At 33.7% G+C, this 144,179-nt stretch overlaps 2 protein-coding genes across 4 annotated transcripts; one reads left to right on the top strand and one right to left on the bottom strand.

The window, feature by feature from the left end:
• Positions 1-24,921: 24,921 nt before the first annotated feature.
• NTS (neurotensin) lies at positions 24,922-115,781 on the bottom strand. Of its 3 annotated transcripts, XM_074270911.1 has the most exons (6): positions 115,593-115,781; positions 45,740-45,823; positions 42,761-42,822; positions 32,823-33,044; positions 27,165-27,242; positions 24,922-25,279 (listed from the first exon to the last, which is right to left on the bottom strand). In XM_074270911.1, the coding sequence occupies exons 2-6, from the start codon at positions 45,810-45,812 to the stop codon at positions 25,127-25,129; spliced, it is 588 nt and encodes a 195-aa protein (XP_074127012.1). In that variant the 5' UTR covers positions 45,813-45,823; positions 115,593-115,781; the 3' UTR covers positions 24,922-25,126. The 3 variants fall into 3 exon arrangements, with proteins under 3 accessions (XP_074127012.1, XP_074127013.1, XP_074127014.1); XM_074270912.1 differs by lacking the exon at positions 115,593-115,781 and having other exon boundaries at positions 45,740-46,009; XM_074270913.1 differs by lacking the exons at positions 27,165-27,242; positions 115,593-115,781 and having other exon boundaries at positions 45,740-46,000.
• Positions 99,427-143,733, top strand: RASSF9 (Ras association domain family member 9). Its single transcript, XM_074270910.1, has 2 exons — positions 99,427-99,783; positions 142,210-143,733. Exons 1-2 carry the CDS (start codon positions 99,737-99,739, stop codon positions 143,483-143,485), a joined length of 1,323 nt encoding a protein of 440 aa, XP_074127011.1. The 5' UTR covers positions 99,427-99,736; the 3' UTR covers positions 143,486-143,733.
• The last annotated feature ends 446 nt before the right edge of the window (positions 143,734-144,179 follow it).

Below are 144,179 nucleotides of genomic sequence, written 5' to 3'. Positions count from 1 at the left end.
CAATTTTCATCCTTTTTAGTTTTTTCCTCTGGGGCCAAATACTACAAGTCTAACATCTCTTCTGAATGACATACTTTCCAAAAATTGAAGAGACTCATCTTCCCCACCCAACCCTGAGGTTAAGCATCCCTGTTTCATAAGATTACCCTCTTTTAGCATACATCCTTTAATTCTAATTACAATATGGTGTTAATTTATTTACCAATTCACACACAAAAACTAATTGATGTTGGGGATTATCTTTCCTATTCATTTAAGTTCTAGGAACCAAGGTATACCCTTCAATTACATGTTTATTACCTCATTAGCTATCATCTATCATGGGCATTCATCATCTAGAAAGTTTTTTTTTTTCTTTATTATACACTTAAAATAATAACCTGTTGCTGATACTCAGAATGCTTCACTAGATAATAATTATTAAGAGTTACTATTTAAATTCAAATATTTATGTGTATGTGTGTAAGTAACATTAAAAAGTCAACCTTAAGGAATATTGTTTTAAAATGGAAAATTTTGATTACATGTGTGTGTTTGTATATATAGGCATCTATGTTTGGCTTCTCTGAAGTTACATTTGAAGTTTGTATGCAAGATATTCAGTATGTCTCCATTCCTAAAATAATAGTATGCAAGGCCCTATTAATTACCCTTATTATTAATACTTACCAAAGAGATGGAGAGACTATCAATAATGAAGATTAAATTTATTTATTTGTTTGTTTTTGCTAGAACAACTGGGGTTAAGTGACTTGCCCAGGGTCACATAGCATGAAGATTAAATTTTAAAATGTGCTATGTACACATTCCTCCCCACTCACCACCACATGCCAATTATTAAACATTTATCATCACACTCCTACTTACAATCCTTAAGTTTATTTATTATCCACACATGGGCCACCTTAAACCACCTACAGGAACTCTGCCCTGATGCCTCCAGCTACATTAGCCTGTATTACTTATATTTGTACAAGTTGTACCCTCATTCCAGTACAATGTAATTTCCTGTAAGTCAGAAACTGTGATTTTTTTTTTAAACTTCAGAATCTTAATGAGTTCAATTGAAAGCAAAAACATTTATAAAAACAGCATACACAAATACACATTGAGTCAATAGGAAGAGCAAACACATGTATAGAGCATACTGTTAAAGGTGCTTAGGGTGAAGGGGTGGGGAGGGAGGATAGGAAACTATAGATAGCTATAATTGTTAATAAGTTTTCTCCCAACAACACCGAATCTACATGCCTGCAATTTTTATCCCTTTCTTCCAGTTCTTTTGTCTAGGGCCAATTAAGACAAGTCTAACATCTCTTCTGAATGACATACCTTCCAAAAATTGAAGATAGCCATCTTACTTCCCCACTTAACCGGTGGTTGTCGGAAATATATATTCAAAGCATTTCTTGCCTCCAACACTGAAGGATCCTAAAATTCTATTTTCCCCTGGACACAGCATCTCTTCTAGATAAGTCATTTCATTGGACTTCCTGTACAATATCTCATGGTTGTCAGGATTCATTCTCTCTCTTTTTTTATTCAATGTTATTTTATTTTCACTTTCAAATTCTCTCCCTCTTCCCCCACTACCCATTAAGAAGGTAAAAAGAACAAAATCCATTATGAATGTTAATTCTCTCGGAAATTTATAGTCTGTTCTCTATTTTTTTTATAGAGGTCCACAAAGGTATTTCTGCCTTAATCCTCTTTACTTAACCACCATGGCTCTTCATTTTTAATAATGACTAGGTCTTCAGGAGGACTTTGGGCCAACCAATGACTAGATCCCTTCAAATTTCATTAAAGAACTTTGTCACCTCTAAAGATTTATATATCTGATTGTCTCTAAATTGCTTTATATGTGCTTCTACTTCATCAAAAAGTCTGGGTAGAAATCCATCAAGAAATCTATCAGTGATCAAATGTTCATATATTTTATCTCTGAAATTTCTTCAGACTTAACATATCCAATAATCCAATAATTTAACATATAAATAATCCTAGGTGGAAAGCACCTATACTAAGACTTTGAAGTGAAAAAAAAAAAAAAAAAAAAAACAGTCTCAGATTTACAGGAGATTTCATTATACTAGGGTGAGGGTACAACTTGCACACAGATAAGTAATACAGGTTAATTTGAAGAATAAAAAAATACTTACATCTGGAGACATCAGGGCAGCGTTCCCATAGATGGTTCAGATAGCCTCTGTGATGGATATTAAAGAAGCTTAAGGATTATAAGTAGGAGTGTGATGATAAAGTTTAATAACTAGCTTTTGGGTAGTGAGTGGGAAGGAATGTGTACATGACATATTTTTAAATTTAATCTTCATCACTGATATTCTCTCCATCACTTTGGTGAGTCTACACTATCAGCAAAATAATGAATGACATCCTGAGGTGTAGTGTTTGATGATCTTTCAAAATGTAAATATTTATACTAAAAATTTAACAATTGCCTTTCTTGAGCCAGTTTAGCTGTATCCATGATACCCCTGATTCTAAGTGTGAAAAAAAAAATGCACTGGGGACAGTACTACCTATGTCATATTCAGAGAATTCCTGGTAGGCATTTTGGTTGAAATTAAAGACCACGTAAATGGAAATAATGCAAAATAAATACAAAATAGTAGTTACAGAGAAGGGAACCCTAGCTGGGAATTCTCAGGTAGCCAGGAGATAACAAGAGTATGCTAAATGCTCAGAAAGAGTAGATAAAGAAATTAAAGGGAATCAGATAGGAACTTGGCTTTTATAATTTTGCCAAGGAACAAGCTTGTCTTTGATAAATTAACTTGTGGAATTAGATGTTTTCTTCATTCTTCTTTACCTCTGAAATTAGTTTAGATTTATGACTAAAGAAAATGATGGTAAAAATGAGGAGAGGCACATCCAAATTACAATTTAAGGGTTTTCCTCTTCAGAGATAGGCTACAAGATTCTTTCCTTACCTCAGTCTTTGGAATATTTTTTTTTTTTTTAAACCATTAAAGTATGCACTAATAACAAAGAAGTAACTTAGATTTTGAAGAGTCATAAGAACATGGATATAGGGCTAGGACTGGGCAGGACCTTAAAAATCATTTTGTCAGGTATGTTAGAATATAAAAATAATCACTTCTGCTGGGGAGGCTGAGTATGCATGAACTCTGAGTTAGGGAAGAGTTAAACTGATTAGGGATACCCATTACTGAACACAGATTCCTATCACTTCCAACATGGATGAGACAAGGGGATCTAATCTCAAAAAAAAAAAAAAAAAAAAAAAATTAATTAATAATTTTATAAAACAAGGAATTATGGCCCAGAGTTTGGGTAACTTGTCTTATTCATGGTGGGCTAACCCCAATAGGGATTGAGGAAAGATGACAGATTTGTCATCATGGACAGATTTATAGAGGAAATTTAAAACTTGCAGGTTTGACATCATAACTTGACTTTCTGGTTGAATATAGTAAAGTAGGGTTTCCCAAGACCTCCACAGGGATGAAATTGTAAAGCTGAGCTTATGGCCATCAGTGCCCTGCTTGCCTCAGGGAGTATTATATTCTCATCAGTATGGCAGGCTTTCTCTGCCAGCTCCACCTAGTTACCCAGTATCTCACCTTTTGGATCCCCAATCTGGTAGCTAGAACAGTAGAATCAAATTTTAAAAGGGGCCATTAAATTATATACAAGGATCTCTGCTGCCACATATGAACTTAGAAAACTCCATATTAGCATTATTTACATTCTATTTTATTTTATTTATTTTGTCATTTTTTTTTTTGTGACTCTATTTGGGGTTTTCTTGGCAAACATACTAGAGTGGTTTGACTTTTTTTTTTTTAGCTCATTTTACAGATGAGGAAACTGAGGTACTATAGTCAAATGGCTTGCCCAAGGTCACAATCTAATAAATATCTAAAACTAGATTTGAACTTAAGAAAATGAGTCCTTATGACTTCAGGTTCAGTATTCTAACCATTGCACCACTCAGGGGGCATCTAGTAACTCTGCCTACTAGTCCATTATTTTGAAAGACCAGATTGAAGGTTCTGAACAGGAAATGAGACTGAAACCAGCAGCATTCAAGTGTCTACAAATAATTGTTTCACAATTCTGCTCACTAGATATAAAAGAAAAATTACTCTGAAATAGCTTGGTAAGGATGGTTAAGGCTAAGCTCAGACTTGCAGTTATTTTTTTAAAATATATGTCTGAGTCCTCTCTGAAAGATAAAGAATAAGACTGGAAATGTTCCCTTTGAACAAAATCTTACAGATCTCATAAAGCTATCATTTATCTCATAAAGCTATCATTTATCCCTGTGATACTCAATTTGGCACAGAATGCCCATTACTGGTGGTGTCATTAGGTAAATAAACTCTGATTCTAATCCCAGCATATCAGTAAACCAATCTTGTAAAAAAACAAACTAATCCAATGAGTCTAAGATAATTCATGGGGAGGAGGGGAACAATAATAGTTTAATTTTGGACAATTGATCTGTTGTTCAGCTTCTCATAATGACACCATTGGGCTCATTATAACATTTAAAAGAGAATGGTTTCCTCATTCATCAACTCTTATTCATAAAAAAAACAACCTTCTGACTTAGAAATTGTATATTCAGGGTTACCATTTATTAAATATAATAATGATAAAACTACTGAAATTATTTCTTGTGGAAACTTTTTGTTTTGTTTTGTTTGCAAATGTCTCACTTTAAGATATTTTTAAAAATGCATTTAAATTTAAATTTAAATCTTTAAATCATAGTAATTGGGGTAGCAGAGATTTCCCAAGCCTTTCTGATTTAACTTTACTTTTGTAAGAAGTAAAATTATTAAACAACAATACTCAATACAATAATACCCTGATTGCATTTTTCTTAACATGTAAGAGAAACAAAAGCCTTTGTCATGGAATATACAGGAAAATTGTCCAGCACTAAGCACTTCCTTTCTATTAAGTGACTCCTTCAGATTTATGGAAACTTCAATATAATTTGTATGTTTAAGAATATATTGAATTAAGAGAATTAGGTCCCCTAGCCCAACTATGATAGAGGGTAGAGGAATTTTCTGTTGAGGAGCACATCGATAGATTTCCACAGTCCTTTAAATATTAAGGAGAACTATACCTCAAAAACACAGAAGCTGAAAAGGTGATGACTAGCGCCTAAGTACCATGACTTATAACAGTCTCATAAAGGAATAATAACAATCTCCCTTAAGTGGAGAAGTGGTGAATGGCAGCTGCAGAGACAGAGAATAATAACTGTTGAAGGTAGAGTAGAGCGACAGTAAAGCCTGGATGGATTCCAGGACTCAAAAACTGTGAAAGGTTTATAGCCATGATGTAATGCTGATGGGTTGTCTTTATGACATGAGATTTTGTGTGATTGCCCTGTTCCTATCATGTTGTGGAGAGCAGAATATTATTTTGGCAAATAATTTTCCTGCATTGCTTTTCTATTGCTTTGCTATTCTGTACTGACTATATATGTAGCTGTTTCAATTTTTATTTTTATTTTTTATAGCTCCTCTATAGAAAAAAAGCACTCAATGGGATTTGCCCAGTCATGATTTACCATCCTTCCCATCCAACCCTAAAACATAACCATGAACTTGGGTAGCAAGGAATTTCAGAGTTGAATGGGATATTTATTCCAAACTCAAATTTAATATTTTGTATTCATTCTTATCAAATGTTATCTTATTAGATTTAATCTGATATTCTAGTCCAACAAGATCTTTTTGGATTCTCTCTGTTATTCAATAGATTTTTTTTATAACTTTTAGTTTTATTTCATGTCTCTCTCATCCCAGATTTTTCCTGGCCTCTGTTTCCCCTTGAGGTACTTAGTAAAGAACTTTCTAAGGATATTTAAACTTAAGAGGTTATTTACTTCAACCTCACTCATTTTAAAGATGAGGAATCTTAGACCTGAAGAAATAAATAAAACAGCCCTTACTCTTTTTTCAATAAGTTTACTTCTACAGATTATAACATAAAATGATAAAGAACTTAGTGACCATTAGCCAAAATATAATTGACCATAAGAAATTAGAAAAAAAATTCTCAAAAGAATAATTAAAAACTATTAACACCATATAAAATTTTATTCTAATAAAAAGAGAAATGCAAATTAAAATTTGTTGAGGTTGTTTTACTTCTCATCTAAAAAATAAACAAAGATGAAATAATTCATTGTTGAAGGAACTGAGGAAAGACTTACACACTACCACACTATTGGTAGAAATGAAAACTGGTCTAACCATTCTGTTTTGCAATTTGTATTAAGTATTATTTGTATCAAATATTAAGAAAACTACTAAGGTATTCATACTTTTTGATATTGAGGTCCCACTCCTAGACATATGTCATGTCAAAGATAGAAAGAAAAGTCCTTTATTATAAATCAAAATATTTATAGAATTACTATTTGCCTCAACAAAGAACGGAAAAAAAAAGTAGATTCTCATTGAAAAATGAATAGGTAAACACATTGTGGCACAAGAATGTATAATGAAATATTACTAAACCATAAGAAATTATGAATATACAAAATTCAGAAAAGCATGCAAATGGATTATATAAACTGATATAAAAAGAAATAAATCCAGGAAAATATTAAATATATCATGGTTACAAGAACATAAAAGGCAAGAAAAAATTATACTGTATGAGAAGAAACTATGCTATTCAAACTTGGTTCTGGAAAAAGAAGAGAAAATAATTATAGAATGAAAGAATTTAAAGTTGGGAGGGATTTCAGTGGTCATCTAGCCCAACCTATATACAAAAAGAACTTCCACTATAATATACTCAAGAGACACTCTCCAGTCGTTGTTTGTAGGCTCCCAAGAATAGGAAATTCACAACTTCTTGAAGCAGAGCCTGTTCTACTTTTGGAAAGTTGGAATCATCACAAATGATTTTCCTGACATCAAGCCTTACTTTTACCCCTTTGTAGCTTACATGCATTGTTTTGTTGTTGTTGTTGTTGTTTTGTTTTTTTGTTCTGCAGTCTAGGATCAAATTCAAAATACCTAATCCTTTTTTCACATGACAAACTTTCAAATTTTTAAACACAGCTATCATGTCTCTCTGAGCCTTCCTTTTTCTAGGATACACATTTTCTGTTCTTTCAGAACTTGAGATCCTTCATCATTCTGGTTAGCCTTCTCTGGACACTATCTTAGCTTATCAATGTCTTACTTAAACAGAAGTACTCAAATTTCAATAAGTTTCTGTTCTTGAAAGCTACGGTTACCTTAACAAACCTTAATTTTTGGCTGCTCTATCATACTCCAAAGCTTTTGTGAAAATGGCCTGGTAAACCTTTGTCAGTTATGATTTTTCACATTTATGACATTAGGAGACAGTGTTCATTCCATTTACAATTAAATCAAACAATTCCAGTGCCTTGGATATAAAGAATATCTCCTTGATCAAAATCAGAAAAGAACAGCTATTAAATTAGAGAACATTTTCATATCCCAGAAGCTATAAATGTGTTTTTAATTAGGAAAATGCTTTAAGTAAAGCTGAATAAGTTTCACAAGTCCAACATTGAAGGTGCTCTAAGACTAATGGGATATAAATGCATGCATGTACTTAATTTCTTAAAGATACCCTTGCCTTTCATAATGTAATATTCTGGTAAGGGCCAAAGGAGAATGTTACTTTCCATTCTGACTTAAGAAATGGTTTAAAGTCAGATACTTAATTTTTCTCCCAGGAGCACATGGAGTACTTTCAAGGAGACTGGCTTCATTTCATTTATACACATTTCTCAGTAGCATGTATTTCAGAATTCATCTGAAATTTCAGTTTTCTAAAGTGTAATTCTTATATTGAATGACCTACCAAGGTCTAAAGTACTTGGAATGAGAGTGTAGCTTAGTAAAATACAATCATTTTGCTAAAAGCTCAGAAATGGCTAAAGATATTCAAACCATAAGTCCAGGAGAATTTAAGCTGATGTAAATGGCGCTCTCTCTCTCTCTCTCTCTCTCTCTGTCTCTCTGTCTCTCTCTCTCTCTCTCTCTCTCTCTCTCTCTCTCTCTCTCTGTCTCTCTGTCTCTCTCTCTCTCTCTCTGTCTCTCTCTCTCTCTCTCTCTCTCTCTCTCTCTCTCTCTCTCTCTCTCTCTCTCTCTCTCTCTCTCTCTCTGTGATTGTTCTACAGTGGACTGGAGCTGCAAAATCCTAGAAAAAGAACACCTTAGAGCTCTTAAGCTCACAGAATCCTATTACAATGGGGCTAGTGAAAAGAACACAGGACTCAAAAGTCAGACGACTTGAATTCAATTGTAAATTGTTTCATTTGCTATTTAGAATGTGCTTTCAAAAACTTCATGATTTAATGGGGAAAAAGAATATGCAAACAATTATGTACAAAAGGATAAAGAGAAAGAATCAACAAAAGGAAAGAGCTAGAATTAATTGAGAGGTATCAGGAAAAGGTTTTTTTTTTTTTGTTTGTTTGTTTTGTTTTGTTTTGTTTTGTTTTTGTTTTTGTTTTGGTAGAATATAGAATTTTAGCTTTAGCTGGGACCAGAAGAAAATCAGGAGGTAGAAATAAGGAGGAAGAGGATTCCAAGCTTAGGGGGCAAGCAGTTAAAATGGGTCTAAAGTGACAAGAAATGTGGGAGGAATAGTTAAGAAGGCCAGAGTTGCTAATCTCAAGAATACATGGAAGTAGTTTGTTGTTCATTTATTTCAGTCATGTCTGACTCTATATACCCCTATTTGGGGTTTTCTTGGCAAAGATATTGGAGAGGCTTGACATTTCCTTCTCCAGCTTATTTTACAGATGAAGAAACTGAGGCAAACAGAATTAAGTGATTGGCCGGGATCACAATCACATCCTGATTCCAAGCCTAGTGCTCTATTCAATGTACAATCTAATGTTAGGCAAAACAGAGTGCAAAGAATAAGAAAGAAAGGTGTGTGGGATAGAGCTGGTTGTGTAAAAGGCTATCTTATTCATTTGTGCTATTTGGGTCTTCGCATTATTCAAAATTCCTTCAAATTAGTATGTAGTTAGATAGATAAATAGGTAGATATCTGATACTGACAAATATATATTTGTATATAAGAATAGAGGCATTTATTACTCTATATAAATTTATAATAATCTTTATTCATATATTTATATAGTTATAAATATCTCTCTCTTGCTTACACACACTTATACACACATGCACCCTTGCACACATGCATGTGTATGAATCAGGCCTATCTAAAATTTATACATCTCTTTTTTCTCTTAGGGCCAGTCTATCTGAAATTCCACTTCCCCTTTTTTTATAAAAAGCAGGATAAAAAAAATTCCTTCATTATTCTACCACTTTCCCTCTTTGACCACTCCTCTTAAAGTCCTACAAATGGTCTCAAAGTAAACATGTAAGTGCAAAAAGACATATCTGGTGAAGATCAAATTAATTTATATCAGATTATTTATACTCACTTATATCCTAAATTATATATCGACATACTCATCTCCATTTTAAACATCTCATTGATCCATCTTAGGGCATGTCTCTATAGAAAGATAGACAAAGTATTCATTTCTCATCTCTGACTAAATACATTCATGATTGAGTACAAAGGACAGCAATTTGGAAAGAGATCAGTCTCCAGTACTCTTTAAAGTTGGTTGTGTACTTTGAACTAGTTACTTAAACTCTCTGGGCCTCTCTAACATAGAAGTTGAACTTGCATCAACTCTAAAATCCCTTCTAGCTCTAAATTCTATTCACTAGATGAATTCAATTACATTTATTTCAATAAATATTTGTGCCAGGATCTTTTCTAGCTATTAGAGAAAATCAAAAAAGTCCCTAACTTTAAGAGTTTACTTCTACTGGGTGGAATGAAAATAAAAACAAAATTTTGATAAGGATAATGGAAATGAGTATGAGGGCTCCTCAGATTAGGGGAGAAGAAGAAGAGGGAAGGATCATTCCTCTAAGGAAGAGGGGAAGGAAATGGGCAAGGAAAGTTAAGAGGTTGTGCTGAAAACAAGTTTTTCTTACCTCATGATTCTGCCTTAGGCTGTTTCTGGCTTTGGGAAATAGCAATACATAGACAAGTCTGATGCAATATGTCTGTATCTGAAAAGTTACACTCTGTCTCTTCAACTCATCAATCAATCAACAAATATTGATTGAATACATGATCTGCACGGGAAATAAGAAACTTGTTTTTTACCTTTTTATTGTTTCTGGATATCCAACTTTAACAATATAAAGGGGTAAAAAAGGGAGGGGAAATAGTTCAGAGCATTTCTTTGCATATGGCATCCATTTTAGAATGGAACCTAGCCATTTATTAAAATATTCTTTATTTGTGTATGCAAGTTTTCTGCTTTGGTTCCAGGGTTTTGAAATGGTAAGTAATGTTCTTTATATGTTCTCTGGCTCATAATTTCTAGGAGTTTAATGCAAATGGAAAAGGTGTATAATAATAACTGACATTTATATACTACTTTGTGAGTATAATGGCTTGGGTGAGGAGAAAACTGACCAATGAGCACTCAATCATTAGAGCATGTGAAATGTTCCCTACCTAGTACCAATATGTTCAGAGACTTGTTTACCCTATTGCTAGCCATGTTAATAAAGTATGGGAAGAGGGGGGGGGTCCACCCTTCAATTTCAGAATATGTTCAGGTTTTCTCTGTTTCCTGATCTTTTGTGAACAAATTTCCAGAGATGGAATAGATAACATTATGAACTTCTGAGTTTTAACAAATCACAAGAAAAATGTTCATCAATGGTGCAAAGCAGTAGATTCTGCTGAAGAGTCCATGAGATAACAGCCTCCAAGGACCAGCTTGATCTAGCCCAGAAAGAAACCAGTCTAGCTGACTGATAGAAAATGCATTTATTGATAATTACTTTAATTCTGAGTCCACTTGCCATACAGTACATGGCAGAGTATATCTTTTGTTTTGGGGGATATTCTTGGTAAATGCTCTTTTATAAAAACTAATTGATGCTAATTGGTTAGTTGATAGTGTAATTTTAAATGGACAAATGATATTAAGAGGCATATCAGAAGGAGGCTCATGATTTATGGTATTAGAATCCTCTACTCATCAGATTCATCCCTAGAAACTTGAGATAAGTAGTATCTAACTGTCTTCTGAGAACTCAGCCTACAAGTGCAAAGTCCAGAGCCTGTCTTAACAAAGGTTACAAGTTTTTTTATACTACACACATGCATGCATCCGCATGTATTCATACACATATACCTGTCATTTTATTTGAGTTTTATAACAACCCTATAATTTGAACAGGATCAGGTATTATTATTAACCATTTGTAAATAGGAGGAAGTTAAAACTCGGAGATGTTAAATCTTATGATTACTAAGTGGCAGAACTTAGCCCTTAGCTCAGATCTTTTGACTCTAAGTCCAATAAGTAAGCACTTTCCCTTCAACATGGAAATTAATTCTTGACTAAATATTCTTTCCTCTCTTCTCAGAGTACACATATGTATTGTTCCATATGTGTCAGGAACCCATATTTTCTTTAAGTCAAGTTTAATGTACCTTTTTGTGCTATTCTTCGGGTTCTTCAAATGTAATCCTCTTTGGGGAGATCTTTGAGCTTTAACTTGTCCCTACATATTTTATCTTGATGTTAATGTATCCTGCTTGTAATGAGATCATGGGTTATTTTAACAAACTTTTTTTTTTTTTTTTTGCTTCTATCATGTTTTTTGTTCTCTCAGTTCTTGCTATGTAGCTTACAATTTTTATCTTCCAATGATTTCTGTAATGCAAGATGTATAAATTCTAACATTTTATCCCTTCTAACTTCTCTCACTCAAGATTCTGATTTTTCTGTTGGAATTGGTCTGAAATCACCTCCTTGTTGAAAAGAACCACATCCAACAGCATTGATCATTACATAATTTTATTATTACTGTGTACAAGGTTCTCTTGGTTCTACTCTCACTTCATTTAGCATCCTTCATGTAAACCTTTCCAGGCCTGAAATCATCCTGCTGATCATTTCATATAGAACAATAATATTCATAACATTCATTTACCATAACTTATTCAGCCATTCTACAACTTATGGGCAACCACTCATTTTCTAGTTTCTTGCCACTTCAAAAAGGGCTGCCATAAACATTTTTGCACATGTGGGTCCTTTCCCCTTTTTTGTGATTTCTTTGGGATATATATAGGTCCAGTAGAGATACTGCTAGATCAAAGTGTATACACAGTTTGATCTCTTTGGGCATAGTTCCATATTGTTCTCCAGAATGGTTGGATCAGTTCACAACTCCACCAACAATATATTGGTGTCCCAATTTTTCCACATCCCCTCCAACATTTATCATTATCTTTTCCTACATAGACCCCATTTTCAAAGAATTCTAAATCCAAGTTCTGTGGATAAGGGGTGAGGTCCATATACACAAATATCATTATAATTCCAAGATGAAAGTTGTAATGAGCTGTCGTCTCTAGAAGCTGCTGGATCGCTCTCTGAGAAGAGATCTGCTGTGTCTACTCAAATCTCTCCAACAGATTCTTCTTCCTGTAGTGAACCGTTGTCTCCATGTAGTTGCTGTTAACTCTTGTCCAGAGAAGTGACTTCCCTTCCTGCAGAGAGCCCCGTCAAGCCTGATGCAATTCAGACACTTCTCCTTGAATCCTGGCTCTGAATCTCCTCCAGCTCTTATCCTTCTCCAGGCAGACTCACTCCCAGGCCCACTGTTCTCTCTTTTATTCTCCCAGAGAATGGGCGTGGGATAATGCAAGGGCTTCTGGGAAGAACCACCTCAGCCAATGAGCCTGCTCCTTCCATCAAGTCAACCTGAGTTCTCACCTTGTAATTGTCCAACCTGAATTCTCACCTTGTCACTATCCAGACAACCTGAGTTCTCACCTAGTAATCCTAACATCTCCCCCTTTCTTTTGATTTAGAACATAGAACAGTCATGACCTTGAAACATAAATCCATCAATATGGAAAGTATTACACATAATTACATAAATTACAAAAGCACATAGTAACATAGTAACATAATACATGCTAGAAGTATATGACAAATAACATAATCAAATAATCATAAATTAAAAATTTATAAATGTCCATAAGTCCATTGTCCATTAGTCTCATCTTGTGTGAGGAAGTCCAATGATTCCTGCTGGTTTTTAAAGTTCTTTAACAGTTTTCTTATTATCCATGCTCTTTCAGTGTCAGATGTTTCTTAGATCTTCTCCTTTATTTTGAGGTCTTTCTCTTTTTCTGTCTCTCTCTGATGGACAAGGCGAATATGACTCGTTGGCACTCATCTGATTCCTTCTCCTGCTGAAGAAATACAAGCAAACCCTCTCTCCCAGGCAGTTAACCTATCTAATTTCCTTCTATTTACCACTTTCTAAATCTCTTCTCATCATCTGACAATTACATTGGAGTTGTTTGCACTGGACACAGCCCTGTTGGTTTAAAAGGCCTGTATTCTCCCCAAGTGTAATCCATTTTTGCAATCTGATTGCCTTTTGACTGACTTATCAGGTAATCCCTTTCTGCCATGTGATTGCTTCTCTGCTGATTGATTAAATCAGAGTCCTGGCCTTCTAAAGGCTCTTTAGGTGTAACATCAGCTGCCATCATGCCCCAAGTCTTTTTTGCCTGGGGCCCTGGACCTGGGCTCCTCATCCCATTTCCCTGAATTATTCTACACTCTGATGCCCAATGGAGTCCTCTGTTGCATTTTGGACATGGGGTTTTAGGTCTTCTTTCACCCTGTCTTCTCACTGTATCTCCATACCTACACTGAGCTCTTAGATGTCCAATTTTTCCACATTGAAAACATCGCCGAGTTTCTCTAGAAGTCCCTTGCCAGGAGGGACCCTGTCTTTCCACATTCATCATTGTCCGGGTGTAAAAAGCATTTGTTCCCACTGTAGCACAGCGTCTTATGATCTCCTCTAAAGGAGCATCTTTGTCTAATCCCCATATAATCCTTTTGCAAATCTCATTGGCATTTTCCTTAGCCAGATGTCTGGTCATTATTTCTGTAGCTGAATTTTCTCCAATAGTTCTTTTGACAGCAGTTTGCAAACGTCCCACAAAATCTGCAAAAGGTTCATTGGGACCTTGCTGTATTTTAGTGAAAGCCTCTCCCCGATCTTTCTGTCCAGGGAGGACACCCCAAGCTTTTATTGCAGCCTTAGCAATTTGTTCATATATTGTCATGGTATAATGAATCTGTTCCGAATTCTCTCCATACTGACCTTCACCAGCTAAGTGTTCAAAAGTGAATTGTGTGTTAACTCCTATTTCCAAATTGCATCTGACTTGAATTTTACATAATTCATGAAATTCCGCAAGCCATAATAAATTTTCTCCAGGTTCCAGACATGTCCTTGCTATGGATTTCCAATCATTCGGGGTTAGGACTTCATAAGACAAACCATCTAGTAACATTTTGACATAAGCTGATGTAGCCCCATAAAGGGTACAACCTTTTTTCAAATCCTTAATTTTATTCAAATCTAAAGGTGCATATCTTCTCCTTTTTTTACCTACAGAGTCAATCTCTTCAATCACAGGATATGCATGTATAAAATCACTTATATCCTGTCCTTCTCTCTTAGCTTTAACCAATGCTTTTTCTAATCTTGTCATAGGCTTAGGCTGCTTCACTGGCAATTCTGTTTGTGTTTCTGCCTCTTCCTCTCCTCCTTCTTGCTCCATCCATGAAGGGTTAATTGAGGGAGGAGATGGGAGGTGCTCCTGTTGCAGTTGCTCAGAATTGTACTTAACTTCATTGTTATCTGATTCATCCTTTTCACTTAGTTTAGTTGACACCTCCCCATTTTGCTCCTTCATCTCTTCCTTTAGAATAACATTTTTTAAAGCCATTTGGATTAAATTGTAGGTATGAATTGTATCTTTGGAAACTGAGTTTGGTCTGGAACCAAAGGGCAAAATGTCACAAAGGCAATTATAGTGTTCACCTAATTGCTCTCCTACTAATTTCCACTCATCTGGATCCAATTCTTTTTCCAGAGAAAAAGAAGGACATATGACCTTCACAGTTCTTAAAAGTTCAGTAATCTCCTCTAAAATTATAATCAATCCTTGGCTTTTCATAACCTTGATGATGCTCTCTAAACATTTTCCTTGAACAGAAGGTGTTTGCCCCATTTCACTATAAGAGATTCCTGGTTTAGCCCTTAACAAGTTAAGTTCCTTATTTATCTATTAGCACGCTCACTTAATCTTTAACAAAGTTTCCTTGTTACTCACAGTTCTGGGTCAGAGAGACTGAGATCTGGATGGGAGGCTTTTCCACTGGAATCAGGACCGTGTCTGGGCACCAAATTGTGAAGGTCTGGTCTAGCTCCTCTTGTCAGGATAAGCAAAAGTCCTTGCCCCACGTTGGGCGCCAAATGTAATGAGCTGTCGTCTCTAGAAGCTGCTGGATCGCTCTCTGAGAAGAGATCTGCTGTGTCTTCTACTCAAATCTCTCCAACAGATTCTTCTTCCTGTAGTGAACCGTTGTCTCCATGTAGTTGCTGTTAACTCTTGTCCAGAGAAGTGACTTCCCTTCCTGCAGAGAGCCCCGTCAGGCCTGATGCAATTCAGACACTTCTCCTTGAATCCTGGCTCTGAATCTCCTCCAGCTCTTATCCTTCTCCAGGCAGACTCACTCCCAGGCCCACTGTTCTCTCTTTTATTCTCCCAGAGAATGGGCGTGGGATAATGCAAGGGCTTCTGGGAAGAACCACCTCAGCCAATGAGCCTGCTCCTTCCATCAAGTCAACCTGAGTTCTCACCTTGTAATTGTCCAACCTGAATTCTCACCTTGTCACTATCCAGACAACCTGAGTTCTCACCTAGTAATCCTAACAGAAAGTAAATGCCAAAGAGAAGTATAAAGAAATATTTTATGAAGGAGAAAGTGGTCACTTTCTTCAAAGAGAATGGCTAAGAGCATTAGAGAAGAGTTATTTTCAATCATGCCCAACTCTTTTTGATCCAGATTAGGGTTTTCTTGGAAAGATACTGAAGTGGTTTTCCACATCCTTCTCCAGTTCTTTTTACAGATGAGGAAACTGAGGCAAACATGATTAAGTGACTTGCCCAGAGTTACACAGATAGTAAGTGTCCAAGACTGGATTGAACTCATGAAGATAAATCTTTCTGACTTGAGGACCAACTCTCTATCCACTGTGCCATCCAATCTAAGTATAGTGATACCAATTAAAGTCCAAGTAATATGCCACCTTCCTTCATAATTTCTTTAACCATTTCCTCCTCAAATATTTCATTGTACTTTTCCTTTTTAGTTTCCTTACCTCCTTTGTATAATGTCATTATTTGTGGACATGTTTGTTGTTTTTTTTCTGGGAATGAAAAAGGAGGAAATATCTCACAAAAAAAAAATTCGAGGTAGAATCCAAAGCTTGTTACTGAGGGAATATGGGAAATGAGAGAATAACTAAATTTAACTCCAAATGGATAAGACAGGGAATGGGTTGTGCTTTTTATAGCAACAATGAAGATCATCTCAGCTAGTTTCAAGACCAGCAATCCAAAGGGAAGTCAAACAGCTCAAATCAGAACAATGGAGCATTCAAGAAGCTGTCCGAAATCATTAAATACTTACTGTACATTCCTAGTTACCACTTATACTCATTATATTCTGAAAGAAAATACTCTTTAACTGTGAGAGCCTAACTTGTCTTGTGACTGAATGGCTTTTCAGAATCAGATTAGTAGTTAACAAAGAAGGTTTAATGGAACAACCAGAAAATAAGCATATCTTACCTCTAGGGTCTGTGTGATCACCCTAGGGGAGTAGGAGGGAAGGTGGTACAATAGATCTATCTCACTCTTTCCAGGATAGTTAAATCATGGGTTTGTCTTCAATATAGCCCTTCGTCCACTTTTCCAACTTTTACCTTTGACCTTCTAGGAATGGTATGATGTAAAGACCACTAAGTAAAAGTCTCCCAAGTTTCCCCATCCCTTCCCCCATCATTCTGTGGCTACAGTACATACTTTCCCCCCTCCCCATTTTTTTTTTTTTTTTTTTTTTTTTTTTTTTTTTTTTTTTTTTTTTAGTGAGAAAGAGTATCATAGAGAAAAAAGGAAGGAAAAGGCTTTTATATAGTGCCTACTGTGCTTCAGGCACTGCACTAAATATTTTTTAGAAATATTATTTCATTTGACCCAGACTTGAGAGATCATTTTAAAATTATGGAAAGTAGAGGCAAAATGACTTGCTTGGGGTCATATGGCTATGGTCCTAACTCCAGGGCCAGAGCCATATTCAGTGCACCACTGTAACACAATGAGCAGTCATGGGTGAATTGTGATTGTATTACTTTCAAGCAGCACTTCTTACTGCTCGTTCTCCCCCAGAAAAAAAGAACCCTACCTTTCTCTCAAAATTTCCCTATTTCTGTTCTCTGCCATCCTCCTAAATCACAATCATCATATCCTTGACTTCTTGAACCTAGTTTTACCCCACCTTTCCAATCAGTTCTGGCATCTTATCATTTCTTCTTCTATAACATCTCTGTAATCCATCTGCTTCCCTCTACTCATACAAACAACACTTCAATTTGTTCTTTATCACATCTCACTTAGACTATTACAGCAATTTCCTAATTACTTTCCTGCTTCAAATTTCTCTGCTAAAATGATTTTCCTAAAGTGAAGATCTGATCATGTTGCTTTCTTCTCAACAAACTCTGTTGGCCCCTCATTGACTCTAGGATAAAATATTATTTTATCTTTATCTCATCTTCTTCATTTCTCTTTTTTCTATTAGTATAGTAGTATATGCATTTATTAACAAGTAAATGTAAATATATTTGGAATGTGTGACTTTTAAAACAAAACCCTAAGGATACAGAAATATTTGGAGAATACTGCTTTAGAGATATGTTCTACTTCTGCCTAGTACTTTCATCTTGGTCTTTTTCACATAATCTCACCATATGAAATACTCTATGCTGGAAAATATTAATCTTGCTAATTGATGCTTCCCCATCAAAGATCTTAGGGATGGGACACCATTCAGGGATGTTCAAATGAGGTCTTCCTAGTAAAATAACTGACCCTTGTCTCTCTGAGTAGGCCTGATGTAGAGGACAAGGCCCAAGTGAACCTACATTGAACTTGGGAAGGATGACAAAAATATGGCATAATCTGGGTGAATGTCCAGGAAGGATGCCTCTTACTGAATCATTCACACCTTTATTTCTTCTGCCATGATCTAAGAATTACCTCACCCAAGCCCTAGACCGCCATCCATAATCTAGGATATATTCTGCCACTATATGGATTTCCATTGCATCCTTTTCTTGCAAATAAAAATGATTCAGATATATCTTTGATACTTTTCCTTTATTCTACTTCTGATGCCCTCAGGTTTCTCAGATTAGGGAAATAATTATTCTTTATCAATGGCATCGAACTCAAATAACTATGTTCTTATTATTTTTCAGTCATTTCAGTTATCTCTGACTCTTCATGACCCTATTTGGGGCTTTCTTGACAAAGTTGTTGTAGTGGTTTCCCATTTCCTTCTCCAGTTCATTTTACAGATGAGAAAACCGAGGCAAACAAGATTAAGTAATTTACCCAAACAGCTCTGTCTGAGGTCACATTTGAACTCAGGAAGATGAATCTCTCTGCCTTCAGACTCAGTACTGTATCCACTGAGCCACCATCTGTAAGTGCCATATATTAACTTGATTTTATATTTTATTTGTTTTGTCAAATATTTCCCAGTTATATTTTTTAATTTAATTTTTAATTAATTTTACAATTATAACTTTTTTTTTGACAGTACATACGCATAGGTAATTTTTTAAAACATTTTTTACATTTTACAACTCACTTCTGTTCTGAATTTTCCCCTCCTTCCCTCCACCCCCTCCCCTAGATGGCAGGCAATCCCATACATGTTAAAGATGTTATAGTATATTCTAGATACAATATATGTGTGCAGAACCGAATTTCTTGTTGCACAGAAGGAATTGGATTCAGAAGGTAAAAATAACCTGGGAAGAAAAACAAAAATGTAGTTTACCTTTGACCTTCTAGGAATGGTATGATGTAAAGACCACTAAGTAAAAGTCCCCCAAGTTTCCCCACCCCTTCCCCCATCATTCTGTGGCTACAGTACATACTTTCCCCCTTCCCCATTTTTTTTTGGGGGGGTGTAGCTGATTCTGTCCATTATTGATGAATTGGAACTGAATTAGATCTTCTCTTTGTTGAAGATATCCACTGCCATCAGAATACATCCTCATACAGTATTGTTGTTGAAGTGTATAATGCCTACATATCTTTTCAAAGGCTACCTTCCTCTTTACCTGATGTAAGGGGGTCTGTTCTGTTTTTGTCTTACTTTTCCCAGCATCTAGCATATTGTCTATCATATAGAAGTTGCTTAATAAATGTCCATTAGTCATGGCTTATTTGAAATATTTTCCCTTCTCCCTTAAAGTCTCAGTTAAAGTTCCACATCCTATATGAAGCCCTTTCCTGATCTCAGTGTAGAGCATATAAGCAAGAAGCTCTCAGGGACAGAAAAGACAACCTCACTAGAAGCTCTCGGAGTCTGGGACAGATTCATTCCATCATCCACCTTTGTGGAGGCTGGAGGCTGAAGCACAAACATTTAGGTAGGACGAATTCAGAGGGCAGAAAAGAAGGAGAGGAGGCAGGAGCTCAAGCTCTCGGAACTAAGGAGAGAGATAGGCTTCTAAGAAAGCTAACCGGACCCCAGGAAAGGAGACAAAACTTTGAAGGAGACAATAAAGGATTAGGACTTTAACACCTGGCTGCACTTGCAGTGATTACTGAACTGAAACAAAGGCTGCTCCCAGAGACTGAAAGGAAACTGAACCAAAAGAGAACAGTACAAGAAGTAGCAAGTTTTGCTTCAGATTCCCAAGTGAAGCCCATAACAGATTAAAACATAATTTGAAAATACTGAACAAAATAAATGAAAATGCAAAAAAAAAAAAAAAAAAAAAAACAAACCCAAACTCCACAATATGTGTGTCAATATGTAGCTCACAAGCATCCTTTCTAGGGTTTAGTAGTGCCTACTTCTATTTGAGCTTGATACTGTTATGCCACAGTTCTGTTTCCATAATCATCCCGACCTAGTCTCTCTGCTTCTCAGTTTCCCTCCTTCTCAGTCCTGCAAAACCTCCTGTCCCTCTTTATCAGAATACTCCCCATCGCAAGCTATCCGAATGTCAGATACCATCTTATCAAGATGTCTCTCCCCAAGTCCAGGGTGCCTCCCCCTGTTTATGTTATCTCATCTCCTGAGGCTCACACCATCCTGTCAGAATCCTGTTCCTGCTCTCAGCACCCCGACTCCTCCCCTGCCTCAGTCTACCCTGAGTCTGAGCCACGTGTGTATATATGTCATTGAGAACTCTCATAGTTTTCTGGATTCTTGGAGAGGATAGTCTCATTCAGCCCTAGGACCAAATCATGGATCCATATGGTCCCAGCATATCTCTCCATTTAATAAATTATTAAATACTCTCTAATCTCTATCTTGCTCAGTTTCTCCAGCATTATAATACTAGGGATGTATAGAGTGTTTTCTCCCAGTAGAATATAAGCTTTTTAATAATATGTGTTTTTGTCTTGTCAAAATCTATATTTTTATCAGCAAAGAGAACTTACTCTATTAAAGTAAATTCTATTGATGTAAATTCCATTTATAGTCTCAGAGATTTGCTTAAGATTGCATAGCCAGTGTATGGCCAAACAGGGAGGGACTTGTTCCCAGGTCTTCCCAATTTAGAACCTGGCTCTCAAGGCACTATTCCATGCTGCTTCTCCATCTGAGGGACTGGGAGAAATGATCTTTTTTTTTTTTTCCTTGTGCCAACTGTTAGCTCCCCACATTTTTGGATGCAGATAATGTGCTTCAATATCATTAATAAAAACAAGGCAAAATAAACAACAACAATTAAAGCAAATACCACATTCAAGAAGACAAGTTCCAGGGGGCCCCTTAACATCTTGTATGTTTGTTACAAAGGTTTTGTCCTTTTTGTCACCACTCTAAAGTAAATGCTTCTTTTTTCATAAATGGATTATCTCACTAACCTGCCTCAAAATTCTTTACCACTCCAATCTGGCCTATGTTCAGACATTAAAGTGATTTTCCTAAAGTACTATCCCTCTTCCCCAATAAATTCCAATGACTTCCTTTTGCTTTCAGAATCAAATAGAAAAATGTTTGCATTAAAAAAAAAAAAAAAAAAAAAAAAAAAAAAAAAAAACTTTATAACTTAGTTCTCTTTTACCTTTCTGGTTTTCTTAAATCTTACACCCTGACTTTTTGATCCATGACACTGGCCTCCTGGTTGTTCCAAGAGCAAGACATTACATTTCTCAGCTCCAGGTTTCATGTTAGTTATTTTCCAAGGCTAGAATGGTCTCCCTCCTTCTTCTCCACTCCACTCCACACAATTGACCCTCCCAGATTCCTTTACAACTCCATTAAAATTTCACTACAAGAAGCCTGCTACAACCCTGATTAATTCTAATGTCTCCTTTTGAATAATTATTTCCAATTTATTCAGGAACTGGGTAAATTGGCTTTGCATAGAAACACTTTATCTCTTCCATTAGATTATAAATTCCTTGAGGGTAAGGAATGATTTTAATCCCAGAGTTTGCCACAGTTGCTGGCCTAGTAGTTAAATGCTAAGTAAATGTTTATTGATTGGCTGATTTATTTTCAAAGAGCAAGGGGGAGGAAAAGAAAATCTTTCTTTTTTTTTTTTTTTTTGAGAATCATTTTCAGTAGAGATTGACTACAGCCAAATAACTTTATTCTTAAATTTCCATTCTGGCTTTGTAGAGGAAATTGCTCACTGTGGGCAAACTAAACCTATAAAATTGTAGGTCTAGACCAAAGAAGTTTAGTATTATTAGGTAGAAAAAAGAAATAGAGTGTAGTGATAAAGAGTTGGACCTTGAGTAATATAGAGTCATGAGTTCAGATGTTACCCTTAGATTGATCTTGGTCCTGAGATGTCATTTAATCTCTTTGGTGTTCCAAGTGTTGTGCCACAGTTCTCTTTTAATGTCCTGACCCAGTTTCTTTAATTGTCCTATTCAGTTATTCTGCCTCAGGTTATAACCATTCCCTCTTAATGTTAGGATAAAGGTCTTATATCTTAGATCTTAGGCTATAGGCATTCCCCCTTAATGTTTGATGGAATAAAGGTCTATATATATATTTACACATCATTAGAATATCAGGAGCCTCTCTAGTACCTCACTCTATTATGCTTGCCTCCATTAGTTATCCTCATTGTAGGTTCCTTCCCCTAGTAGGTCATCCCCACCCAGGTACCTCCCCCATTGTTCTTGTTACCCTATAAAAGAATGCTGTATCTGATATTCACTGCTGAATTCTTTGAGAGGATAGTCTCATTCAACCCTGGGACCAACCATCCATTTGGTCCTAGTAAATCTCTCCATTTAATAAATTCTATATTGAATTGTTCTCTAATCTTTATCTTGCTCAGTTTCTCCAGCATTACACAAGTAACTCCTTTATATTTCATTAGTAGAATTTTTTCATCTGTGAATTCCCTCAAACAATATTTTCCAAACTGCTACCAAAAAACCCTGACATATACTAAGGATTTTTTTTTTTTAATAAAGCTATATCATTTGTTAGTAGACCATTGAAAGGTCATTTTAAGGAGATTCTGACAATGTTTAAACTTAAAGGATTCTTCTAATTTGGAAAAATTTGAGAGCTACAGACCCACAGCAAAAATAAATAAATAAAGGTCCAATCTCTATCCTTCCTCCCGATTTGGAGGCATAAACATGAGTTTTAATCCTTGTTCTTTCCTTTATGAATTGGGTGACCATCAATTTATCCTCTTTGAACTCCAATTACCTAATTCCTAAAATGGAGATAACAATGTCTATCTGGTCTATCTATTGAGGTATTTGTAAGGATGATACAATGTATTATATGATACAAATACAATGTATTTGTAATCTACAAAAGACTACAAATTTTTCTTAATTTATTCTAATACCTGCTATTTAAGTAGAGTATGGAAGACAAAAAACTATTTCAAGTAAATAAACAAAAATAGGAGAGAGAGAAGGGAGAAAACAACTAAAGAAAAAGGGGGAGAAAGACAAAATGTAAGGGAGAGAAGCAAGAGAAGAAGACATATAATATAATAACAAATAGAGACAGAGACAGAGAGGCAGAAAGATATTCGGAGAGAATTACACACAGAGAGAAACGAGACAGAGACAAGTAGGATGAAAGGACAAATCAAAATCTGATTTCAGATTGCATGCAGACAAATCTCATTTTAGAATATTATCACAGTAGTTTTCTGTACCTGATTAATGTAGTCTTTCAAAATGGCAATCAAGAAGAAAACAGCTTCATTTCATGCGAACTTAACAATATAATGGGATAAGCATTCCTATAACTTATTGAGATTACCTAGTCAAAGGAGGGATTTGGGTGCTTTTCTAACTAGTAACAGTAATAGCTGACTCCCTAACAGAAGGGAGATTGAGGTGAGGCTGCAGGGCAAAGCCAGACAGTACCAACAACAACAACAAAAAAATGTCTCTGCTACAAAGGGATTTCATTGAGTAAGAATTGTTCTAATGTATGAGTCCACAATATTCTACAACTCCTGTTATACCACAGTTCTCAGTGACCCTAATTATCCTGACCCAGGCCTGACTCAGTTTCCCTGCTTCTCAGTCTTGCAAAACCTCCCCTCCCTCTTTATCAGAATATTTGATAAGGATAAAAGATCTTATGTTTTAGAATATCAGAATGCCTCTCCCCATCCCAAGCTATCCAAATGTCAGATACTGTCTTATCAAGATGCTTCTCCACATGTCTGGGGTTCCTCCCCGTGATTATGTCATCTCATCTCCAGAGGCTCACCCCATCCTGTCAGAGTCCTGTTCCCAATCTCAGCACCCCGACTCCTCCCCTGCCTCAGTCTACCCTGAGTCTGAGCCATGTGTGTATATATGTCATTGAGAACTCTCATAGTTTGCTGGATTCTTGAAGAAGACAGTCTCATTCAGCCCTGGGACCAAACCATGGATCCATTTGGTTCCAGCATATCTCTCTCTTTTAAATAAATATTAAATATTCTCTAATCTCTAACTTGCCTCAGTTTCTCTGGCATTGCACTCCCAAGAGGTTTTGTGTAGAACAGATGGAACTCAGAATAACTTTGTCACTTAATGCTTTTGATCTCATCACTTCTAAGATGCAAACTCCAAACAATTCAATCCAATCAAAAGGAACCTAAAGATATCTATATAACACACAGTCCGCCAAATAAAATTCAAGTACCATTGATTGGACAATGCCATGGAATTGGAAGGGAATCAGATAAAGTATTAGTTTAGTGAAAGTGAATTTTCTAAGACTTGTGCACTTGATGACTTGATTCACTTTATTACCTACAAAGTATCTTTTCCAAGAAGCATTTTTAAAGAAAAAGATCAGTCATTAAAATTTAAATAATTATTAATAATTATTCAAGAGTTTTCCTGAGTCTTACTTTCCTAAGACTATCACTCTATCTATGCATTTTGCAGATTCAAAATAGGAAAAAAAATGAAATTTTCTCTCTCTTCACAAGTCTATTTAATATTTTACAACTCTCCTAGTGTATTTGGCTATCAATAATTTATATACCCTAAGCTTTTCTTCAGGGCCCAAGTATAAACCAAAGGATTTCACTAGGACACTGGATGAAATTTTGTATAACATATATAATATTTTCACTGGTGTATTTTAATAATCAAATGTTTTTCATGTAAAGTTGTGAAATAGAATGATGTCGCTATTATTAAATAGTTTTTGTCACACACAATATATCATGCTTAGAAATGAGATTTATTTGGAATGTTTTCTGTCCAATTCTTTTGATTAAAAAAATCACATTCAAGAAACCATAATTGCAGAAGAGACAAAAACAGTTCTTTTATCATATAATTTTCACACTGATATGCTTGTATTTTTAATTAAAACAACCATGAAACACAATTATTCATTAACTAAATTAGATTTTTTTTTTTCTCCTCAATAGTAGGAAGAACTTCTTTTGAGAATGTAGGGTCTTCTGGCTTTATTCACATGGAGTTGCCTCTTCAGGATATAAGGGGTTTTCCTTTTCATGATTTCTTCTTTTTCACGGTTCAGATTTCCAGAATCAAGAACATCTTCTTGGAGTAACTGTAATACAAATAGAATCTGAATGAATTGGGGAATAGGATAATTATAATTCTTTAAACCTATATAGCACATAATAGTTCAAAAACTTTCATTTAGTGGAGAGTGTTGTAAACCTAGAATCAAAAGGATCTGAAATCAAATGTGACCTTAGGCACTTACTGGTTGTATTACCTACCCTGTCACTTTAACCACTGCCTGTTGCAATTTCCTCATCTGTAAAATGGGAATAAAGATAGCACCTGCCTTTCAGGGTTTTGGCAATGAAAAAATAAGATAATTGTAAAGCATTTTTCAAACTTTAAAGGGCTATATCAAATGTTAGCTATTATTATCATTATTAATGTTATCACATGTGCTCCTCAAAATAAACACAATTTTATAGCTAAGGAAACTAACAAGTTAAAAGTTTTGATTCAAGGACACATGACATGGGGAGATTAGGTGTAAAACACAAGACTCCCAACTGCCAATACAATATTCTTCCTACTAGATTCATTATCCCTCTACTTTATGGAGAGTTCTACACAGCTCGTACATCAGAGACATGTCCATCGAATCCCAGTAGCTTTTAAGGTATTGTTCATATTTTTTAGTTTAGGTGGCTAGTTGAATACAAAAGAAATACAGAAAAAAATAAGCACAAGGACTTTTCTTCAATACATTGGCCCTGGTCAGTTTCTGGCAAATCTAGAAAGTCATCCCATGAAAAAAAAAAAAAAAAAAAAAAATGAAAGGAGTGAACTTCTATAGTCTTCCATTATATGTATCATTCTGAAAGTAATCTGAGGATTTATTTTGCCCAATATAACTTTGGAGTCCAAGAACAAACCTAGTATTTTTGTTTGTTTGTTTGTTTGTTTGTTTTTTAATTAGAGTAGCTAAAATTTTGGGGGATATCCTAGAACTCAGATTCCAATCATCACTGTAGATTCATATATCTGAGGGAAAAAAGAAGAACAAGGAGGGGGAGGAACAGAACTAGGAAAAGAAAAAGAAAGAAGAGGAGGAGAAAGAAAAGGAGAAGAGGAGATGAAATTATTCAAGGGAATTAGAATAAGAATGAGGAGATTAGAAAATGCTTCTTTAGTGCAGGAGTTTTTCTCTTCTTAATTGGTATGCTGGACATCTAAAATAACATCACAAGCCTTGAGTAAATGGTTATTGAATTAAATATATGTCACTAGCAGAACATCAATTTGGTGATGGTTTTTATTTTTGTTTTTCCTATCAAAACTGATGTTGCCCTAGCTTCCAGTTATCTCATATGTACTATGCATTCCAGACAAGGCCTACTTCACATTTCCATACATGATCTTTCCATGTATGCATTATTTCCTTCCAAAAGAATGTAAGCTTTTTGAGGACAGGGTCATTTGACCTTTGTATGCCCAGGTACGAACTCAATGCCTAGAAACCGACAAATGTTTAATAATTTTGACAACTTCATGTGAATTGGATGGAATAGAATTCCATGGATTTGTGGTATACCTCTTAGTATTCTCTTTACCCAGTACAAAACAGAAAGAGAATGTAAAGTCTGAGGAGAGAAGGAAAATAAATGAGGAAACAAGTCCAGTCAAGTATGGCCTATTCTTAATGAAGCTAAATTTGTTTTTTAAGATTGCTTGCTTTTGAATACATTATTTTCATTCTTTTAGTTGAATATTATAGAAATTTGTCAAGAATCAAAATTAAATTCCCTGGTTTGCGGGCCATTTACTAGCCCCCTTTTCAAACTTTGGAAACCCTATTGACTTACCAAAATTTTTTTCTTGATAACTATAATCAATAATCATCCCTGCTAGTTTCCTAACAATATTCTAAGGTATTATTTGTCTGGTCCTGGTGATTTTAACTCATTGAGGGCAGCCAGGTTCTCCCTTACCATCTCCTCATTTATCTTCGGTTTCACCTCCCTGTTAATCATTTTTGTTTTATCATCCCCAGTCCAAAGATCATCCTCCTTGGAAAGAAAACAAGCAAAAGTTTTGAGTTAATTTATCCTCATCACTATTATCCATTATAAACATTCCATTCACCCTGAGCAAGATTCTTTCTCTTTGATTTTGCTTTTGTCTCCAATATAAATAATGATCCATTTTTTGTGATCCCAAATTTTTGATCTCAAATTTCTGGCCATTCTGAATGTTAGTATTTCAGACACAATTAGTATAAGATAGTGCTATATTTTAGCATTCATCTTCACTTATGTCATTTTATTTGAATCTTATATACACATCTTTGAAATATTAGACCATTAAATGCTATATCTTTTCTCTGAACCATTTGAAATCGCTTCTCTCCAAATCTGACATAAACATCAAATTATATCTGATATTCTTTATCTCAAAATTCATGAAAAATTTGTCATCTGCTACCAAGGTTGCTGCTGGTTCCATTACAACAAAAAAAGTCCTTCTTAATGCTGAGATATATGTTCAGAATAACAATTTCCCCATATACATCCATTTAAAAGAAGAGATAAAACCATATGGTTATTTTTTTCTTTTTTAGCTTTTCTGCTAATAAAAGAAAAGGAGTAAACCTCCAGCAGAGGTCCAGAGAATTGAGATCCCTAATTGCTTCTGAATTATGTTTCCATATCAGATGTTGTGGCATGCCATAAATTATTCATAAAATTCCTCCTTCTCTCTAAAATCTCAAGAAATATTTGGATAACAATATCACTTCCATTTCTCTCTCCATAGAACCTCATCCAAATGTTTTTAACCTAACTTCCTCTTCTGGTTCCTAGACTTTCTCACACAACAGTATCTTTTGAATATATAATGATATTCCAACCAATGAATTTATCAATTGTTTTACTTGAATAAAATGGAGACCCTTTTGGAATTTTATTCTGGTCACTAGTCATATCTTACCATATCTCAGTGATTCCTGTGAGGTCAAATTTGGTTCATTATTTTAGGAACTCTCATCACTTTGCTTAGTATCCAAGGTTTGTATATATATATATATATATATATATATATATATATATATATATTTATGTGTGAGTTTTTTGGTTTGTTTTAAATCTAAACATTTCATTCTATAGTTTTTATTTCTGGTTCTTTTTGCTTGTGAATTACATTGTTTTCCCTGCTAGTTTTCCTATGTTATAACTGTTCATCAATTGGGAAATCTATATGGCATTTTTTTCTCTACTCCTTCCTTTTTTGCCTGCTTTTCAAAAATTCTAGAAAATATGTTCTTGCCAGCCCTTAAGTATTCTCCAAAATAAATGATAAATTCTAAAATAGAATTTTGTATATTATCTTAATTATTCTAGCATATAATTTAATTCTTATGCCAAATAGTAAGCATAGTAGGGTTGATCATGGTAGTGATAGTGGTAATAGTGGTGGTAGTGATAATTATAGTAGTAATGGTAGTGGTGGTGGTAGTGGTGATGGTAGTGGTGATGGTAGTAGTAGTAATGCTGGTGGTGGTGGTGGTGCTGGTGCTGGTGATGGTGAGAGTGAGGTAGCGATAGTAGTAATGAGTATTTTAAAAGTGCTTTATTTGCAAAAAACTTTACATATATTAATTTATTTGATCCTCACAACAACCCTGTAAGGCAGATGCTATTAAAACCCCATTCCTCTGATGAAGAAACTGAAGGAGAGTTTATCAAATGATTTGATTAGGATTCTACAGCTAGCAAATATCTGAGGAGAGATTTAAATTCAGATTTTTCCATTTCCAAGTCCCACTCTGACTTCTCTACCATAAAACTGCCTTTATAAGTAAATAAGTGTGTGAGAATGAAGAAATAGATGTTTATAAAAAGGGTGGGGAAGAATGTAAGTACTCTAGAGCAGTTTTAAGCTATTTAACATTGATAATTATATGGAACTTTTGGTAAGCAGTGGTAATTTAAGGGGCACATAATTTCTCTCTTCTCCTGTTCTACATTAGTAAGAGGTAAATAAGTTTAAATAAATGAAAATTCTCTAAGCTTTTACTTGTATTCTAATCCTTGTATTAATACATGAGTCTTTTTAAATAACCTAAACAACTTTCATTTAATAGTCTTTTTTGGTGGTACTATCTCAGAAGCACCTACCATACATCCCAGCTCAGATAACCTGAAAATTAATTCAGCATCCAAAAGCTGTTCTTTCCATATGCTATTCATGGTTATTAACTAACCACTGTGTTCCTATCTTAGAAGCAATGAGCTGAGGTTGAACTACACTAGCTTTACAATGATTAATTGACAATCTAAGAGAGTTATGGAATCACCACACTAAATCTTGATGGGAAAAGGACACCATGCATGACTTATACTTAAAGACATTTTCAATGCTTATTTTGATGGTAACATATTCCAATATTTTACAAACAGAAATTTTTTAAAAGTATTTTAGAAAATATATTTTCAGTTGCTTGCCCATCTTAGGATAAAATATTTAGTCAAACTTTTGTATGTTTGACAAATTTTGAGTTCATTAATATTGTCTGTAAATGTCTTGATAGACTTCAAAAGGTGATCGATAATAATTGGAAAAAAAACCTTTAAATAATAGATTTCAATCTGCTATTATCCTCTTGAGGGGAAGAAGAAGGGGAAAAATACTATGACAAAATAACATTTCTAAATCTTTAGTTCCATGCTTTAATAATGTTATTATTTTATTTTAAATCATTCAATTATGTGTTAAAATTTTGGAAAGGTCATTACTTTTCTTTCTGTCTTTTATTTTTGAATGGAATTGTTTTCCTTCATTCTTTTTTTGTTTGTTTGTAAGATAATTGGAGTTAAATGACTTGCCCTGGATCACAAAGTCAGGAAGAGTTAAATGTCTGAGGCCAGATTTGAACTTGGATCCTTCTGACTTCAGAACTGGTGCTCTATCCATTGCACCACTTAGCTATGCCAAAAGGTTACTACTTTACAGCATGTTTTCCTGTCAGATATATTCTATATTAGAACATATTTGATATGACAAATTGACTCTCTTTTCATTTGGAATTGGGGGCAGGATGGAGGAGTTTGTCAAAAAAAAATGCTCTATTTTATTATTTGCCTATTGTAGCCATAAGTATATTATCCTTTGTCATCAATAATATGGCATAGAATAAAGAATAGAGAACTGATGAATCATGGAATTAGGAAGATCTACTGGCTTCTTTTCTTTTCTGTGACATATATCAGCTTTACAATTAGAAATAAGTCAGTTAATTTCTCATTGCCCCAAAGACTGCCTAAGATAATACATTTCAGAGAAGTTGTTGGTTTACAGCTATAATAAGAATTAAGAGAATATTCCCCGCTCCCAAAAAATATAATTTTGGATCCCCTATCCCTGCCCCCCAAAAAATAATTTGCAAAAGCAAGATTTTTTTAAAGAGCAGGAAAATTGAACATTATTTTGAGTCAAGAAATGGCAAAAATAAAAATTAGTCAGGCTTACAGATTTTTTTTTTCCACTGAATTTCTATGTGCCTAAATAGGAACACTGGAAGTAATATAGCTATGTCTTTCCTCTTTCACTCTATGAAAAATTAGGAAAATTGATAATTATAGTCCATTGGGAATACTGTAATCAACATAAAATTCAAATATGAAAGATGGACAATTGTCACAGCTCTCAATCTAAAAAGTATTTAATTCTACTCCTCCCTCAACCCGGTATAGATTTTTAAAAAATTATTTCGCTTGCCAGTAATTTATTTCCCTACAGCTTTAAAATAAATTCAATAAATATATGATTTAGAATATGAGAAGCTTGTCTCAGAGCCATGGAGACACTGGGTCAAGATTTGCATCTGATATATACTGACCCAGTGAACCTGAGTAATCCGATAATCTTCTTAATGTCTAAGGCAATTAAAACTAGACATTACAGGGAAGGTGCTAATCTACATTGACAGAGAGAAGTCCTCACTGGGAATTCCTTACTTCAGTAATGAAGTCATATGTTCATCTAGTCCTGTGTACCAAAAACACTATATGTTAGACTAGGGGAGGGATCCAACTCCCATTGCCAAGTAGGTTACATTCTATTGGACTTTGACGCTATGCTTTTCCAATACATCAAGCTGGTTCCAAACCAGTCTTCCTAGATAGCTAAAGTGTCAAGAGTAATCCTTTCACTCCTTTAGTGGTCATTAGGCAGCCCTATATGATAGATTTCTCATTAACTTCTTTGAAATAAAATTCACAGAATGGATCCTCAGAATAGAAGGAATAATAATACTATAATAAACTATGCAGCACTTTATTGTTTGAAAGACACACACACACATAATATATATATATATATATATACATATATATATATATATATACAAACACATACAGATCTGTGTATATGTATGTATATTTTAGATAAATAGATTGATTGATAGATATCTCACAATCATCCTTTGAGGTAGATGTTATTATCACCCCTGTGATAACATATGTGGAAACTGAGGCTCAGAGATAAGTCAATTTTCCAGGATCAAAACAAAGTATCTGAGGCAGAATTTGAATTTAAGTCTTGCTGACTAAAAATCTAATGTATGATGACATTTTGTATTCTGTGAGGCAAGGAAGCTGTTTTATCTATACTAAGTAGGATTCAAGCCTTCAAATGATTTGTTATGGGAATGATATTACAAGTTAAATTACATCATTGCAGATAAACTTTATAATCACAATCTAGTTAACATCTCCAAATGATGCATTTAATGTATGAATAGTTAAGCCCAATTGTCTAGATTGATATTTTATAATTATTGGTCCATTAATTTATTAAGAAAGTTTGTTTTTCTTCTTATATGTCTTTTCTTATTATAAGCAACAAACTTTAAAATGGATTCCCCTTTTTACTCCTCCATGATTCCATTTCCTTCAGGATTTCCCTCCTAATCTTGAGCTCCTTAAATAGGCAGAACCAAAAGAACTAAAACCTGTTACCTACTAAGGCAGAAATAGTCTGAGATTGACAAATTATGTGCTTTGTTAAATCTGTTTGTTTAAGTAGGCCCTGATTTACACATTTCCTTGAAGTTTTGATTAATGAAAAAATATCCTATAATTGAGTTTTAGTGGGGTTAAAACTAGTTGCTGAAAAGAAAAGAAATTCATATTCAATGGAAATGGGATACCCTATTTTGAGATGCATTGACTCCTATTAATATTGTACTAGTCTAAAAAAATTTTATAGCAATTGAAATCATCCCCATCGTGGAATTGATAACTGACCAAGAATGGCTTCATGGCTCTTGACAAAAATACAAATATTTTGAATTCCCTAAGATTCCATGGACATCAAAAAAAAGTTCTCCTTTGAGTATGAATTAGATAAATGAATATGAGTAAATCTCCATTAAAATATACCTTCCTTCTAAATTTGGAGGGAAATATTTTACTTAACCTCAAATATTTGAAAAGTAGGTTGATGTTTGCCAGAACTGGGAATCTACATCATTCATCACCAACATTTTTTATAATTTTGCTATTATTGTAGTTGTCAGAATCGGGAGAAAATCAATAGAAATCAGAAGTAAATCCATGAAACAAAAACTAGGTTTGCATTTCATGTCTTACCTCCCAGTGCTGAAAAGCTCTGCTACGACAGATTTTCTGGAGCTGGTAAATGGTCAGCATGGCTTCCAAGTTAAAGCCTTCCAAAGTTGAGAACTGCCTTCTCATAACAAGCTCATCTTCACTGGTCTCCCCTATTTCTTCAGCTTGGCTGTTTAAGTTATTGACAAGGCTGCACACATTCAGCAGAGTCATTTTCCAGTGAGGAAATCTTGCTTTATTGATCTGTGGTAGGCAAAAGAAAATATAAAACTGAAGATCCCATCTTCAAATTGGTTTTACAATAAGAAAATGAGGAAATTGGTGATAGAGTCAAGCTTGAAATTTTAAAGAAATTGTTATTTTTTAATGTTAGATTTTGGGATTTATATATTATTAAAATACAAAAAACAAACAAACAAACAAAAACACAAGCATTGGGCATCCCATCTACTGAACTGGGTGAGCAACCTTAAGAATCATTTTCTCAATCCTGTAGTCTCATTTTACTAATGAGGATGCTGCTATAAGGTAATGATAAAAAACAAGGAAATGGTTAATTATTTTATCTTTTGCAGTCTTTCTAATGAAATATTATTTGAAGATTTTTCTAGAATTATGATTTCATGAAAATGTTTTGAAATTTGTCCATTTTTAAATTTTATAAACAATTCCAATTAATCATTTAGCAGCTACATTTTAATATTCAGATAAAAAGGAAAAGTGTAGTTCCAATGATCATCATTATTCACTGAAAGTGAAAAAATCACCAACTATGTTGTTGATGAAACGGAATGGGAAAATAGGAACTTGACCTATAAGATCTTAGAATATTTTAAATAGAAAACAGTAGTAGTAACAAATTAATAATATTATTATAATAGCAACAGCTTGAACTTCACATAAAATCTCATTTGATCATCATTATAACTTAAAAAGTAAAGTACTACAAATATTGTCATTCTCTCAGCGGTTCTCCAACTACGGCCCCCCAGGCCAGATGCGGCCTTCTGAGGACGTTTATGTGGCCTGTCTGGTTATGACAAATGGGCTGAGGGGCGGAGACAGAGTGTGAGTTTTTGTTTTTACTATAATCCGGCCCCCCAACAGTTTGAGGGACAGTGAAGTGGCCCCCTATTTAAAAAGTTTGAGGACCACTGGAAGAAACCCAAGCTCAGAAAAGTTAAATAACTTAAGAAGTCGCTAGATGGCACCATAATGCACGGAGCATTGCCCCTGGAATCAGGAATAAATACATAATAATAAATAAATCTAGTTTCAGATATTTGTAAGCAAGCCATTTAACCTCTGATTGCCAAAGTTTAAACATCTGTAAAAAGGGATGGGAAATGTGAATGATAATAACAACCTGTCTTTTAAGATTGTTTAAGAGTAAAATGAGATAATATTTGTAAATTACTTTGCAAGTCTTAAATCACTATTTAAATGCTATCTACATACTATAGAAATACAAGAAAAAGGCATAAGAGCTGAAATCAGAACACAGATCTTCCTACTCTGAGTCAGCACTCTATGTACTATTCATAAAAAGGGAAGGGATTTAAATTAAGAGCCCCTTTGGTAACTCCCTGCTTTTGAATTGTAATCTAATCCTATGACCCTAAGAAGTTACCTGCACACAAGAGCAACATACCATAATAGTAGAAAAATAGAAAAGATCTGCTTTTCTGAAGATCCACAAGACAAGGATTTATTTGTAGTATTACTGTTTATTCTGACAAGAATTAAGACCTCCTCCATCAAGCTCTGCTTTTGACACTTCTTGTCTATGTAATCATGAATAAGTCTCTTATACTTTCAGGGTTCAAGGCAACTTCCTAAGACCAGACATTGAAGAGAAGATAGAAGATGGTAACTTGAACTGGTCCAAAGACTTTCCTGATCTAAGAATTTCCAAGTCGAGTCTTGATCTTATGATTCTGTGACTACTAGTGTACAAGTGATATTAATTATATTAATATGATATGATATATTAATTATACTCATTAAACTTTGCAAATATTGATAGAATCAATTCTCACTGCTTTGTAGGAAGCTTATTAGAGGAGATGTTATGTAGAACAATGTTAAATGTTCTGTTTTTGTTTTTTTAACATAATGTGATCTTAAAGACATGAACAAAGAACAATGTAGGCTCCTCAATCCGTATTTATGTTCAGAATAAACAGTAATATCATCACCCTGCAGATCTTCAGGAAATCAGGTCTTGCGAAATAGATGAGATAAAGTAAGAAAAATAGATGCTATTGTATTACTATTTAATCACTACAAATTCATGCATCATTTAAAAAAAAAAGTGACAGCCTCTTATTTTCTGTACTTTTTAGTAGGTAATAAAAGCTTGTATTTAGAAAAGAGATGGTGACAAAGTGAACAGAATGAATATATGGGCAAAATTAAAAGACTCTGTAACTAAGGAAATACTGAAAATTCAGGAAGGATCCATTGTAAATTTCTAGTGTCATATGTAAAGAATTATCCCAATTCAATGCAACTGAACAAACACTTCTTAATTTTATTTTAGGTAAGACAATGGAAATTAGGTGACTTGCCCAGTCACACAGCTATTAAGTGCTAAGTAAAGCTGGATTTGAATTCAGATTCTCCCCATTTCAGGCCAAGTGCTTTATCCACCAAACTAATTATCCCTGAACAAATACTTCTTGAGCCCATGCATTGAACAAAACACTATACTCTATTTGGGAGATACAATGATTTTAAAATAGAACTTTCTATTCCCCCAACTAGATTTCATTCTACTTTATTGCCATGATAGTGATAGATAAAGGCCAAATGCAGTACAATAACAGCTCTGGTTACAGAAGAATTGGGAGCAGTTAGGTACTGCAAGAGAGAACTGGTAGGCTTGATTTTGAATTAGGTCCCAGGTACAAGCTGTGTGACTCTGGGCAAATGACTTAATTCTGTTTGCCTCAGTTTCCTCATCTGTAAAATGAGCTACAGAAATAGCAAACTAGTCTAGTGTTTTTGCCAATAACAAAAACAAATAACAACTACAAAAACATAAAATGTCAGATACAACTGAATAATGGCAATAAAAACTGAAGGACTATCTCCATTAAAGGAGATTTCAATCTTTTTTTTTTTTTTCATCAATACTTGTTGGTTGTAAGTTCTTTCAGTGATCAGATTCCACAAAAATCATCTATGTTAAAAACTATCACTATGAGTAAGATATTTAAAGAAGTGGTTTAACTTTATACCTAGTTGGCTATATAATAGCTATATTATGTTAGTTATATATTAGAATTATAATAGGTATAATATTATAATATAATATACAACCATTATTCCTTACTTGTAGATTTGTTAGATTTTTTATCAGCCTTTCTGTATAATCTATATCAAAAGCAGAAAACAAGAGTAAAGCTTAAAAGCAATAGCCAAAAGAATAAAAAGTTATCCTTTCTAAACTAATTTTCTTTCAAAAAATGAATAATTTGGTGAATGTGTAATAATATGAAAGACCAGAATATATATATATATATATATATATATATATATATATATATATATATATATGGCTATATTTTAAAAGAGATGAAATTATTCCTGATTTTGGAAGATCTACTTTGAATCTTAAAAACTCACCAATGCAGAGTTGATAAATTTTTGTCCTTCTAATAGAATAAAGACCTCATGATGCTTCACTTTGATCTGTCTTTTCCTTTATATTTACAGCAATGCCCAGTGCTTAGCAGATACTTGATAAATGTTTCTTGAATTCAATGATTGAAATAGTATAATCCAAAGTGATTTAATCTAGGAGGTAGAGGGCCTGGGTTTTATATGACCTACTGCCCCTGTTCTCTTGTGCAAGTCCCTTAACCTCTATTTATTTCTTTGTAAAATGGGAATGAATATAAACAAGCAGTTTTCAGATGAAGAAATTAAAACTATTCATAATCATAAGAAAAATACTCTAAATCACTATTGGTTAGAGAAATACAAATTAAAACAATTCTGAGGTACCACTTCATACCTATCAGATTGTCTAATATGACAGAAAAAGAAAATGCTAAATGTTGAAGGGGATTTATGAAAACTGGCATACTAAGGCACTATTGGTAGAGTTATAAACTAGCCTAATGGTTATGGAAAACAATTTGGAACTATGCCCAAAGGGCATCAGACTGTTGCATATCCTTTGATCTAGCACTACTAAATCTGTAAAGAGATCCTAAAAAAAAAGGGGGGGGGGGAAAGGACCTACATATACAAAAATTTTTATAGCAGCTCTTTTTGTGATGGCAAAGAATTGGAAATTGACAGAATGCCCAACAGCTGGGGAACAACTGAATAATTTGTGTATATAATTGTAATGGAATATCATTGTTCTATAAGAAATGAGCAAGAAGATTTCAGAAAAACTTGAAAAGACATACATGAACTGATGTTGAGTGAGGTGAACAGAAGAATACTATACACAGTAATGGCAAAGCTGAATGATGATCAGATGTGATAGACTTCTCTCTTCTCATCAATAGGATAATCAAGACATTTCCAAAAGATTTGTGATGAAAAATGCCATCAGCATCCAGAGAAAGAACTATGTGGAGTCTGAGTGCAGATCAAAGCATACTATTTTCATTTTCTTAAATTACTTTTTTTTGGATTTTTCTTTCTTGTGTTTTTTTTCTTTTTCTTTCTTTCTTTTCTTTCTTTCTTTTTTTTTTTTTGATTTTTCTTTCACAAAATGATTAAAATGGAAATGTGTATAACATGATTGTATGTATAGTTTTTATCGATTGCTTGCTGTCTTGAAAAGGAGGGAAGGAAAGAAATTTTGGAATTTATAGTATTATAAAAAATAATGTTGAAAGCTATCTTTACATATAATTGGAAAAAATCAGATGCTATTAAGTGGAAAAAATGGAAATGAAACTGGCAAACCATTCCAGTATCTTTGCCAAGAAAACCCAGAATGGGATCATGAAGAAGCAGACATTGCTGAAATGACTGAATAACTATAAAAATGTCATTGAGACTAGAAAGCTGGCCTTGGATTAGGAAAGTTTCTGACTTTAATACATGCTGGATGAATAAATATGGGAAGATAATTCACTTTCTCAGTACCCCAATTATAGAGTAGGTATATATTATATGCATGGGGAAATGATTTCTTAGGGGAGAGGAGAGGAAATAGAGGAGAGAAAGCATGTCATAAAGAATTTGCTTGTCAATAATTTTGAAAAGCTTGTATTCTAGCCAGCTTCATATATTTTCCAAGCCCTTGTGGTACTTTTAGGTAACCTTCTCATAGTTAGGGGTTAAGTAACAAACAATATATTCCTTTCTAACCACCACTATATTCTAACCACCACTCATCCCTCAGTCTAATGAGACCTTATTAAGTATTTCATCCTGATGACATGAATAAAGATGTTCATAAATTTGAAAGTGATAGGGAGATATATGAAAATTCAATTAATTAATTTAAAACATGGCCAAATCACTAATAATTGTCTGAAAATAAGCAATAATTTTAATGGCATTTGATTTTAAATATTTCTGACATATCTATTTACTGTGAAGTCAAGCAGTTTTCTACATTTAAATTATCAATCTAATAATTCAATTATAATTTCAAAAATCTAGTCAACAAATAGTTTAGGTGAATTTTAAAGTATGTAAAATAAGTTTTTCCTCCCTCTACCTCACTTCTCTCATTTTAATATCTCCTCCTACTAACCCTCTATTATTTTACCTGAAGTATTAGTTTCTTTTTAACTTCCCTCCATATGGCCTCCTCTTCCATCTTCATAATATTCATGTATGCCTTTATAATTTCAAATTTCTATGAAGCACATTGAAAACCTACCTTTCCCCCCTCCTCAAAAAAAGGTTTTCATTGAACCAATTTAGAGGTATCATTTTGTTTAACAAGAAAGATAGAAGTTTTTTGTTTGTTTGTTTGTTTGTTTCTGTTAAGATGTTTCCTGAAGGAATATGTTTGAACACGGCTTTTTATATTCTTCAAATAAGAAATGAAGCATCTTTTCAGCCCCAGGTTTGACTGAAGTCCAACAACAAAATAAATAAGAGTAAGAATAATTTAAAAAACCCACAACAATAATACATTAAATTCAAAATTAAATAACCAGTTATGAAAACTAACATAGCCAGTGTTTAATCTCCTCAAGAGATAGTTCCATGTAAGTATTATTGGTAAAAGTAAAGGGTTTTTGATCATAAAAATGAAATTTTTCAATCATACAATCTCTAATATGCCTAATATTCTAAAATTCTTTGAAACAAAAAAAGAATCATAGTGTTATAGATCTAGATGTCATCATTCAGTTCACTTCATTTCTCAAGTTCCTGTTATGTGACTGTGCTAGTTTCTAGCCATACAAAGGATCAAAAATGAGGGATGGGAGAGTGAAAGGTGAAGAAGTCCCTGTCCTCAAAAAATTTATTTGTAATAGGTTTTTAAAGGTAGATATTTCAAAAGGAGACTTTTACAAGTGAGTAGTAAACTGAGACCTAGAGAGGTGAAAGCCTTTATTCTTCATTCTTTGATTTCTAGATTAATGTGTTCCACATTAATGGAGAGGGTAATTAATAATAATAATAAATAGATAAATATCTAATACTTACATAGCATCTTAACATTTATGAAGGTTTTTATAATTAATATTTTATTCTCCTACCATCCCTGGAAAATAGATGTTATTAGCATCCCAATTTTATAGTTGAGGAAACTGAACCCAAAAAAGTTCAGTGATTTTCTGAGGATCTAGTCAGTTTCTAATGTTATATTTGAGCTCCAATCTTCTTAAAATCAGAACCAGAGTTCTGTCTATTGTGGTACCTCCTACTTATCTCAGAGACTATCTAGTCAAAGACCTGCTATTGAATCAGTATCACAGAGTGTAAGGAATTTACTACAAGAACATTGAGCTAAGTGGAAACACATTCCTCTGAATTTATCTAGTCATATAAATTAGATATTTTCTATCTATCTATCTATCTATCTATCTATCTATCTATCTATCTATCTATCTATCTATCTATATTCCCCCCCACTGTCATCTCTGATGCATTTCTATTCAGTTTCTCTGAGAAGGTTCAGAGGAACAAATAATTGATCATCTATAAATTGGAGAGAAGTTAGAATTCCCAGATCAAAGGTAAAAGATCTAACAGATGCCAAAACACTTAAGTGATTCTGAGGATGTTGGACAGTCATGTATGTGAATCTTGTTACTATTTCTACAACTCTGGGCAAGCTATTTAACTTTTATTTGTCTTCTTTTTCCTCAACTGTAAAATGGGGATAATAATAGTGCCCTACCTCCCAGGATTATCGTGAGATTAAGTGAGATAAGATTGCACTGTGCTTTGTAAAACTTCATACACTATTTATTATTTACTATTATTTACACACCACTATTTGCTATTATCATTTGTTTAAAAAGAAGTCTCTAGCCTTTCAAACACTGAATGTTAGATTTATGATCGACTTCTATTTTGATCTATCCTGAGTGCTTTTGGCACCAAGTGATCTGAAAGATGATATTTACTAGTTTATGGGCCTAAAATATGGAGGGTACTTCCTCCCTAATTCCTCTAGAAAGAATAATATTAGTGTTGAGTCAATATTCAAATTGCTTTGGTCTTAGAATTCTATCAGAGCTATTTTAGGTCCTCTGGTATCAAAAGCTTTTTTTTTTTTTTTTTTTTTTTTCCTGAGATAATTAGGGTTAAGTGACTTGCCCAGGGTCTCACAGCTAGGAAGTGTTAAGTGTCTAAGGCCAGATTTGAACTCGGGTCCTCCAGACTTTAGGACTGGTGCTCTATCCACTGCACTACCTACCTGCCCCCTTTGGTTTTGACCATAACCTATCTTCATTGCTAAATCCATCTTGTGGCACAATATTGGGAATTATTTGCTAATTAATGTTGGTTTTTATTTCCTTGGAGGGATATTAGTTATTAGGCATTTGGCTCAAGTTCCCATAGACCAAACATACACTGATTGGGAGCAAGGACTGTTTTGGAACTTGTATACTTAGTCCTGATAATAGTAGATGCTTAATAAAATGCTTTTTGATTAGCACCACTTTGTCCAGGAAATCTCCTTGATTCCTTCCTCCTTACATTTAATAGTTCTTTCTGTGGCCTAAATTGCCCTGGAATTTTACATTTTTGGGAATCTATGAACTTCTCCCTTTCATAAAATAAGCCTTTCAAGAGTAGAGGTTATTTCATTTGTGTCTGTTTCTCCTGAGCTTGAAACTGTTCCTGACATATTAGAAGATACTTAATAATTGCTAGAATTGAATTGCTTTTCCTATTCAAATACATCAGACCAACAGGAAACACCAGTGGCCCTAAGTTCTATAATTACATGGTGCAATAAGCTCAAAAACAACCAACACTCAGTTTTGCATGGCCCATTATTGGCACAACAAGTTATTCAAATCCTTAACTATTCTTACATAATAATAATCATTGTGATATTTAATTATGTATATAATATGTAAAATATATAATATATAACTTATATTTTATATAAATCACTAAATATTCTTATGTATAGAATTAGCCTTAATGATAATGATTTGCAGCTAACATTTGTATAGTATTTACTATACTGTGCTACAAATACTTTTCATTTGATCCTCACAGTGACCCTGAGAAGTAGGTGGTATTATAATCCTTCTTTTACAGATGAGGAAACTGAGGTAAATAGAAATTAAGTGATTTTGTCCATGTTACACAAACAGTCGAAGATTACATTTGAATTTAGGTCTCCCTGATTCCAAGCCCATCATACTAAGCACTTTGTAAGCTGGTTGCCCCAAATAATGTAGAATTACATTTAGCATAAATAATATTTAGCACCCACAAGTAACAGTTTCTCTTACATTAATCATTCAACAAGCATTTATTAAGTGCTTACTATGCACCAGACACTTGTATTTAGGAGGCACTTAAATGATTACCAATTGATTGATTGATTGATCTAAAAAAGGCAGTGTAAAGAGTAGTGGATATTAAAAAAAAATCCTGGTTTTGATTATTGACTGTTACTTCCTCTCTGTGTGACCTTGGACAAATCACTTATTCTGTCCTACATCTCAGTTTCCTCAGCTTTAAATGATTTAGTTTGTACTAGATGATTTCTCGGCTCCTCTTCAACTTAAAAAGAATGATGCATTGGGTTCAAATTCTGACTCTGTTTACCTGTCTAACTGGGGCAAGCCCCCTTTCTTCTCTGGATTTCAGTCAAATATCATCTTCTCATCTGTCATCAATTTAATAAATTGGACCTCTAAGATCCATTCAGGAAGATCCTAAGAAACCTCTGAACAAACATTTCTAGTTGAACTCTATTAATTTTTCAACAAGAAAGCCAAGCATATATGATTTGACCTGTTGTTAAATTACCAGTTAGTGATGAAGACACGGAGCTGGTATTATAGATCTCCTTACTCTTGATTCAACTGTCATTTCACTACTCCATGGTGTCTCCTCCCATTTGTCACCATTTTTTATTCCAGAGATATATAAGCCATTTACTGCTTCCCTTACACAATCTAAAAACTGTCCAGTTAGTTTTCATTTAAGCATTTAAATTGAGGTCCATAAACCTTTCATCAAACCTAATCTAATAAGGGTAGAAACACATTTTTCCTTCAGTAACTTTACTTCTTTCTCATGAAATCAAATGTGACCATTTAATTAAAACAACACTTTGATGAGTGAGAGTCATGGTAGCCTTCTCTGTGTCAATGTCAACACTTTTATTCTTCCTTTGAACTCAAGGAAAATTTTTCAGAAAAAGGAAATGCTTCCAAAAAAACTTTTAGATCTAGCCTGGAACCGATTACCATCTGAAAGGGTGACCATGTTCATAATGAAAAGGACCGATGTTCAGCAACCATTGATTGGAGGAAAGAAAAAAAGATTACCTTTGATGTGTACATATTGGTCAATAAATCTGCTTCCAGCGCCTTCATTTCCTCTTCTGAATCTGAAGGGGAGAAAAATAAAAAACACCTGTTTGTTATCAAATATTAATTAACTAGATCATTCCATGATCATTTTTTTTAAGTTTGAGTTTGGTTTAATATTAAAAAAGTCAAGATTTAAGCAGGAACTAAGTTTCTTCTCTAAATATAAAAGAGAAAGAGAAAGGTAAGAAAGAACAGAAATAGAGACAGAGTGACAGAGTCAGAGAAATGGAAAGACCAAAAAAAGGGAAAAATGGAAAGAGTCAGAGCTAGGGAGAGAGAGAGAGAGAGAGATTCACAATTAGAGACAGATAAAAATATACAGAGACACAGAGAGATAGACACAGAGACAGAGATAGAGATAGAGAGAAAAAACAATTAAAATGGTCTTAAAATAATAGGTATTTAGATGAATAAAGGCTTATTTTTAAAAAATCTTTGTGTAAGGTTGTTAAATAAGGTATTATATTGAAACTATTTCTCTAAATAATGTTTATATTTTCTATATAGTACTCAAGTCATAGATGCTATATATTTCAATTTTCCTGGAAATTTAGCACTGTATTTGATCCTTATCAGCCATGTAATCTACATCCAAACACTGTCATTATTCATTTTAAAGATGTCCTAAAATCAGAGATCTTGTATTGTAATGAAGGTCTAAATGACTGCTACTCCAAATATCCTATTTTATTAAAAAAAGGAAACAGAGACTAATGACGTCAAATGTCCAGTCCAAGGTCACACAAGGCAGCAGCAGTGTTGGATTTTGAAACCAGGTCGTCTAATTCCAAATGAATTTCTACTGCATTTGGATTAACCACATACGTTGCCTTACTTCTAAATTATACAGTTTGAAAAGGTATGATGTATGAGTTCAAGAGAAATGTTTACAATTAGAACACAGTCCACATCAATAGGTTATTGACAACAGTCAACCATTTTTCACTGAGCCTTTGAACAAAAGGTTCTGCAACTCTTCTGAATTCAGATATCATTTTAGATTTGAATACACATTTTGAAGCAATTAGTTTTATCCTACAAGAAAGTGACATTGGGCATATTCATTTAGGAAATGAAGGTCTAGTTTCATATGAAATTAAGAAAAAAAAATTGGCTGAATATTTCTCACTGGTAAACTTGAAATTATTTTCTATAGTCCTTATAATAACTATTCTCCTGTGGATTTTTTTTTAAATAAAGAACATTTAAACAGGTATCTTTTGAATAAAGTAACAGAGGCCTATAAAAAAAAAAAAAAACTACTATATTAACTCACCAACACTGTCTTAGGTTCCCATTTTAAGACAAGTTAGATTCAGTGAAATGACTGAGGCCTTTTATCTTATCACATATATTTACACAAAAGGGCTGAACAGTTACATTAAACTTGGATAAACAATTTGTTAATAAACTTTACTAAGAGGTATGATTTTTTTCTAAGAAAACAATATTGTTTTCCTTTAGGGACCATATTTTACTTTTTTTTTCTCTTGAAGAAAATATAGACAAATATCATGAGCCAGCTTTAAATGATCAATCACTGAAACCCATAAATCAGGAATTATTGTAGAAAGTTGTTTTGGACAGAGTGCTTAATTAAGCAATAGCAATCCCTTTCAAAGATAGTTTTACTACATCTTTCATCCCATGTAACTAAAGTGCATCATATTGCAAATTGAATCTTTATTAAATTAGAATCATTTTTCCTACAAATGTTAAAGCAACATTCTCAAAATTAGTATAGATAAATAACTTTTTGAAAACACTTTTATATATTCTTCTATTATAGTAATTTTAAAAATTCAAGTAGAAGCTTAACATAAAGAGGAAGTTAGATTTCATAAACTCTTTACCTCTGAACTGTGCAGAAAAAAAGGTAATATCTAAAAATATGTGCTGTTTAATGCCATAAACTATCTTCAAATGGTCTATGCTTGAAAACAATAAATTATGGTTATGCTGAGTACTGTTTTAGATTTAATGGATAACTCAAATGTAATTTAGCTGTCTTTCATCCTACATTGCTATGTCTTGATATCCTATTGCTAAGAATGCCTGAAATTGACATACACTTTCTCAGTTCTTTTTCAAGTTTTTCACTGCAAACATCTTTGACTAAGCAAAGCTATAAAGGGCCATTCTCTATTTGCAAACTTACCTTCCATAAGAAAAAAGTAACATGCAACCAACAATATCTGTCCTGTTGCCTATATGTACCAAATACATAAGAATATGTCGGTATATAAATATAGTATAATGTTATATATAATATCAGTATATAATATAACTATAGCTGCACATTTACGTATATATATATACTGATTCTTCCCTGATGTTTTTAGTATCTTCCAAGATAATTAGAAAAACACTTAAAAAAATTCTCTGATATTGCTCAACATTTTTAAGATAGTAGTTATGTGCTGAGATAAAAAGTTGTAAGTCTTATTATCAGATGCAATCATAATTTTTGGTAATCACAAGTCAACTTTCACTATTATCCACTAATGTGTGTTAAACATTTTTGCATATTGCTAATAATAAAGGAGAGAAAAGCTGAAAGCATAAATGAGGATATTAGTTAAGCATCTTAATTTAATGATGGGTTACCATTTGGCTTGACAGGTATTGCCTCTGCACTCTCAAATGGGGAGAAATAGCCTGATATAGCCTTATTATTTAAGTATTGGAGTTTCAAAAAGTGTCAAATCATATTTTCATCTTTCACACTGGCACCAGCTCTACAGATATTTAAAGGAAATACTTTTGTCCTCCTCTGTCTTCACAAATAAATTAATCAGGCATTTGTACTATAGAGCAAAAACAGGAATAAGTTAAAAATTTTTCACTATGGATATGTTAGCATAGATTATAGAAAATAATAATTAAAAAAACAAAAAGATTATTTCTCACTTAGCAAAGAGCAGCTGAGCTTACCTGAGCACAGACTCTGGGAAGTAAAAGCCAGAAACATCATGCAGACCAGTGGAATTCTCATTCTTGCCATCATCCTTTAGCCTTCTAGTAAGTAAAGTCCATAAATATTAGAGAGAGCAATTGAAGCTGGAAATGAGTCTCTCTCCTTTCCTATTGCCTTCAGCTGACTTTGAAAGTGACTGAACCATGAGGGGAGCTCTGGATGATTCTCTATATATACATAAGCAGTGGGATGATGTCACAAATATACAGGGATTATCTCTTTGTGAAATGCCCTCCTTTGATTCCTCCCCCCCCTTCCCTTTACACTTCCTCCTTTCCCTCCTCCTCTGTCTCCCCTTTCCTCCTACACAGATGAACCTTGAGTGAGACTGATGCTATTCCCTGATTGTAGTGCTTTACATTTCTGACGCACTCAAGAGCCATCCAAAACTATTACCATGTAGGGCAAACTAGACCCCCAGGCATGAAACCTGCCAGCAATTTGGCATCTCTCTACTACCTATTGCTTTTCTCTATAATAAGTTTTCTTTTCTTTTCTTTTTTTTTTCCATAGGAGATCACTATTCCTGAAATCCCTAGTTTTCAATTTTAATCTCCAAGTAGAGCCATTAGGGAAGTCAGTGACTTTATTTTCTAATATAAACAGCAACAGAAATAATAAGAACTCATTTTAAAAAATAGAACTTGTAATCAACTCTTCTTTGTATTTTAGTATTTTCAATGGCATAGGTTTTAGAAAATCAGAATAAAAAGAGTTGAAAGTGTAAGATAGGCAGAACATGAGACCTAATGTCTGGATTGAGCTTAGATAGGATAAAAATGGAAATATATTAGGAGAAAGAGATGAGAGAAAAAAAGTCATGCTCTTTTTTTTTGCCATCATTTTTATAAATATCTCTTGTTTTTAATTCACCTTTTTCCCCCTTATATTTCCCCTCACTTTCTCACCCAGATAACTTAACAACATATATTGCAAATCACCTCAGCAAAAGTAAACAAGTATATTCAATATAGTCTCAATAATAAACAGATTTTCTTCTCTAGTTTGTTTGATTTATATGATCAGGTCAATAATTTTTTCCCTGAGAGGATGGCAAGCTGCTCTGTACTTGAATACTGCTCAATAATACTATTCTGAGTACTAGTTGAATGTCTTGGAAATCAGATTTTATCTGCAGAAAGTCTCCCAAATATAGCACATTTATACCAGATTTGGCAGTGTGAAAGACACTATATTATGCTTATGAACTCAGTAAGCTTTAATTAATATTGGTCCCTCCTTCTTTTTAAAGTAATTTACTTATATATATCCTTCCTTCCACATCTCTCCTGCTGTTAACCAATTTTGACTAATTCTTACCTTGGATAAGAATGGGCATACTTCATCCTCTGTCCTATCCTTTCTTGGATCTAGAATCTACTTACCATCATCCACTTATGTACCTATAGAAAATGGTTCTTTACCTCTGGAAAGGTGACAGTCCATTATACACACCATCTCTAAGAGTCACTTTTCTAACAAAAATCCTTTACTTTTTTTTTTTTTTTTTTTTTTTTTTTTTTTACTAGCACAATAACAATCACATTCCGTTCTCAGAAGAAAATTGCTCAAATTGTCTTTTTGTAAGAGCCTGCTTTTTTTTTTCCTCTGAGTATTTCATAAGAGTGGGGAGAGGGATGAGAAGGAGAATATTCTGTGTGTGCATACATTAGATAAGAGAAAATTCAGTGTTCATCCTTAGAGTATCTTAGGGAGCTAAATAGAAAATGCAAAATCTTAGTACCTAAATTGTTACTGCAAACAAAATATTTAATTTTTGAGAGAGTGAAAATTGATTTTCCTTTAGTGACACACAGGAAAATTGCTATGAATTTCTTTTTCTTTCCCTGAATTTGCAGAAAAAAAGATGAACATTACACGTTTCATGATTACTTCAATAAGCATCTTTACATTGGATCTATTTAAGAAATACATTGCCTGCTTAAATGTGTGATATCACTGATCTATATAGGAAACTATCAAAAAATAAGGACCAAACATTGGAAGCAAGGGGCAAGTCAGATGTAAGTGACAGATGAGTGAATATAATTTTGTGGAAATGTGCAAGTAGCTCTTTTCTTCCATCAGGGGGCACCATGGAAGTATCATAAAGTTTCCCATTACACAAATTTGCCAGGAAGTGCTAGAAGCTTAGGAAATTTATTTATTTTTTACATTTTTAATTGTTGTTGGTTTCTTTGTGTTCCTTCATTCAAATACTACTTTGAGAAATATGCATAGCTGCTATAAAGTAGTAATATTTTTTTTAAAAAAGAAAGAATGCCTAGCATGTCTTTAGTGCAAACTCTTTCAATGAAAATTTCACGTGCTATGTTGATAAGAACCCCACTAATTAATCTAATATAGAATCAACTGTTTCTGAAAATCTTTTCTCAAAGAAAATCTCAGAAATGAAAAAAATAAAAAGAAACAACTGATTTTAAAAAATTAGCAATATAGTTCATATGTATATCTATATATAAAATTGCTAAAGTAGTTTGAAAGAGAGAGAGACAGACAGAGAGAGACAGAGACAGAGAGACAGAGACAGAGAGAGAGACAGACAGAGACAGAGAGAGAGACAGAGAGACAGAGACAGAGACAGAGAGAGAGAGACAGAGACAGAGACAGAGAGAGAGAGACAGAGACAGAGAGAGAGAGAAAGAGAGAGAGAGAGAGAGAAGAGAGAGAGAGAGAGAGAGAGAGAGAGAGAGAGAGAGAGAGAGAGAGAGAGAGAGAGAGAGAGAGAGAGAGAGAGAGAGAGAGAGAGAGAGAGAGAGAGAGAGAGAGAGAGAGAAACATCTTTAGAGATTTCAATTTCAGTGGGAAAAAAATGAACCACCAATATATTAGACAATAATAGGACCAAATATAAAGTGTTTATACTTAAGGTGTTTTTTTTAACTCATAGTGATGGCTTCAGTGAAAGCCAAAAATAGAACCCCTCCTTTTAAAACACTTGTTTATTTTCAGCCACAAAAATAACCTCAACTTTAGAGAAGCTGAAAGAAAATACTACAAAGTTATCTCAGCTAAGCAATACTGAGCAATCGTGTTCTTAAAGAGATCAACTAATCATATGATCATTTATTTAGAGATGGAAAGGACCTTTAATGATCATCAACTTCTTTGTTTTTACAGAAGGGAAAAATGAAGATATAATAGATTATGTGACTTTCCCAGGGTCAAACAGGTATTAAGCTTCAGAGACAGCAAATAAACTGAGATCTTACTGATTCCCAGCCCAATTTTCACTCCACTGTGCCACTTAGCTGCCTTACTCAATGAACAAGCATATATTCATTGACTATAATGTGCCAGGACTGCAAGTGTGCACATTTCTCCGAATAGTATTTGAATGAAGGAACACTGAGAAACTGACAATTTTGAATTCAAGGCAGTCTGTCATATTTTTTGTAAGGGTTCACCTAAGTTGAGACAATCAAGCTGTTACTATCTGTGCAATCTTAAATATATTATTTAGTTTCTGTAGACCTCAATTTCCTTCTCTGTAAGATGGGAAGTTTGGTCTAGATAATATTGAAGGTCCATCCCACCCTTAAATTGTATATTTGAAGTCTTTCAAAGCAGCTTCTCAGAGTTTTTCCTTCCTAATTTCATGCCACCAGGCTTCAGACAGTTATCATTTATTATAAATCTTTACACTTAGCCTTAGGTATTCTGGCTCCTACTTTGGGCTCCCCAGGGAACACTTTACTGGAACTCATCACTTTTCTATTCATATGATAACCCAATATATTTTTACAATGGCAAGTGTGAGGTATCTATGTGTATGTGTGACTTTATAGAATCATATGTGCGTGTTTGCACATGTACAAGCCGATATTCTATTATGTCTTTATAGTGAGAATTGTGTGATAATTATGTCCAATTTTAGATACTATACTCCAAGTAAGTTTTGAGTAACCTAAAATACAGAGGAAATTTATCAAAGTACATAGAGGATGAGAAAATAAGTACTTGAGTATAATAATATGTGCCAGGCATTATGCTAAGGGCTTTACAATAATTGTCTCATTTCATCTTTATAATAATATTGGGAGCTAGGTATTATTAGTCATACAACTGGGGAAACTGAGGCAAAATTAAGTGGCTTACCAAGGAAAACACAACTAATAATGGTCTGAGATAAAACTTGAACTCAGGGCTGCCTGATTCCAGGTCCAGCACTTTATCCAATGAACCATCTAACTGCCTCTCAGATTCACTAGGTGGAAGCTATTCTATTTTGGTCAATCTCACAGACTAGATAGCTTCAAGTCAGTTTTTCCTTTCAAATCCTACAATTTCATTTTAATTGTCCTTAGTCCTCCTTTTTCATTCTTAGTGTCACCCCAAAATATAGTTCTGTTCCTCATTCCTTCATGGTACAGAGAAAAGAACCCTGCCTCTGGAAGTGGAGACCCATACTTCAAATCTTCTTTCTTATGCCTTATTATTATCCCATGAGCCTCGGGCAAGCTAATTAGTCTCTTTGGGCTTTTATTATCCCAAATGTAAAATCAGAAGGTTAAAGTAGATGGTATTTGAAGTCCCCTTCACTTCTAGATTCATGATCCCATGATTATCCGAGTTGTTTAGTTTTTTAATCAGGTTCAACTCTCCTTTACCCCATTTGGGGTTTTCATAGCTAATATATTAGAGTGGTTTGCCATTTCTTCTCTAAGAAAGGTTATGTGATTTTCTTAGCATCACTCAGCTAGAAAATATCTGAGGCCAGATTTGAACTCAGAAAGATGAGTATTCCTGCTTCTAGGCTTGGAAGTTAATCCACTATTCCACCTAGCTATCCATGATTATCTGAAGAGGCTCTTAAATGTTCTCTTTGCCTGTACTACTTACTCAATCGCCATCTTCACTCATCTCTGAAACATTAATCAGTTTAAAGATTGAATTCTAGGGAAGGAATTAATAAACATACATACATACATATATATATATATATATAGTCTTTGCTAGACTTCAATTCATATAAATATATATGTTAATTCATTTGTGTATATATATATGTTAATTCTTTCATTTATATATGTATATACACATATATACACATGAAAACATGGACAGATACACATATCCACATACATACATGTGGATATATACAGACACATGTGTACATACATAAATATATACATACATGCACACAGGTATACATATATACACAAATAGATGTCTAGATATATACAGACACACATGAATAATACACATACATACAGATAGATATATACTCATAAATATATACAGATATAGATATATACATACACAGATATACACATACATACACACAGATATATATATACATATACATATATACATACACATACATAACAGACATATTCATATCTGAATTTGAAGATACACCTTGAAGATACAACTACATTTTAGAAGGAAGAATTTAGGTTAGACATTTCAATAAACTCCCTATAAAAGTCGTATAATGCTAAAACAATTTACATGTATAATGTAAAAAAAAAATCTGTTTATCATTGTACTTGTCTCTTGTCCCAATGTTAATTCTATTTTCTAAGATCAGTTCAATAACTAGTATTCCTTCTTCTCTACCATCCCTTTCAATCTCTATTATCTCCAATTTAACAACTTCAACATTTATGTTGATGGCCTTTTACAGATTTCTCGCCTTTGACGATATACACCTCCAATTCTGCTCTATATAAGCCACATTCAGCATGACCCTACAGCATGGATTTCATTGCCACAAGACATGCTTTCCAGAAAAGGGGTGTTGAATTGGATGAAATGCATGAAACTGAATAATTCAAAAACCGTTGACAAAATGAAAGAAGATTGATTTGGTGATTTTGGTGAGTCAGTAGGAGAGATGCAATAGGTTTCCCATTTTTCTTTAGGGATAAAATATCACTGGCCCTGGAATCAGAAGACATAACTTTCTGGGATTAAAGATATTTTTCTCTTGGTCCATCTTCAAAGCTCCATGACTTCCTTTCATCCCTCTCACCTCCATGGTTATCCATATCCCTCTGGTGCTACTTTCACCAGGCAAGACTTTAGCTTCTAAAAAAAATGTCTTTTGGGCCAACTGGGCCATTGCCAGTTATCTTGACTTATGTTTTGTCATAGACTCCAATGACTGGAGGAGAGAGTAAGGCTGGTGATTTTGCAGTCTTGTCTCATTTAAATCCAATTTATTTACAAGTCAAAACTCACCTTCCTGATGCTATTGATCCTCTTCTGGAATAAAGGATGAGCAACAACAAAACAAATGTTGAGCACCAAGATGGGGAAGAGTGTCTCCACTTCCTTAATACAACTCACATTTTTTAGTGCCTGCTGTGTACTAGTGATATGAAATCTCCACATTTCCATGTGTTGGTGCTAAATAAATGATTGCTGATTAGTTGACTGATACCAAGATAGAAGAGAAGCAGCAACCATGCTGCCCTCAAGAAGATTACACTCCACTTGGAAGAGTAGACAACATATGCAGAAAAAATTAAGTAAGGGAGGATATTAATCCCTGGAGAATTTTCTTTTTAAGTCAACCAGTTAAGGATTTGAAGAGCAGGATAAAAGAAAGAGGGCATTCCAAGAATTAGGGACATCTAGTGCAAAGATATAATGCTAGGAGATACTATGCTGAATCTAAGTTTATTTGTAAAGTAAAAATCATGAAATAAATTTGCAAGGGTAGGTAGAAACCAAATTGTGGGTGATTCTAAATGGCAGGCTAAGTTAGTTTGTTTTATGAATTCAGGGGATCATATATTTATTTTTAATAGTATTTTTATTTTTTCAAAATACACACAAAGATAGTTTTCTACATTCGCTTTGCAAAACCTTGTGTTTCAAATTTTTCTCCCTCTCTCTGCACCACCTTCGTCAAGATAGAAAACAATAGGGGCAGCTAGGTGGTGAAGTGGATAGAGCACCAGCCCCGAATTCAGGAGAACCGGAGTTCAAATCTGGTCTCAGACATTTAACACTTCCTAGCTGTGTGACCCTGGGCAAGTCACTTAACCCCAGCGGGGGGGGGGGGGTTGGGAAAGATAGAAAACAATAGGTTAAACATGTGCAATTTTTCTTTTTCTTTTTTTTTTCTCTTACAGAGTATTTTATTTTATTTTTATTAATTTTTATAATTATAACATTTTCTTTGACAGTACATATGCATAGGTAATTTTTTTTACAACATTATCCCTTGTACTCCCTACTGTTCCAAGTTTTTCCCCTCCTTCCCTCCACCCCCTCCCCTAGATGGGAGGCATTCCCATACATATTAAATATCTTATAGTATATCCTAGGTATAATATATATATGCAGAACCGAATTTTGTTGTTGTTATTGCAAAGGAAGAATTGTATTCGGAAGCTAAAAATAATCTGGGAAGAGAAACAAAACAAAACAAAACAAAACAAAACAAAACAAAAAAATGCTCAGTTTACACTCATTTCCCAGTGTTCCTTTTCTGGATGTAGCTGATTCTGTCCATCATTGATCAATTGGAATTGGATTAGCTCTTCTCTATGTTGAAGACATCCACTTCCATCAGAATACATCCTCATACAGTATCATTGTTGAAGTGTGTAATTATCCCCTAGTTCTGCTCATTTCACTAAGCATCAGTTGATATAAATCTCTCCAAGCCTCTCTGTATTCCTCCTGTTGGTCATTTCTTACAGAACAAAAATATTCCATAACATTCATATACCATAATTTACCCAACCATTCTCCAATTGATGGGCATCCGTTCATTTTCCAGTTTCTAGCCACTATGAAAAGAGCTGCCACAAACCTTTTGGCACATACATGTCCCTTTCCCTTCTTTAGTATTTCATTGGGATATAAGCCCAATAGTAATGTGCAATTTTTCTAAACATATTTCCATATTCATCATGCTGCACAAGGAAAATAAGATCAAAAGAAAAAAAAACAAAAGAAAAAATAACAAGTAAACAAACAAACAATAACAAAAAGGTGAAAATATTTGTCAACATTCGGTCTCCATGGTTCTCTCTCTGCCTGCAAATAGCACTTTCCATGGGGTGATGAGGTGAAAGGGACATTTGTGATCATTTACTCATTTTACAGATGAGGAAATAGGTCCAGAGCACAAAGTGACAGAAGGTTCATTTGAACCCACATCCTGTGTTTCCAGATCCAGAAATGTTTTATATCTACAAACAATGGGGAGTCAGTAGTATCACTCCTAGTAAACCATTAGAATCTTGAGATTTGTCTTCTTTATTTTTGTCCAGCATTTTTGAATCACAATTTCACATACCTTCCCCAAATCATCAGCCCCTTTCTGGAGAATATAATCACTTGATCCACTATCTCACTGCTATTTTCTGCAGCAAACTAGATTCTCTTGCTTTCTTGACCTCTTGATATTTCTATTACACCAACATCTGAATCACCCACAGTATCCATTTTTTTCCCTACAGTCTTCTTCCTAAGCTCCAGAAGGTTAATGGAGGAAGATGCACCTGGCCCATTAAAAAAATAATGTTAGCCAACTTCAGCCTGGTTCTAGCTGCAACTTGTCAATCTTTTTGTTCATCCCTTATTGCCTCCCTAATCCACAGAGCTAATCCAAGAGCTTCCTTTGTCATCTTCAATTCTTCTGCCACCCACCCTCACAATCATCAGATTACTTCACTCTATACATGATGGATAATATTGAGATCATCTGGCATTTGTGTCCTTTCATCTTTATCTCAAAATAGCTACATCTTCCTCTCCTTGTCCTCTCTGACAAAGTAGTTTTTCTTCTGTCTTGGGTTAACACTTATCTGTATCTCCTTCCCATCTCCTCTAAAAATTCTATTTCTACAACACTCTAATATTTCCCTTCTCTTCCCAAATTCTTTATTTTCTATCTGCAAATATGTTGTTATTAAATGTTTTTAAAGCTTTCATATGTCCTAACTGCCCCTTCTAGCTATAGTCCTAACTCTTTCCCTATTTTTTTTCACTAAGAACATTTTTTCCTGTTGAATCCACTTCCTCTCCATCCATTTCTATAGGAGGCAGCATAGCACAAAGGAAAGAGTAGCTGGTTCTACAGTTAAAGGACATTGATTCAAATATTGCTTCTGATGCTTACAATCTTTATGAACTTTTGTAAATCATTCAACCTTCTGATCCTCATTTTTTCACATTTGAATTATATTCCCCATAAGACTCTCCTTTCTTCTAAACATTCCTTTTGCCACCAAGAGCATCATCATCTCCCCAATTGCCTAGGCTGGGAATCTTGATGTCGTCTTCAAACTTCTTGCTTCCTTACCATCTCCACATGAAATATGTTGCCAACTTCTGTCATTTATAATATCTATTGAATATATCTCTTTCTCTAATCTAACATGCCATCACTGTGGTAACAGTCTTCATTATGACAGACAAGATATATTGAAATATCTTGTCTGTTCTTCCTGACTCAAGTGCAGGAGTATAGTCAGTTTTAAATGCAAAAATAAATGTAGAGCAATAAGTGTAAATGCCATTGTTGTTATTGTTCACTTCCAGGGCTCCAGCCTGGTAATGACTTGATTCCTTGAGCCCTTCTACTTTTCTGAGTCCAAGAAATGTATATAGAGAAACATAGGGGTGTTGGACAACTGGGCTGAAAATAGAGATAGACAGATGAAGTTTAAGAGTGAGTGAGAGAGATAGACAGAGAGAGAATGAGAGAAAAAAAAGACACACAGAGAGAAATGGTAGAGATAAGAATAAAGAGAGAATTAGATATGGGTATAGACATACATATATATATATATATATATATATATACTTTCATGCTTTTCATTTTAATCTGCCTTATTAACATTTTCTTACATCTAAACAATCAACAAAACAATAAATCAAGCTCTGATTTATAGCAATTGCTAATTCCTAAAGTGCAAATGCTCACAATGAAAATTTAACAAGTCAGTTACATCTGCCTCCAGCACACCCCTGCTCAAATCTCTCTCTACTCTGGTCCATTTTGCACTCAGGTGTTAAATTAATCTTCCTAAAGTTTAGATCTGACCCTGACATCCTCTTCTCCATTCAAGAAACTTCAATGACTCCAGTCAAAGCCCTACATAACATGATCTCCTTCAACCTTTTCAATCTTGTTGCATATTGCTCATTTTTTGGAGGGATGGGGAAGGAAGGCAATTGAGCATAAGTGATTTGTCCAGGATCACACAGGTAATAAATGTCTGAGGCTGGATTTGAACTCAGGTCCTTCTGATTCCAGAACTGGTGCTCTATTCACTGTGCCTTCTAACTGTCCCTCAACTTCATGTTGTCTGTGATCTAGCAATAACAGGCTCCTTTCTGCTCCACTTCATCTTCCAGCTATTGTTAGCCTGGCTCTAGCATGTGAGTATTAATGGCTTTACATCTTTTTTTGATCTCCCATAGTTTCCAGCAATCAGGTTTTTGCCTTTGTTGCTACAATAAAAATTGAATCAAAGTTAACTGACTCTTTGCTTCTTCTCAAGTCCAAGGATTTTTTTCTCTGTTTTCATTATTTGACTTCTTTCTGTTCAATTCTCATTAAATTTTAATTTTTTTCTTTTCCTTTAGTTTCAACAATTTTTATTTCTGGAAGTTCATTCTCTTTCCCTTTTCTTGTCTTATACTTTTTCCCTACCCTGTAATTTGTATGTCTTTTTACATTCTCTGCTCTTCTGCTTTTCTCTCTTTACAAGGATTCCTTTAGAGAACTCATTTTCTCACTTCTATAACTTTGGCTATCACCTCTTTGTTGGGCACTTACAAAGGGACATAGAATCATAACAATCAACAATTTATAGTTGGAAGGGATCTTAGACACCAGAAAGTCCAGCTCACTCAATCTGCATATGATAAAACTTGGGTACCTAAAAGGAGAAATGACTTGTACAGAATCACATAGCAAGTAGGTATCTTAGGTCACATTCAAATTCAGGTCTTCCTGATATCAATTCCAGGAATACTTTTTTTGATACTGTTCTGCCCCCAACTCTCACCTTAGGCTTAGTATATATTTTCATTCACCAAAGGAATGTAATCTTGTGTATTCTCCACTGTTACTCCACACTCAATATACAGAAAAATGAACTCATTCCCCCACTGTTAGTGCCAGTTGAACTCCATCAGTGAGCTTTAAAAGCAAAAAGTTCCCTGTGGTTGCTGCCACTTGAAATGCTACCTTCCAATATTGTCATATTTCCTGTAGTTTTTTGATGCTAACTTGGAAGCCAAGTTGACAAAACTAGTCATTCTCCTCAGCATATTATACCCATATTATACCTGTACCAAATTTTTAGTCTTGGAGTAAAGATTCTATCTTATCAATAGTACAATTCTGTCTGAAATATTTATCCTTATCTCTATATTAGAAGCCTTGACTTCCTTTAATTCCACCTTATGAGATCTCATATCATCTACTAGTGCTTCTCCTTTAAGATTCCATCTATTCTGTATTGATCTTGTACTTATATATATTGATTTGTACCTATATATAATAAATGTATAAATATATGAGTAAAGAGAGAGAAAATATATATTATTGACATAATATAACACCATAAAACTAAAGTACAATACTATATAGTTTGTCACAAAATATATATTATATGTATTTATATATACACACATGTATACATAATACAGAAGTATATCCACATATATATTGTGTCACCCTGTCTCATTAGAATTTAAGCTTTTAGAGATCAGAGACAGTTTTTGCTCTATTCTTTGCATTCTTAGAACTTTACTCCATTTCAAATGTTCATATGTATTATTTGTGCCTGACACTCTGGTAAAACCTTTTGAGCTTTAATGGTCTCATCAATCACAGTTAGACATTGTACCACTTCATACTGATATCATTTTGGTTTTCTTTGAAAACAAAGGAGAAGAACTAACCAATCCACACTTTGCACAGTGCCTAAAACATGGTAAGTGCTTAACAAATACTTGGCAACTGGTTGGCACAGCAGCAGATAAAGCACTTTGTCTAGAGTCTTGACCTGAATTTAAATCTAGCCTCATACACTGATTGTGTGACAACAAGCAAGTCATTTAATGTCTGTTTAAACTTAATCCACTGGAGAAGGAAATATAAAACCACTTCTATATCTTTGCCAAGAAAATCCCAAAACAGTATGATCCATGGTGTCTTGAAAAATCAGACACACAAATGAGTAACTCAACAACAACACATAAATGCTTGTTGATTGATTGACTGATAAAGACTGTCTTGGTATTGCTTCCTTGCTTTCTGTGTCCCATTGATCTTTATATGAACTTCTTGTGCTGGAGATACCTGATTGTAGCAATGACTACATAGCCTGTGTCATTCTGACTTTTCCTAAGTATCCCACTTTGGTTACTGATTTCACTCTTTGATTTTTCCTACAATCCCACAGGCTAGAAAGCTTCAGGTCTACTCAGATTCTTCATACTGAAGTCTTGTAATTTTTTTCAATCTATTTATCTCTAAGGAATTACTTCTTCTGCTCCATTCTCATTGTTATCTCCCAAATCCAGGTTCTCATTTCTTCATGGTATAATAGAAAGAATTCTGGTTCTGGAGTTAGAGCTTGTGTGATCTTGGGCAAGGTAATTGATCTCCTTAAGCTAAGTTTTCCCCAATTATTAAAGAAGGAAAATGGTCTAGATCAGAGCTTCTTAAACTCTTTCTATATGACCCAGTTTTTTACCCAAGAAATATTTACACAAGTCTGGTTATATAAGTATATAAATCATGAATCATAATTTCATGACCCAACATTCAGCTATGTGACCCCAAATGAGGTCATGAACCATAGTTTAAGAAAAATTGGTCTAGATGATATTTGAAGTCACTTACATTCCCAATCTAATATCCTACGACCATATCAACAACCTCTTAAATATTCTCCCACTCATACTGCTTCCTCCATCTTTGCCATCTTGGTGGTCTCTGGAAGATAAATTTATTTGCAGATGAAAAGTGAAGAAATGAATTAATAAGTTCCTATTTTTTTCTCTGACAATTTCCTTGAAAATATAGCGAGTTTATAGTAGAAAGAATTTAAGTAGGATATCTTCAGGAACTTCCTGGCTATAAAAATTATAAGATCTTTAAAATTTATTCCTCTTATCATACCATTTGGAATTGTCTTCTTGTTCTCAGATCTGTTTAGATTTTCAGAGATGAACCCAACAGCTAGCAATCATCTTCTCTCTACCTGTCCCTCTCTATTTCCATCTTGGTAGCATCAAGATTAATGTAAATGACTTTCAAGAGGGGTCCATCCAAAAACAGTACCACATACCCATTTTATATTCTATCATATTCCTTTAATGTATCTAGATCGTTGTTATATAGAAGGAAATAGGATTGTGGCTAAAAGTAAGCCACTCTCACTTAAGACAAGTTGTCACAACAAGCCCTCAAGGTCTCAGAGAACCTTTGCCCCCTCCCATAGGTTGAAGCTGATTAGTAGACTCCTACCATAGTTTAGCCCTTACTCTGTTCTTGAAGTCTTTTTAATCATCTTTGTCTCCCTGCTGATATTAGCAGGAGGAGAAAGATTCTCAATAAGGACTACTCTGTTCCTCACATCATGTCACAGTGATCTTCCCCTACCTGCACCACTCAAGGAATCTCTGGGAAAGATTGACAAGGAATTGGTCATATCCACATGGTTTCTTCCTCAGTATCCCTCACTCATTTTCCCTGGAATCCTGCTCCTTTGATTGAACTTTCCATCTAGACTTGGACTTGAGCCTAGTCCTAGCAATGACTGGACTGGAAACACGTCATCACACAGGTGGAAAGTAGTTGTCAAGTCAGCAACACAAAGGGAAAGTTAACTCTCTGGCACTATTAAGCGAAAAGGAAACAGCTATCATCATGAAGCTCAGACTGCTTTCTCAGTGAATTCTTCCTTTCTTTATGATTATAGGGAGAAGCTAAAGTTCAGTACCAGCCTTTTATCTGTCTCTCTATCTCTTTCTTTCTTTGCTTCTCTGTCTCTGTCTTAACTTTGTGTCTCTCTTTCTGTATCAGAATGTATCTCTCTATCTCTCTTTCTCTCTCTGCCCCTCTCTCTTTGTCTCTGTCTCTTTTCTATGTGTGTGTGTCTCTGTCCCTGTCTCTCTGTGTATATCTGTCTGTCTGTCTGTCTCCCTGTCTTAGTATCTGTGTCTCTTTTCCTCTTTGTCATCTCACTGTGTTTCTGTCTCTTTCTATTTCTCTGTATCTGTGTTTTTGCCTCACTGTCTCTGTATCTCTTGGTATCTCTGTATTTATCTCTCTGTTTCTGTCTTTTTCTATCTCTCTGTTTTTTCTCTATCTTTGTTTCTGTGACTGTCTTTTTTCTGTCATCTCATTGTCTCTGTCTCTTTATCTTTCTGTCTCTATCAGTCTGTGTCTCTTTGTTTCTCTTTCTCTTTACCTCTCTTTTCCTCCATTCCTCTTTTTTCCCCCTTCCTCCATCCTCTCTTGCTATCTGTCTTAACTGTATCCACCTATCTCATCCAGGCTATGTATGATAGTATATAGCAATCACTAAAGGTCCTGATCCCACTACTGATATTTGATTTTGATCTGATCTGTTTCTAATCTTGGTTAGTTTCCCCCTCCTTAGGCAGGGGCTCCCACTCCCTAGAGCTCAGCATACTGATGCCAGCTTTATTTATAATAATCCATTGGAATTATTCCTATTGCAGCTCAGAACTCTTCATCTCAGCCTTTCCAATATTCTGGATTAGAGTATTCACCATCACACTGAGATAGTAATTCCTAATCTGGCTACTTTTCTCTATTTTTGTCAGGCAAATTAGTATGATAAAAAAGTAATGAATCATCCCAAAAAGAAATCTGATCAGTGTAAATGAGGAACCCCATGTGATCCAATTTATAGCTTACTGGTAATCATCTAACTCCTACCATCTTCTGTGAATCACTCTCATTCCCATGGAACCGCCCACTTCAATCTCAGTCAAGTCACTGTCTTGGTTTTGTGCTTCCAGAATCCTGGAATACTATCTCAGAGCCTATTTTGTATGTTTGTTTGTTTGTTTGTTTGTTTCTTGTGAATAGATAGAATTGGGAGGCTAGTCTTAGTAAATCAGATTAAAAGAAGACTAGATTATTTATTTATTTTTTTTTTTTTGTCTTGGCAGTATTCTGAGACACTGCTTATAGTTACAGTATTCAAGGAAAATCTTAGCAAAATCATTTCAAATCATGGCATTCACCTGCTCAAGAATCCACGGTGCCCTATTCCATTGCAAATTCTTATATTTGGACTTTATAATCTCACCTTAAATTGCCTTATTCAATTGCCTTTATTTCCTAGTACTACCAATATGAAATTGATCCATTTAGTTTTATCTACTCACGGCCTGATCCATAGAAAAAATCATTTCCAATCTTTGGACTTCTTACTAGGCTCAAAGGATCATAGATCTGTTCAAATCTGGAATGAGCCACAGAGATCATCTGAATTCAATTGACATATTTTAGCATTGCCTGGCATGTTCCCCATCCTTTTCTGTGTTTATTTGCTTAAATCCTATTATGTTTCATCCAATCCCTAACATGTAACATTTTTAATCATCTCCAGTTCACACTGAACTTTTCCTTTTCTCAATTTCAATTGCACTAATTATTAGACAACTTTTTTAAATCCACTCTTTTCAAGAAGATAGCAAGAGAGAAGTGAAGAAAAAGGGAGGAAAAAAAAGGGAAGGAGGAGGATGGAGACAGAGAGAGATAAAGAGAGAGGTGAAAAAAGACAGAGAGATAACTGGACATTTTTTAATGCTTAATTATTTTCTTGGTTTTTAATTATTCTATTTTGTTCCAGTGTACACATCTGAACTGTAACCCTATTTTCTCAACCACTAAGAAGTATCTTTACATATTTTTATCTTTATTGTTGTTCAATCATTTCATTCATGCCTGACTCTTTAGGAACCATCTGGTATTTTCTTGGCTAGCTTCCTGAAAAGAGTTAGAAAATAGTTGTTGACTGAATGAATATCAAATATTATTAAACCCTTAATATTAATACTGATAGAAATACCATTCTATAGGCTCGGAAGTTATCACTAGTTATGATGTCCCATGTGTTCTTTTAAAACCTACCCTACTTCAATAGTTATTTCCAGAACAGAAACCCAAGAAGAATTTTGAGTCAGTTTTACTGAGATATGTGGTATAAGACAGCATAAGTCTGTTAATTTTTATCACTTGAACCTTCCTGGTATTTGTTACATAAGATCTGGGGGAATACTAGAAACTAGGACTATCCCTACTAATATCAATAATGACAAAGAGGTAGTTAGCTAGTTAGGTGGCTAGAGCACTGGGTTTAGAGTCAGGAAGACCTGAATTAAAACGTGATCTTAAACACTTTATTCATTGTGTGATCCTGGACAAGTCACTTAATTTCATTTTTCTCAACTCTAAAGTAGGGCAAATAATAGCACACAACACCAAAAATCATAAAGATCATATTAGGTAATATTTATAAAACATTACCACAATATCTGGCATATAATAAGTGCATAATAATCGCTTCTTTTCTTTCCCTTCTTGCACAAATTAAGTACTCATGTTTTTGATGGAGAATGGCATCGCTCTCCTTCCTGAGATCCTTCTAAATTCTCCAGATGGTGTCTATAACATATAGGGCTACACTTTGTGTTTTTCTCTTTACCAAGGTTTGTTACAAACACCTACTTCACAGGGGTTGCTGTGAGGTTTTAAATGAAATAATATATGTCAAAAATAAATCAGTGGATTTATAGATACTTGAAATCTTGCAGATCATAAGGGCATATATTATTCTCTCTCTCTCTCTCTCTTTTCTCTCTCTCTCTCTCTCTCTCTCTCTCTCTCTCTCTCTCTCTCTCTCTCTCTCTCTCTCTCTCCTCTCTCTCTTCTTCCTTTCTCTTTTTCTTTTCCTTTTCTTTCCTTCCTTCCCCTCCTTCACTGTGTCACTGTACTAATAGCTAGGAAAAAAAAAAAGCAAAAGACAGTCTATAGTCTCAAGGAGTTTTACCATCTCTTTGAAGGTACACTAGAATTCCAAAGCTGCACAAGGCTCTTTACTCCCTTCACAATCCAACAATCATCATTTACTGAAATGGCACCTCTTCCAGAAGAAACAAAAGCTCCTTTAAATTCTCAAGTCAAGTACTCTTCAACTCTTTTTTGCACCTGCCACTTGAAATAATCCTGATGCCTGATTTGGGTTCAATAAAAGGCAAATAAGATAGTTTTCTAAAATAATTAAAATATGATGGAGATAATAGAAATAATGTAACTGGGGAGGGGAAGAGGGCTTCTATGTAACGCAAAGATATCTTGTTTTGTCCTTGAAAACTAACACGACTGTGAGGACTTGATTTTCCTGATGCTGTAACTAAGAACTGCAGAACTTTCCTAAGGTCTTTGCCCCTATCTATCTTGCCTCAAATACACTGTGGGGAATGTCTAGATTTCTCAGTTCTCAGCAATTAAAACAGCAATTTAAGATTAGCATAAGGAAAAAAATAACCTTTAAAAAGACATTAGCATGGAAAGATTGTTCTCCAAATTTTATTCTCATTACTAACTTCAAATTGAGTGTAACCACCATTTAAAACAATTTATTCCTTCAACATATGTTCTAACTATTTATATTGCATTTACAGGTCCACTTAGGTAAGATTCCATTGATTTACCACCTGAAGCAATGTGTGATTACTATTTCTGCAAGACATATGCTACCAATTTTCCTATTTGCACTACTGTTTTCTCACATGTATAATTTCAAACCTTTACTTTTAGTAAAGTGTTTATTTTCCTCTAGCCAATTCTTTCAAATGTTGTCTTTAAAACTGTTTCTCACCTCTTTTTTTGTTTCCTGCTCATTCTTTTCTTCCCTGCTTAATTACAAAATTTAAAAAGAAAGAAAATCTCTCTTTGTCTTCATGAAATTGTGAGTGTTCCTTTACTAATCTATATTTACAGTTACTCTATGTTTTTTTTTTCATAATTGCTCATTTGGTTTTGAAGCTAGAATTTTGATTTGTCTGAAAAATGTCTTGATTTTTATGAGATACCAGATTGAACAATCTATTATTTTTAAAAGAAATATTGATTCATGCCATGGGTATAGTAATTAGGCAGATGATTCACAAGTACTGCAAATTCCAGGATGACAATTCTCCCTCTACCTATCTAGGTCTACATCTTCTTTTAAACTTATCTCAGAAAATTACCTAGATCAAAACTTTAAATATGCAACACATAGTCCACAATTACTCAGTATAGCTGACTAAGATTAAAATGCAATTGGGAAATATTTAACAAAATGAATAAAAATATACTCAAACAGATAAAATTACATCTTAAAATCAAGTTAATATGCACCTTGCAGAGATATTTATATACAGGTTAGTCTCCCCAGTTCTATTTGAATTTTCCCTATTGGCATAGAGCAATGAGAATGCTCAAGACTTGCCTGGAGTCAAAAAGACAGGACAAAAGGGAAATGAAACTCAGGTCTTCCTGACTCCAAACCAGCTTTCTGTCCAGTAGGCTATAGTGCTTCTCTTCACATCATATGACACTTCTTTTCAATTCATTAAGGTTCTCTTTAATTTCATGCACTCCTTCTACTGATCAAAATTGCAATCCTTCTATGATTTATAATGTGAAACTATAATGTTGAAAAATGAAGGGAATCTAAGAATTCTAAAAGCAGAAGTCAAGAGGAGGGGAATGGCAGCATGTGAAGAGCCCAAACAAAGGTACTGAGAGCATCAATGCAATGCTAATTATAGGAAATTTCAGATAGGACAAGGACTATGGTTAGAACACTGGGTGTGTGAAAGGAAGTCACATGAATTAAGCTAGGACAAGTAGACTGGAGTCACTTTGTGAAGGCCTTAAGCCCAAAGCTAAGGAGATTGTTGATCTTATATTCTTTGACATACTAAGTTCTTTCTCTGAACAAAATTATTTTTAGCTGGCATATGGAAGAGAGAGGAGAGAAAGTGGGAGCAAGGAAAACAAACTGAAATGAATCAAATCCATTAATAGGGATTTTTTAAAAGCTGATTAATAGCCAATTACTATGCTAGATCACAGATTTATAAAGGCAGAGACTATCCCTTGTCTTAGGGAGTTTGCATTCTAATTATTAAAAACAACAGAAAACTTTTATCATCTTGTTTAGTTCCCAGTAGAAAATATTTTTCCAAAAAAAAAAAATTAGGAGACTTTCTTGTTTTTATTAATACAGATGCTTGTAAAAATGTTTGTATAAATATGTTTACACTTATATTGTATTTATGCATAATGTGTATACATATAATGTATAGATATTTCATTTATCTATGTATAAAATAACATGGATATATCTGTGTACTTATATGTGTATATATACATATATGTATGTATGTACGTGTATGTGTATACACACAACTTTATTTAAGATAAGGCTTGCCTTTTGTAAGGTTAAAATGTTGATTAAGAGTAACATTAATTTTATTTTATTTTATTCAGTTTTTTTAAACAATCTGCAAGCATGCAAAGAATTATATCACAATTACACATATATAATTATAACAAATTATAGAGTATAAGCACATTTATTATGTTCCTTATGATTGTTCATCCTTTACTTTTTAAGAGGGCCAATACCACCTTTAATCTGTTTTGTACTAGTTATTTGTGAATTTGTCTCTCCTAAAAGATTTTTAATTTTTGAGGAGAATGCCTCTAATCTTATTTATATTTGTATTTTCTTTCTTTTCTCCACTTAAGTGCATCGCACAGTGTACAGCACATGAGAAAATAAGTTATTGAGGATAAATTGGAAATGGCCAATAAAGGGAGGAATTGTGTACAATTTTGTATTCACTTGAATTTAATTTTAATACCTTAATCAGATACAATACACTATTACCCTCTGAGATATATATATATATATATATATATATATATACACACTCTATTGGAAGTAAAGAATCTGCATTCTTTTGTTTATATTCTGTGGTTCCCCCATTCTACTTCAATTTAGAATTTTACTTTTCTGAGGAAAAATGATATAATGCTGTATTATTTAATAACCATTATCACTTTGTGATCAATCTTTGAAGGAGGAAGTTTCTGAGAGTGTGATAGAGCAATGTAATTACTCCCAGACCCCAATATAACTGGTAATCAGTTTAGGCTGCCCTCAGCCTTCTTTCCCCACCCCTTCTCCTGCTGAGTTTCCCCCTTCTGTTTGGTTACCTTGCAAATACAAGCCAGCTTGAGCTAGACCCTCCTCAGAGAAAGTATCCTTATCTCTTGTCCTGGCTTTTCCTTCATCAGAGTTAGTATTTACCTGGTCTAACAAGACAGAGATCCTTATTGGGGTGGTTTTGTTATTCTAGCCAAGATTGTTAGAGACAGCTGGATCTAAAATAAATAAAAAAACTAACATTGTTTCAGTGTCAGAGAAGAGTAGAATCAGTTACTTTTATAAGCCAGTCCACTTTCCTTATCTACAACTCATCCTTTCACCTGAGGATAAGTCCTATCCAGTTTCCTCTTCCTATCCCTCCCACCCAATGAATTAATAGGAAGGAGGTGAGAACTATTAACCTGCCTTCCATTAAAATGTCCTCAAGCAGGATTGCCTAGCCTTTATCAGGGGTAGACCAAAAGATGCACTCTCAGACCAATCAGAAGGAAGACATCCCTAGGTTTAAAAGGTCTTTCATTCGAATACTTCATAACACAATGCCTCCACTTTTTTAACCTTAAACTTTATACTCCATCCCCAACTAACATGCTTTCTGAACCAGTCACAATGGTTTCCTTGTTGTTCCTTGAACAAGATACTCTCTCTTTACCCTGGTCATTTACCCCTGGCTGGTCCCACAAGCCTAAAATGCCCTCTTTTCCCATCTCCATCTCTTAGCTTCCCCAACTTCCTTAAAGATCCAGTTAAAATTCCATCTTCTACAGGAATTCTTTCACAACTCCTCCTTTTATTGGCCATTTCCATTTTATCCTATATATAACTTGTTTGAACATAGTTATTTGCATTAGATTCTGAGATCCTCTACGTCAGAGTCTGTTTTATGTTCCTAGATCTTAGTACAGTTCCTGAATCATAATAGCTATTTAATAAATATATATTTACTATCTCCTAGAGCTGTTAGAAGAACAAAAGGAAATAGTATTTGTAAAGTTCTGTGCAATCCTTAAAGTGCTATATAAATGCTATTTATGCTAATGCAATCTATTATTTCATGGAACAGAAGTAATTAGAGCCTTCATCTAATCATAATTTTACTTCTTTCCAACTTTAATTAGAAAGAACAAATAATAGCAGCAGCAAAAGAAGGGGAAAAAATCTACTAGTGATTTTTAAAAAAGCAATTCCCAGGATTAGTACTGAAAATTAGTAAAAGATAAGATCAAAATGAGTTCATGATTTAGGCATAAAGAACAAGATTATAAATAAATTAGAGGAACATAGGATAGTTTACCTCTCCAACTTGTGAAGAAGGAAGGAATCTGTGACCAAAGAAGAACTAGAGATCATTATTGATCACAAAATATAAAATTTTGATTATATCAAATTAAAGAACTTTTGAACAAACAAAACTGATGTAAACACAATTAGAAGGGAACACAATGTTGTAAAACTCACCCATGCATATATTCTATCAATAAAAAGCTATAATTTTAAAAAAAAGAAAATTTTTGTATCTAAAGTAATATGCCATGAAAATTGGTATTCAGAATCATGACCATGGCATCAAAAGATCTCAAATTATCAAAATAAGATTTAGTACATTTTTACATTTAAGGGTTCTGATAAAGGCCTCATTTCTAAAATATATAGAGAATTGACTCAAATTTATAAGAATTCAAGCCATTCTCCAATTGATAAATGGTCAAAAGATATGAACAATTTCAGATGAAGAAATTGAAACCATTTCTAGTCATATTGAAAAGATGCTCTAAATCACTAATGATGAGATAAATACAAATTAAGACAGCTCTGAGGTACCACTACATACTTCTCAGATTGGATAAGATGACAGGAAAAGATAATGATGAATGTTAGAGGGGATGTGATAAAACAGACCCTAATACATTGTTGGTGGAATTGTGAACTGATCTAACAATTCTGGAGAGCAATCTGGAACTATATTCAAAGAGCTAGCAAATGGTGCTTACCTTTTGACCCAGCAGTGCTTCTATTGGTCCTATTTCCCAAAGAGATCCTAAAGGAAGGAAAGTAACCCACATGTGCAAAAATGTTTGTGGCAGCCCTTTTTGTAGTGGTAAGAAACTGGAAACTGAGTGGATGTCCATCAGTTGGAGAATGGCTGAGTAAGTTATGGTAAGCGAATGTTATGGAATATTATTGTTCTGTAAGAAATAGCCAGCAGGATGATTTCAGGGAGGCCTGGAGAGACTTACATGAACTGATGCTAAGTGAAATGAGCATAACCAAGAGATCATTATACATAGCAACAACAAGATTATAGGACAATCAATTCTGATGGATGTGGCTCTTTTCAAGAATGAGATAATTCAGGCCAGTTCCAATGATCTTGTGATGAAGACAGCCATCTACACCCAGAAAACTGAATGTGGATCACAACATGGCCTCCTAACTCTTTTTGTTGTTGTTGACTTGCATTTTGTTTTCTTACTAATTTTCTTTCCTTTTTGATCTGATTTTTCTTATGCAGAAAAGTAATTATTTATGTTAACATATGTTGGATTTAATATATATTTTAACATGTATAATATATATTGGATTGATTGCTACCTAGGGGAAGGATGGAGGCAATGAGGGGAAAATTTGGAAGACAAGGCTATGAAAGGTCAATGTTGAAAAATTATCCATGCATATGTTTTGAAAATAAAAAGCTTTCAAAAAAAGTCCATATTATGGTAAAATGTTATATATAAATGCTTATTTAATTATATATGATATTTATTTGTGGAAGTTGTGCATTCTGTTTTAGCCAAAATGTTTGACATTCAATGTTGGCAGATTTCTACCCATTAAATGTTTTTTGTGTAAACCTTGATTAACTTGATGAATGGTTAATATTTCATTCATTCTATCAGGCTCCAGAGCTTAGCACAGTGCTTTGGCATACAATAGCTACTTAATAAATGCGTGTTGACTAACTGACTTCCCAAAGAACAAAATGACTATTAATTTATTCAGATGAATAAATCTCTTTCTTTCATTTAAAAGAAAAGATGACTGTGTTCCTTGGTTTATCTTGGATTGAAATAAGTTTCTCATGATTAATGTCCAGTATCTGAGAGTTAAATCATTGTCAGAGAAAAAATTCTATTTTATTCCATGAAATTTCATATTCTTCTTTACTGTTTCATTTTCTTCTGGTCTTCATCATTAATATAATCATAGTATCATTTTCTTTAGAAAACTATTTTATCCAATCATATCTTTAGACAATACAAAATTTTATATTAAAAAATCTCAAGACTAACCTTTAAGTGGAATTCTTCCAGAATATTTTACATTCTTCCCACATTATAATTGTACTATTGCCTGTTGAGTACTTGAGAGAAATGTTCAGAAATCATGCTGAAATCTGATTTGTGTACAAAATTGTCTCATTCTTTGTTGAATCTTTTAAAAAGTAGCAATTTTTAATGTTTTATTTTTTCCTGTTTTTGCTATCCAGTTATTGCTATTTTCAATTGTTCTCAAAGGAAGACAAGGTCTTATTTACTCTTTTAAAATGATGTTTCTATTGTGCCACTTCAGTTCCAAGACTCCTGGAAAAAGACAATTATTAGCACTTACTTCTTGAGAGAAAATTTGAAGTTTACTTTTAAATTTTCTTCCTAGTCTAGGCAAGAACCACAGAGATGTGAGTTCAACAGAAGTGTGATGCCTTGTCACCCATTGGTTTCTCAGTTCCTCAACCTCCTCACCTTCCATGATATCCTGCTCCACATTTCCTCTGCAGTAGTCACAACTTACATGTCACTCATTATTAGAATACATTTTACCTCCATGAGCCTGAACTATGAAATTCCCCTCTTCAGTTATAATTTTCTTTCCTTCCATCTTTCATGACCTCATTCTTCCTGAACCTGTTCTTCAGTCTTATTCGTACCTCTGGTTTCTTCATCCTATTCTTTATTCCCAGTTTATTATCCATGACAACTAATAATTGGTGAATGACATGTTTTGTCCATTCATTCATTGTGACTCATTTCAGGACCATAATCCACTAAGAAGCATATTAGCTCTCTCATATAGGCTTGGATAAATTGATGTGTTTATTATTCAATTCTTTTGATGGCATTTGTGTAACTAGCAATTGAAAAGAAAGTCAAAATGAAGATATAATTATTTCTGATTCAGCTTCATGAACCACATAAAAGCTAGCCATAGAGTCTTATGAAACCTGAGGTTAAAAACCTCTACTTCTACCATTAAGTGCTATACTCTGAAATTCTGTAAATAATAGCATAATAATAATAATAATCAACCTTGGATCAGACCTAGAAGACTGACTCCAATATTTACTAAAGTATGACCTCTCTCTTAAATCCTGATCCTATCCTCAGTTTCCTCATTTGTAAAAGGAAAGTATGGTCCCTGTACCTCATCATGTTGTGAACTTTGTAGCAATTCAGAGGAAACAGTTGGCATAGAAAGTCTACAGGGCTTTTTCCAACAGTCCCCACCCCCTGTTCCACAACTTTGGATAATTCACAAGAACATGAACATATAAATATAAAACTGGACAAAAGCTATGAAGGCCATCTAATCCTACCACTTCACTATTCAGATGAGGAAACTGAGACCCATGGAGATTACATGATGTACTTAAGGCAGGGGTGTCCTGGAGTCACTATTACTGGCTCAGCAGAATTCATTGATTTAAATTTATAGCATCAGCATTTAAACCTAGGAAATGAGCACATACTACAAATCAGATCTTGATTTATTGTTTTATTATTTTCTAGACTTGGAAAAGTAGTAGAGAAAAAGTAAAGATTAAACTTAAAAGTGTGTTGTGAACATATGTGTGTATACATATACATTTCTTCCTTCCTCCCTCCCTCCCTCCCTTCCTTCCTTCCTTCCTCCCTCCCTCCCTTTTTCCCTTCCTTTCTTCTTCCCTCCCTCTTTCCTTCCCTCCCTCCCTCTTTCCCTTCCTTCCTTCTTTCCTTTCTTTTCTTCTTCCTTTCTTCCTCCTCCCTTCCCATATGATTATCTCTTCTTCTTCTTCTTCTTCTTCTTCTTCTTCTTCTTCTTCTTCTTCTTCTTCTTCTTCTTCTTCTTCTTCTTCTTCTTCTTCTTCTTCTTCTTCTTCTTCTTCTTCTTCTTCTTCTTCTTCTTCTTCTTCTTCTTCTTCTTCTTCTTCTCCTTCTCCTTCTCCTTCTCCTTCTCCTCCTTCTTCTCCTTCTCCTTCTCCTTCTCCTTCTCCTTCTCCTTCTCCTTCTCCTTCTCCTTCTCCTTCTCCTTCTCCTTCTCCTTCTCCTTCTCCTTCTCCTTCTCCTTCTCCTTCTCCTTCTCCTTCTCCTTCTCCTTCTCCTTCTCCTTCTCCTTCTCCTTCTCCTTCTCCTTCTCCTTCTCCTTCTCCTTCTCCTTCTCCTTCTTCTTCTCCTTCTTCTTCTTCTTCTTCTTCTTCTTCTTCTTCTTCTTCTTCTTCTTCTTCTTCTTCTTCTTCTTCTTCTTCTTCTTCTTCTCCTCCTCCTCCTCCTTCATATATGTGTATATCTATATACACACATATATACATATATACACATACACACATACATATCTACAGATATATATATTAGATAGATACCTCAGCTGCTGTCTAGCCATATTTCTCCCATCCTGTAGTTGTATTATTGATTTATTTAGCCTGAGTTCAAAATTTTATATTTACTGCTATTAAAATCAATCTTCCCAGATACAAACTTGTGTTATATTCCCATATAATCCTTTTAGTTCTTTACTCATTTACCTCATAAATTAAGGTATTCCTTCTTAATTTCAAGTTTAATAAACATACTCAGTCACTGAGATTTTTTTCCCTTTAATCAAAAGAGGATAAAAGGATGATGCGGATAAAACATTTCTATATTGAGCTCAAGTTTCACAAAGTGTTTTTACATACACACACACACACACACACACACATGCACACACACAAATCTTTTGAATTAGATAGTGAAACTATAATTATATTCTTTTTCATATATGAAGATACTAATATTCAGGGAGTTTAACTAACTTGGTAACATAGTATTTATAGTAACATAATATTTATAATTATCGAAATGGAATTCAAACTCAATTCTCCCTTTTCTTTAAGTATCAGTTATTTGATCACTATCTCACAATAAGAAGCCATATCTTTTGATAATTCCATAGATTTACATTCTTGAAGATGATTTTTTAACCTGTTTCAGAGACTCATACTCTCTTTTATATCTCCATCTTGTCCACAAGGAAACTAAGTGGCTTTTTTAAATGTCTTGTTGAGATTGTTATTAAAATGAATATTCAGTCTATATTGTTCTCTTAATCATTCAGCATAATGAGCCTATTGAAAAAGTAAAGGTTATTTGGTTTGAAAAGATATATTCTTGAATCTGTGCTGTATTTCTGTACTCACAAAAGTATGAAGCACTGAGTAGTTTTATTTGTAGATATAGATATACATACATATATACACATATAGATATGTGTATTTATATAGGTATTTGTGTGTAATATAAAGATATATATTTTTTCACAATTTTTATAAATTGTCAGCAAGTAACTTGATGTTAATCCCCAAATATATGTATATATGATGTGTATATCTATAGACATATACATGTATATAACATCAAGGTACTTACTGATGGTTTTCAAAGACTGTGATTATAAAGCAAGAGGTCAGAAATGGGAAAAACTCTGGCAGCTATAAAATATGAATAATATGCCAAAAAATCACTAATCTTGAAAGGGATTTCCAAGGAAATAAGATATTTATTGGTGTAATATATAAGAAAATTAAATGATCTACAAGAGAGAACATAGGATTTGGAGTTAGGAAGAACTGAATGAATCCTATCTCTCACATGTACTATCTGCTACCATGAACAAATCAGTTAATCTCTCTCTGCCTAAATTTCTTTATTTGTAAAGTGAAAATAATATAAATTTCTCCATTGAAAAGTTGCTGTGAGGATCAAATAAGTTATATAAAGTGTATGGCAAATCATAAAATGTTACATAAATGATACCTATAAATAAATGCTCCCCCTTATTACCAAATATCACATAATCAAATGATGAACTGCTGAATATTTCTGCTATATTAATATGTCTCAAATAAAATTGGGCTAATGTACACAGAAGAAATAAACAATGATCAAAAGCATCAGTTAGTCTTATTTTTATGTATATCACTGATTATATCTTATTTCAACTATAATTTATTTTACCAACAAAAAATAAGCATTAATTATATACAATGCACTGAGATAAATACAAAGATAAATGAAATGAATTATACTTCAATTAAAATAATCATATACCTGCCATCATATGGCATCTTTTAAATTTGCATAAATGAATTAGATTTGAAATAAACTTCTATTTCATAGAAACGTCTCAATTTGATCAATTATTTTACAAAATGACATATACATTGAAATTCCAGGTTCTTAGTAATACTACCAAATTATTATTTTTCATGGAAGAATGATGATACCTTAATATGAATCTCCAAATCTTGGTGGAAATGTCTGCAGTATAATAATGAAAGTACATCATGTTTAAAAGAAAACATTCCTTAAAAAGGATAGCAAAGTGCAATTGTACACTAAAAACCTAGTGGAAATTCCTGAGAATAAAAATAGAGGGAAAGAGAGGCAATATTTTGATGGTAATATATATTTCCTAGACAGTTAAAGGAAATGGAGACCAAGAACTTGATGCAGATTGCAAAACTGATATAAGGAAAGGAAATTGCAATGTGGTACTTTAATGATCCAGATATCTTTCTCTATTAAAAGCAAAATAGCTGATCAAATCTGGACTTGCCTTACCAATAATTTATCTTTCAGAGCATGCAAGAAGCAATGATGCCAAGTAATATCTTGGTGTTGAATCTATCTAATAAAGTTTCAAAAGCAGCCATGACAAAGCAACCATGCCATCTTAGAATTGATAATAAATAGGGATAATAAATAGTTTGCAAAAGAATTAGGATAAATAAATAGAAATCTGGAAGAGTTTCTGGATAATTAATAACTACTTATTTAAATGGGACAAAGGGTTAGTGATTTCTTAAGGGAACCAAAGAAATCAAGATCCGGAATTAATCCCTGAAATGGAATTCCTTTAACTGAAAATCAGCCCTCATTAGTGGACATTTAATGCAGTGTACTAGAAGTCTTAAGCCTCTCTTCTTAAGAATATGGCTTGATCTATTTGTGACAGCCCTCTTTGTAATGGCCAGAAACTGGAAATAGAGTGGATGCTCATCAATTGGAGAATGGATGAATATTATGAATATTGTGGGATATTATTGTTCTGTAAGAAATGACCAGCAGGATGATTACAGAAAGGCATGGAGAGACTTACATGAATTGATACTGAGTGAAATAAGCAGGACCAGGAGATCATTATATACTTCAACAACAATATTATTATATAATGATCAATTCTGATCGATGTGGCCCTCTTCAACAATGAGATGAACCAAATCAATTCCAACTGATCAGTAATGAACAGAACCAGGTATACCCAGTGAAAGAACTCTAGGAGATAACTATGAACCACTTCAGAGAATTCCCAATCCCTCTATTTTTGTCCACCTGCATTTTTTATTTCCTTCACAGGTTAATTGTACACTATTTCAAAGTCCGATTCATTTTGTACAGCAAAACAATTATATGGGCATATATACATATATTGTTTTCCTATAAAGGGAGTAATTTTAGCTGGGTCTTGAAGGAAGCCAGGAAATCTAAAGGAGTGTATTTCAGACATGGGGGAGAGCTAATGCAAAAGCAGAAAATGAAAGATGGATTGTGTTTGAGGAACACAAATAGACTGCTTTAGTGAATGTCTATTTCATTGGAATAGTTGAGCATTTTCTTATTTATGAATGTTATATAATATGATCATGACATAAAAGAAATGACAAGAACTCAGAGAAAATTGAGAAAACTTTTATCTCTATTGTAGAATAAAGCAAGGAGGAACAATTAACTCAACCATAATAAAGAAGGAAAAAATTTTAAAAGTAAGCTGGTAATGTTGACTTCAAAAGACTGATGGTAAGACAATTTGATTTCTTTTGCAAGAAGTTCCATAGAATACAGATGAGAATGAGGTGGATATTGCAAGGCATGCCAAATATGTTCATGGATCATAGTTCTAGACTATGAAGATGAAGTGAGAGGGAAACTATTCCCTTTACTGAAGTTGTGTTCTCTTTAAGAAACTGTATATCCTTTTTATCTGTGATCCTTTTGAATTCTCAGCCCCTCCTCAAAGGCATACCCCCCATATAAGTTATCTTTCTGGGATGCCAGAGCTTTTGGTTCAATTAGAAATTCGAGTCAAAAAGTACTCCTTTGAAGTGTTGTTAATTCCAATAGGAGATCTGGGCTGAAAACTGATAAGAATCTAAGCCTGGGAACTTTGGCTCCTGAAATCCCAAGACTCCTTAAAAGGGGCAGTATCTGGACTTACTACTTGCAGAAGGCCCAAGCAATTTGTTAGGATCCTTTTGCCTGCTGAGGATGCATTCCCTTCTCAGCGTAAAATTCCATTTCCCTAATAAATCTTTGCTACTATAGAAGTCAGTCTCTTAGCAAACTGGTTTTTATTCAGCACTAAACTTTCATTTTGCAATTAATAATTCGGGAATAAGTGAATTATTTCACTTTAAACCTGCAGCCAATTAAAAAGGGATTTTTTTAAACAACTTTCTTAATGAGAAGCCACAATCAGGATTACCCAGGACCTAGTAGCTTCCACTTTAAAGGATTGAAAAGGTTAAAATCTGATATTCTGAAAGGCATAGGAATTTGGATTGCAGCCAAGAATCAACTATTCAGCAAAATTAAGCATTATCTTTTAGGGAAAAATATGGACATTCAATGAAACAGGTGAATTTCATTCACTTCTGATGAAAGACCAAAACTGAACAGAAAATTTGATCTTCAAATACAGAACTAAAAAGAAACATAAAGAGATATAAAGGGAAAGAATAAAAATAACTTTCTTTTAAAAGTTAAAAAGCTTATATCCCTATGTGGAAAGATGATATGTTTAACTCTTGAGATCTGTATTTCTGTTATGTGTATACTTAGAGGATGCAAATATAATTTGATTTTATTATGACATAAAAAAGAAACTGGAGGAGGAAAGGATATTCTACTGGAAGAAAAGGAAAATGGAGTTAAAATGGGGCAAATTACATCTCATGGAGAGGCAAAAAAGATCTACTACAATGGAGGGAAAGAAAAGAGGGTGATGAGCATTGTGTGAATCTAACCCTCATCAGAGTTGACTCAAAGGGAGAATATCAAACTTGTCTCAGTATATAGGGAAGTAGGAGGGGAAAACAATGGAGGAGGCTAATAGAAAGGAGAACAGAATTAAAAGGGGACCGGTATGAGAAAGGGGAAAGGATTGTCAAAGGGGAAGACTTTTTGAGGGAAATGATAATCAGAAGCAAAATACTATGAAAGAGGGAAAAGGAAAAGCAAAAAAAGAAAAGTTTAACTGGAGGGGGAAACAAGATGGCAGGAAATACAGAATCTGTAATTTTAACTGTGAATATGAATGGGATGAACTGCTTCCATGGAAGCAGATAGCAGACTGGATTAAAAGTCAGAATCCTACAATATGTTATTTCCAAGAAACACAGTTAAACCAGAGTGATACACTCAGAGAAAAGGTAAAAGGCTGGAGCAGAATCTATTATGCTTCAGCTATAGTAAAACAAACAAACAAACAAAAACAGGGGTAGCAATCCTGATCTCAGATCATGAAAAAGCAAAAGTAGATCTAATTAAAAGAGATAAGGAAGAAAAACTACATTTGCTAAAGGGTACCATAGATGATGTATTAATATTAATAGTAAATATAAATACTAATACTAAACATATATGCACCAAGTGATATACCATACAAATTCCTAGATAAGTTAAGAGATCTGCAAGGAGAATTAGATAACAAAACTATACTACCAGAGATCTCAACCTTGCTCTCTCAGAACTAGATAAATCAATCCACAATATAAATAAGAAAGAAGTTAAGGGAATAAATAGAATTCTAGAAAAGTTAGACCTTTTCTAGAAAAGTTACACCTTTGGATAAAATAGAATGGAGACAGAAAGGAATATACTTTTTTTTCTTCTCTGCAGTACATGGAATCTATAAAAAAATTGACTATGGAGACTTCCGGCCAAGATGGCGGCGTGGAGGCAGACAGCTGCTTGAGCTCCTCGTTTTCTCTCAGAACTTACTTCATGACAAGCCTCTGACTCAATGCTTGACCCAGAAAGAAATCCACAAATTATCACCAAGAGAAGACATCCTTGAAAGTCGCCAGAAAAGGTCTGTGTTTGTTCGGGGGAGGGTCAATCAGACTGGGCGCAGACTGAGGGCAGACAGCCAGAGCAAGACAGGCAGCTCACACAGCTCAGACCGGAGGGGGAGGGGTGTGATCTCTGCCATTTCTGCGAAAGGGCTTTTGCCCCAGTGTGGATGCTCCGTCTTGGCAGCAAGCCAGGAGCGGTGGAGAGGGTGTAAACACTGGAGGTGAAGATTAAAACCCCAGAAAGCCAGCGTCTCTCAGAGCCCGGCCACCCCCAACCCCCACCTGGACTGACTCAGTGCGTTCTCGGAGCCTCAGAGCGCAGACTCAGTACAGTCATTGCTGTTCTGTTAGTGGCTCTCTGCTGCCCTACCCCCAGTCTGTAGAGGAAGCCCATTAATACCATCCAGCCCCATCCCCCGCAAAACAGACCAATTGTTTCTCTTGTCAGTTTGTTTTCTTTGATTCCTACTCTGACAAAATGAACAAAAAATTCAAAAGGGCTCTAACCATTGACAGCTTCTGTGTGGAGAGGGAGCAGACTTCAAATGCTGAGGAGACTAGGAACAGAATGTCCCCAGATGTATCCCCTGGGAGGGATATAAGCTGCTCCTCAATACAAAAGAACCTCATAGAGGAAATCAAAAAGGCTCTCACAAGAGAGCTGGAAGAGAAATGGGAAAAGGAAAGGGAAGCTTGGCAAGAGAGCCTGGAGAAGTCATCCCATGCATTCAAAGACAGAATGGATAAAGAAATCAAATCATTGAGAAACAAGATTAGTGAGCTGGAAAAGGTAAACAACTCCAAGGAAAACAGGATTAGAGAGCTGGAAAAAGAAATCAGCTCTCTAAAAAATACAATGGAAAAAAATTTCATAGAAGATAAAAACTCAATTGGACAATTACAAAGAGATATAAAAAAAGTGAGTGAAGAAAATACATCATTGAAAATTAGACTGGAACAAGTAGAAATGAATGACTCAAGGAGAAACCAAGAGGGAGTCAAGCAAAACCAGAGAAATGAGACAATTGAAAAGACTGTCAAGTACCTTACCAGAAAGACAACAGACCTGGAAAACAGATCCAGGAGAGACAATTTGAGAATAATCGGACTCCCTGAAAAATGGGAGGAAAAAAAGAGCTTGGACACCATTTTCGAGGAAATTATCAAAGAGAACTGCCCAGACGTTTTGGAAACAGAGGGTAAAATAGACATTGAGAAAATTCATCGATCACCTACTGAAAGGGACCCTAAAATCAAAACGCCAAGAAATATAGTGGCCAAGTTCAAGAACCATCAGACAAAGGAAAAGATATTGGAAGCTGCTAGAAAAAAACAATTCAGACATGGAGGATCCACAATAAGGATAACACAGGATCTAGCAGCGTCCACATTAAAAGAACGCAGGGCCTGGAACATGATATTCCGAAAGGCTAAGGAACTTGGTATGCAGCCAAGAGTGACTTACCCAGCAAGAATGAGCATCATTTTCCAGGGAAGAAGATGGACATTTAACGAAATAAATGAATTCCATCTATTTTTGATGAAAAAACCAGACCTACATAAAAGGTTTGATCTTCAAATACAGAACTCAAGAGACTTCTAAAAAAGGTAAAAAGAAATCTTGAGAACTATACTTCTGTCAAAAAAATATGTAAAGAACATATGTACAATTTGTCTTAGAAACTAGAGGTGGAAAGGAGATTATATCATAAAAAAGTATAAAGTGGTGGTACTACATCTCATGAAGAGGCAAAGGTAACCTATTATATCTGAGAGAAAGAAAGGAGGGAGATGAACATAGCGTGTATCAATAGACATATTCGATTTATGGTGAAACTTCTTCCACTTCATTGAAAAGTGAAAGGGAAGGAGTAAGCTAAGGGGAAGGGAATACAGTAATTTCGAGGAAAAGGGATAAAATAAGGGGAGGATCTTTAAGGTGGGGGAGGGATCCTAAAAAGGGAGGGCTGTGAAAAGCAAGTGGTGTTTACCAGTTTAATACTGGATAGGAGGGTAAAAGGGAAGGAAAGGGGAAAAGCATAAGCAGGGGTTAATAGGATGGCAAGCAATATAGAATTAGTCCTTCTAACCATAAATGTGAATGGGGCAAACTGCCTCATAAAGAGGAAGCAGTTAGCAGACTGGATTAAAAGTCAGAATCCTACTAAATGTTGTTTACAGGAAACACACCTGAAACAGGATGAGACATTCAAACTAAAAGTAAAAGGGTGGAGCAGAATCTATTATGCTTCAGGCAAAACCAAAAAAGCAGGAGTAGCCATCCTCATCTCAGATCAAGCAAAAACAAAAATTGATCTAATTAAAAGAGATAAGGAAGGGCATTATATCCTGCTAAAGGGAAGCATCAATAGTGAAGCAGTATCAATATTAAACATGTATGCACCAAGTGGTGCAGCATCTAAATTCTTAAAAGAGAAATTAAGAGAGCTGCAAGAGGAAATAGATAGCAAAACTATAATAGCGGGAGATCTCAACCTTGCACTATCAGAATTAGATAAATCAAACCACAAAATAAATAAGAAAGAAGTCAAAGAGGTAAATAGAATACTAGAAAAGTTTGATATGATAGATCTTTGGCGAAAGCTAAATGGAGACAGAAAGGAATATACTTTCTTCTCAGCAGTTCATGGAACCTATACAAAAATTGATCATATACTAGGGCATAAAAACCTCAAAATCAAATGCAGTAAGGCAGAAATAGTAAATGCATCCTTTTCAGACCATAATGCAATCAAAATAACATTTAATAAAAAGCCAGGGGAAAATAGACCAAAAAATAATTGGAAACTAAATAATCTTATACTAAAGAATGATTGGGTAAAACAGCAAATCATAGACATAATTAATAACTTCACCCAAGAAAATGACAATAATGAGACATCATACCAAAATGTGTGGGATACAGCCAAAGCAGTAATTAGGGGAAGTTTTATATCTCTACAGGCCTACTTGCATAAAATAGAGAAAGAGAGGGCCAACGAATTGGGTTTACAACTAAAATTGCTAGAAAAGGAACAAATTAAAAACCCCCAAACAAACACAAAACTTGAAATTCAAAAAATAAAAGGTGATATTAATAAAATTGAAAGTAAAAAAACTATTGAATTAATTAATAAAACTAAGAGTTGGTTTTATGAAAAAACCAACAAAATAGACAAACCCTTAGTAAACCTGATTAAAAAAAGGAAAGAGAAAAAGCAAATTGATAGTCTTGAAAATGAAAAGGGTGAACTCACCACTAATGAAGAGGAAATTAGAACAATAGTTAGGAGCTACTTTGCTCAACTTTATGCCGATAAATTTGATAACTTAAATGAAATGGAAGAATACCTTCAAAAATATAGCTTGCCCAGATTAACAGAGGAAGAAGTAAGTAGTCTAAATAGTCCCATCTCAGAAAAAGAAATAGACCAAGCTATTAACCAACTTCCTAAGAAAAAGTCCCCAGGACCAGATGGATTTACAGGTGAATTCTACCAAACATTTAAAGAACAACTAACTCCAATGCTATGTAAACTATTTGAAAAAATAGGGATTGAAGGAGTCCTACCAAATTCCTTCTATGATACAGACATGGTACTGATACTTAAACCAGGTAGATCGAAAACTGAGAAAGAAAACTATAGACCAATTTCCTTAATGAATATTGATGCTAAAATCTTAAATAAGATATTAGCAAATAGACTTCAGAAAATCATCCCCAGAATAATACACTATGACCAAGTGGGATTTATACCAGGAATGCAGGGCTGGTTTAATATTAGGAAAACTATTAGTATAATTGACCATATTAATAATCAAATTAATAAAAACCATATGATCATCTCAATAGATGCAGAAAAGGCATTTGATAAAATCCAACATCCATTCCTACTAAAAACGCTTGAGAGTATAGGAATAAATGGACTATTCCTTAAAATAATAAGGAGCATATATTTAAAACCTTCAGTAAACATCATATGTAATGGTGATAAACTAGAACCTTTCCCTGTTAGATCAGGAGTGAAACAAGGTTGCCCACTATCACCATTACTATTCAATATAGTACTAGAAACTCTAGCCTTGGCAATAAGAGCCGAGAAAGAGATCCAAGGAATTAGAGTAGGAAATGAAGAAATCAAATTGTCACTTTTCGCAGATGACATGATGGTATACTTAGAGAACCCCAAAGACTCTGCTAAAAAGCTATTAGAAATAATTCAGAATTTTAGCAAAGTCGCAGGATACAAAATAAATCCACATAAATCCTCAGGATTTTTATACATTACCAACACAATCCAACAGCAAGAGATACAAAGAGAAATTCCATTCAAAATAACAGTCGATAGTATCAAATATTTGGGAATATATCTACCAAAGGAGAGTCAGGAATTATATGAGCAAAATTACAAAACACTTGCCACAAAAATAAAGTCAGATTTAAATAATTGGAAAGACATTCAATGTTCTTGGATAGGCCGAGCGAATATAATAAAGATGACAATACTCCCCAAACTAATCTATTTATTTAGTGCTATACCAATCAGACTCCCAAGAAACTATTTTAATGACCTAGAAAAAATAACAACAAAATTCATATGGAAGAATAAAAGGTCGAGAATTGCAAGGGAACTAATGAAAAAAAAGTCAGAGGAAGGTGGTCTAAGTGTACCTGATTTAAAGCTATATTATAAAGCAACAGTCACCAAAACCATTTGGTATTGGCTAAGAAATAGACTAGTTGATCAGTGGCATAGGTTAGGTTCACAGGACAAGATAGTGAATAAAAATAGCAATCTAATCTTTGACAAACCCAAAGATCCCAAATTTTGGGATAAGAATTCATTATTTGACAAAAACTGCTGGGAAAACTGGAAATTAGTATGGCAGAAACTAGGCATGGACCCACATTTAACACCACATACTAAGATTAGATCAAAATGGGTCCAAGATTTAGGCATAAAGAACGAAATCATAAATAAATTGGAGGAACATGGGATGGTTTACCTCTCAGACTTGTGGAGGAGGAAGGAGTTTGTGTCCAAGGGAGAACTAGAGACCATTATTGATCACAAAATAGAACATTTTGATTACACCAAATTAAAAAGTTTCTGCACAAACAAAACTAATGCAAACAAGATTAGAAGGGAAGTAACAAATTGGGAAAAAATTTTTACAGTTAAAGGTTCTGATAAAGGCCTCATCTCCAAAATATACAGAGAATTGACTTTAATCTATAAGAAATCAAGCCATTCTCCAATTGATAAATGGTCAAAGGATATGAACAGACAATTTTCAGATGATGAAATTAAAACTATTTCCACTCATATGAAAGAGTGTTCCAAATCACTATTGATCAGAGAAATGCAAATTAAGACAACTCTGAGGTATCATTACACACCTGTCAGATTGGCTAAGATGACAGGAACAAATAACGATGAATGTTGGAGGGGCTGTGGGAAAACTGGGACACTGATGCATTGTTGGTGGAGTTGTGAAAGAATCCAACCATTCTGGAGAGCAATCTGGAATTATGCCCAAAAAGTTATCAAAATGTGCATACCCTTTGACCCAGCCATACTACTACTGGGCTTATACCCCAAGGAACTACTAGAGAAGGGAAAGGGTCCTGTATGTGCCAAAATGTTTGTGGCAGCCCTTTTCATAGTGGCTAGAAGCTGGAAGATGAATGGATGTCCATCAATTGGAGAATGGTTGGGTAAACTATGGTATATGAATGTTATGGAATATTATTGTTCTATAAGAAATAACCAACAGGAGAAATATAGAGAGGCTTGGAGAGACTTACATCAACTGATGCTGAGTGAAACGAGCAGAACCAGAAGATCATTATACACTTCAACAATGATACTGTACGAGGATGTATGCTGATGGAAGTGGATTTCTTCAACATAGAGAAGAGCTAATCCAATTCCAATTGATTAATGATGGAAAGAACCAGCTACATCCAGAAAAGGAACAATGGGAAATGAATGTAAACTGTTATTTTTACCTTCTGAATCCAATTCTTCCTGTGCAACAAAAAATTCGGTTCTACACACATATATTGTATCTAAATTATACTGTAATATATTTAACATATATAAGACTGCTTGCCATCTGGGGGAGGGGTTTGGGGGAGGAAGGGAAAAAATCTGAATAGAAGTAAGTGCAAGGGATAATGTTGTAAAAAATTACCCATGCATATGTACTGTCAAAAAATGTTATAATTATAAAATAAAATAAAAAAAAAAAAAGAAAAAAAAAATTATCAGGCCTAAAGAAAAAAAAAAAAATTGACTATGTATTAGGACATAAATAACTTCAAAATCAAATGCAGAAAGGCATAAATAGTAAATGCATTTTTTTCAGATCATGATACAACAAAAATTACATCCAATAAAAAGTCAGAAAAAATATACCAAAAATTAATTGGAAACTAAATTAATCTAAACCTAAAGAATGAGCTGTTGAAATAACAAATCATAGACACAATTGATAATTTCATCCAATAAAATGACAATAATAAGATAACATACCAAAATTTATAGGATGCAGCCAAAGCAGTTCTAGAAGATTTATATCTCTAGATGCTTACTTGCATAAAATAGAGAAAGAGAAGATCAATGAAAAGAACACATTTTTAGAAAAAGAACAAATTTAAAAACCTCTATTGAATACCAACTTTGAAATTCTGAAAATAAAAGGGGAGATTAATAAAATCAAAGTAAAAAAAAACTATTGAATTAGTAAACAAAAGTAAGAATTGGTTTTATGAAAAAATCAACAAAACAAATAAACCTTTAGTTAATTTGATTAGAAAAAAGAAAATCAAATTGTTAGTCTCAAAAACAAAAATGGAGAACTTTCTACCAATGAAAAGGAAATTAGAGCAATAATTAGGAATGATTTTGCCCAACTATATGTCAATAAATCTGATAATAGAAGTGAAATGGAAGAATACTTACCAAAAAATATTGATTGTCCAGATTAATAGAAGAGGAAATAAGTTATTTAAATAATTCCATTTCAGAAGAAGAAATTGAATAAGTTATTACTCAATTCCTTAAGAAAAACTCTCCAGGACCAGATAGATTTACATGTGAATTACTTTATTTATTTATCTATTCATTCATTCATTCATTCATTCATTCATTTATTTATTTATTTATTTATTTATTTATTTATTTATCTATTTATTCATTCATTCATTCATTCATTCATTTATTTATTTATTTATTTGTGTGTTTGTTTATTTATTTATTTTGTTTATTATTATTATACCTTTTTATTTACAAGATATATGCATGGGTAATTTTTCAACATTGACCCTTACAAAACTTTCTGTTCCAACTTTTCCCCTCCTTCCTCCCACTCCCTCCCCCCCCGATGACAGGTAGAGCAATACATGTTAAATATGTTAAAGTATATTATATGTGAATTCTACCAAATATTTAAAGAACAATTATTTCTAATACTATGCAAACTATTTGGGAAAATAGGGAAAGAAGGAGTCCTAACAAATTCTTTTTATGACACTGATTTGATGCTGATACCTAAACCATGTAGTGTAAAAAAAGAGAAAGAAATTTACAGACCAATTTCCCTAATGAATATTGATGCAAAAAGCTTAAATAAAATATTAGCAAAGAGATTACAGCAAGTTATCTCCAGGATAATACACATTGAACCATGGTTTAATATTAGAAAAATCATTAGCATAATTGACCATATCTATAGCCAAACTAATAAAAACCCTATTATTATCTCAATAGCTGCAGAAAAAGCATTTGATAAAATTCAATACCCATTCCTATAAAAACACTAGAGAGTATAGAAATAAATGGAGTTTTCCTTTAAATGCTCAGTAGCATCTATTTAAAGCCATCAGCAAGCATCATATGTCATGGGGATAAATTAGAATCATTCCCAATCAATCAAGGATTAGACAAGGTTGCTCACTATTACCATTACTATTTAATATTGTATTAGAAATGTATGCTTTGATCAGAGAAATGCAAATTAAGACAACTCTGAAATACCACTACACACCTGTCAGATTGGCTAGAATGACAGGAAAAGATAATGTTGAATGTTGGAGAGGATGTAGGGAAAATGGGACATTGATACATTGTTGATAGAATTGTGAATACCCAGCCATTTTGGAGAGCAATTTGGAACTATGCTCAAAAAGTTATCAAACTGCGCATACCCTTTGACCCAGCAGGGTTACTACTGGGCTTATATCCCAAAGAGATCTTAAAGAAGGGAAAGGGATCTGTATGCGCAAGAATGTTTGTGGCAGCCCTCTTTGTGGTGGCCAGAAACTGGAAACTGAGTGGATGCCCCCAATTGGAGAATGGCTGAATAAATTGTGGTATATGAATATTATGGAATATTATTGTTCTATAAGAAATGACCAACAGGATGATTTCAGAAAGGCCTGGACAGACTTACATGAACTGATGCTGAGTGAAATGAGCAGGACCAGGAGATCATTATATACTTCAACAACAATACTATATGATAATTAATTCTGATAGATGTGTCCATCTTCACCAATGAGATGAACCAAATCAGTTCCAATAGAGCAGTAATGAACTGAGCCAGCTACACCCAGCAAAAGAACTCTAGAAAATGACTATGAACCACTACATAGAATTCCCAAGCCCTCTAATTTCTTCCGCCTGCATTTTGGATTTCCTCCACAAGCTAATTGTACACTATTTCAAAGTCCGATTTTTGTACAGCAAAACAACTGTTTGGACATGTATACATATATTGTATTTAATTTATACTTTAACATATTTAACATATACTGGTCAACCTGCCATCTGGGGGGAGGAGGAAGGAGGGGAAAAATTAGAACAAAAGGTTTGGCAATTGTCAATGCTGTAAAATTACCCATGCATATATCTGGTAAATAAAAACTATAAAAAAATTTTTTTAAAGAAATGTTAGCTTTGGTAATAAGGGAAGAAAAAAAGATGAAAGAAATTAGAGTAGGTAATGAGGAAACAAAATTATCACTCTTTGCAGATGGTATACTAAGAAAATCCTAGAGAATCAATTAAAAAACTACTAAAAACAATTCACAACTTTAGCAAAGTTGCAAGATATAAAAGAAATCCATGCAAATCATCAGCATTTTTATATATTACCAACAAAGTCCAGCAGAAATAAATACAAAGAGAAATTACACTTAAATAACTGTCGATAGTATAATATATTTGGGACTCTACCTGCCGAGGCCTAAAATTAGGAATTATATGAACACAATTACAAAACATTTTATACACAAATAAATCCACATTTAATCAATTGGAAATATATCAAGTGCTCTTGGGTAGGCTGAGCAAATATAATAAAAATGACAATACTAACATAAATTAATCTACTTATTAAGTGCCATGCTAATCAAAATCTCAAGAAATTACTTTACAGAGCTAAAATAAATAATAACAAAGCTCATCTGGAAAAACAAAAGGTCAAGAATTTCAAGGGAATTAATTTTTAAAAAGTGTAAATGAAAATGACCTAGCTATACCAGACCTAAAATTATATTATAAAACAGTGGTCATTAAAACCATTTGCTATTAGCTAAGAAATAGAGTAGTTGATCAGTGGAATAGGTTAGGTTCACAGGACAAAATCATCAATGATTATAGTAATCTAATGTTTGACAAACCCAAAGACCTACCTTTGGGAATATGAACTCATTATTTCGTAAAAGCTGCTGGAAAAATTGGAAATTAGTATGGCAGAAACTGGGTATTGGCCCACACCTAAGACCCTATGCCAAAATAAGGTCAAAATGGGTCATGATTTACACATAAAAAGTTATATTATAAACAAATTAGAAGAACATTAGGATCATTTACCTCTCAGATCTGTGGAGAAGGTAGGAGTTTGTGATCAAAGAAAAACTGGAACTCATAACTGAACACCAAATAGATAATTTTGATTATATTAAGCTAAAAAGTTTTTGTACAAACAAAACCAAAACTGACTAGAGTAGAAAGGAAGCAATAAATTGAGGGGAAAATTGTACATTCAAAGGTTCTGATAAAGGATTCATTTCTAAAATATATAGAGAACTGACTCAAGTTTTTAAGAATTCAAGTCACTCTCCAATTGATAAATGGTCAAAGGATATGAGCAGATGATTTTCAGATGAGGAAATTGAAAGCATTTCTAGTCATATGAGAAGGTGCTCTCCATAACTCTAGATCAGAGAAATGCAAATTAAGACAACTCTGAGGTACTACTACACACCTCTCCGATTGGCTAATCTGACAGAAAAAAAAATAATGATGAATGTTGATGGGGATGCAAAAAAACTGGGACACTAATACATTGTTGGTGGAGTTATGAAGTGATCCAATTATTCTGGAGAGCAATTTGGAACTATGCCCAAAGGACTACCAAAAACTGTGCATATCCTTTGATCCAGCAGTGTTCCCAAAAGTGTTTGGCTTGTATCCCAAAGAGTTCATAAAGGAGGGAAAGGGACCCACATGTTTAAAAATTTGTGGCAGCCCTTTTTGTAGTGACAAGAAACTGGAAATTGAGTGGATGCTCATCAGTTGGAAAATGGTTGAATAAGTTAAGTTATATGAATGTTATGAAATATTATTGTTCTATAAGAAATGATCAGCAGGATGATTTCAGAGAGGCCTGGAGAGACTTACATGAACTGATGCTAAGTGAAATGAGCAGAATCAGATCATTAAACATAGCAACAAGAAGATTATATAATGATGAATTCTGATAGATTTGCCTCTTCAACAATGAGGTGGTTCAGTCCAGTTCCCATAGTCTTTTGATGAAGAGAGTTATCTGCAGCCAGAGAGAGGACTGTGGGAACTGAGTTTGGATCACAACATAGTGTTTTGACTCTTTTTGTTGTTGTTTGCTAGCATTTGTTTTCTTTCTCATTTTTTTTTCTTTTTGATCTGATTTTTCTCATGTAGTATGATAATTGTGGAAATATGTATAAAGAATTGCACATGTTTAATATATATTAGATTACTTATTATATAGGGAAAGGGGTGGGAGGAAGAGAGGGAAAAAATCTGGAACACAAAGTTTCACAAGGGTGAATATTGAAAAGTATCCATGTATATATTTTGAAAATAAAAAACTTTAATTAAAAAAAAGTGTATTAAAAATAAATAAATAAATAAAAGTCATTTGGTTGAACACCTTGAGTTAATGGAGAATTCATTATCTTATTAGCCAGGCCATTGTACTTTTGGACAGTTTTGTGTTTGTATATGCTTAGAGAGTGTGTGTGTGTGTTTTTCTTTTATATATTGAAAATATATTTTTTTTTTCAATTTTTATTCATTGCTTTTAACTTTTTTGGAGATCTAATGCTACATGCTAATTTTTCATATAATCAAATATAGCTATCTATCTCCCTCAATGTTTTCCTCTACAAGTTAAACATCCCCAATTTCTTCCATAGATTCTCCTCCCATCAACCATGGACTACACAAAAATCTATCCTTGTTTATTTCAGGCAAAGATATTACCCAGTGGCTGTCCATGGTACTACATGTGTGAGTGTGTGCATGTGTGTGTGTGTGTGTGTGTGTGTGTGTGTGTGTGTGTGTATTAAGGAGTTGAGCACACCTTCAACTTTGAGGGTTCTGTTTTGGGTGCAAATGGTAGCCAACAGACCATAGAGGACAGTAAGGGGAAACAGAAATTATACTTGATCTAGACTCTGAACAAAAAGCTTCAAGTCCTTTCTCCTTATCAATTATACCACGTTGACCTGAGTCTATGGACTTCAGTTTCCTCATCTATTGTTGAAAAAAAGCCAAGGTCTCTCCCTGATCTATTGTCTTTTCCAGTTGTACTCAACTCTTATCTTGCCACTGAATCCAGGTGGCTCTGGAGGAGAAAATAAGGCTGGTGGCTTGACCCAGCCCCCCTTCACTTAAGTCCAACTCACTTGCATTTCATTGCATCACCTCCCTGATATTGGGGTCCTCTTTGAAAAAAACAACAACAATAAGGTGAGAGGGTTAGAAAGAGCAAACAATCTGCAAGCATTTAATAAACATCTATAACATTCTAGACACTGTACTAAGTTCTAAGGATACAGATACAAAGATTGGAATAATTTCTACACCCAAGGAGTTTATAGTCTATCTATTATTAGATAATCTTTTAAGTCCCATCCAATTCAAAATATGTCATGCTATGATTCCCAGATACCATTCTCAAATTGATAGCTAGTGAAAAACAGGGTTAGAGACTTCGAGCCATTTATTGACTTTGCCTAAGGCACTTTCAAAAGCACCAAAACACCCCGATTCTTTTTGTCATTTTTTTACCCAGCATCCTTTTGTTGGAATCATTGAATAATGTTCAGAAGGGCATTACTGCAATTATTCCCTCTACTTCATGGCTTTATTCTGAGCATCAAATGAGAAAATTAATGTGAATGTTCTTTGAAAACAATACATCATTAAAACAAACAAAAAAAGTTTTAGCATCTTAAGATTTGCTGCTTCAATAGGGGAATGAACTTTGGTGAGTATTTGTAAGCACATAAGCAAGCACATGTGTGATGTGATTGAAGTACCTGTCAGTGTGTCATATGCCTTTCTTTGTAGTTTCATAATTTCTAGTAGCAGCCACCCTCGTTTAGATGTGTCACTTCACCTAATTAAATTTAATAGAAGCCACAGTAACTAAATGAAGAAACCTGGCTTCTTATTTAGGACACACAAATCTGGCCAACACCCAACCAGTCAGCTATTCAGGTACTGACTTTCAATTAGTTGAAAGTTTGAAAACGCCTAATGAAGCTAGTGGAAGATGAATAGGCTAAATTGAATATAAGGATGTATCAGCCTCTTCAGACTAGATCATGGCATTGCTAATGGTGAGGAATGTCCCTCATTCTGTACAGAATAAGAAGGAAAAGGGGTTATCATTATTACAGAACTGTGAAGCTGGCAGAGAATATCTGCTTCTGGCCTATACTTAATTTATCCAGAATAAATTGTTATTTATCCCCACTTGAAATTGCTTGCAAAACATATTTTGTGAAACATTATGCTAGGTGTTTAAAAGGCTTTTTTGGAATTATTATGATCATATTGAATTTTAGATAATATCTCTGTTCAAATATAGGCATTATAAGAATTGATTTTTGTCAGTGACAGGTTGTTGATTTTTATGCTAGAAATTAATTACAAATTATTTCAGGACTAGGTCTAAATTAATGGAGAAGTAATAAGCCTAACCTGCATTGATATAATACTTTATAAAATATTTTTCATCACTCCAAGAGGGAATTATTATTAGTCAAATATATTAATATTAATCAAATAAGTTTTAAGTTCAATATATTAATATTAATCAAATAAGTTTTAAGTTCAGGTCCTGCCTCTGACATTTACAAGCTATTTGAACTTGGGCAAGTCATAAATTCTAGTCTGTTTTAAGCAGTTCCCTAAGACTTAACTGCTAAGTCACAGACTTTTTTTCTGTTCTTTAGTGGAGGGAATTCTTTAAAAGTTAGTTTCCCCATGCAAGAAAATGACAGATCTTTTAAATATTATTTAAATATTGTATTTATTAAGATTATTAAGATTTATTAAGTTGATCAGCTTTCCAGGCCTGAAATTCAATTGTCAGGTGACACAGAGACATAATTAGGTCCCAGAAGAAATGACAAAAGCCATCTCTACCCCACCCACTGCATCATTAGAGAAAAAAATCTCTGTTTTTTTCTGGCCTACTTTTTCTATGTTTAACAGGTTGTCTATTCCTTAGTCATATCTCTTCTTCTTGCCAGATATCCTGGCCCTTTTGCCTTGCCCCTGCTCTGGAATTCCTTCAAAACTGAAAACCTTTACATTGTTTCTGGGCATCTACCAATTACCATAAACACAGAAAACCCAAACTTCTAGATTGAATCAATTAATCAAAGACATTAATTAGTTAGAAATAAGCCCTACCATTTGGGAGGACTGAAGTGCTTTAATCATAGGATAAACACAGATGCCAATATATTGAAATTATCCTGCGTTTGCTGAAATAATCACATCCACCTTTGGTTCTATATGTATATACAAAAAGTCGATTTAGTAATGCCACATCAGAAGCACAGTAAGCAAGGTTCAGAAATATGTGGAGAAGACAGGTTCTTTTGCCAATAGCAAAGGGTAGGAAGGGTTGTTGTTGGAGAGCTGGGGAAGTAAGGAAATATAGGAGTGACTCCAAAGAGACTGTTGTATCCTTCTTATTCTTTATTAAACACTTAAGTCTGGTGAAAGATAACATAATAGGGAAGTGGAGAAAGACCCATTAAGTACAAATTCAGAGACAAGGTGGTAAAAGATGGAGGAAGCAGCATCTTTTCATGACTCCTTGAACCAGAAATGGATACTTAATATATCAAGAAAGGACTTCCAAAAATCAGAATTTGAGTTAACCAATAACCTTTTATTAACCATTTAGCTACATGTGTTTTCTGTATGTATCTCAGCCATTGTACTATAATTTAAAATCTCTTTTCCCTGGATTCTATGTATATTTGTACAATACTAGGCTCTAGGACCTTGGAAGAACTCCTAGTTTAGAGTCATCTGTAATAATCCATTATTATGGGGATTTTGGGGGAAAAGGAATAAATATAAAGTACCTACTCAGTGACAGGTATTGTGCTATGTGCTTTTATACATAATTATCTCACATGATTGTTTAATCTTCATGTTACAATTGAGGATACTTAGGCAAATAATGGCTAAGGGACTTGCTAGGGATAATTTAGTGAGAGTTTGAAGTCAGGTTTGAATTCATGACTTCCTGACACCAGGTCCAACCCTTGGAGCACAACATCCTGAATTTCTTCCTCTTGCAGTTTTTTTGTTTTCTTTCCTATTCCTATGAGTGTTTACAATGAAAATCATGTGTCCTTCCCTTTGGTGCTTCACTTGAAATGTGCTAAATAAAAGGGCCCATGGCTTTTCACATTTATGTGCTCATCTAATACTTTTTAAAAATCCTTTTAGTCTAAAAAACAGATTGTGAAATCTGGGGAATTCTTAGCATTTCACAAGTTTCAAAGTGATTGAATCAGAAATGAAGTAGGTCTGTCATGTAGTGAGAATGAGAAGAGCAGGTGGACAGTCTAAAGTTGACTCTGGCATTATAAGTTCAGAGGATGATGTTGTGATGGTGTTGTCATTATTTAAGACTTCATCTCCCTCTTTAACTCAGGCTTGAGATCAGCATGAAAGCTTTGATTAGCAACTTTTTTCATTTGGGCCAGTTTTCCACTGCTGAGGAATCCTACTGACCTCTGAATCTTTCCCAACAGCTCATCATAATAGTACTAGATTTACTGTGAAATCCCAATTGACTTAGCAGATAAACAACCATGTACTACTGTGCCAAATATTTTGTACTCCTCAGTTTTCTTTTGTTGTTATCATTGTTCAGTCATGTCTAATTCTTCATAACTCCATGTGAGATTTTCTTGGCAAAGATACTGGAGTGGTTTGCCAGTTCTTTCTCCAGCTCATTTTACAAATGAGGAAACTGAGCAAGCTGGGCTAATTGACTTGCTTAGGGTCCCATAGCTAGTGTCTGAAGACAAATTTGAAGTCATTCTAACTACCTTCTTCTCTGTATTCTATGTGTATTGTCAAACAAAAAGCTAATATAATCTTAGGCTATGTAAAAATAGAGTGTTCAGAAGTGTTAGAAATATACTCTTGACACTGAAAAACAAATATTGAGGAAAATTTATTAAAGAAGAATCTTAAGGAATTGTCTTAATATTTCTGGCCAGAAGCAGGCCCCACTCCTCTTCAGGAAAAAGGACTCCTGAGTACAGAAGTGGGAGAAGCTTTATACTTGCTATAAAGTGCTGTAGCCCTTCTCTTCAGAGAACAGATTGGTCCATTTCTTCCAAGTTATAGTCTTTCTGATACATCCACTACAAGTTTCCCCATAATTTGTACAAAATATACATCATACATCCCATGTACAAAAATGGTGGAAACCCCCCTATAATTAGCCATTAAGCAGGGGCAATGGTGATTTGAGCGAGTCCTGTCATTGACCCCAACTCAACATGATTTTGGGCTTGATGGGCTATCTTAAATTTGGGGTTTTCTCAAAGCCACACGATTCTTTTTGATTGGTTGAATTCACATGTGCCTTCCTAACCCCTCAATTCCTTATTTGCTCAAGGCTTCTATTGATAATCCAATTGTTCTATGAATCTTAATCTTCCTTAACCTCTCACATTCTGAAAACCTCTTGGTCAGTGGTACCCACTATTCCATACTACCTCAAAGTTTGTAACACTGTGGAAACCCAACTTTTCAGAATTTCTCACAAGGACTTATATGAATGATAGTTCTAGTGTACTTTACCATAGTCAGACCATACCTAGAGTATAATATTCATTTCTGAGAACCACATTTTCTGAAGGGCATTGATAAGCTAGGGAGGGGGAAGGAACGATAGGGAGCAAGGCAATGGAGATGATAAAAGATGTTTAGAAGTTCTAAAAACAACAACAAAAAATGGTTGAAAGGACTGATAATACATATCAGAAAGGAAATCTTGGGGAATTTGAAGGGCTATGATGTGAAAGGGTTAGACTTATTCTTATTGCCAAAGAGCAGAAGTAAGAGAATAGGGAAAAGAGCAAAAGATGCAAATTGAACCTTGACGTCAGGAAATTTAGAACTAACATTTAGAATTATGAACTAACATTTGTTCTAATATTTAGAACTATCCAAAAGGAAAATATGTTGATTTGACTACAGTGATTTCCTCTTAGTGGATGAATCACAAGCTGGGTGAATTTTGGGAGTTTTGTTAGGATCCTTCTAAGACAGTGGAATTGATAGAGACAATTATCTAATTTAGCATGATTGTTCAGTATGATTGATCTGACCCTACAAGGAGATGTTATGGTCCAGAACTTGAAACAAGGCACCAAGTGGAATTGAGGAGACAATAGTTAAATCTAGTTTAGCATTGATTTAATCCTACAACAAATAATGGTTTCCTATTGATATAATGATTGGTGTGTACTCAGTGTACAGCATATTAGCAAGAAGCTCTCAGGGCCAGACACACAAGTGCACTAGAAGCTCTTCAGAGGCTGAGACAGATTAATTCTATCTTCCACCTTTGTGCTGGATGGAGGCTGAAGTACAAGACATTTGGAAGGAGCTAGATCCAAGCTGGCAGAGGCAAAGGACTAGTGGCAGGAAGCTCTTGGAACCAAGGAGAGAGAAAGGCCTCTATTAAAGCTAACCGGGCCCAGGAAAAGAGCCAAGACTTTGAAGGAAACAATAAAGGATGTGGACTTTAACTCATGGCTGCATTTGGGGTGATTACACTGAATTGAAACGAAGGCTGCCTCCAGAAGACCCCCCAAGAAACCTACTCCCAGAAAACATTACACTTCAGAGAAGAATATTACAATAGTCAAATATGGATTGCATTGTGAATGGAGGCCAAAATCCCTCTCAATTCTCAAATTCTGTGTATGGGTCTTTGTATTAGTTAGCCATCCTAGATTAATAGCATCTATAAATTTGACAAACATAACATCTTTCACTTTATCTATGTCACTGATGACAATATTAAATAATGTGAAAACATGTACATATTGGAAGAAATCTTATTCCAAGTTGCACTAAAATCTTTTATGATTACTCTTTGGATTCATCCACTTCAATGACTTCTGAATGCATGATTTCATGAAGCCAGATATTATTAACTCCATTTCTATAAAAGAAGCTACTTTGTCTGAATTGTCCACAATTCTACAGTGGATAAAGGGAAGAATCATGACTAGAATTTAGATCTTCAGATCTCTTTATTCAGTGTTTCATATATAATATAATGAAGACTGCAATTTAACTGGTTCCCTTCATCAGTCAGGCAGATAACTAGAATAACAGAGAGAGTGCCAAACTTAGGCTCTAGAAGATATATTTTCAAAACGTTTCCCTAACACTACTGTGACACTACATTTCTCTGGGAAATTCATTTAACCTTTCTTATCCGGAACCTTTAAAATTAAGTACTTGATTTATCAGATAATTGTGGGGATTAAATGTAGTAATATATATAAAGAATTTTGCAAATTTTACATTGAAGAATTATATATATGCTAGTGATACTTGTTATTACCTCTGGTGGATCTTCTCAGCTCCAAACCAACCTAAAGAACACATTGGGCTGATGTTTTCTCCAATCTTTCCTTTTTCAGCACTCTAAACAGTCCTTATTGTTGTTTTAGTTAAATCAACATTTGTAGGAAAAATTCCCTGATTGCTTCAGGGAAATAGCCTCTATCTTGTAGAGGAAAAAAACAAACAGACAAGCAAATAATATGAGCCAAAACATGAAGTTAGGAGCTTTAAGACATATTAAATGGATGGAAAGTAGATCTGTGTTTGCTTAATTGTTTTTTTTCCCCCCTTGGAGGAGAAGGTTAATGGGGGTGGGGTAGAGCATAAAATTACCTTAGAGGAAGAAAATGGAAATATTGTTTATGATAAGGAATTTTCTTTTGGTTTTTATCCTTTCATGGAAAGCTTTAATAGTCGTAGTAGTATGATCCAAGTTATGCTTAGGGAATCTGATATTGATAGTGTTATGTGATTTACAGTAAGTAGAGGTTAGAGAAAAAAGAAGATAGAATTCCTCTATTTCTTGAACTGTAAACTCAGGGGGTGGTCAAGATTCAATTGAGCACACATTTATTAAACCTCTATAATATACACAATACTCTGTTAGATACTGGAGATGCAAAAATTGAAACACATTCTTCTGTCAAGAGAGGTTTTACAGCATTGACACAGATAAATAAATACAACATATTTTGAACAAGGTGAGATGGGGTTGGGGAAACCAGAAAAAGAAGATAGAATTAAAAAAACTGAAGGAAAATATTAGCATGTTCTAATGGTTTTAGCAGGGTTTTGGGGTTTTTTTTTTGTTTTTTTGTTTTGTTTGTTGATTTGTTTGTTTTTACACCTGGAAATAGTGAATAATAGAACTAATAGTTTTCCCCCTGAATTCCATTAGATATAGAGTGAATGTCTATCTACATAGATCAAATTAAAAGGAAGAATACCACTTAATAGTATACAATGATGTTTATTTATCATGAAGTTTGTCATGAGTAATCCTATTGGGATGTTTTATATGAGGAATAACATAATAACTGAGCTTCCCATGTGTACTAACTTGAAAAAGCAACATAAAATCCTGCTAATCAAGATGGAAGGTTATTTCTTCTTTTGTAATTCTATCTCTTCCAAGGCAAAAATGAGCACCCAGACCCATTAATACAAGCTGACAAAGTGAGCACAGAGAAGAAATGCTGAACTCTAAAATTCTTTATAAATAGATGATGACCATCTAAAAAATATACCTTTAGAGAGGTGTTATGTAATTTATGCATTTGCCTGACAGCTTTCCATATTTTTTATTTAAATTTCCATAATTTAATTTAATATATTGTGATAGGCTTGCAAGTAAAATTGAGAACTAAAACTGAAACCTCATACAGTCTAATCTAGGTGACAAAAAAAAAAAATAGAAACAGCATCATGACTTCAGGACTAAGAAAGAATTTCAGGGCCTCAGAGTCTATTTTACTCACTATCCCTGTCTGTTTTGATAGATAAACTGAAGTTCAGGGAAAACTGACATGTTTAACATTATATAGCTAGTGAGCTATTCCAGGTAGGATTCAAAGTAGAGTCCTCTGTCTCTCTATGCATGTAAGCATATTTGTAATGCTTTATATTCCTAGCCATAATATTGATGTATATATGTACACACAAAATGTAGAAACACTGTGGCCTAATGCTGCTAAACTTGCAGTTAGGAAATCTGGGTTCAAATTCTGCTGCCAACTTTAACTATGCATACATGGAAATAACTCTTAAACTTTCATATGATATAATAGTGATAACAATATATATTGATAAGTCCAAGGTGATTGTATGTAAGCAAATTATAAATTTGGTATACATAATACACAATATTATTTTAACAAAATCATTAGTCCTTTGCAATTTTAATGTTCTTATTTTTTTTGTGGTACATATGGTTACTGACACATATAAAATATAAAGTAGTTAGCAATCAGCATCTCTTCAGGGTCTTTTAGTTAAGAGAAATATCTGAAAATTATTATAATACAGGGCATAGCATAGCAATATTCTGCATCTGGACCAACTTCCAGTACCTTAGTCAAAAGAGGGAAGAAAAAAATACAATTAATTTAATTTCCATCTTAGTGAAAAGCTTTTGTTAGCTGGAAGGGAAAAAAATGTTCTTCATAAAGAGTCCCTATGAAATCTTGACTATTTAGCATTTTCAAGAGAAAAGCGAGAAAATGTTTTTCCCGGTGCTGCTGCAGCATCATGCAAAGCTCAGCACGTACAGAGCATAGGAGAAATGTGAGATTGCAGTTTAAAGCAATTTCTTTGTCACTATTCCAAGGGAAAAGAAGGGCCAAGAGAGTAAACTGGGTTTCCTAAAGCCCCCAGCATTGGGATGATTCATATCTGATTACTCACTTCAAAATCCTGCCTATTTGAAATGGATGCTTGGAGATCAGAAGTGGGGGCTGGGGAAAAAGGGAAGGGAAGGTAGGATATATTCCTGAATGGAGTAAAAAAAAAAAAAAAAAAAAAAAAAAAAAAAAAAAAAAAGACCCTAATTAAGAAAATTCAGTTGAATACCTAATTTAGACAATTTTGTTTCCAGATTAGCTTCAGTTCCCAATTCCCTGCATATCCACTTCACACCTATCCAACAGATGCTACTATCCAATCATTATTTTTACAGTATTCTAGCCTCAGGCTTTACAAGAAATAGCATGAAAGCCCCTCCTTCTAATATCTATCTCATTTCCTCAATCACTTCAAATACATCCAAAGTATTTTCTTTCTTACTTCCCATTTCAATTTAGAAAATCATAAGCCCAGAATTAGAAAGTACCTGTAGGCTTGCTGAGCTAAATTCTTTCTTTTACAATAAGGGAAAACTAAATCTTAGAACAATTAAGGGATTTCTTACAAGTTACTCAGGAAGCAATGGATGAAAAATTTGAACCCATAGCTGTGTTGAGAGCCAGTATTTTTTACCCCCATCTCTTGTTGATATATGAGCTGGGTGGAGGCATGCAGAAAATGGGGGAGAACAGGAACTGATCTGAGAGAAAATTCTAAGTCAGGTGTCCAACAGAAACTGAAGACACATTACTACCTTCTTGCCAAATAAAAACAATCCTGAGGAAAACAATCCTGAGGATAAGCTTTGCTTGGCTACCCAAGTCTTAAAGCCAGCCTTAAACTCCAGATAGCAGATATCCCAGTTGTGAGCCCTTGAAGGCTTGTACCCAGTTGTCCATTACCCCCAAGTATCTTCTTTCTTCCACTCTACCGAACTCTTTCATTCTGCCCTTCCAACCACAATCTCTCTATAAATACCTAAAAACAGGTCAGACAGACACTAATGGCTTTGGAACACAAGATCCACTCAAAGATATTTCCTTCTAAAAGGAAAAGGGAACCTTGACTCCAGCTAGATATGATCCCATAGTTTCCCTTACCGCCTCCCTCCTGCTACTACTATTTGGCCAACATCTTTAAAAAGCCCCTACCTCCTGGCAGGAAGATTACTGTTAGAAACCAGAAACAGTAGGCAAAGGGTGTTTTTCCCAGCACTCATCAGATCTGCTGAACAAGATCAGATTACTTTTCATAGGCTTGGGTTAAGATGGTGGGGGGGAGGAAGGGGAGTCATAACAGGGGGAATTCTTTTTAATCCTTTTATGTGTGTTCAGTTCAATTGGTGGGGTGGGGGAGGGTGCAATTGGGAATAAAGGGAGAAAAGAGAAAGTTTCTGTCTTCAGGGAAGTCTCCATTCCATGCCCATTACTGTTCCCATGAGGTTGGCAGGTCTTAATGTTGAGTAAGTCTGCAAATAACTTAAAAACACAATAGAAGGGCTTCCCTCCACCCCCACTCCCCATCCCTTTTTTTCTTTTCCTGCTTATAAATGCCTTCCTCGAGACTGAAGCTGGGCAGGACTCCAAAGGAGCAACAGCAACAACAAGCAAACTAGCTGATCAAAGTTAAGCTGCCAATTGCACAACTTTGAGCAACTCTCCTGGCTGGGCTATTAAGAAGCTGAATCAACCCAGCAAGATTTGAGAAGGAGGGGAGAAGAAGGAGATCTCTATATCCTCCCAGACACACACACACACACACAAACTCCAAAACCTCTAGACAGACAGACAGAACCACAGTTTCCCTTGGAATTGTTGATGTTATTAAACTGCTCCAGAAATCATGGCTCCTTTTGGAAGAAACTTGTTAAAGACTCGGCATAAAAACAGGTAAAGCATTTGTGTGTATGTACTAATTTTTTAAATATCCTACTTCAACTCTTTGTGTCTGTGTCTTTCTCTCTGTGTCATTGTGTCTCTGTCTCTGTTTCTGTCTCTCTGTGTGTCTCCTCTGTCTGTTCTACACCACCCTTTCCACTGCTCTCTCCCTCCTCCCCCCCAGTTTGGCTTTCTTGACAGAAAAGCTTCTGGGAAACCAAAAAAACCTTTAGCCAATAAGGGCTTACTCAACACTTACAATCTGCAGAGATTGTTGCTAGCATATTTTGATCAAGGGAGACTAGACATTAGTGTAAGAAACACTAGAGAAAGGAATATCATTTCCCACTTTGCCCTTTTTTCCTCCTTACCCATTTGCCTATTCAGCATGCTTTGTCTTCCTTCTCTCATCCTTTCACCTACATCCCATTTTAATGAGGAAACCTGAAATCTACTCATTTATGTTCCCAAATATGTTGAGATAAATTTTGCCCAGACAAAAATCTAAATTGGGTCTTTCTCCTGTCGGAATTTTGATGTAAATACAGTACAGAATTTGTATAAAGATCTTTATATATACTATTGCTTTCTAAAATTTATTGTAAAACTTTTTAAAGGACTTAATGAGACTGTCCAAAAACTGGAGGAGAGGGGAGTTCCTAATGGAACATGTAGATTGAGATGAGTTTTACTTGTATGGACTGAATCTTTAAGTCTTTAGAAGTCTTTATGTGGATGATGAGAACCAGTTGTCTGAATATCTTGTTCTTTCCTCTCCCTTACCTTTGATTTGCTCTGCTATTTCCAGTCCATTATGCAAAAGGTGGAAATCCAGTTTAAAAAATGGGTGTGTGTATATTTTGAGCTGGAATGCTTGTATCAGTATCTATTAAAGGGTTTTCTCTTAGATGTTCACTTTTTTAAGCTAGAAAAAGATCTCAGGATAATTTTAGATACAGGTTTTATTTTTTGAAAGTATTTACTTTGGCATGGGCACTTTTCCACTACTTTTCTTCCAATCTTACCTGCTTCTACATGTCACCATTTACTTAGTGTAAATTTAGAAAGCATACAATTACATGATAGGAAATAGTGTAATTATTTTTAAGTGTCTCTATGGAATTATAGACTGATAAAATGTTAATGCAGATTTCCAGCCTTTGATTTCCAAACTGGAAAATGTGGTTCTTTGAATGATTCTGTCCTCTGATTCTAACTCTACTGTTCTTTTAGTTAACCAAAATGCCTTTAAACAAAACACATCCCTAAAAAAAAAAAAAGGAAAAAAAAAGACCTTCAGCTGTGTCTCCACCATAGTTTAACTTGAATGTGAGTTTCCTAGTACTTAAACAAATCTTTATCTATTCATTAACCAAAGCAATGAAGCCCTTTGAACATGTTTTAATCTTATTAATGGTTATTCTCTTAATTAATGTGTTAATCATGGTAATGTGTACAAAGAACCCATATAAAGGAAAAATCACCATTTGTTTTACAAAGTAATATTGGTCAGTAGGAATTTGAAACTTTTAGAATTTATATTGTGCCATTAAATTACATTGTAGTTATTTGTAGAATAGTTCACTAATTTCAAATTTAGTAGTTTAGAAAGTATTTCTATATATCCCTCAATAAGACTTATTCACTGAGGTTCATTCTCCATTCTTATTATGTCAGTGCTAATCCTAGACCAACTACTTTGTAGGCATATGGACCTGCTTCCTTTGAAGAAAGTCCTCAAAGCTCTTTAAACATGAAATTTCCAATGCATAGCAATGATGAAAAGGTTTTAAAAATCTACTTCAGAATAGGAGGATTTCATTTTGGAATGTTTCTTTGAGAAATTGGAATGCCCCTCCTGATAGAGATGCTTTGTCAGGAATATAGCATTACTGGCAAAGGTGGGACATTAGCAATGCAAAGATATTTGCTATACTAATGTAAAGGATTGTTTTCCTTTGAAGACTTTTTATGTATGATTTATTTTAGAGTAGTAGAACCACAGCATGTCTGGGATATTTTGAAGAAGTGAATATTATAACATTTCTAACAGAAAATGGCGAATATACCACATAGGCAGAGTGCGGTTATCTACCATTAATGACCTTTCTCTTTCCTGAACTGTTAGGATTATAATAAATTACTTTTATAGCCTGTAGAGGGGAAACTTCTGATGAGATGGACCTGATTGAGTTCATCTGTTGAATTTTCCTAGGTTTCTGTGGTTTTTTTTTTTTTTTTTTTTTTTTTTTGTGAACAAGTTTTGTTGTGCAGATAGAAAGCAAAGACTATCTAAAAAGAAGTTTGCTTGGGGAGGAAAAAAAGGAAATACCCTCTTTCTTATGATATATAAATTTGAACCAAAAATAGATTAGTTATACAATAATTGATTTGGGTTAGCTAATTAATAATAGTATAATTTACAGAATAACAATAGCAAATGATGGACTCTGTTCCATATTCTTAATGCTAATGAGTGCATACATACCATATTTAAGATAGGTTTTTTCTATTTTTACTGAGTCTAAATTTTCTTCAGGGCAGCTAGGTGGCGCAATGGATCTAGTGCCAGGTCTGAAATTAGGAAGACTCATCTTCCTGAGTTCAAATATAGCCTCAGACACTTAATAGTTTTTAACTCTGGACAAGTTATTTAACTCTTTTTGCCACCATTTCCTCTTCTGTAAAATGATTTGCAGAGGAAATGACAAACCATTCTAGTATCTTTGCCAAAATGAAAACAACAACCCCCAAAACAAACAAAATGTGATCATATATAATTAAATGAGGCTAGCAAATTCATTGCATACGTTATTGTATTAAGTCTTTAGGTGACATGAAATAATGTGCACCAAGATATCTATGTTAAAAAAAGTAAATTGAAAGGAGAGTTCAGACATAATTGTTTCATTATCAGAAGGAGAGAAGAAAGGAGGGGCAATGAAAAATAGAGGGAGGGAAGGAGAGGGGATAGTGAGAAAAAGGGGAAGAAGGAGAAGGATAAGAATAGTATATGTGGTATTTGAGATTTCAATCCACACATTTTAGACTTTTGTGTTTTCTAACTTTTTTTCACTTTTGTTTTCTTTAGAAGAGTTTGAAATACATTTCACTTAGTATTAAAAAAAAAAACCTAAATATTCTGAATAGAATATATGACTTTACTGAAAAAAACATAGTGAAGTAAGTGAACCTTCCAAATTTAGGAATGAAGGACTGGATTTTTGGAAGCAAATCATAATTAACACAAAACTAGAAAGGCTGGTACTTTATAGAATATGGTAAGAACATAAAGGCTATTTTATTAGCCATGTGCAAGGTGAGCTTAGTTCTTAACACAAAGAAGCTAATGTTTCATAAACTATCAGTGAGGTTTGATACTTAATATCATCCAAAGCCTAAAGGGAGACAAAGAATTCAATAGATTTAGAAACAGAGCTACCATTTAATACAAGCAGCCAAGCCTCTCCTTTCCCCCCCCCCCCCCTCCTGCTTCAGTCATATTAGGTCAAGAGTATAGAAGGGGGAAATTATGAAGATATTCTCAGTTCTTTGAAATATCGCTGCATTGATTAAATTCTTCAGATTATCTATTCTTAAAAATTACTTAATGGTAAATTAATAGCTTGTTTTAATTAAAAAGTCTTTAAATTGTTTTTTTTTTTTAAATCTACTAATTTTTGATTATTTTAATCTCAAAATAATTTAAGAATGGAATGCATAAACTGAAAAGTTATTGTAATTACAATTGAGTGGTATTTCAAATAAGGCAGCATGTGAAAAAAAGTGGGGGAGCAGTGGAAAATACATTTTCCCCCATTCACACTAAGTTTTTGAGAGAGACAGAGACAAAGAAACAGAGAGGAGAGAAAAAGAGAGAGAGAGAGAGAGAGAGAGAGAGAGAGAGAGAGAGAGAGAGAGAGAGAGAGAGAGAGAGAGAGAGAGAGAAAGAGAGACAGAGAGAGACAGAGAGAGACAGAGAGAGAGACAGATAGAGTGTTCCACTTTCTACTTCTGTGACCAAAAATCTTCCCCAAGGGGACAAGAGTAAATTTCAAGATCTCTTTAGTCCAATGAGATGTATTCTTTGCTTTGACTATGAAACAATAAAATATTCTGTGACTGAATACTAAAAGCAGATTTTAGGTTACAGTCAAGAATGAAGAAGGGAGAAAGTTAGAGCCCTCCTTTCCAGTAAATTATTCAAATCCCTACCTTTTTTCCTTTGTTTGAGGTAATTGGGTAGCTTCTATAGCTCACAGAAAGTAGATGAGCAAGAGAAAGTTTGTTGACATGCAGCCATTCAATAACTAGACACATAATTGGGAAAAGGATAGGATTGCCACACCATGCCAATAGACATTTTTGTGTTCTTAGCTAACAGACTTTCAAATGGCATCTGTAAAAGATATTTGTTCATTTAGACAAGAATTTTTAAACAAAATACTATTTTTAAAAAGATGATTCTTAGTATTATTCATTAACTCTTTGAAAATATATGTAAATATACATCTTTATATTCATATCTATATTTATATCTTTATGTCTGTACCTCTGCATATTTATAGCCATAGCTATGTATGTTTATGTCAAAGTCTAAGTCTTTATTTTTGTATTTTGTCAGTTTGTCATTAAGCATTTATTAAGCTCCTCTCAGGTTACAAAAAAAAAAAAAAAAAAAAAAAAAAGCAAAATATGGTCCTGACTGAAAATCTAATCTATTATCTAAAATATATCATATTTGATTTGTGTTGTGCAGCATGATAAATATGGAAATATTTTTAGAAGAATTGAACATGTTAAACATTTACTAAATTACTTGCTGTCTAAGGGAAGAGATGAGGGGAAAGAGGGAGAAAAATTTGGAACACAAGGTTTTGCAAGGTTGAGTGTTGAAAACTATCTTTCCATGTATTTTGAAAATAAAAAAGCTATTATTAAATATTTTTTAAAAAAATAAAATGCCTATATTCACGTCTATGTTTATATGCATCTCTCTCCTAATTTAAAATATTGGATTATCACTCTAAAATCAATTGTGACATACTTGCTGAAAAGCTAGTCAATTGTCAGTTCATTAAGTGGGTTCCTCTGACACTTTATTAATAACTGCTGACATACCACTTAAAATATGTATTACAATTCTAACAATTATTCTATCCTTACAATATAAGGTAAAAGTTAGGAAGACTTTTCTCCCATTTAGGGTAGACTCCCTGTGGCCAAACTCTTAAAATAACATGGATAAGACTCTCAAGGCTAGGCAGACATAGATAGACTCTGATCTTCATCAATGGAGGGAAAACCTAGGTTATAACATTATAGACCAATTTAAATATTTAATAATTCTTTATGAGTTTTGGCAAATTACTTAACTCTGCTGGGTCTTTATTCCTTCATTTTATAAACAAGATTTTGAGCTAGATAGTCTTAGAGAGTTATATCCAGCTTTAGATGTATGGTTATACTTTTAACTTACTTTAGTATACATTTAAATGATCTTACAAACTTATTATATTAATAATGACTGGCATAGTACTTTGGTTTTCAAAAAAAAAATTTACACATCTTCCTAGAAATCAAACTATAAATGGAATCTGAGTTATATAAATCTCATACTAGACATTGGGAATAATGCAGAATTCAATGTATATGATAATAAATGTAGGTATAAAATAGTGACATTTAATTTAAATGCATTTTTAGAAGCAATGGAAATAAATAAGTAGTACTGGAATGGTGAAAAGTGTTGGAATGTTCAAATCCTGGTTCTGTTTTTTAGTTCTTCTGTGATCTTGGATAATTATTTCATCTGCCTAAGTCTCAGTTTTGTTTCTTCTTGTTGTTTGTTTCTCTGTAGGGTTTTATTTTGGTTGTTGTTTCTTAATTTGTAAAATGAGTGTGATGTTAGTTAATTTCTAACTCTCCTTACAGCTGTAAATATTGTGATTCTATAATTAATGAAGATCATTAAAGTCATGATCATTATAAATAATAACAATTTGTCCTAAGATTTTTAACCATCAATTCTTGTGTGTTTAACTTGCATTTAACTGCACAGAACACTTATTATATAGAAATGGATTACATATATTTGTAGCATTTAATAAATATCACAGTTTTATTGCCAAATAGTTATTCTATAGATAATAAATCATTCTTTTAAATAATTAATAAATCATAGTATTTAAAAGACCATTTTATTCTTAACAATGGCACAAAATTTCTTCTATTTGATTAGGTGCTGGAGATTAAAACTTTACCTCTATGGCCAAGGCCAAAGAATTCCCTGGCTAGGGGCCAACTTGCTAGCAAGGAACCTCTATGATGTTAGTTAGACTGACAGCCCACTCATTCATCTCAGGGACCATAGTGAAGGATTTTCCAGCTTGGTAGGACCTGTCTAAGCCTGCAGTCTACTGACATAACTTTTGGAAAAGCAAACTATAATATATGGCAAGAACCATACTATAATATATCAGATCCAATTTTCCCCAGGTACAAGGCCAAAAGATGTCAAATATTTCCACAAAGATTCCCTTATGTGCCCTCTTCCCCTTCCCTGTGTGTGCATGCATGTATGTGTGTTGGTGATAGTGGTGGTGATATCTACTTTATATGCATGTACATGACAGTGAACTGCCTAGACAAAAATAATTATGAATCATAGATTCAGAAGTAATCTATCCCAATGCTTTCATTTTGTAGATGAAGCTAATGAGGCTCAATAAGGTTTAAATAGTTATCCAAGGATACATAAGTAGTAAGTGACATGATTGGGATTTGAACAAAAGTTCTCTGACTCTCGGTACCATGTTTTATTTTATTTTTTTCCCTTACTGCACCATGGCCCAGGGAACCTTAAAGTTAGCTTAGTTCTTTCCATTTTCTGGCAGCCAGATAGACTAATCGAGGGCTTACTTAGTATGACTCCCTTATTAGAGAGAAGAATGAAGGCATTGTGATAAGGGGTAGCAGAAGTTAATGGCAATCTTGTCATTCTGTGATCAATAGACTTGGTTACAAAAAAACATTGTCAATTATCCTATATTAGTGTGTATACATTGGTCTTTTAATAATGACTTAAAAATCAAACAACTTCTCCCAAGTTAGAGTTGATTTTTAATACATCTATGCCTCTAAGCAATAAATTATGGGAATCTCCACCCTAATCCCACACTATATTCCACCTATTCATTTCCCCACAGTATCCATTAATTTATTCCTTTGTAACTAGACAATAGAGTCTCATTAAGAACAGGTGTTGAGGTTTTTTGTTTTTTGTTTTTTGCTACCAATAAAAGCAATATCAACATTAGTTTATGTTTATATAGATTAAAACAGGATTATTTTTTTTAATTTTAGAAAAGCTGAGGTTCACAAGTTAGATCAATATATTTCCCTAAATATTGTAAAGGTATATGTGAGGTTCTGTTGGTGCTTTTAATACTGTTCAAATAACATCTCAATGATATAGATCATCCTGTGTCAATGTGTCAATGTACTCCCCTATAAGGAATTACTCCCTAGCTTTTTTTTTTTTTTTTTTTTTTTTGGATTCTGTAGAAAAAAAAAAGTTATAGAAGAAATGGGAAAAGAGGGAAGATGATTCAAAAGAGGAAAGGATTATCTAGGTGATGTAAAGGGGTTTGAACTGATGAAATAATACAGAGATTGAAACTGAGGAGGAATAATTTGGAAACAGTTTTTGAGAAATTAAGAAGATGTGAAGGAGAATAATCTCATTTTAAAACTGATTCAGATTTTATTTCAACATCGAAAAGGATGATTAAAAGAAATTATAGATATGAAAATGGTGAAGGATTAAGTAAAGAACTCAAAAAGTACATTCAAAAAGGACATTTAGAAAGTAATAGTCAAGAAAATGGTAGTTAATGAAGAAAAAATTAGTGGAATAATTAAAAGGTAAAAGTATGGAGTCCATTTTTAGGTGGGCCAAGGGAAAATCCACATTAATTCTAGTCTCAAAGAGAGGTGGATGTGACTATAGCTCTTTAATTGATCTTAATAACAATTAAAAAAAAGTTGAGTGTCAAATTTTTGAAAAGTGACACTTGAATGTAAACATTTTAACTAGAGTTAGAATTGGGGTATAAACATTCACAAACAGACTTTTTTTTATAATTTTAAAGCTAAAAACTCACTCATTATAGAAAATGTTAGATATTATGTAGTGACTTGCATCAAATGACTTGTGAAACAACTAATGATCTGTATATATGTTCCAAGTATAGACTGATCATTTTCCTAGAAGAAATAAAAGGACTCAAATATCCAATCATTCTTCATATTGAGCCAAAGAATGAAGTGTCCCTAAAGTAAATAGAATCAAGGCTCAATATGGGGGGGAAGAGGAGAGATGAAGGGCTATGAGGTGGAGGAAGGTCTTGTCAGGATAATGGAGAACAGAAGGTTAAAACTTAGACTTGTCAGACTTAAACAGAAATTTGAGGATCTTCATGAAGACTTAGGAGCTAAGTGTCCTGAGAAAAAATAAATAAGTAATGTGTCCTTAAATAATGTAATAGATCCAGAGAAGCTCTCAGCTAACAGTTCAGTCAATAAGGGTCAAAGGAAGAAAAAGAAATAGTTGGTGATTCCCTGCTATGTGGTATTGGTGCTAAGGGGGTATTGAGGCATTAATTTGTTGACCTGATAAGAGAGTCCTATTGACTTTTATATTTAAAGATAACAAAGCACCTTCCATGATTTAGCAAAATGTACCTACTTCTGTAGATTAACATGAATGTAAATAGCATTTCCAGATGAAAGTTTTTAAAAAATGTTGCCAATGATTATAAAGTTTTTTTAGCAGTCATGAAGAACTTACTAACAAACCTAGATTTAAAAAGAAATATAAAGAAGATGTAATCAGTGTCAAGCAATGGAGAATAGAGATAAGCGTATTTTTAAAATTTGCATCAGAATTGTCATAATGCTAAGGCTTATTACAAAAAGTGTTGGTTTTTGTTTGTTTGTTTATTTTGCCATACTGAGAATCAAATGTGTCAGTGAATAAAAATCTGATTTAAAATCAATCCAGGAAGATCTGGATTCAAATCCTACATTTGATCCATATAGGATATTTGACCTTGAGGAGGACCCCTTCTCAGTAGTCTCAGTAATTCTTTAAGGCAACAACTTAAAGAGATATCACAGACCTCTATTTAGAGAGGGAAATTCTTTATCTGGGAGTTTCCATAGCAATGAAATTGTCGAGAAAGGCCCTATCCTTATTAGGAAATAAAGGAAAAGAAAAGAAAAGATGGAACCTTTCATTGGGATAGACGGGATGATGATAACTGACAGCCTGCTCAGTTTTATTTTGCTTCTATTTTCTCTGCCAAGTAATGCACTGGTGTGTCAGAATAAAAATTACTCATACTTGATAAATCAAGATAACTAAGAAGATAATATGAGAGCATTTAACTGCCCTTGATAAATTCATGTCATCTGGCCCACATGAACTATATCCACACATGCTTAAAGAACTAGCAGGTGTGATTTATGAGCTACTGTCAGTTTGATAGATCATGAAAATAGGAGATGGAGCAACAAGATTGGAGAAGGGCTGAAGTTCTCCTAAGTTTCACAAAAGGGAAGAAAGCAGTCTTCAAACTATAAACAATGAGTGTTACTTTGATTCTTGGGAAAAATCTAGAAAGATGACTAAGGAGATGATTGATGAATATCAAGATTGAGAAGCACTAATTACAAAGAGCCAAGGCTTCAATAGGGTTAGGTCACACCTGACCAATTTCATTTCCTTTTTTGGCAAGATTACTAAATCAGAATGTTTGAGAGATTTAAGTAGAGTTTAAGTAGAGTTCACAAATCTCCAGGAAAGGATATTTGCTCTAGAGATGAGTATTTCAGAGATCATCTAGTCCAAGGTTATTTTTTTAAAGAGAAGGAAAACAGTAGGGGGGGGAGAAAGTGAGAGAAAAAACTGTTGGAATGGCAAGATGTCTCTAGTGGAAGGACCCAAGGATCTGAGCTTGACTTTGTCCTGTTGAACATTATTATCAATGATTTGTATAAAGGCATGTATAGGATTTTCATCAGATTTATGGATGATTCAAAGTGTGTATGTGAGTAGCTTTTATACTGAATGATAGGATCCAAAAGACCACAAGAGACTTGAATTTTGGGCTGAATCTGTTAAGATTAGATTCAATAGGGTTAAATAATTTATGTTTTGGCCAAAATTTTACCACAGCTTAACAAATACAAAATAGACAGGAATAGATAGCTCTTCTGATTTTTAAAAATAAAATATATTTTATTATGTATTTAATTAAAAAGTGATCACTATTTTAGTGTCCATTAGTAGACACAAGTTTGATATGACGTGTGATAGGGCAGCCAACAAAATCCAGTCCGAACAATAAGAGTAGTACAAGAGTGAAATTTGCTGCCTCAAGAAATGGTGGGTCTCTCTTCTATGGATATATTCTAGTAAAGGCTGGATGACCATTCACTGCTAGGTGGCATAGAGGGCAATAATACCAGAATGAAGTTAGGAAAACCTGAATTTAAATCTAACTTCAAATACTTACTAGCTTTGGTGACTGGATAAGCCTTAACTCTCTCTGCTTCAGTTTCTTTAGAATGAGAATAATGATAGTACTTATCTCCAAGGATTAATATAGTATTTAATGTACTTTAGACATTTTAAAGTTCCACATAAATGCTATTATTTTTATTAATATTCCTTTTCATATATGTTGAACTAGATAGCTGTTGAGGACCCCTCTAGCTCTTAAATTTTGAGATTTTGTGTCTAGTAGTAGCTCATATGAAAGAAATTACATGCTGGATATCTAACATTCCTCTGATTTTTAAAGCATAATAAAAATGCTAATAATCTTAAGGAAACACAACATTGACTCAACAGTTGGATTCAGGAAGCAAAAGCTTACTTAACATTTTTAAGCTTCATATCTGATTGATTTTTACTGAGTTTAGGTTTCCTAGTTTTCACTGACTGCTTAGAAAGTTCCACATCATCCCAGACCTTGTTTTTCTCTATTTTTTTCTTATTCTTAGAGGTTAGGAGGTATTGATTCAATAACATGATAGGCTATGAGTCATTGGGTAGAATTAGAAATGACTAGCAAGTAATGTGAAGGACTACCTATGAAATTTAACCAAGTATGACCATTTTGCACATGGATAGAAACTCAAACCCTAGGCCTCTTTTCAGTGAATTAATTGATGACTATTTTAAAATGTTACAGCAGAGGAGAGTTCATTTGTGCTGACCATGTCACTATATTGCTCAGAAGACTTTCATGGCTCCTGGTTTCTTCTGGAAAAAGAACAAATTCCTCAGCTTGTTATTTGGGGCCCTTCATCTTCTGATTTCATCCTATATTCCCTCCCCTACCATTGACACACACATAAACATGCACAGTCTCTACCTCTACATTTTAGGCAAATTGGCTTAATTGACACTCCTAGAACTGGCTGCTCAATTTTCTGCCAACTTGTTTTTGCACAGATTATCCCAGTATCTGAACTCACTCTTCATCACCACTTGTTAAAATCCATGTGTGGCTTTAAAACTAATCTCATGTGCCATTCCTAGTGGGGAAAATTTCCTAATACTATTTATCTTCAGTGTTATCTGTATGTATATGCGTATACATACATATGTATATATGTGTATGTGTAAATAGGTGTGTACATATATATGTGTATATAAATGTGTATATGTATATATGTGTGTATAGCACTGTATATATATTGCACTGCATATATGTGCAAGTGTATATATATGTATATATACTGCATTGTATGTTTTGTGTATGTTTTACATGTACATATGTATATATACATATAAATGCATACACATTTTGTCTGTTTATACTTTATATCTCATTAAATGTGGGTGGGGATACTTTTTGTTGTTGTTACTGCTGCTATTGTTGCTGTTGCTCTATCTTGTAATGACAATGTGTCTGCTTAGGGTACCAAGTATTTTAGGATGCTAGGATCATAAAACTAGAGCTGGAATGAAATTTAGAAGTCATATAGTCTAATCTCTTCATTTTACAGACAATCAAACAGACTTTCTCAAAATCCCACAGTGCTGGACCTGAAATTTGAACTCAAGTCCTGGTGATCCCAAGTTCTGCATGCTCTTAACAAATATTTTTAAATGCTTTGGATTGATATATAGAGTTGGTTTTCTTGTCTTTGTTACATACTCAGGAAAATACTTGGCACATGGTAGGAGCTTAAATAAATATTTGTTTATTTAAAAAAATGACAGGAAGCAGAATATAGTCCCATATTTAAGAGACATGTAAGTGAGGAATAGAAAACATAAAGTAATTTTGTTCTAAAAAAAAATCCCTTTTAAAAGGTGACAAGATGTAGTAAGCCTCTTACTTTAATGGATCGTGAAATGTAAAATACAAATTTGAAAAAAATATAAACAAATCCCCCCCCCAAATTCACATACTCAACTTTGATTTTAGCTATTATGTTTTTCACTAGTGAGAACAACTTCATATAATCATTGATGTGGAGTTGGAAGAGATTTCAGAAATCTCATCAAATATCTGTTCTTTACAGATGAGGAAAGTGGAGCCCAGAGATCTTATGTCACCTGTCTGACGTAACACAGGTGCTAATTGGATACAAAACATTGTAGACGAGAATTTTTTGTGAAGATGGCTTTTATATTTCATGTTTAATAAGTCTCCAAAGAATCTTATTTTAATACAGGTTCACCTATGATTAAACTGCATGATACAGACCCTGAAGACATTCTAGAGTAACTGAAATATTTAGCAACCTTTTTTAATAGGTAGTTCAATTTGCACTTTAAAAAAAAAAACACAAAAAAACACGAACAGTTTAGCAACATTTATTGGTGAGTTTTAAGAATAGACTTAAATCTATATCAGTTATTTTATCACAGCTTAACTTCCTATATGGTGCAGAATTAAATGGGCAAAAACAATCTCATGGCAAGGAATTTGGATTCTCAATTGTAAAACCATTGTTGTGATAAAATCTATTACATGTGGATTTCCTTTTTGAGTAAAGTCATCTTTCCATGTGAAACTAATCTTATAAGTGTGTGAAAAGCACAACAATGTAATCTTGAAAATGCCATTGGGCTATGACTATATAGGCTTGTAGAGTCAATGAGATTGAGTGGATAATTCATTGATCTAAATGGAAAGAAGAACAGAAGAAACAGAAGAATGTGGGTGAGGGGGAACTGAAAAAAAACCAAATTCATTATCTGACAATATTGATTCAGTTTTTACAGTTTGAAGAAGGGCTTAGATGGGAAAATGAAGTGAGAGGAGCTGTAATAAGAGGCTGAATGATTCAGAACTGAGAATGACTCACATATGGTAGCCAAAGGGGACAAACATCTGGGCAACAACATCAACTTAGTCAATAAGAAGTCAATAATATATCAGTGACACTGGGATTAAGCTGGCAGAAAAACAAAACAAAACAAAACAAAACAAAAAAAAAACAAACCTTTTAATAAAAGTTATGAAGTAAACAGAATAAAAAAAAAAAAAGGCAGACATTGTGTCTCAATAACAGTGAAATAAGCAAAAAAGGGACAGCTAGATGGCACATTGGATAGAATACTGACCCTGAATTCAGAAGGACCTGACTTCAAATCTGGCCTTAAACAATTAACACTTACTAACTCCATGATCCTGGGCAAGTCACTTAATTTTAATTGTCTCACCAAAAATACACACACACATATACACACACACACACACACACACACACACACACACACACACACTCACACAGAGGAAGAGGCAATTTGTATCTCAGCAATTAACATTAACATTTATAATAATAAACATTTTAAGGTTTTTAAAGTACTTTATTTATTATCTCATTTCATCCTTACAACAGTCCTGGAAGGTAACCTACCTTCTGTTAATTATTTCCTATGTATCCGGTATATTTATACATCTGTTTGTTGTCTCTTTCATTAGATTGTAGGAGGTAGTCATGGAGGACTAATACCTCTGCTATGAGAACTTGCTGAGCTCTTTTCAGGGATATTCATCCACCTTTGGTATCCACCTGCCACTCAACTCTCATCTTATGGCTCCAAGAAGCTATCTATGCATAGCAGCCACACCCCAGTAAAGTGTCTCAAATATAGATGAATGAGGGGGATGTCTACTCCCAAAATGTGGACTTCCCCTGGCAGAATGAGTAGATGAGAATAATTTATTCCAACAGCCAGGAAGACAACTATTGAGTTCATAGATCTTGGTTAGACATCAAAAACAACAAAGTACATCCTTCATTCTGAACCATCTTCAATCATCTTGATTTCTGTCTTTCTACTATACTTGCAGGATTCTGGAAGAGCGAAATGAAGCTGACAAAGTTGTGCAATTCTGCCTCACTTAAATATAATTCGTACAAGAGTCAAGACATCTCCTATAATGTCATTGGGTCATTGGTCCTCCAAAACAGAAGGGCAAATAACAAAATTGTCAGCTCTTTTAGGTCAAAGTTTCTTAAACTGTGATTCATGACCCATTCAGGGGTCACATAACTGATGTAGGGGGTCCCAAAGTTATGATTTATTATCAGTAAATGTTTAATTTGCATACCTATTTTATATACCTATATACCTGAGTTCAATTAAAAAACAAAAAACAACTTTTTAGATGAAAAGAGGTCACAAGTGGAAAAAATTTAAGAAGGCTTGCTTTATTGAAGGAACTGTCTTTTGCCTCTTTTGTATCCCTGTGATTAGTGTGGGGCCTAGCATATTAGAGCTTGATGATTATTCTGGACCTCATATTCTGAAATTCAAGCATATTTTACATCTCCAGGGTTCTGTAGTACCCTTACAAGGATTTGGGATATCTAGTCTCTTTGTCATTGGTTAAGTTCCCATAAATTATATCCCCCAATTTAGGAGATCTGTAAACTCCAGTTTTATTTAACCATTAAATAGTTTTTTTTTTTTTTTTTTCCAAAGGAGTATTTACTTTAAAGGTACAGTAAAAAGAGACAAACATTTCCTGACAGCAGTTATTGGACATATCCTCCTTTACAACTTTTCAGTATCTGGAGAAGGGAGGAAGATTAGACTTACAACTCAACTTGTTCCTATACATTATTGTCACCACAAAGTTCCAAGTCTGACCATCCTGGTTTCCCATCTCAACACTTGGTTGCCATGATAAATTTATTGCTCAAAGTGTATTGATAACATTGATAAAAATGTGTATTCACTGGCTTTTACATGTACTTTTAAGATTTATGAAACCCTATATTTGCTATATCATTTGATCTTATAATAAAGCCTGAGATATAGACACTAGAGTTATTATTATGCTCATTTTACAGATGAAGATATTAAAATTCAGAAAATTAATTATTATCATACAACTAATAAATATCAAGACATGAAATGTATATCAAAATTTCTGCTAATTTGATGTCCATGTTTTTGTTGTAACACTGTGCTAAAGTATCTATTTTTTCTTTTTTTCCCCAAGATGTAATTTCTAATTAATTTTCCATAGTTGTTAAAAGTGTAACTGAAGAAATAAAAACAGAATCACTAAATGAACTATCTGATTAAATAATTCATCTGATGCCCATTTTTAAAAGATCTTCTATGTACAAAGAACTCTACTAGAATGGACAGAATACTAAATGAAGACATGGTGTGTACCCTTATACATAGAATTTATTGACAGGAACATGTGAATAAAACTCATTGAGGTATCACTTGCTAAACATGTTCTAAACTAGCTAATGTTTCTTGTACTTACCCGTTAGTATTTCATTAATCCAGTGTCCTACATATATTCTTGGAGCTCTCTGCAATGATGAACACACCAGAAAGTTAAGATCTTTTCTTCCACTGTGGAAACAGAGAAAACTACCTTCCCTTCTCCAGTTCTCCTCCACTTCTCCTTTGGGAGATATTAGGAAAGCATTTAACATTACTTAATCTGAAGTTTTTAGACCAATCTGAAAGAGAAATCCTTGTCAGCCTTTCTATATCAATTTCAAAATAACATCCTAATTAATTCTTTCTTGATCAGCCAAGAAAAGTACTCCTCCCTAAAACAATTAGGGCAATGGTCCAACTAGGGAAAGAGTTTCCTGAACGGTTTTCCTAAGTGTAATATCCTCCTTGTTCTTATCCTCAGGGGCATTAAGGAAGTTTAAGATCCATCTAACAGTAGGAATAAATTTATTTGGGCATTTCAGTAATTGGAAGCTAGTGTCATTTATTACCTAGCTATAAAGGAGAATCTTGAAAGGTGTAGTCAGATTGAATAAAATTCAGGAAAAATGACTATGCAAGGGTGTGCCTACAGTTTAATGGCCATTGTTTTGCTTAATGAACCAAACTTTCATCTGAACTTTGTGAATTAATCTTTGTTCAAGAATTCTTTAAATTGGGACTCCAAAATGATTTGACAGAAAAGTGTCTAAGGGTATGAGAAGATATTTCAAGCTCTCTTGTTGTAAAGTCATCTCAATCATGTCTGATTTTCCAGGACTCCTTTTGAACTTTTCTTGGTAAAGATGCTGGAGTGGCTTGCCATTTCTTTCTTCAGCTCATTTTACAGATGAGGAAACTGAGGCATATAAGGTTAAATGACTTGCTCAGGATTATACAGCTAACAAGTGTTTGAGGTCAAATTTTAAATCAGAAAGATCAGTCTTTCCTACTCCAGAGCCAGCACTCTATTCATTGTGTCACCTAGCTGGTCCTTACTATCAGATAGATACTATACAAAGGCTCTGGGATACTGGTATAAAATTGTAACTGTCACTGACTTCAGGGATTTTGCATTCTATTTTGCATTTGGGTGAAGAGAGAGACAATGAACATATAAAAGCATATGCAAACCATATATAAAATGAATACATGGTATTTGGATAAGACACAAATATCTGTTTAGAGAGTAAGTAGGAGAACATTCTTGTAAAAGGTGGTACAATAGAGTACTCAACCTAAAGTCAGGAAAAAGAATTCAAAACCAACTTAAGAAACTTGCTAGCTGTGTGACCTTGAGCAAGGCACATGATTTCTATCTGTTTCAGATTCTTTGTCTATAAAGTGGAAATAATAACAATACTTAAATCCCAGTGTTGTGAATAGGGGCAGGGATGAGAAATGAAATATCTAGAAAGAACTTTGCAAATATTAAAGCAATATATAAATGTAAGTCATTAATATCATTATTGTTGCTACTATAATTGCTAGGCATTTACATTTTATTTAAGAAGCCATGTTATTGAGTAGAGTGACATGTTCATCCATTGAAGAGAGTTGTTTTTGTAGAAGACAGACAGCATGTACAGAATCATCTCTATTCTTCCTTGATGGTGATTTTTGATGGATTGAATCTCAATGAGGAGAACAAAAGTATCTCCTGGATGAAATAACTAATTGAGATAATTTATTGGGAAAGCCAAGCAAGAATGTATATGTTCCCACACACCCTAGTCATTTGTTTTCATGTAGGTTAGCATCCTCCATCAAATTCCTTCCATGGTACTTCATCATGGTGTGGGGGATCTCAGTATTACGTCAGAGAACTGTTACACACATCTAATTAAAGTGAAGTCTTTGAGTAACATACTAGGGATATATCATACTCAAGAACCATTCATAAAGGACCATCACCAATTTGGCCACAGGATGATGATTTTTTGTGATTGAAGGCCATCTCCCAAAGATTGGCCATCAAATTGTAAAGTAGTTAAGTCTTTGCTTGTAGAAGAGTTGCCTACATTTAAGAAATTACAGGTATTTTTTCAATTAAAAAAATCTATTTTTTCTCTCTCATCTCAATTTAAGAGAATAAGAAATGACAATAGTAATTTATTATTTGATACTGATCTTTAACTTCAATATATGTCAAGAAGGATTTTGATTTTTTTCCCCAAAAGAGGGGAGATGAGAGAGAAAAAAATAGATTCAATTAATCAATTTCCAATTTTGGTGCATTTTTATTGGTTGATCCCCAAGCCTGGAATTCTTTCCCTCCCCATCTATATCTCCCAACTTTCCCACCTTTAATTTTATTTCAATTTAAACCACCTTTTGTAAGAACCCTTCCGAGATCCCTCTTCATAATTGTTTCATTAGGCCCCCTAAGAATATCTCCAATTTGTCCTGTATATATCTTGCTTTAACATAGTTGTTTGCATGTTGCTTTCACCAACCTAAGAATTCATTGAGAATAGGAACTGCTTTTATCTTTCTTAGTATTTTCAGGACTTGACAAAGTACTGGCATATAGTAGATGCTTTTTAATAATTGTTTGTTAACTAATTGACTGGTTGGTTGATGTTTAGAAAGTGTGAAATGATGGCAAAACAGTTGATTAAAAATGACCAGTTTCCCAATATCCATTTTTTAAAAAAAATTCATAAAATGTCCTATGATTTAAATTAAGAAGGAAGTAAAGAAGGGTGAATGAATGAAGAAAGGAAGGGAGAGAGAGAAGGAATAAAGAAAACTAGGAAGCACAGTGTTTGAAAAATAGTAGATGCCTAATATGTGCTTTGTCCTTTCCTTTCTATCAAGATGTGCTAACTTTAAGTAGACTAGAATTTTAATTCTTTTTCAATATTTACTAATTTATTCTAAAGTAACATTTTTGAACATCCCAAGTTGTTAAAGTATTTAAATCATAGAATTTATAATCAGGAAGGAACTGAAGAGGCCAGCTTATTTGATGTCATGTATTACAAATAAGGAGACTGAGTCCCAGAGAGAGATGAAGTAACTTGTCTAAGGTGAACATAGTAGCAAAACTAAAAATCAAATTCCAATCCCAATTGGAATTTACACTATTCTATTTCCAATTGATAGATTCATGTTTAAGTGACATTTTATCTTTGTTATTAATATGTGTCTAAGCATTCAGTTACTATTCTCAAAGACTGAATGGTACAGTCAAAGGTACAATTAGGTCTCAGCTGACCATAATAAAATTATAATGTGGATTATGGTGAGTCATGTCCACACAAGATGAACTTCCTTGAATTGTAAAATAGTTCTTTTGATATTTTCAGATTTTAGAACATTTGATTGATTTCATGAATTTTTAAACAAACAAATCTGAAGCATCTACAAAAATTAATTTACATACCTTGAATTTTTCAGGCCAAAAAAGAAATTGGAACTAAATGTTGAAACGACTAAGATAGTCATTAACTGAGCTTATCCAACTAGATAGCTTTAGATAAAAAGAATGTATTGTTATTTCTATATTTTCTCCTCAAAGAATCAATATTAATGAATGAATTTGGATATTTGCCAAGTATTGTATATGCATTAACTTGGAAATAATTGAGTTATTGTTATGGCAGCATATCTTTTGTAAAATGCATTATGTTAACCATTTAGATTTTAATCATAATATATTTATAGAATATAAGCTAAAAAATCAGTTTATTTAACCTTCATTTAGAGGCAGACATCCATGTACACACACATGTGCACATGCTCACACACACACACAAACACATCACTCTGTTTATGACCATTCTGAGCTACTAAATTCATACATTTATGGAAAGAAAAGTTTTTCCTTGATATGTATGAATGATTGATGCTATCAACTTTCCAGAAAATGAAAATGCCATTAGAAGACAGTCATAAGTAGAAAATAAGTAATATTTATCTGGTTTTATGTAGTACTAGTTGTACTATTGTTGATAGGTTCATTACCCATATTGGGGGTTTTTTCCAGCTCTGTGACAGATATTAATTGATTAATATTTTTATTCAAGGATTTTTCTTTTTTTCTCTGTTTTGTAAGATTTCATGCATACTTTATTAATTTTTTTCCAGTGGGGAGTAGGAAACAGAGAAAAAGAAGTTATTTGAAAATGTAAAATATGTAATGAATTTCAACTTGAAAAAAATATATATATTTATATGCATGTATGAGTATGTATGCATATATGTCCACACATTCTATATACATACATGCCCATATAAAATATTTCTGGCTTTATATTCAGTATGAATTATATTTTGACAGTAGGTTCCCTAGATCCTTACCTTCCCCCCAAAAAATAAGACCACTGATCTTTCTCGGTGACAAAAGAAAATATCTATAATTATGATTAAAGGGTCAAGTTTTTTGATTTTCTGAACTTTTTTCTTTGTTTCTTGAGATGAAGGGTTGAACTGAAATTTATCATTCATAGTTATTACCTGTAGCACAGACAATAACATTTCCTAAACACTGAGAACTAATCTGAACAAAAGATGATATTTAATGGTTGTCTGGTACTCCATATGGATTTGTGATCTTGTAGCAATTTGTTCCCTTAATGCAGATTGCATTAATGCCTACTTATCCTGTATAACTGTTATCCCTATTTTCTCAGAAGTTCATCATGGAAAAGTGAAGAGGTTTCTACCCAATTATAACCCTTACTATTTTATATTTTTGGCAGTTAAATACAAGTTAATATATTTGAAAAAAAATGTGAAAGCTACTCCTATGGAAATGAAATTTGATTCTAATTTTTTTAAAACAACATTTAATGCTATATTTCATATGATTAACAAGAACAAATTGGCATGATTTCCTCACAGAAATTATATAAAGATAAGTTAATCCATGAATTATTATTCCCATTTTACAGTTAAGGAAACTCAGGATTTGAGCAGACATATAATTACTTAGTCCCTACAATGAGATATGAACTCAGGTCTGAAGTCTACTACTTGGGCTGCCTCTCTATTAAACAATAAATTATTTGACACCTTTTTAGCAATTCACTAGCCAAATAAAACTTATCAAGTTGATTTATCTAATCATCAGTTTTAGGATTTTAGATCATCTAGTTTAGTCCCTTTACTATACAGAAGAATAAAATTATGGGAGCTAGATCAAAGAATTGCTCAGGCCAAGACAAAAAACTGGTAGAACATTTTCTTTTCTGAATTCAAATCTTGAACTTTTCATGACATTTCTAAGGACTTCATGCTCAATTCTCATTTTCAGTCTGATTATCAGGGAGTAAATGTGGAGTTGTGAATCATACAAATATTTTAAAAATAAATAAGAGAATTGTTTTCTATTTATCCACTTTAAAACTTAAGATCAGAGAATCTAAAAATGTTTAAATATTCAGTAAATAATATATTGCATACTTCTGTTTCATATAAAGACAAATTAAGCAAGGAAAAAAGCAGAAAGGAGAATGGGAAAGGAGCATAGAGAAGTGAATGGACAGGAAAGGAGACAGAAATAGAGATAAATGGAGAGTATCAGGAAGGAAAATGATGGAGAGAGGATAAAAAAAATAAAAATCAGCCACCGGTACTTTAGCTTTACATTAGATACCTAATAAATTATTATTAATACAAAAGGCGAGGGAAGGACAGTGAGGGTTAGAGTAAAAGATGGAAAAATTACAGAATAGTAGGAAAATGATTGCACTTAGGGGAGAAAAGGAAAAGGGGAGAGAATCAGAGCCAAAATGACACACAAAGGAGAGGGGAAGCTAGAGGGACAGAGATAGATCTGAGCATTGTAAATAAGTAGGAGAATTTGTTATTCAGTGATAAACCATTTTTATCACATCCTGCTTTTCACTTGGCCAGCAGGCCTCAAAGCAAGTTATCAGCTCTATCCCTTTCCTTAGAAATTCTATTGAACTCTCTAGATATTTACAATAGGTCTTTCTAAATGGGGAAGGAGTTTGTTGGCTTTTGTTTGAAGCCACTTAGTTTTTATTTTTTTTTGTTTTGTTTTGTTTTTCTTCTGGAAAATTCAGCAGTTTGCCCATCTGTGCAGGAAGTATTGTAACACTGGTAGCAATCATTTTAGCATCACTAGGGACTGCAATGTCACAAATTCCTGATTTTTTCCAATAATAAAAGTCTATCCTTTTAAACTCTGAGATGGAACCTTCTTTCTCTCCCTCTCCCTCCCTCACTCCATCTCCTGTTCCCCACAAGGCATCTAGTTGTAGATAAAGACCTTGGAATATAGAAGACTCATCTTTGTGAGTTCAAATCCAATCTCAGACACTTAATACCTGTGTGATTCTGGGTAAATCACTTAACCCTGTTGCATCTTTGCCAAAAAAACTCAAAATGTAGTAATCAAGAGTTGGACATGACTCAAAGGATTGAACAAGAACTCCCTCCCCTTTTAAAATCCATTTCTGATGGAAATATTGATGTATTACAATCAGTATCTTGTTTTTTGAAAGAGAATGCAGGAAATCTTCACTTTTTGTGAACTAGAATTTATAGAAGGATTGGAATTTTCTAGATTTGAACTCAGGTCTTCTTAATTTCAGGTCAAGTGCCCTTCCCAATTATTATTTCTCCATTTATTTAGATCTGATTTTATTTGTGTACAAAGTTTTTAATGGTTTTGCTCCTATAGATCTGGGTTTGTTTTGGTAGGTCTATTCCCAGATATTTTGTACTTTCTAGACTTAACAGGACTAAGTGAGTATCACATAGCCAGCAAGTATGTCTGAGACCAACTTTAAACTCAGGTTTTGTGAGAATGACATTGTATCACTTAGTTGCACCAACACCAATCATAGGATAATAGATTTTAAAATAGTCACATAGGTTACCTTCCTCATCTTACAGGTGAGAAAACTAAATGAAAAGAGTACTGACTCTGGAATTGGAGGACCTATGTTCAAATCCCACCTCTGATTTTACTATCAAATTGATATTTAGCAAATCATGTTAATATCAGGAAGTGGTTTCTGAAATTCTGCAAAGAATAATTCAAATTAGAATTCAAATGAAAGAAAAGTTGTTTCATTTTTTTTATTTTTAATATGTGCACAGGGCGAGGAATGGTGATTTTGCAATTTAAGGAAATTCCCCTAACAATACATCTTAATATTTTTTTTGCAATTTGTTGTTTTAGAAAAGCTGCCTAAAGATTAAGAGGTTAGGTGACTTGGTCACAGTCTAAAGAGGTAGATTTTCGATCCTCACTCTTTCTGAAATCAATGCTAGCTGCCTTTCAACTATGTCATTTTGCTTTTCATGTATAATTTGAAATGATTTTAAAAAATAACTCATAGTAACAAATTTGTACTTTTCTTAGTTTCTATTTCTTAAGCCAAAAGTTCTTGTCTTTACCCAAAAGTATTATCATTATGGTCATAATAGTAATAGCTGCTATACTATTGAATATCCCCCTGTCCAAATCTCTATGGTTCATTGCTTAGATTTTGAGGGTTTAGAATGAATGTAAGTAACAATTGTCTTTTAATTTGTCAAGATATTTTGATGGTCTTCCCAAATAAGAGTGATATTTTTGTGATGGTAAATTAAGCTATCTTTTGTCTCAATTTATACCTACTTCTTAGTTATTGTATGGGTGTTGCCTCAGAAAAACTGTAGCCTGGGAAAAACCTTAATTTAGAAAGACCAAAGTCATCCGCTGCATCCTGGACCATATCTAGTTGTCTTGACTTTTTTGTTTTTATTTTAAAAGCCTGGCAATTATTTAATGAATCATTAAAGGGCTGGGTTGTCTAGTGAAACAGAAATTCTAGGTAATAACTTCTGACTTACTATTATTATTATTATTATTAACACTATACTTAGCTTGGTGCCATTCATAGGTGTGGACATATGCCTTTGTTTGTCTTTATGACATTCAAGAGTTAAATCTCTTATTTCCTCAGCTCTTCATTTGCATTTAATTTAGAAGTTAGATTCTTTAGTCCATGACTTGAGGGACAGTCTGAACAAAATTGAAAGCATTATGTGCCAAGAAAATACTTAGAAATTAGGTTCTGATTTTCTTATATAGTTTAGCAATTTAGTTCAGGAGCATCTAGTCCCAACTAAAAACCTTTGCCAAACCCTCATAATATTAGATGACTTTGCTCTCTTAATTATTTCTTATTTCTGGAAATTCTAGTCAGTGACTAACTTCTGGCTTTTTAAGAATACATATTATACTTTGCCTGGTACCATTCATAAATAGGAACTTAATCTTTGTTGTAATTCTCAGATTTCTCTTAGCCATGCCTTTGATTGTTCATGACATAAGAGAATAAGCTTTTTATTCCCTTAACTTTTCAAGATATATTTAAATTTTAATTTAAAAGTCAGATTCTTTAGCCATTGGCTTGAAGGAAAACCTGAACAAAAATTGAAAGTACTATGTACCAAAAAAAATTTTATAAATTAGGTTTTGATTGTCCTATGTAATTGGCAGTTCAGGAACATTTTGTCATTACTCAGTCATTTTAATCATGCCCGACTCTTCATGACCCCATTTGGCATTTTCTTGACAAAGATAGTGAGATGGTATTCCCTTTCCTTCTCCAGCTCCTTTTACAGTTGAGGAACCTCTAGCAAATAGGGATAACTGACTTGCCCAGGTATTGCAGCTAGTAAATGTCTGAGGTGAAAATTTAACTCAGGAAGATGAGTTTTCCTAACTCCAGGTCTGGCACTCTGTCCACATTCTAGTTGCCCTAAGAACATCTAGTCCCAACTAAAACCTCATCTTCTACAAGAAGTCTTTCCCAACCCATTGTTTTTGTTTTTCTTCTCTTATTTCCTACCTAGCCTGTAAATAATGTTTTCTTTTTTTTTTTTTTTTTCACTTTGTCTTCCTTAATAAATTGTGAACTTCTTTAAGTCAGATTGTCTTTTTTGCCTCTTTTCATATCTCAATTCTAAGGCACAGTACCTGGCTAAATAACAAGCCCTTAATAATATTTATTGACTGATTGGTCTATTTTTTTGTTGCCAGATCTAGAGTACTACATAATAAATTACTACTTGTCCTAAAAGCAATCAGAAAGTTCAACTGATCTGAATTGTTCATAGTAGCATAAGATTGTGAGAGTAAATATAGTTAATACAGAGCCAGCTTTTAGGTCAAAAAGTTGTTCAGTTGTTTCAGTCATGTCTAATTCTTCATGACTGCATTTGAGGTTTTCTTGGCAAAAGGATTATAGTAGTTTTTCATTTTCTTCTCCAGCTCATTTTACAGATGAAGAAACTAAAATAAATAAGGTTAATGACCTGCTCAGGGTCACACCATTAATAAATATCTGAACCTGAATTTGAATTCAGATCTTCCAAATTGCCCCATGCCAAGAACGTATGGGTTAAAAATCTGGCCTCTGATACATTCTAGCTGTGTGACCCTATGCACATAATTTAATGCCCTAATACACTAGGCATTTATCTAAAAATTGTAGAGAGCTGCCAGCCTTTCCTTTCAGAAAGTATTTCCTTGCCCAAGAATTCCCTATACCATTGAAATCACAGATTTGTTCACTAACCCTAGCCTATTATAAATTTATTGTTGTATATGATTAAAAAAAATCTGAGTAATTCGGGTACTTTCTGAACAATCACAGTAAGATTGACATAGATTCAGTTTAGTTATGGGGTTAAGCATATTTCTTTTTATATACACACCTGTATATGTCAAGTGTATATAACAACATGCCCTTCAGTCAAAATTCCATATGCTATAGTTTCATCATCATGTGATTTTATTAGATCTGGGTCACCAGGCTAGGCTGAGTCTTGGGCAGGGGTGAAGATAATATCAAAAATAGATGATTATGTTTAACCTAAACTGGATAGATCACTGTCTTGGTGTGGGGGAAAGGAGGGAGAAAAATTTGGAACAGAAGTTTAGCAAATGTATCTTTACATGTATTAGAAAAAAAATTTAGATACTATTAAAAATCAAAATAGAGAACATCTAAAAAATTGATGATTATCTTTAGGGGGAAAATGGGCTTTGGTAGAATTTCTATTGCCTACTTTACTAAGCAAAGATCACAACCTTTCTAAGCCTTCTCATTTGAAAGATGTTTATAAATACTCAACAAAAGATCTATCAAAAAAGCATACTGCTTCTAACTAGGTCAATTAACATTAATCCTTGATGTAATAGTTGGTAGTCCATTAAGAAGAAAATTATATAGAGGAAAAGAGGATTAGATTTGGAATAAGAGAACCTGATACATTGACTCTGACACATGTAATCTTAGACAAGTCATTGGACCTCTATTTCCTTTCTGGGTATTAAGGGACTGCATTCGATGGACTCTTGAGTTGTTCCTCTAGCTCTGGCTACAAGATCTATGGTCTCTAAAATTCCAGAATCTTTATCCCCAAGTACAGTCTCTGACATTCTAGTTATGTGATAATGTTTAAGTCTCATCATTTCTCAGTGCTGCCAGCATCATTCTAAGATTACAAAAGCTAAGAGAATTCAGGTCTCTGAGACTCTCAGACCAGCTCTTCACTACATTGGACTACCTCTCATGTTAGAGGTATTAATACTTCTATTTTGCAAATGAACAAACTCTGATGTCCTTCACTGCTTCCTCAAATGAAAAATGGACCTTTTGGAAAGTTCTTGATTTCCTCTTAGAGATATTCTGAAAAGTCAAAGATATTTAATGAGGAGTCTTATGGAAGAATGATCATAAACATGGACTTTTAATGTAAGGGATGATTCAGAAGCCTTAAAAGCTTATTGCCTGAAATGAAATCTATAAAGGCAAACAGTAGAAATTAGATTTTGTAGTACTATAAGTGTCCTAGGATTGCCTATGATCTTGAGAGATAATAACTTTTGAAATGTCTGTGGTTGGCAAAACAGTTAGGTACTACTTCAATAACCTAAGTGTAGAAAATATTGACTGTAGTTCATGCAGGTGAAAAAACATTGCATAAGAGCATGAAAATATTTGCAACAAAAATATTATCAAAATAGAGCATCAAAGCTTACTTAACTGACCAAGCAGTGCAAGATTTTTTTTCCCCCCAGCATGTACTCACAAGTGAATCCCCATTAAGATTTCTGTGGGAATTTTAACTTTAAAGGGTTGCATGATAGACTCTGTAATAAAAATGGTAAAAAGACATTCATAGGCACATATAACATATGTCTGTAAGAATGCTGTAAATGCATACTATATAATTATGGAAGGAGTGTTTTTATATATAAATGCAGACACTTATATATTTAGAATGGTCATTAAAAGAGAATAATTTTGGTGAAATAAGATTTCCTAATAAATGTAATTGAGGTTTCAGTTGTTACTAAGATGTAATAAAAAAAAAAAAATTGGAAGACCATAATGTACACTGGAGTTTCTATTTTTTCAGTTATTAAGATCTCCTTTAGTTCAGTTATGAGACACACATTACAAATAGACAAACCAATTCAACTTAAGTTTTAAAAAGTCTATTCTCTCAAGCAACATATTTATTTAAAGATCTTTCTTTTAGTTTAATTCAGTTTGCTATTGTTGACAGGTCATATCACAGGGGCATATGTTTAGAGCTGAAAGAAATCTTGGAAATCATTTATTGAGTCCAACTAATTCAATTTATAAATGAAGAAATTGGAGTACAAAAAAGTGTAAATGATTTGCCGGGTTACACAGCTCATAAGTATCTGAGACAAAATTCCAGCCTGGGCCTTCCAGATTCTTTATCCTATAATCTATTCACTAGGCCATCTAGTTGCCTTATAGATGCAAAGTTGGAAGGATGTCTTGTCTACTCTTTCCTTTTACAGCTGAAGAAAATGAGACTCAGAGAAAATAAGTCTTTTGCCCAAAGTCACTGGTAGCAAGAGACAAAATGGAATTAATACACAGATCATTTGTTTGTAGAAACAGTATTCTTACCATGACATCAGACTTCCCACTCCTTTTTATAGCCAAACCTAATAGCTAGATGGTACAGGGGACAGAGCCCTGAGCTTGAAATCAAGAAGGTATCTTCATGAGTTTAAATCTGGGTTCAGACACTAACTAGCTGTGTGACCCTGGGCAAGTAACTTATCCTTGTTTTCCTCAGGTTTTTTTTTTTTTTGTTTGTTTGTTTTTGTTTTTGTTTTTGTTTTTTTAATCTGCAAAAAGAACTATAAAAGGAAATGGAAAACTAATATATTTGCCAAGAAGACTCCAAATGATGTCATAAAGAACTAGAAATGACTGAAAAGACTAAATAACTTGTTTTAGAAGTCCCATGCATAAGAGAATCCAAGGATACTTTCCTTCAATCTAAGTGGACAATTAGAAACCAAACCTTCCTGAACCTCAATTTCCTCATAAAATGAGGATATTTGACTAGCTATCCTTTAAAATCCCTTTCTGTTTTTATTTTTTATCCTATAAATCAATTAGCAAAGTAAACAGTCTGCTAATGATTTGTCCTATGGAATCCATTAACTAGAAAAATTAATAAATGAATTGTGACACAAATAAAACCAATTAAAGTAAACATTATCTGAAATCTCTTCAGTTTAAAAATTATCTAGCTGTTTTCTTAGGGGAGAAAAGTAGTATTTTCTCCAAATCAAACTGAATTTCTCAATCTAAATATAAAATAACTAGTTCTAAGGGAATCTGGGAGCTACTAGACCCTGCACGGATTAGGCAAACTTTGAATAAATATGACTTTCTTATTATCAATGCTTTTCTACAAATGGAGATAGTCTTTGAGCCTTTGAGTTGTTGCACACTTTCCCTACAATAATAATAGTAACTTTATTCAGGCTAGTATTGAATGCTTACAACATTTGTACCAGTCCTTACATATCCACAATCTCATATTCTCTTATAGTAGCCACATAAGAAGCAGTTTGAGTAATGGGAAAATGCCAACCTTGGCTGGGTTCAAATCCTTCCTTGGTTACTCAGATAGTTCCCACCAATCTCTTCCCACATCAGGTCACTCTTTAAAATTATAATTTAAGAAGATATCCTTGTTCTGTATCAGCAGACAGAATTTCCACTCAAAGTTCCTCCATGCTGTTGCAATATTCAGACTAGCTTTAGAACAAATCCAGTTCACTGTCCCTCAGACTGTTGAAGGGCCGGACTATGGTAAAAACAAAACCTCACACTCTGTCTCTGCCCCTCAGCCCATTTGCCATAACCTGGAGGGGTTCATAAAAGTCCTCAGTGGGCCGCATGTGGCCCGAGGGCTATAGTTTGAGAACCCCTGATAAACAAACAATAGTGAAATGGAATTGACCCTCATAGATCAGGTGAGGTATCCAAGGCTTGTACAAGCATATAACTTTCCCATGACAATACATCTTATTATTGAGAATATTAATCTGGTATTTAGATTTCTAGTAATGCTGTCTTTCTACTATGGCAAACTCTTCAAAAACAAAGGACAAACAACAAAATCTGAGTCCCAGAAGTCCTTTGGAAGGTACTGTGGCTAGAGCTTGCCTCTTCCTTATATCCTAAACTTTTCCTCATATCCTACAATGTTAGCACATTACTAATAATAGTACTATTTGCATGACATTCTTTTTAATCCTACTCTTGGCTAGCAAATAAAATGTGGGTGTGATAGGAAAAGAAAAAAAGCAAACTTACTTGATGTGTTACATAGGCCATATTATACCAAACCGATTGGTTCATGGGTGTTTACTGAGTACTTAGAATTCTTCTGGGAGAAAGGTGTTAAATAAATAATAGTCTTTATGAGCTATGCTAGTATCCAATTCCCACTTGTGACATTCAGTGTGGAAAAAATAACCAAGTTATATGTACTTTTGCAACCTATCTATTCATAAGATAAAGGAAGGGTGGGAACAATCTACCAATAAATAGTTTCATCTACTCATCTATAGCTATTTTAATTGGTTTTTTGCTAAAGTCTTGGGTCAGTTCAAAAACAGAGTTAAGCTGGCTATCATGGAAGGTTTGTGTTCTTTTCAGACACAGAAGCAGCGTTCCAAGGCCTCTGGGTCTCAGGGTTGCTCACTTCATCCATCTGCCTAAGCTCTGCCATGGAGTTTTGTAACAGCAGAGGGTGATTTGGCAGGGTCAATGTCATGATCCAGCTGTCAGTTTTACTTTTTCAATTCTGGTTCAGGAGAATTGAGATTCTAAAATGCAGGACTATAGGTTTCAGAGAGGATACCAATATATGTTAGTAAAAGGAATTTCCCACTGAGAGTAAAATAATTTATGGCAAAGGTCTGATAATGGACTCAATACTTTAGTCCAAGGATAAGACTAATAAGCTTTGGGGAAGCTCAACACCTGTTGGCAGGTTTCATTCCCAACAAATCCCATGAAGCAAAAGCATGGAAACTTAATTGAGTTAAGGTCATCTAAAATATGAGGCTTCCTTAGCCAGGTGACCTAGCTCACAAGCAGTAGAATAGCTATACAAAGCTATTGCTTTCTACTCTCTTGGAATTGTGGCCTAAGGGAAAGATCACTTAATAAGGGATTCTCAGGAACTAAGTTAAAGACTATTACCTGGATAATCCTAGGCAATAACTTAGCATATCTAGGATTCAAGATCCTTATCTAAAATAATAAAGAGATTAGAGTAGGTAGTGCCAGAGAACTTGTCCCACCTACTTCTAGATATGACCTTTTCTTTAGAGACACACACCACTAAGATAAAATCTCCAACTGTTTGGCTTTTTCTCTCTATGTGTATATAGAAATTTCCTATAATATATATATATATATATATATATATATATATATATATATATATATATATATATATATATATATATATATATATATATACATATACATACATACATGTATATATATGTGTGTGTATACATATATATATACATATATATTAGAAATATTAAAAAAGAGAGAAAAGAGAAGACAAGAAAGAAAAAAGAGACAATCAGAGAGATACAGAGAGGAAGGGAGGAAAAGGAGAGAGGGAGAGAAGGGAAATTGAGAGAGGAAAAGAGACTCTATGTGTACACACATACTTGTATATTTAGCTATAGTTATAGTCTCTAGAATCTCATATTTTTTTAAGGACACAGATTGTCTAAAACCAATTGCTTTTTAGATAATAGATTTAAAAATCTTTGATAATTATATATATTTAATGTACATATATACACACAAATATATATATATATATATATATATATACCACACACTTTTTTGAAGCTTGGCTTTATTTTAGTTAAGATCATGGCATTTAAACCTAGAAAGCACATTAGAGATTAACTCAACCAAGTTTCTTATTTTACAGGCAAAGTAATTAAGGCTTAGAGAGATTAGTTAGATCTCTAGTATAAAGTCATGGGAGGCAGCTATTATCAGGAGTCTTCCTGAGTTCAAATTTGACCTCAGACACTTAGCAGGTAATGTGATCTTGGATCAGTTACTTAATCTTGCCTCAGTTTCCTCATTTGGAAAATGAATTAGAGAAGGAAATGGAAAATCACTCCAGTATCTTTTCCAAGTGGGGTCATGAAAAATTGGACACAAGTGAAAAATGACTGAAGAATAGCAACTACAAAAGTCATGTAGACAATGAGGATGTGAGCTAAAATTTGATCTTAGATCCTCCTGTTTCAAATATAATACTCTTTCTGCTACACTATAATGATTTCTATGGGTTTTGAAAATGTAATTTAATAATTTATCAAAAAATCATGTACCAATTGAATTTAAATTGTGGAACAATTTCAAATTTATTTTAAAAATTTAATAATGAATTTTAAACCCAGTATCTAAAAACCAAGCAAGAAATAATAGTATAGAGACAACTATATGGCACATTAGATAGAGCACTAGCCCTGAAGTCAAAAGAACCCAAGTTCAAATCTGGCCTCAGATACTTAACACTTATTAGTTATGTGATCCTAGGCAAGTCATTTAACCTCAATTGCCTTACCTTCCCCCCAAAAGAAACAATAATAGAAAAGAAATAATATTATATGACTGAAATTTTTAAATTTTATTTTATTTTTAATTTATGGAGTAAATAAATTATTTCTTTTACAGTACAATTAAAAAAAAAAAAGATCATTGCACATGAAACTGCAAATCTCTGCACTAACTATTCCTTTCAAATAAACAAAAAACAAAAAGTATCACATCAATTATTTTTTTTCCTTCCTCCCCATCTCACATCTCTTTCCCTGATCAATGTGTCCATTTTTTAAGATACTCTCAAAAAAAATTGCATGGAAAAGAGTTAAAGAGCATTAGGATCTATCCAACTCCTATCTCTGATACCCACTGGATTTGTTATTCTGACCAAATTATTTAACCTCCCTGATTTTTAGGCAACTTTTTAAAACTATAAATTGCAGAGAAGGTGCTGACCTGCATTACAAAGTTTCCTCACAAGGGTATTGCCCTATTCTTTATCCTAACCTAAATTCAGTGACTTTGTTTTAAAGACAAAGTTATATTCTTTTTCTCTTTAGTTATCAAAGTTTTCCTAAATTATTCACATGTAGCTGGAAAAATAAAGCAGATCTTCCCAACACCAACTTTACAGGTGCTATGAGTTGAAAATATTGTTTGTATTACTTAACTATGAAAATACAAAATCTCCAATGTTACTTGGCATGATACTTAAAACTGTAAAACATCTTGAAGATCATATAATTGGGGTTATATATTACAGACAAGGAAACATAAATCTTTTTTCTAGGGGTTTTATTTTCTTAGATAATGGAAAAGGGAATAGAGATTTAGCTAGTGTTTACTATGTACTATGGGGAAGCTAAGTGGCTCAGTGAATACAATACTGGGCTTGCAGTCAGGAAGACCTGATTTCAAATCTGAGATTGGACACTAACTATGTGAACCATTTATGCCTCAGTTTCTTATCTGTAAAATGATCTGGAGAAGGACATGGAAAACTATTTTAGTATCTTTTCCAAGAGAGACCCCAAAGGGTACTTAAAGAGTCAGAAATGCTTGAGTCACAATAATGATAGTCTAAATGATACTAAATGCTTTACAAATATTATTTCAATCCTCACAACAACTCTGTGAGGTAACTACTATTATTTCCTCCATTTTACAATTGAACATACTGGGCAAATAATTGCCTCTCAATGTAATAAAATGTGAAGTTGATTAGGGAAATAGAAAGTACTTTGGAAACTACAAAGTAATATGCAAATATGAGCTATTATCAACAATGTAATTATTATTATTCATTGAATTCAAAGTGATAACAACATCCTATAACTTCTGTAGGAGCCAAGAAAGACAATTAGATTTTTTTTCCTTCAATTTTTCTCCAAATACCTATATAGTTTTCAACATTCATTTTTGTAAGATTTTGTGTTCCAAATTTTTCTCTCTCCCTTCTTTTTCCCTCCCTCTCCAAGACAGTAAGCAATCTGATATAAGTTAAATATGTGCCATCTTTTTAAACACACTTTCATATTTAAGACAATTAGATCTTAAGATGGCCATGGAATCCATTAATAGGAAGCAAAAGTCCTATCATTAGGTTGTCATTAGAACATAGCCAAAAAAAAAAAAAAAAATGGGCTCAGTTCGTTGTGATACCATTTTGGAAAACTTTTATAGCTGAGTTTGATCAGGTTAGAATAATAAGGATGATGGAATGTCTCACTTTTATCCTGCAGAAATACTCATTGAAAAATGTAGAGATATTTGGCCTGGAAATAATGAAATAACCATCCTTAAATATTTCACAGATTGTTAAATAGAAGGGGTTTAAATTTGTATTGCTTGGTTCCAAAGGACAACTAATAGCAATAAGCAGAAGTTTAAAAAAGACAAATCAAGGTCAGGAAAAACTTGCTAAAGATTTTGGGTATCCAAAAAGTATTATGCTCTAATTTGGAATGTCACCAGAAGTTTCCGAGCAAAGTCTGTAAGACCATTTCTCAGGATGTTGTAGAAAGAATTATCATCATAATCATTATCACTATGATAGTTGCTTGCTGAGGTTCTTTCTTATTGTGACATTCTGTGATCCTGGATTTATTAACATAAAATTCAGAAGTTTGAAAGGAGGGATAAAATTATACATAAGTAGATAATATTATATACAGAGATACACATATATATCTATATTTAGATATGGATCTATATAGGTATAGATATATAGATATAGATATAGATATCTTCATATCACTATGAGATACAATATTTATGACTGGACATATGATTTCATTTTATAGGAAACTCCCAGGTGAGTATACTCCCTCTACCAAAGCAGATGAGAATCTTCTTAGCAATCTAGGTCTTAGAGGGTTGCCTAAGGCACTAAGAGGTTTAGTGACTTGCCCAGACCTTACACATAGAGTTAAATAAATGTTTGCTGAATGAATTAAAGAATTAATGAATAACCCAATCAGAGTAGGATTATGAAATAAATACAACTTTCAAAACCCAAACAATACCATAAAGGAGATTTTAGACATGATGAAGCACATACTAGGTGTGGAAAGTTTCTTGCCAAAATTTAGTAATGGATGGTCATTACTTTTGAACTTGTTCAGTCTAGTGGCTCAATTTTTGTAGATTATATGTCAGACTATAAAAATTACCAGCGTTTAAATCATGCTGACCATACAAATAAAAGATGAATTGTGGTAGGCTTTTTGTTCGTAATATGCTAACATTAAAAAAAAAAAAATTAAGATTTCTTTTTAAAATTTATCATCTTTTGTCTGTAAAGTGCTTTATAGCAATAAGTAAATTTTAACTATTATTATTTCTATTATTAGTCATCTTCATTTCAAAGTTTATTTTTTTTTTTGTTCTGCTAAATCACTGTCATAACCTCAAAAGAAGATAATGATTGGAAATTGAGTGTAAAGTATATTACTCTATTGTAGAGTAATTTTCTATTAATTTTCTGGTTCCCATAAGTTGTCAGCGTGGAAACTACCTTCACTGAAATATTCTGGCAACTGAGTGTCTGAGTGATAAAGTAAGTGTTCAACAACATCTTTTTGTCATATATTTCTTTGGCTACTGTTGAAATTTATGGATGTCACTTCAGAATCATGTTTTTAAATACATAAAATAAAATAAATAGGATTTAAAGGAACCAATTATATTGAAACAAGGAGGCAGTTTTCCCCTCCAAGTTCAAAGATCTAAAATTTACTTTAACTTCAGCTTTAGATCACTTGTCTTATAAAACTGCCCATAACACTAAGAGATTGTTATTTTCCCAAATTCATAAAGCTTTTAAATGTCAGATGTAGACTCCAAAGCTGGAGGAAGTAGAAATATAACACCCAGAAAAGAAAACCTATAGCCTCACTTCTGTCTTCTCAAGCTGGAATAAGATATTGTTCTAGATTCCATGTTTTAGGAAGGAGATTGACAATTCCTTTATTTCCTGTTTTCATATATCTATTTGCATTGAAGGGGTGGCAGTAGATGTTTTGGTTATTCTTTGTATACTTAATGTTTTGTCTTTCACTAAGTGCCCTCTGTTCTTAGCATGTTCTTATTCCATCTTTATCTGATGACTTCCCTCACTTCTTTCAAATTATAACCAACATCTCACCTTCTGAAAAAAGGTGATCTTCTTTAATGCTAATATATATATTTAATCAAATATGTGTATAAAATATATTGTGTTTCTACATGGCTATTTGCATGTTGTCTCCCCCATAGATTGATTTTTTTTTTAAGGGGGGAGTAGGAATACTTTCCCTTTCTTTTTATCCCCAGAGGTTAGCATTGTGTCAATCAATATTAACCAATAAGCATTTATTAAGTACCTACTCTTTGCTGGTCCATAGATGCTTAAAAAGTGTTTATTATCTTGTTCAATTGGATTTTCCCTATTATAATAGTGATGTATAAAAAGTTCAAGAGACATAGTTTCTGGATAATTAATCATGTTATTAATTGTGCTAATAAAAGGAATCAATGAAATTCTCCCATGCCAAGACCCTTCATAGAACCCACTCAGTGCCTACATACCCTTGGAAGAGTGAGTGCTCCTGAGGGAGGCAGTCAACTCTGATGTTTAACAAGATGAAAAGAATGAATCTTATAATGAGAGGTGAGCTGCTGGGTGATCAGATGTGAATCTGATATTTCAGTCTTAGACAAAAAGATTTATCTCTTATCTGAATTGCCTCTGCCTAGGACAATCTGGACAAAAAAGGGGGAAGAAGGAGAGGGAATCTGCTAAGACTTGGATGAGTGGAACACAATGGGCCAAAATTCACCTTAGATCAAATTTTTTGTAAAATGATCTAGTTGGATGGGGTAAGAATTCCAAAAATTCATTTTATTATCTGTCCTGCCATTCAGAGAACTAAGCTTTGTACTAATCTTCAGATAAGGAAGGGGAAAATCCTGGGTCACCCCAATATATGGTTATTTAATAATTATTTCTCTCAGAATGAAAATTTCTTAAGAGATATCTACTTCTCTTCATTTATTTTTGTTCCCAGTGGTTAATGTAGTATTCAGCACATAGTAAGCATTTTAAAAGTGCTTGTTGATTCAAACTGACTCAATAATGGATTATGTGCCCAGAGGAGGGCAGAAATGACACCCACAGAATTCTCATTTGAAAGAAGTACGATTTTTAAGCATGGCAAATAGAGGATTTAGTAGAAATAATACTTATGAAAAATATCTGCAAAGTTACTATATGGAAGAAAGATTAGATTTATTTTATGGGATTCCAGAGGCCAAAATAAGAACAGATGAAAATTATTAGAAGATAAATTTTGGATTAATAGAGGAGGGGGGCATAAATTCCTAATAATTAGTGCAGTACAAAAAAGAAAGGAAAATGTCACATGCTCAAGTGATATGTGAGATTTCATCTAATTCTGAGTTTTTATTATTGTATTATGTTCTAAAAGTAAATCCTCTCATAGGCAAAACATTCCATGTCCATGAATGTGTTTGGGATGCAATTTATAAGATATAAACATAATTGTTTAAGTTTGTGAGTTTTTCTCAAATTGAGATTATCCTTTAATCTATATCATTATCACATTTCTGTAGCATTATCCCAATGATATGGAAGTATCTTGCATATGGAAGTATTCAAAAGTATCTTGCCTCTGGTCACCCAGACAGTAGAGGTTGAAGGCAAGATTTGAATTTTATGTTTAGTTCCTATTCTAGTAATGTTCTATGTATCCTGCCACACTATCTTCCAAAAAGCTTTGCTTTTCAGATCATAGATTGGTACTCTCTCTCCTATACAAATTTCCTTGTATTCAGTTTGTGTATATTTTATATACAGGATCTTCTAGAAGTCTTGAAAGTTAACCAAGGCAATGCCAATAGACTTTGAGCACAGTTGGTGTTTAATAAATTCTTATGTATTTCCAGATATACATATGAATTAAGTCTTATTTAAATTGTATAGAAAGTATTTTCAAAGAAATGTTGAAGAGGATTTTTTTTTTTTTTTGGTGGAGTCATGTTCTTTTTGGAGTAAAGTGATCACTCCCTAATTAGTCTTTTTGAAAGGGTCAATTTTTTTTTTTATTTCATATGGAGCTTCATTTATGTGGAGCACATCTGTATTGCCATATGTCTCTTGCTTCCTCAGGACTGTTTAGTCCAGAATTCCTATGGCAACTTTCCAACTGGCAGAAATGCTCCTCAAAAATAATCATCCTTTTTTCATAGCCCCTCTCCTGTCCTGCAGTGAAACCTGATAGCAAAGTCCTAGTTTCATAAGAGCATGGGGATAACTGACCCAGGCTTCATTGTGAAGGTCCTACTAAATACCCCATATGCTGAAGGGAGACAAGAAACAGAGACTTTCCTAATTGAGGTTGACCAATGAATTGTCTCACTGAATGTGTTCAATTCTACGTCAGTTAGTTGGATTCAGGCTTGCTGAGGAAATAAGTTCATTCAGTTCATTGGAAAAATTGTCATTACTGTTTTGGAATAAGTGCATCAACACCCAGGGACAGGGACAGGAAGATAAAAAGGTAAGGTTGAACCTGCTGGTGTCCTTTATAGTTATTTGGAATTGTCTTCTATTTCTTTTTCCTGAACTACCCAGATATGGCATGATAAGACCAGGAGCTTTCTTCAGGGTTACCAAGTCCTTGATATCTTCCTACGGACCTGTCAGTCAGTCACAAAATGTTTATTAAGATCCTACTATATGCCAGACACTGCAAATGGAATATCAAATTGCACAAAAGAAGAAAGGACCACTTTCCAATTTAATTACTTTTTAATTAAATACTTAGTAATTAATTACTTTTTTCTGTCTTTGTGTTTTTAAAGACATGATTTTTTAGTTCTCAAAACAAAAATTTTAAAATCACATACTTAATGAGAAATTGTCCTCAATTTAGTCTCACTGATTTCTTTGACAGTGGTGTTTTTTTTTTTCAGGTTTCATGTAGTTTTTATTAATAACTATTGCTTTGAACACTACTATGTCTTTTATGATGATCTAAAGTACATTTATAATCACCAGAAATATAAAATTTCTTTTTGAGTTTTTCAAAATACATCCATGGTCCTTTAACTTTTCTGCTATCTGTTGTTGGAAGGATGAAAATAACTATTAAGATGCCATATGATTTATTGAATTATCCTTAGAGTTTTGAGTATAGCATTTACTTAAGTATTTAAGAAGCATACATGGTGTAGTGTGCAAAGTACTGGACTGGGAGACTAGAAAACTTGGGCTCAAACTCAACATCAGTAGTATGAACTGCATAATGTAACCTGAGTTTCATTTTTTTCCCCTTTTTTAAATTAAAGCTTTTTATTTACAAAACATATGCACGGGTAATTTTTCAACATTGATCCTCGCAAAACCTTGTGTTCCAAATTTTCCCTCCTTCTCCCCTAGATAGCAGGCAATCCAATATATTTAACCTCAGTTTCTTCCACTATTAAAGGGGAATAGCAGTAGTATCTACCTCCCAGGGTTGTCTCAAGGATGAAATGAGATAATATATGTAAAGTGTTCTAAAGTCCACCAGGAAGGATGTAAATTTGAATTGTTAGCATTAGCATTATATTATTAATTACAGCACATCAAGATAAGGACTTTAAGCTAATCTAATGGACAAGTCCATCAGAACTGTTTTTTAATTAAGAAGTATCAATCAGAAAGGAAGGGAGAATCTTAAGCTTAGAGAGAGAAAAGAGATATGCAGCAAAAATTTTGATCATGCATGGAATATTTTTTTGCCTTTTTTTTCCCCCACAGAGGCTAAGCTCTCATAGGGTAGAGTAATATAGATGAACCTGTGAATCTGGTTGTGGGCTAAATAGTCTCATTGGCTTCTTATAAGATCTCTACAAAAGGGAATCAAGGTGGAGAGGAGATACTAGGTTTGGAGGAGATCTAGATTTGATAAAATCTAGAACTAAGTGATTCTGATTTCTGGAAAACAGAAGTATCAGCTGAATAGCAATATCTGGAATAAATGCATGACATTATATAGAAAACAAATGGAAAAATTTTGCATGATTTACAAACTGATTCCTAGGTCATCAGTAATGGGCTTTTTATTTTTTAATTTTACCTAGTTTTGGAAATGATTTTCCTAAGTTAAAATACTGAGCATAATTTTGGAAATTTCCCCTTGACCTGAATTTGGAAATAATTCTACCACAATTTCATCATCTACAAAACAAAATGGGAGTAAACCAACTAGTTTTTGGATCATCAATTGTAAAAAAATTAGTTATCTGTATACTTTTTCCTTAGAACAGACTGAATTTCATCAGGTAGTTTTGTGTACCTTATCTGAAACTTTGCTTTAGAAGTGTTAGCACAACTTTGTATGAAGAGAAAAAGCATTAGTCCATTCATTTTAACAATAAGTTTTAAAAATAAAGTTGAAAAAGAAGAATGTTTCTCTATTGCTACTTTATCATAAACATTTCAAAATCTAAATTTTAAGGCATATCAACTTTATTTCCTCTAGAATTCACACAAATTGAGTAAATATTTTATAATATTATGCAATAAGTACTTTTATACAATATTAAAAATAGATCAATTGTTACTGAAAATTCCCACATAGGGTTACAGATCAAGAGTTTCATGTACCTAAATCTCTTACTTTTATATCTAAAGTAATTGACTTCTTGGGAGATTAACTGAAATATGAGTTAAAATACAATATGCTTTCCTCTGTGGAGGATGCTGCCTCTACATAATTAGAAATAATATCAGCATGTGTTTTCTTTATATCTTTTTTATTTATCACTCAAATAAATATGACTAAAGAATTAATTTGATTTATATTTAAGGTGCAACTTACATAATCAAAAATATGTGACTTGTTAGGCTGGTGAACATTAATGATGCCTGCATTGTTATATGTGTATATATATGTATTCAATAATATATAAATATATATATATATATATAAATATATATGAATTATATACTCACATATATGCAAATGTAATATATTCATAGAAAACATATACATATCAAATATTAAAATACTATATATGCACATCTGCTATGTGTATTTATATATGTTAATAATTTATTAATATGAACTATGAAACTCTTAAGACATCTATGACTTCTGTTAATCTTTTTGCCATCAAAAGACCATAGATCTGGAATTATAATGGATGTTGGAAGCCACCTAATCTACTTCTAATTTATGGTTCAGGAAATGGAAGTCAATGAATGATGTTTTCACTTCAAAATCTATCCGAATTTCCTTCCCCAAATTTCCTTTCTAAATATCCAAATCCTTCTAGTGTAAATTAGAGATTATCAAATACTTAGTCTATGCATCACATGTTAATACTTGAGTATTTTGAACCAGATTAAAATGAAATGGGAAATAATAAAATAAAACATATAGATAATAGAACAAATCTTTTTTTTTTTTTTTTTTTTTTGCTTCTAATCAATATGTTGCTCACAGAAATTTTTACATGCTGTTTAATGACCCCTGCTTCTATTTAAGTTTTATACTACTAGTTAAAACAGAGCCAATGCCTTGGTAATATTGTCAGGAATACCTCTCTCCTCCAGGGCCTCACTTCTATAAAATGTTACATATGCCATGATTTTGATCATCCTCCTTGCTCTCTCCTTTTACGTTTTCTGACCTTTAATGACTCCACATTCTCAGGTATGATAACAACAATAATGGTAATGATAGACAAGAGTAGCAGTTAAACTTTGATGGAAGATCTGGAATAAATCTGCTTTTTAAATTTTATTTGTAGTCCTGGGAGAAGTATATGATCATTCTTCCCCCATTTTTGACTGAGACTCCTATAGAGTCACTTAACCTTTGATTTTTTCCAATTTTCCTATTTCCAGCAACATAGTAAATTATTAAAAGGCCTGATGAACATCTCTCTTCACAGAGATTTGTAGGGAGGGTTCTTAGTCCCACCACTCCAAATCCTTTATATTAAAGATAAAGCAACTGAGCCTCAGGAAGGGGATTAGAACTAGAATAGTTCTTGGACATCATTTAATACAATCAGGAACATTAGATTTAGAATCAGGGGAACTGATTTCAAATCTTGGCTCTTCCACTTATGGCCTTGATTGGGTCAATCACTAAAGCTTCTTAGGACTCAGTTTCCTTAATGATTTCAAAAATCCTTTCTATCTCTAAATGTATCATTCCATGGTTTTACCATTTGTTGAATGCCTAGATACATAGGGAGAAAGAATTGTCTAAGACCACATATATAATAGTAGATAGATTTTCACCTAGGGAAAAATGTCTTGACTTCAAACCTAAGGATTTACCCCTGTGCCATGTTTTTTTTTTTTTTTTGTTTTGTTTTTGTTTTCTTTTTAAAAAGGACTTTAGTTGACCTTTATGAAAAATAGAGCTTGGATAAAGCATAAAATAATAGAAAATCTCCTGAATTTGAAAGCAGAAGACATAGTATAGAACAGTGGAAAAGGTAAAATAAAAAATGAAAACACTACTTCTGGAATAATAGGACCTGTTTTCATATCTTGCTTCAAATGCTTACTATGTGACATCAGTCAAATTATTTAACCTCTTTAAATTTCAGCTTCTTTATCTACTAAATGAAGAAGTTGTATTAGATGGCCTCTGAGATCTCCAAGCATGGTTCTTTAATTCTATGATAATGTAGCCTGAACTACTTACTCTTGGTTTGACTTTGGACAGGACATTTTATGCCCTTCCCACTCTAAATCAATAATCATATGTGTTCTGGTGGAGATCAATCTAGTCACTTTTAGGTTTAAATTCTGTGATATCAAATGGCAGACAGTATGGTGGAAGACAATGAGATAAAGGACAAGTTGTAGGGTAATAGAATCGAAGTTCAAAGCCTGACTCTGATTGGCATGTTAGCATGAGCAGCTTATTTTAAACTCTATGATTCTCAAATTCCTCATCTGGAAAATTAATTGGATTTAGATGGTGCTTAAGATTCTTTTCTATTTCTAAAGGTTTAATTTAATGGAAAAAACTATGATATTTCAATTGGTGGTCAATTATGCATTTTCTCTTTTATTTTTCACTTTATAACCAAAGGCTATTTATCATACATAGCCTGGAAAATGATATTTTGATGAAAATTTCCTAAAAACTGGAAAAAGCAGCATTGTTCAGCTACCTTTCTAAATTCCCATATGGGATTACAGAAGGATAATATTCTTTGTTATTTTCATTTTAGATCACCACCAAAGGATATGGATATAGAAGAGAAAGAAATTGTTGTTTGGGTTTGCCAAGAAGAAAAGATTGTCTGTGGACTGACCAAACGAACCACAGCAGCTGATGTAATCCAGGCTTTGCTTGAAGAACATGAAGCTACCTTGGGAGAGAAACGATTTCTTTTTGGACAACCCAGTGATTATTGTATTATTGAAAAATGGAGAGGTTCAGAGCGGGTTCTTCCTCCACTCACAAAAATCCTGAGACTTTGGAAGGCGTGGGGAGAAGAACAGCCAAACATGCACTTTGTCCTGGTTAAAACAGATGCTTTGGTTCCAGTTCCATTATGGAGGACAGCAGAAGCAAAACTAGTTCAAAATGCAGAAAAACAATGGGACCTCAGTCCAGCCAACTATATGAAAATGTTGCCACTAGATAAGCAAAAAAGGATAGTTAGGAAAACATTCAGGAAACTAGCAAAACTTAAACAGGACTCTGTTATACAAGACCGAGACAGTATGGAGACCTTAGTACACTTGATCATTTCTCAGGACCACACAATTCATCAGCAGGTCAAAAGAATGAAAGAACTAGATCTGGAAATTGAGAAATGTGAAGCAAAATTTCATCTGGATCGGATAGAATATGAGGGAGAAAATTATGTTCAGGATGCTTATCTAATGCCCAGTCCTGGTGAGGTCAAGCAACATAAAGATATGAAGGAAGAAGAAAATCAGATAACTGACTATCTGAGTGAGAGTGAAGGAATTTTACAGCTGGAAGAAAGATTGAAATATTATAGACTGCTTATTGACAAGCTATCTGCTGAAATCGAGCAAGAAGTCGAAAGTATTTGCATAGATGTGAATGAAGAAACTTCTGTTTCTTCAGAAGGGGCAGCTATAGAAGAATTAGAAAAGAAAAACTTGGAAAGTATTAAGTATGATTTGGAGAAAAGTATGAAAGCTGGCTTGAAAATCCATTCTCACTTAAATGGCATCCAGAAAGAAATTAAATACAATGACTCTTTGCTTCAGAGAAAAACAATAGAATATGACCTCCTGTCAGAAGAACTGAATTCACTTCATTTCAGCAACAAAGATGGGTGCCAACCTAATGAAGATAGGGAGAAAGGACTGGAGGGGACCAGTAGTTGTGTGGCTGGCTCTCACTTTACTCAAAAATTATTTCATTCTTATACCAATGATACAGATTCAGATACCGGAATAAGCTCTACTCATAGTCAGGACTCAGAAACTACTTTAGGGGATCTAGATAAGCTATTGTCAACATAAATAGAATGGTTATTTCATGAACTATTACCATGTTCTAAAAGATTGTTAAAAGAACATTTGATGGTGAAAGCTAGATCACCCAGGATGTCTTGGTTTCAATGACTGCCCCAGAGGCATCAAATCACATGCATACTTGATGAAAGTACTTTTTGTAATAGGATGACAAACAAGCTGACTTAAAAAAAAAAAAAAGGCCAACTTAAATTCTATAAAAATAGTGTTTATTAGGAATGTTAAAACAAAAGAAACTTCAAGTATGAAGAGACATACAAAATGATAACAATTGTAGCTTGAGTTTATAGAGATGCTTTTTTTTTTTAGTGTAGTTCATATGTCTTGCAAAAACTTAAAACTGATCATTATTTTGAGAGAAACAAAAGAATTGAAGCTGTATAATAAGAATAATAAATGCCATCTGTAAAAGCTTTCTTTAGTGCTAAATGGTTGGAATTTTTATATCTCAAAAGGTGATAGAGGTTAGCTTCCTTTTACCCAACTTCTTAATCTTTCTTTTGTTAATTTCTATTTAGGATGTTTAGTTATATTCTTCCTAACCTGTGGAGAAAGGCCTATGTACGAAAATGTTGAGAAAAGCTGCTAAGAGAACTTGGGGCTACATTGATGGAGGCTAAAACATGGGGTAATTTGAGAGTACAGGGCTGGAATAGTCAGCTATACAAAAGCAATCATTCTG

The sequence above is a fragment of the Sminthopsis crassicaudata genome, chromosome 5, assembly GCF_048593235.1.
Source record: "Sminthopsis crassicaudata isolate SCR6 chromosome 5, ASM4859323v1, whole genome shotgun sequence".
In the NCBI taxonomy this organism is placed as follows: domain Eukaryota; kingdom Metazoa; phylum Chordata; class Mammalia; order Dasyuromorphia; family Dasyuridae; genus Sminthopsis; species Sminthopsis crassicaudata.
This window is presented reverse-complemented; position numbering and strand designations above follow the sequence as displayed.

What these genes read in the sequence shown, in the direction of transcription:
- RASSF9 (XM_074270910.1), top strand. Translation starts at nt 99,737, where the DNA reads ATGGCTCCTTTTGGAAGAAACTTGTTAAAGACTCGGCATAAAAACAG. An exon ending in AAGACTCGGCATAAAAACAG is followed by an intron (nt 99,784 to 142,209) that starts GTAAAGCATTTG and finishes TTTTCATTTTAG; the next exon opens with ATCACCACCAAAGGATATGG.
- NTS (XM_074270911.1), bottom strand. Translation starts at nt 45,812, where the DNA reads ATGATGGCAAGAATGAGAATTCCACTGGTCTGCATGATGTTTCTGGCT. An exon ending in TTCCCAGAGTCTGTGCTCAG is followed by an intron (nt 42,823 to 45,739) that starts GTAAGCTCAGCT and finishes TCTCCCCTTCAG; the next exon opens with ATTCAGAAGAGGAAATGAAG. An exon ending in CGAAGATAAATGAGGAGATG is followed by an intron (nt 25,280 to 27,164) that starts GTAAGGGAGAAC and finishes TTTGTATTACAG; the next exon opens with TTACTCCAAGAAGATGTTCT.